We start from the raw sequence: 121896 nt of genomic DNA, 5'->3' as shown, positions 1-121896 counted from the left end.
ATTCCCTCCCTCCCTCTTTCCTCCCTTTCCCTCACTCCCTCTCCATTCCCTCTCTCCCTCTTTCCTCCCATTCCCTCACTCCCTCCTTCCTCCCATTCCCTCACTCCCTCTCCATTCCCTCCCTCCCTCTTTCCTCCCATTCCCTCCCTCCCTCTTTCCTCCCATTCCCTCCCTCCCTCTTTCCTCCCATTCCCTCCCTCCCTCTTTCCTCCCATTCCCTCCCTCCCTCTTTCCTCCCATTCCCTCCCTCCCTCTTTCCTCCCATTCCCTCCCTCTTTCCTCTCCATTCCCTCCCTCCCATCTCCTCTGCCTCCCTGGTGAACACAAGATCTCGCGAGAACCCGCCAGGCTCTCACCTTCCTGACTGAGGTGCTGTGCAGTCGACGCGGCAGCGGGTGCGGACTCGCCCACCACCAACCCCTCCCCCCGACACCGGAGGAGATCTCGCGATAGCGGCGATGCAGCCCGGCTCTCCGCCGCCCTATAAAAGGCAGGTGGGCGTGCGGCGCGCAGGCGCGGCTGCTGGCGGTTGGGGCGAGCGGACGCACGGAGAGTCAGTCGCTCGCCGTCATGTTCAGCTGGATCGGCAAGGACGCGCGGCGCAAGAAGGAGCCCGAGCTCTTCCAGACGGTGAGCGACGGCCTGAAGCGCCTCTATTCGCAGAAGCTGCTGCCGCTGGAGGAGACCTACCGCTTCCATGACTTCCACTCGCCGGCGCTGGAGGACGCCGACTTTGACAACAAGCCGATGGTGCTGCTCGTCGGCCAGTACTCGACCGGCAAGACCACCTTCATCCGGCACCTCATCGAGCAGGACTTCCCCGGCATGCGCATCGGACCCGAGCCCACCACCGACTCCTTCATCGCCGTCATGTACGGCGACCAGGACGGCGTGGTGCCCGGCAACGCGCTGGTCGTCGACCCCAAGAAACCCTTTCGCAAGCTCAACGCCTTCGGCAACGCCTTCCTCAACAGGTGGGCCGGGGCCCTGAGGGTGGGGTCGTCCCGTGGCGCAGGGTGGGGGTGTGCTGGTGGTCATCCTCCTCCTCCCCATGCCCCTCCTCCTCCTCCCCCTCCCCATGCCCCCCCTCCTCCTCCCCATGCCCCTCCATCTCCCCGCTCCTCCTCCTCCCCGTGCCCCTCCATCTCCCCGCTCCTCCTCCTCCTCCCCGTGCCCCTCCATGTCCCCCCCCTCCTCCCCGTGCCCCTCCATCTCCCCGCTCCTCCTCCTCCCCGTGCCCCTCCATCTCCCCGCTCCTCCTCCTCCTCCCCGTGCCCCTCCATGTCCCCCCCCCTCCTCCCCGTGCCCCTCCATCTCCCCGCTCCTCCTCCTCCCCGTGCCCCTCCATCTCCCCGCTCCTCCTCCTCCTCCCCGTGCCCCTCCATCTCCCCGCTCCTCCTCCTCCTCCCCGTGCCCCTCCATCTCCCCGCTCCTCCTCCTCCTCCCCGTGCCCCTCCATCTCCCCGCTCCTCCTCCTCCTCCCCGTGCCCCTCCATCTCCCCGCTCCTCCTCCTCCTCCCCGTGCCCCTCCATCTCCCCGCTCCTCCTCCTCCTCCCCGTGCCCCTCCATCTCCCCGCTCCTCCTCCTCCTCCCCGTGCCCCTCCATCTCCCCGCTCCTCCTCCTCCTCCCCGTGCCCCTCCATCTCCCCGCTCCTCCTCCTCCTCCCCGTGCCCCTCCATCTCCCCGCTCCTCCTCCTCCTCCCCGTGCCCCTCCATCTCCCCGCTCCTCCTCCTCCTCCCCCTGCCCCTCCATCTCCCCGCTCCTCCTCCTCCTCCCCGTGCCCCTCCATCTCCCCGCTCCTCCTCCTCCTCCCCGTGCCCCTCCATCTCCCCGCTCCTCCTCCTCCTCCCCGTGCCCCTCCATCTCCTCCTCCTCCTCCCCGTGCCCCTCCATCTCCCCGCTCCTCCCCGTGCCCCTCCATCTCCCCGCTCCTCCTCCTCCCCGTGCCCCTCCATCTCCCCGCTCCTCCCCGTGCCCCTCCATCTCCCCCCTCCTCCTCCTCCCCGTGCCCCTCCATCTCCCCCCTCCTCCTCCTCCCCGTGCCCCTCCATCTCCCCCCTCCTCCTCCTCCCCGTGCCCCTCCATCTCCCCCCTCCTCCTCCTCCCCGTGCCCCTCCATCTCCCCCTCCTCCTCCTCCCCGTGCCCCTCCATCTCCCCCCTCCTCCTCCTCCCCGTGCCCCTCCATCTCCCCCCTCCTCCTCCTCCCCGTGCCCCTCCATCTCCCCCCTCCTCCTCCTCCCCGTGCCCCTCCATCTCCCCCCTCCTCCTCCTCCCCGTGCCCCTCCATCTCCCCCCTCCTCCTCCTCCCCGTGCCCCTCCATCTACCCCCTCCTCCTCCTCCCCGTGCCCCTCCATCTCCCCCCTCCTCCTCCTCCCCGTCTCCCCCTCCTCCTCCCCCCCCTCCTCCCCCCTCCTCCCTCCCCGTGCCCCTCCATCTCCCCCCTCCTCCTCCTCCCCGTGCCCCTCCATCTCCCCCCTCCTCCTCCTCCCCGTGCCCCTCCATCTCCCCCCTCCTCCTCCTCCCCGTGCCCCTCCATCTCCCCGCTCCTCCCCGTGCCCCTCCATCTCCCCGCTCCTCCCCGTGCCCCTCCATCTCCCCGCTCCTCCCCGTGCCCCTCCATCTCCCCGCTCCTCCCCGTGCCCCTCCATCTCCCCGCTCCTCCCCGTGCCCCTCCATCTCCCCGCTCCTCCCCGTGCCCCTCCATCTCCCCGCTCCTCCCCGTGCCCCTCCATCTCCCCGCTCCTCCCCGTGCCCCTCCATCTCCCCGCTCCTCCCCGTGCCCCTCCATCTCCCCGCTCCTCCCCGTGCCCCTCCATCTCCCCGCTCCTCCCCGTGCCCCTCCATCTCCCCGCTCCTCCCCGTGCCCCTCCATCTCCCCGCTCCTCCCCGTGCCCCTCCATCTCCCCGCTCCTCCTCCTCCCCGTGCCCCTCCATCTCCCCGCTCCTCCTCCTCCCCGTGCCCCTCCATCTCCCCGCTCCTCCTCCTCCCCGTGCCCCTCCATCTCCCCGCTCCTCCTCCTCCCCGTGCCCCTCCATCTCCCCGCTCCTCCTCCTCCCCGTGCCCCTCCATCTCCCCGCTCCTCCTCCTCCCCGTGCCCCTCCATCTCCCCGCTCCTCCTCCTCCCCGTGCCCCTCCATCTCCCCGCTCCTCCTCCTCCCCGTGCCCCTCCATCTCCCCGCTCCTCCTCCTCCCCGTGCCCCTCCATCTCCCCGCTCCTCCTCCTCCCCGTGCCCCTCCATCTCCCCGCTCCTCCTCCTCCCCGTGCCCCTCCATCTCCCCGCTCCTCCTCCTCCCCGTGCCCCTCCATCTCCCCGCTCCTCCTCCTCCCCGTGCCCCTCCATCTCCCCGCTCCTCCTCCTCCCCGTGCCCCTCCATCTCCCCGCTCCTCCTCCTCCCCGTGCCCCTCCATCTCCCCGCTCCTCCTCCTCCCCGTGCCCCTCCATCTCCCCGCTCCTCCTCCTCCCCGTGCCCCTCCATCTCCCCGCTCCTCCTCCTCCCCGTGCCCCTCCATCTCCCCGCTCCTCCTCCTCCCCGTGCCCCTCCATCTCCCCGCTCCTCCTCCTCCCCGTGCCCCTCCATCTCCCCGCTCCTCCTCCTCCCCGTGCCCCTCCATCTCCCCGCTCCTCCTCCTCCCCGTGCCCCTCCATCTCCCCGCTCCTCCTCCTCCCCGTGCCCCTCCATCTCCCCGCTCCTCCTCCTCCCCGTGCCCCTCCATCTCCCCGCTCCTCCTCCTCCCCGTGCCCCTCCATCTCCCCGCTCCTCCTCCTCCCCGTGCCCCTCCATCTCCCCGCTCCTCCTCCTCCCCGTGCCCCTCCATCTCCCCGCTCCTCCTCCTCCCCGTGCCCCTCCATCTCCCCGCTCCTCCTCCTCCTCCCCGTGCCCCTCCATCTCCCCGCTCCTCCTCCTCCCCGTGCCCCTCCATCTCCCCGCTCCTCCTCCTCCCCGTGCCCCTCCATCTCCCCGCTCCTCCCCTCCCCGTGCCCCTCCATCTCCCCGCTCCTCCCCGTGCCCCTCCATCTCCCCGCTCCTCCCCGTGCCCCTCCATCTCCCCGCTCCTCCCCGTGCCCCTCCATCTCCCCGCTCCTCCCCGTGCCCCTCCATCTCCCCGCTCCTCCCCGTGCCCCTCCATCTCCCCGCTCCTCCCCGTGCCCCTCCATCTCCCCGCTCCTCCCCGTGCCCCTCCATCTCCCCGCTCCTCCCCGTGCCCCTCCATCTCCCCGCTCCTCCCCGTGCCCCTCCATCTCCCCGCTCCTCCCCGTGCCCCTCCATCTCCCCGCTCCTCCCCGTGCCCCTCCATCTCCCCGCTCCTCCCCGTGCCCCTCCATCTCCCCGCTCCTCCTCTCCCCGCTCCTCCATCTCCGTGCCCCTCCATCTCCCCGCTCCTCCCCGTGCCCCTCCATCTCCCCGCTCCTCCCCGTGCCCCTCCATCTCCCCGCTCCTCCCCGTGCCCCTCCATCTCCCCGCTCCTCCCCGTGCCCCTCCATCTCCCCGCTCCTCCCCTCCCCGTGCCCCTCCATCTCCCCGCTCCTCCATCTCCTCCCCGTGCCCCTCCATCTCCCCGCTCCTCCATCTCCTCCCCGTGCCCCTCCATCTCCCCGCTCCTCCCCGTGCCCCTCCATCTCCCCGCTCCTCCCCGTGCCCCTCCATCTCCCCCCTCCTCCCCGTGCCCCTCCATCTCCCCCGCTCCTCCCCGTGCCCCTCCATCTCCCCGCTCCTCCCCGTGCCCCTCCATCTCCCCGCTCCTCCCCGTGCCCCTCCATCTCCCCGCTCCTCCCCGTGCCCCTCCATCTCCCCGCTCCTCCCCGTGCCCCTCCATCTCCCCGCTCCTCCCCGTGCCCCTCCATCTCCCCGCTCCTCCCCGTGCCCCTCCATCTCCCCGCTCCTCCCCGTGCCCCTCCATCTCCCCGCTCCTCCCCGTGCCCCTCCATCTCCCCGCTCCTCCCCGTGCCCCTCCATCTCCCCGCTCCTCCCCGTGCCCCTCCATCTCCCCGCTCCTCCCCGTGCCCCTCCATCTCCCCGCTCCTCCCCGTGCCCCTCCATCTCCCCGCTCCTCCCCGTGCCCCTCCATCTCCCCGCTCCTCCCCGTGCCCCTCCATCTCCCCGCTCCTCCTCCTCCCCGTGCCCCTCCATCTCCCCGCTCCTCCTCCTCCCCGTGCCCCTCCATCTCCCCGCTCCTCCTCCTCCCCGTGCCCCTCCATCTCCCCGCTCCTCCTCCTCCCCGTGCCCCTCCATCTCCCCGCTCCTCCTCCTCCCCGTGCCCCTCCATCTCCCCGCTCCTCCTCCTCCCCGTGCCCCTCCATCTCCCCGCTCCTCCTCCTCCCCGTGCCCCTCCATCTCCCCGCTCCTCCCCGTGCCCCTCCATCTCCCCGCTCCTCCCCGTGCCCCTCCATCTCCCCGCTCCTCCTCCTCCCCGTGCCCCTCCATCTCCCCGCTCCTCCTCCTCCCCGTGCCCCTCCATCTCCCCGCTCCTCCTCCTCCCCGTGCCCCTCCATCTCCCCGCTCCTCCTCCTCCCCGTGCCCCTCCATCTCCCCGCTCCTCCTCCTCCCCGTGCCCCTCCATCTCCCCCCCTCCTCCTCCTCCCCGTGCCCCTCCATCTCCCCCCCTCCTCCTCCTCCCCGTGCCCCTCCATCTCCCCCCTCCTCCTCCTCCCCGTGCCCCTCCATCTCCCCCCTCCTCCTCCTCCCCCTGCCCCTCCATCTCCCCCCTCCTCTTCCTCCTCCTGCCCCTCCATCTCCCTCCTCCCCGTGCCCCTCCATGGTCTTTCCCATTATTCTTTGGTGGAGTTTAGGGGAAATTACCCCCCCTTCCCTTCCCCAATCTCTGCTTTACCCCAATCCCAGTTGGAGGCACTGCCCTCGCCCTTTTGCCCTCTTCCATCTCCCCCCCAGCCTTTGTCCTCAGGGTCAGAATGTTGGTCCCCTTCCTGCTCCCTCTGCCCACCATAGGGTTACTGTGGGGGAGCATTTCCCCTCCATGTCATCCCCATTTGTCTCCAGAGTTGTGGGTCTTTCCCTATATTTTCTGTACTGCAGTTGGGGTGGGGGGTGGGAATCCCCCCTTCTCTCTGAGTAGCCCCTCTCCCCCACTTGGTTGCAAGTCTAGGGACTCTCCTCTCCTTCCTGATTGTAGGGGTGTGGAGGAAAGAATTATTATTGATAGGCCGTTTCTCACTCTCTGTATCCATTGTAGTGACAGAACTCTGGTAAAGTCGTATCCTCTCCCTCATCCGGGGAGAGGTTTCTATCCTTGGGGTATGGACGTCTCCCATTACCTCTGTCGGCAACTGCTCGCTGTGCAGGGTTAATTCTGTGCTTTGGGGGCACTGCTTGCCACGTTCTTTTCATTCCTGCGCTGAAACAACAGATTTCCTGTCGTACGCGGGTGACATTCGACCTGATTTTGGTAGTTCATTCCCATTGTTAAGGGGTGCTGAAGTCGAGACTGGGGCGTGAGATAAATCAGCAGTGTCTCCCAGACGGCGAGGTAATTTCTCCGAAATCCTCCTCACTGGGGGCACGGGCTTATGTCAGCCGGCAGGCTGCTGCCATAGTACTCTTGCTGGTCTTAAAGTTCAGGGGATGGTCTTGGTGAGAATGTGGTTTCTGTCATTGAAGCCGCTCAGCCCCAAAGCAAAGCTGCCAACAGTTGGGGGTGTTCAGTGCATTATTTGACACGCTGCTGCCCCCCGCACACCTGTGAATTTTGTCTGCTGATCCCAGCCGATGCCCTTCCATGTTCGTCTGCAGGCGGCTGTTGTGCCTCCCATCTGCGTAGCCTCCCCCACCCCCACCCCAGCCAGCACTGGAATGTCGCTGTCAAAATCTACAGTTTGGATTCCAGCATTCAAGTTCCAGTCTCGGGATTGTTCAGCTTGTGTTGGCTGCATTCCAGCAGGATACATGCCTGGTGAGGAGAGAGAGAGAGAGAGACACTCAGACAGACACTGCTGATCCCTGTATTTTTCCTTTCACTGGTTCTTGTGATGTGGATTTTGCGGCTGCAGAGCCTTCCTCCCGGGCTGCCGGGGTCTATCCGATGCAGGTTTCCCGGGATTCTGAGCTAGCGACTCTTCTCCAAGACGTTTGGCTGTCACAGTGCCGCCCGCGTGCAGGATCTGTGCCCTTCTTGACGTTCCTCGGTTTTGATCAAGACCTCTGTTGGGAGAGCGGGCTGTCCACCAAGAGAATCTGGAACTGTGAAGGAATCGGGTTGTCCTCGATCTGAGAAGGATGGATGTGGTGCTCCTGATAGGAGCTGGAGTAACGAGTTCTGATGACCTCCCCAGTGCACGTTCTGGAATCAGCCAGACTGGATTCGATGCCAAGTGTTTGGGTTCCCGCCATCTGCGACTCCCGGTGATGGTTGTGTCCCGGGACGAGGCCCGAGGATGTATCGGACATCTGGAATTTGAGGCCTGCTGCTCCGCGAGCCTCCTCGCGTCCGCCGGGGAGGCCGCAGCCCAATGTCTCTGGGGCCCGAGTCGGTGTCCGCTGGAGCTGCAGCCCTGACCTGGAGTTGGAGGACTGCGTACGGGCGTGAATGGGGATCGTTTTTGCTGCTTGTCCTGTTCTGCGCTGCCCCACCAAGCATTGTGGGCTCAGGATGTGTGGTGACACTTGCAGGTTGCCCCCCCAGCACACGCCAACGGGGGGGGGGTGTTCAGACATTAGGGCAAAGGATGCATCCCACCGTATGTCTTGATGTACACACAGGGCAATCTTGAATCTTCAGGAACAGGAGGATGCTGGAAATCCAAAGCAACACACACAAAACGCTGGAGGAGCTCGGCAGGCCAGGCAGCATCTTTGGAAAAGAGTAAACAGTCCGGGCCGAGACCCTACATCCTTAACGGTCTTAATGAAGGGTCTCTTCCAGAAGCATCGACTGTTTCCTCTTTAACATGGCCTGTTGAGTTCCTCCAGCATTCTGTGCGTTGAATCTTCACAGACTGAATGTTACATGCTGTTGAATCATAGTCAAGGACTTGCTGCATCTGGGTGTGTTTAGTTATATCTGAGCATTTAAGGGAGGTAGTTGCCTTGTTCCTGCAGGTAAAACGCTTTGTCCTCTCGGTGGTGGGCTGCTCCCCCACCTTCTGTGTTTATAAGACATTGGAGCAGAATTAGGCTCTTTAGCCCGTCGAGTGTGTTCTGCCATTTACATAAGGCAGACATAAAGGCTGACTTTTTTTTTCCCTCCCCCCTTCTAAGACCATCTTCCTGGCTTTCTCCCCATTTTTAGACCGAATCGTTCCTCGAAGCCGGATTTATGAGGGGCGTTAGATGGCACTGGGGCTCAGAAGATTTGAAATTGCCACAAACAACTGTGGAGGCATAGTCTAAAGCAGCAGTTCATAGGTTCTTGATTAGTAAGGGGTGTCAAAGATTACGGGTGGGGGGAACGCAGGAGAATGCGGTCGAGAGGGATAATAAATCAGCCATGGTGGGATAGCAGAGCAGACTTGATGGGCTGAATGGCCCGATTCTGCTCTTGTGTCTTATGGTCTCGATCAAATATTCTTAGTGCCCTGTTCCTAGTATTTGGCTACAGTCGTAATGTTGCTGTGTTTGGGAAGCCTGTTTTTTGTGATGTAGTTTGCATCATTTTAACCCGACGCCTTGATGGGATTGTAGAATTTTTACTGGAATTTCATCTCTGCCCCCTGAATATTTCAGATCCAGATTTATCACTAGTACATGAGCATGCAGTAAAAATGTGTTTGCGTTAACAACCAACATAGTCTGAGACACACACACACACACACACACACACACACACACACACACACACACGCGCGCGTGCGCAATGCTGGAGGAACTCAGCTGGCCAGGCAGCATCTATGCAAAAAAAAGTACAGTCGACGTTTCGGGCCGAAACAGTCTGAGGATGTGCTGGGGGCAGGCCGCAAATGTCGCCACGCATTCTGGTTCCAGCAGAGCGCGTCCATGACGTGCAGCGACATAACAGCGAGCAACAGCAGGACAAACTCCTTCTCTTCTCCTCCCAGCCACGCACCACTCGCACACGGGCAGGCCTTGAATCTCAGGACCCCTCACCAGCTCGGACCCCAGGCCTCGCCGACTCTTGTTCTCAGTGATTGCTGACATCCGACCTACAGCTTTTTCCCCTAACTCTTCCTTTACCGCCCCTGACCTCGCTCCCATCATCCCTGTCCCTACCTCCTAACCTGACTCTTCTTCTCTCCCCCCCGCCCCCCCCCAACTTCCCATGCTGTCCCAAGAAACATCCGTATGAAACTGAAAAGAAAAGTCAAATCTGAGACACGAACCCCGACAGACTTAGTAGGTCGGCACCAGCCTTGAAGTTATGGTGAATGGAGCTGCATCTTCACGGTCCAGTGTTAGAAGAGACTCAATGGGCCGAATGGCCTAATTCTGCTCCTGTGTCTTGTGAGCCAAGTGGGGTTTTTTTTAAAAATCAAAGCTCAAGCTATTGGGATACCTCAGTAGCAACTGTAGAGGGAAACATCAACCGTGCCTTTCCCAGTGTAAATACTGTCTGACTTCAGTTCCGTCAGCAGCTTGCCCGGTTTGCTCCACGCTCCGGCACCTGCAGTCTCTCGTTATGATGCTGCTCGATTTGCATCTGCTGCGACAACTGCTCTGTTGCAGGTCTGCCCGTGGGTCTGTATTTGCATTTGCTGGCCGCCTCCGTGCACTTGGAGCTCCTGGGTCAATGGGCTAGTGGCTGGATCACCGTGCTGGGGGTGGAGCTCGAAGAAAGGTTGTGCTGGCATTGGAGAGGAGCTCCATGAGAACGGTCCTTGGCATGAAAAGGTTAACGTGTGAAGCGCGTTCGATGACCCTGGGCCTGTACTCCCTGGAGTCTAGACAAATGGGGGTGAGGGGGTCTCGCTGAAGCTGATTGAATATTGAAAGGCCTCGGTCAGGGGTTCCCATCCTTTTTTTAGGCCACAGACCCCCTACCATTAACAGAGGGATGTGTTTGCCCCTGCCTTGTATAGCGTGGACGTGGAGAGGGGATGTTTCCTATAGTGGGCGAGTCTGACACAGCCTCAGAATATGAAGGCATCACTGTAGACCAGGGTGAGGAAATTCGTCAGACGGGGTGATGAGTCTGTGGAATTCATCACCACAGACGCCTGTGGAGGGCAAATCACTGGGTATATTTAAAGCGGAGGTTGATGGGGCGCTGACTAAGGGCGTCACAGGGTTACAGGGAGAAGACAGGAGAGTGGAATTGAGAGGGTTAATAAATCAGCCACGCTGGAATGGAAGAGGCAATTTGATGGGCCGAATGGCCCGATTGTGCTCCTGGGTGCCGGGTTGTGAGCGGGGGCTTTGGCCGTGCAGAACGTCACTGCAGACCTAGATTCTCTCGCCTGGAGTCGCACAGTTCGGCGGCCAAGCTGAGAGCCACGGGGTGTCACCATGATGTGATCCATTCAGCCAGCAGGCGACAAGAGGTGCTGCCCTTGCATGGGACCGAGCTGTGAAGCAGGAAGCGTAGTGTAAACTCCCGCGGCAGGTTCCTGTCGGCCCTTCGACTGACAAACTTTTGTTTAGATGGGCCGTTTCCCGAAGTGTCCGCGGTGCTCAGCCACGGGAGGAAATTGGCCTTCAAGTGAATTCGGTGGGAGGGGGAGACACTTTGCTTATGGGAGGGAAGGATTTACTCAGGGTGGGGGGGGGGATGAAAACTAACTGGATTGACCCCTCGTATGTAGTTTTGGTCACCTGCCCACAGGGCAGGGTTGGACTTGCAAAGTGAACAATAGCGTCCTGGATAAATCGGAGGGAACTGGGAATACAGATCCAAAATTACAGCTAATCCAGAGCCAACTACCCGGGTTTAATTTCCCACCACTGTCTGTAAGGTGTGTGTGTGTGTGTGCATTCTCCCGGTGGCCGCGTGGTTTCCTCCCACAGTCTGAAGGCATGTCGGCTGGTCAGTTAATTGGTCACGCGTGTGAGTGCGAAGGTATGGAGCAGGTCAGGATGCAGGCAGCTGGGTCGAGGCGTTAAAATGGGTTGGCGCAGGCTAGATGGGCCGAAGGGCCTGGTCCTGTGCTGTACGACTCCCTGCCCAGCTTTAGCCGCCGGACGAATGCCAGGAATCGTGGCTGGTTCTCAGCGCCTGTGGCTGGCCCGCCAGTGTTGCAGCTCCGCGCCGAATGCGAAGCAAAAGTTCGTCCAGCATTTTGCGTGCGCTGCTTTGGACTTCCGGCGCCTGCAAGGTCTTTCCCCCCCGCGTCCACGTCGAACCCTGCTGTCCTTACAGCTCCTGTCTCTGTCTAGCACATGGTCATGGGATTCTGATCCTGTTCTCTGCAGTGGCCCTGCCTCTCTCCTCTCCCCAGCCCCCATCACCTTGGGCGCTGTCATCATTAATAGTGTCGGTCTGGTCACTGCTTCCATGCTTTGACAGCCCTGCCCTGCACAGTTATTTGAGACTATCGGGACTAATTACATCATCCTCTAGGCCTGACCCAATGTTTCCCATGGCCTTTTGCTATAAAAAGTTTTCCCAAAGTGCTTTAAACAAGGATTTGAGGGAGGGTGCTGGTTCAAGGCTGATCTTAACCAGTTGTTAGTGAAGCTGTTGTTAAAGCACTTGTCCTTAATTAGTACAGGTGTCAGCAGTGCGGGGTCTTAATTAAAATTCTTGGAGTTTCCTTGTCCGGTTGCTCGAGGAATTCAGTGATGTAACACTGAAAGAATGCCAGGCCTGTCCTCATTGTGTAAGTACAATTGGTCGGGGTTGTTCCTGGAATGTAGTCTGCCGGGCAGCGGTGATTCATGTCCTCCCTCTGCAGACTGGGACTGCTGGCACCTTTTGTTTGTTCACTCGAGAGCCGTCGTTCGGTTGCCCTTGAGGTGACTGTGAGCTGCCTCCTTGCACCACCGCCGTCCTTAAGAGAAAACTCGGGGAATTTTGACCCAGCGACAGTACAGGAATGGCAGTGTGTGTGGTGTTGGATCCTGATGTGTTTGCGGTCCAGAGAATGAGGCGTAAAGCTTGCTGCTGGCAATTTTATTACGTGTTACATGAACAAAGAAAGACAAAGGGAAGAGTAGCCATGGTTCATTCTCTCTCAGACTAGAGATAATCAAAAATTCCAGTGATAACAATTAGCCTGTAAAATAGCCAGATTCAAGTGGCATGATACCTGCTACAGACAACTAAAAAGCTTTTGAAAAAATAGTGTCAACTTTCAGAATCAGGCTTAATCTCACCGGCATATTTCCTAAAAGTTGTTGACTTGAATTACACTATTTTAAATTAGTGCAAAATTAGTTTTTTTAGAAAAAAGGTAGTGAGGTAGTGTTCATGGGCCCATTCAGTAATCGGATGGCAGAGGGGAAGAAGCTGTTCCTGAGTCGTTGAGTGTGTGATCAGCCTCCTGTACCTCCTTCCTGATGGTAGCAATGAAAATAAGATATAACCCGGGTGATGGGGGTCCTTAATGATGGACGCCGCCTTTTTGAGGCACCGCTCCTTGAAGCGGTCCTGGTATCTTCGGAGGCTGGTGCCCATGAGGGTGCGGACTAAAGTTCACAACTCTGCAGCTTATTTAGATCCTGTGCAGTAGCCCACCGTCCCGTCCGTGCCAGACGGTGATGCAGCCAGTTAGAATGTTCTCCGCGGTACATCTGTAGAAATTTGCGAGTGTTTTTGAAGACATACCAAATCTTCTCAGCCTCCTGATGAAACATAGCTGCTGTTGTGCCTTCTCTGTAGCTGCAGAGATATTTTGGGTCCACCCCTTGTGGCACATCGGGCGACAACTTGCTGGTTCCTTAGCGTTTGTCTGTGTTTTTTACAAGGCTGAGTCGCTGGCTCGGTGCTCAACCCCGCACGGAGGGAAAGCATGTGAGGAGCCAGCCGGATTCGAACCTGGGACCATTCGCCTCGAAGTCTGGTGCTAATGCCACTACACCAGCGGCTGGCTAAGGGGGTCCGGGTTAGCTCCTCAGAAATTTTGAAACCCAGGAACTTGAAATTGCTCAATCTTTCCACCTGATCCCTGTGAGGACTGGTGTGTGTTCCCTCGTCATACTCTTTCTGAAGTTCGCAGTCAGTACCTTGGTCTCGCTGACATTGAGTGTAATTGAGCTGTAGTTGCTGGAAAACTCACTGAACAATCATATGCACATCTGTGATCATAAGTAGAAAATTACGAGCAAGAATAGGAAGGTTAATCTAAAAGAAAAATAATAAAGGACAGAGATGAGGAGGAGCTGCGTTTCCCGGAGAGTGGTGAATCTGTGGAATTCTCTGCCCAATGAAGCAGTGGAGGCTACCTCAGTGAATATATTTAAGACAAGGGTGGATGGATTTTTGCATAGGGGAATTGAGGGTTATGGGGAAAAGGCAGGTAGGTGGAGATGAACCATGATCTTATTGAATGGCAGAGTCTGCTCGATGGGCCAGATGGCCGACTCCTGCTCCAATTTATGTTCTTGTATTCAAAGTAAGTTTATTATCAAAGTGCATATATATCATTACGTAAGATTCGTAGGCACCCCCAGCACATCACCGAGGTTCACCAGTGCCAATTTATCTTGAATGACAATATTCTTGTAGAATGACAACTTTACATCCCGGTACAAGAGTGTCTTGGAGGGCAATTTCCAGCAGGCGTTGCATCCCCGTGCCCTTGTCCTTTGAACTGATGGAAGTTGTGGGTGTGGAAGGTGCTACGCAGGAAGTCCTGGTGAGTTGCTGTAAATTGGTGTACGAGGGGTTATTGATAAGTTCGTGGCTTAAGGTAGAAGGAGTCAATTTTAGAAAACCTAGCACATTTATTTTTCCTACATTTACACACTTAGTCCAGCCGTCGTGGAGCATACGGATCCCTTTTTTGTCGAAGTCGGCGTCTTGGACCTCCAGAAAATGGTCCACAGCAGGGGTGAGTGATAAGTTCGTGGCCTACAGTAGGCGATGTTATTAACTTCAAACTTTCTGTATTTTCACTCAGAGTTGAACTGCACGTGCATGTAACAAGTGCTGTATAACTCATCTCCTCTACCTAAGGCCACAGACTTATCAATCACCCCTGCTGTGGACCACCTGGAGGTCCAAGACGCTTTGATAATGCAGAAGGTTTGAAGTTAATAACTCATCTCCTTCTGTCTTAGGCCACGAACTTATCAATCACCCCTGCTGTGGACCACTTCTGCAAAGAAGGGATCCGTATGCTCCACGACTGCTGGACTAAGTGTGTACATGTAGGAAGGGACTATGTTGAAAAATAAATGTGCTAGGTTTTCTAAAATTGACTCCTGCTACCTTGGGCAACGAACTTATCAATCACCCCTCGTACATCAGTGAGTGTTTAGCCCTGCAGTTGGTGTTGGCTATACCAACAGTGCAGGTAAATTGCTGTCAGAATGTGTAGCGACACTTGCGGGCTGCCCCCCATCATATCCTTGGGTTGTGTTGGCAGACGGCACATTGCAGTGTGTCGATGTATGTGTGTTAAATGAATCTGAATGTAAAGAGGGTGCCCTGACTAATTTTCTTCGTAGTAGGGTAGCAGCTTTGGAGAGAGGAGGTTGAGTGGTTTTATGGTGCCTGTTTAGAAAAATATCACTGAAAGACATCTGGTGAAGATGGGGGCCGAGCTGCAGTCTCTTGTCGACTGTCGCTCGGATTTCATTGGTTTTTAAGTTCTTTGGAGGACCTAGGGGTCAGGTTAAGAATAGGGATGCGAAGGGGTTAGATGTCAGGCCACTGCTCTGCTCGAAGTCCGGTGATGTGAAGGTGAAGGGCACCTGGAATTTAAGCCTCCGCTCCGTGATCGAAGGCCAGCAACATGCCAGGCGATGAAGGACGTCTGTGGATGCCGGGCTGTCCCAGGTCGATGGGTGCTGGGATCAGATGGCTTTGTGGACAGAAGGCTGGTCAGTTGGCGAGCGTAGAGTTTGGGGACCCGTTGTCAACCGGTCCAGGGCTGGTATTGAAGAATGATTGGAAGTTGAAGCCTGATGCCAGGAGGTCTGTCCCGGGGTTGAAGGACTATCGACGTGTTGGAATAGGGCTTGTTTTGGTGTTGCGTTCTGTACATGCTGACACTGGAATGTGCAGCAACACTTGCGGCTTCCCCCCCAATCTCATCCTGGTTGTTAACACAAACAGCGCATTTTAAGATGTGTTTTGATGCATGTGTGATAATTGAGTCTGAACCCAAGGGTGGAGTGGTGAGGCAGCGGTTTCTATTCACCCCGAGTGCGCTAGATGAAAGGTCGATGTAATTGAGGTGTTTAGGATCATTAAAGCATTCGATCGGGTAGATAAGGAGAAACCATTTCCTCATCTGGATAGAGTCCAGCACAAAGAGGTGATTTCAGCTGGCCCATTGCGAGGATGATGACGGGGGCCGTTTGTGGAAACTGGGACCTCATCCGGTCAAGGCTCAGTTGAAAATTTCAGCAGGCAGGGATTAGTTTGTGGGTTCTTGGAGGTGAGCAGATTGGATGTGAACCTGCTGCCTTTCTGCCATTCATTTTGCTTATTGGATTATTGATCGGGGGTGATTCTCTTAGAAGTAAGCTTCCTCCATGTTTTCCAGTATCTTTAAAATCGGGCTTATTTTCACCAGCAAGTTTGTTGTTTTACAATAGTAGTACAGTTCACTACTTACAAGTAAGTAGTGCAGAAAGAGCACAATACTAAGGTAGTGTTGATAGACGTGTTGGGGTGTATTCTAGAGTATGGTTTACATATAGCTAATATTAATTTCAACAACAACTCGTCTTCAAATCTGAATGGGGATTGTAGGTTGAAATTAAAATACAGCTCAGAACAATGGTCTTCCAGGAGCTGCAGTTTGGGGTTGATTGCAAACTGGGGAATGCCCGTTGACCTGAGATGTCCGCATATGCATGAATGCAATAAGCACCCCATTCGCCTGAGATATCTGCCTATGCATGAATGCAGCTTAGAGAGGGCAGTGATTAACATTCGTTTTGGATGTCTTGAGCATTGGTGTGAAGATCTAGGTGTTTGAAAATTGTATATAATTCAAAGAAGGCATTGTAGATATATTGTAACTATAGAATTGTCCTGTTGTTACTTTTGATCTTTGGCATATAAAAATGTAATGTTGGTCACGGAGCTTCTAGTAAGAGAGTCTCCAATGATGCCTGCTTGTTGTCCTGAATAAAGACTTCCATAATCACCAGTTTCAATATCACTCCAGTCACAACAGACCATTCAGATATCAGATGGCAGAGGGGAAGAAGCTGTTCCTAAAACGTTGAGTATATGTGTCTTCAGGCTCCTGCATGTCCTTCCTGATGGTAGTAATGAGAAGAGGACCAGTCCTGGATCGTGAGGGTCCTTAATGGTGGATGCCACCTTCAAAGAGACAGCACTGTTTGAAGGTGTCATCAGACGATGTGGATGCTGTGTCTATACCCTCTGCAGCTTTTTCCCGATCCTGTGAAGTGTCCCCTCCGTACCAGACAGTGATGTAACTGGTCAGAATGTTCTCCACTGTACATGTGAAGAAATTTGCACGTGTCTGCTGTACAGATGGTTTCCTTGACTATGGTCCAGTAGGGAACGTTGGACTGGTGTGGAGCTTGTTCCGTCAGCTCTGGTGCAGCTGTGCCAGTTATAATATCTTCTCATCAGCGGGACTCACTCAAGGGACGTGCAAGTGGCCAGCCCCTGCCCTGCTTTATTCCTCTGATCGATTGCTGAGCATTTGACTGTGTGTTCTCCACAGCTCGCAAATACCCAACTGACGTAAAGACAACCTGTGCAAGCCAGCAAGCATCTGGGAGACTGGTGTGATGAATTTGCCGGCTGCAGGCATCTTCTGCCGTGTGGAAACTTGGCTGGTGCCCGCATTTTGGACTTGGGGGCTGTGTGGGTTCAGGCTGGGAACTCCCAAGTTCCCAGCTCCCTAGCTTTTCGTAGCCCAGGAAGGCAACTCTACTGTAACCTTGGAAGGACTGGTTTGTGGCTGTCAGCAGTTGTATGGTGCGGAGGAGAGCATGTAAGCTGAGAGCTCGTGGTGGGTTTAACAATAATCTGGTGACTTCACGGCTGCTTACTGAACCCAGCTGTTCCAGATTTAAGCAATCGTAGTCATTGGACACCACAGGCTCTTCGGCCCATCTAGTGCATGCGAACCTGCTTTCTGCTTAGTCCCATTTACCTGCACCCAAACCATAGACCTTTTCAAGTTTCTCTTAATTTATCAAATCTCCCTTCGTTCTCCCACTCTCCAGGGAATAAAATCCTAACCTATTAAACCGCTCTCTGTGATTCAGGTCCTCGAGTCCTGTCAACATCCTTGTAAACCTTCTCTATTGTTCGAGCTTAACCATCTTTCCTGTAGGTAGGTGACAGGGCTGCATACGATTCTCCAAATTAGGCTTCACTGAAGTCTTGTATAACTTCAACATAGTATCCCAACTCCAGTACGCGTGCTCTGATTTATGAAGGCCAATTTTCCAAAGGCTCGCTTTTCAATCCTGTCTACCTGTGATGCATTTTCAAGGAATTATGGAGCTGTATTCCCACATCCATAGGGTGGAGCTGTATCTCTACCTGAGGAACCGCAAGACGTTTAGCCCCCCCCCACCCCACCCCGACTAAGGGTCGTATGACGCTATGGGAACAGGTTGTATGAGCAGCTGGTGCATATTATGCAACTGCTGACGATGGCTGGGGTCACCCTTCTTGTAAAGACTCCTCCCCCCTCCCCCCCAAAATGGCAAACTACTTTAGAAAGTATTGCCAAGGCAATGATCGTTTACATAAAATGAAACATTGCATAATTATAATAATCCCCAAGTCCCTCTGTTCCACCTTCCCAGATTCCTCACTGCCCTCCATTCCATTCACTGGGTAAGTCCTACCCTAGCTGGTCCTTCCAAAGTGTAACATCTCGCACTTGTCTGCATTGAATTCTGTCTGCCATTTTTCATCCTATTTTCCAGTGGGTCCAGATCCTGCTGCGAGCTTTGATAGTCTTCCTTGCTGTCCACCACACCCCCAATCTTGGTGTTGTCCTCAAATTTGGTGATCCAGTTTAGGCCAAGTGGCCGAATTCTTCTCATGGCCTTAAGTAAATACTGAGACCAAGAGCTGTAGAGTCCTTGAAAGTGAGTCTGCAGGTTGTGGAACCAATTTGGAGTTGAGGTAAATCAATTTGGAGTTGTGGGGCCTAAGGCTCCTGCACCTCCTTCCTGAAGGCAGAAGTGAGAAGAGAGCACGGCCTGGATGGTGGGAGTCCTTGACGTTGCCTTCTTGTGCCAGTGCTCCTTGTAGATGTGCTGAATAGTGGGGAGAGCTTTTCCTGTGAAGGGCTGTTTGAAATGCAGAGGGCCGCAATGTACACTGGAGGCGGTCTGGTAATGTTGTGTGATTAATCTTGCCATAGAAGCAAAATCGTTGGGGAGATCTGTAGCTGATTTACTGTGAAAGATTGCAACCCAGTGTGACGTTCCAAGTTGGATCCTATTCCTGCAAGGAGTGGGCAGAAGGCCAGCGGCTGTAAATAGTTTCCATTTTTTTCAGCTGAGTCTTGTGTACAGTTGTGAGGGGGGAGGAACGCAGACTTTATATAAAAAAAAAATTGGCCTTTAGTTGTTTCTTGAACAGTTGCTTGTGGGTTGGATACGTGGCGGAGCTGTGCTCTGCACCCCAGCCCAGGGGTGTTTCGCTTCGGAATAGCTGTCAGGGCGGGGGTCCAGATGAGGAAGGCGTGTAAGGAGTTTGTACGTTCTCCCTGTGACCACAGGTTTTCTCCGGGTGTTCCAGTTTCTTCCCACCTTCCAAACGTGTGGGGTTAGTAGATTACTGGTTGTGTGGGTGTGATTGGGCTGGAATGACCTGTTGCTGTGCTTTCTCTCTCTCTGTCTGTCTGTGGTCATCTTCTCTCTTGCATTCAGCTGAGCTCTGGAATTGCTGCCAAACGTTGACACAGTAGTGGATAACCTGAGTATCATCTGCTCCCTGGGGGTGGGGACTGACCCTCGGTTAGGTTAAGATCTGGACTCTGACTCGACCATTCCAAAACATGAATTTTCTTCTTTTTCTGAAACCACTCTGTTGATTTACTCTTGTGTTTTAGATCATTGTCTTGTATCATCCAATTTCTATCATTTTATATGTATGTGTGTCTGCCATCAGTTTTCTGAACAGACACTGAACCCATCAACTCCTTTGAACTCTGCCTTCTTTGCTTTATTTTGCACCACTTATTTCATTTTTATATAAATATTGTGTATTGTGATTTCTAATTTTTTTCACTGCGGTTGGCGTCCGTCTGTCTCGAAGGGCAACAGGTTTGGTCTGAACCTCTTGACCACGTCTGCATGCTTGCATTACCTTGAGCTGCTGCCACATGATTGGCTGATTAGATAGTTGCACTAACGAGCAGCTGCACAGTTGTACATAATAAAGCAGCCACTGAGTACACGTCAGTGATAAACCTGCCTGATGGGTTATACGTGCCAACTAAAAGGGAGTCGGGTGGCGAAGGCTAGAAAGTCTGGAGGCCAAGGATGGATCAGACTACGAGATTACTGCGCTCAAAGCAGCCCTGAGGTGCTGACGAGCCTTCCCCTGCTTATCGTCTAATGAGGCAGACACCGTGAGGCAGGCACAGAAACACCGGCAGTTAACCGAGGGTTGAGGCTTTGACGTAGATTGCTCCAATTACCCACCCACAAACCGCAACAAAAATCCTCTGTCTCAGTGGGAACCTGAGAAGAGCACAGCATGGGGGAGAAATGTGACCTGAGTGACTAACCATAGAATGATTGTTGGTGCCAGATGGGGTGGTATGAGTATCTCAGAATCTGCTGATTTGCTGGGATTTTCATGCACAGCAGTCTCAAGTTTACAGAGAATGGTGTGAGAAAAACGTACAGATGAAGGCTAATAATTAATATTCTGAAGATAAATTGTGCATGTGAAAAAAAGCTGAGAATGCCAGTTAGAGTCCTTGAAAGCAAGTCTATAGTTTGTGGAATTAGTTCAGGGTTGAGGTGCAGTGAAGTTATCCACACTGGTTCAGGTGCCTGATGGTTGTAGGGTAATAACTGTTCCTGACCTTGGTGGTGTGGGCCCCAAAGCTCCTGTACAGATTTTCCCAATGGCAGCAGTGCGAATAAAGCACAGCCCAGATGGTGGAGTCTTTTGGATGCTGCTTTCTTGATGGCAGTCCTCCTTGTCGATGTGCTCAATGGTGGGGAGGGCCTATCCCGTGATGGACTGGGGTGCACCCACAATTTTATGTAGACTGTTCCGTTTCTGGGCATTGGTGTTTCCATCTGAGGCTGAGACGCAGCCAGTTATGATACTCTCCACTGCGCTGCCTTAGAAGTTCTATAACAGCCCTTTGTAGGATGTATAGATAGAGACAATAAGCTTCGATTGCTCTCTTTCAATAGTTATTTCAAGTCAAGTTTATTGTCTTTTAACTATATACATGTAGTCAGCTAAAGGAGACAATGTTTCTCCAAACCAGGGTGTAAAGCAGTGGTACAGTACAGATAAAACACAATAACTTAGGAAAATAGAATTAAATCTACAAATGAATTACACATAAGTGAAGTGCATAAGTTAAATATTGTAAGGTACAGAACAGATTAACTGGTAGCACTTTGAATACGATGCGGCAGGGAGTTCAGAAGCCTGATGGCCTGAGGGAAGAAACTGTTTCCCATCCTGACCGTTCTTGTCTTTATGCATCGGAGTCTCCTGCCTGATGGTAGAAAGTCAAAGAGGATGCTGGATGGATGGGTGGGATCCTTGATAATACTAAGACCATGAGACATAGGAGCAGAATTAGGCCATCGGGTCTGCTCCACCATTCAATCATGGCTGATCCTTTTTTTCTCTTATGTCCTCCTCAACCCCAGTTCCCGGCCTTCTCCCCGTAACCTTTGATGCCGTGTCCAGTCAAGAACCTATCAATCTCTGCCTTAAATACACCCAATGACCTGGCCTCCACAGCTGCATGTGGCAACAAATTCACCACCTCTGTTTTGAATGGGCGCCCCTCTATCCTGAGGCTGTGTCCTCTTGTCCTAGACTTTCCCATCATGGGGAAACATCCTTTCCACATCTACTCTGTCTAGGTCTTTTAACACTCAAATGTTTTCAATGAGATCTCCTACCCCCCTGCCCCATCTTTCTGAATTCCAGTGAGTACAGACCCAGAGCCATCAAAGGTTCCTCGTATGATAATCCTTTCATTCCTGGAATCATCCTTGTGAACCTCCTCTGGACCCACTCCAATGCCAGCAAATCTTTTCTAAGATGAGGGGCCCAAAACTGTTCACAATACTCAAGGTGAGGCCTCACCAGTGCCTTATAAAGCCTCAGCATCACATCCTTGCTTTTGTATTCTAGACTCTTGAAATTAATGCTAACATTGCATTTGCTTTCCTCACTATCCACTGAACCTGCAAGTTAACCTTTAGGGTATTCTGCACAAGGACTCCCAAATCCCTTTGTATCTCAGATTTTTTGGTCTTTCTCCCCGTTTAGAAAGCAGTCCACACATTTATTTCTACTACCAAAGTAGTAGAACAATGCATTTTCCAACATTGTATTTCATTTGCCACTTTCTTGCCCATTCTCCTGATCTGTCTCAGTCCTTCTGCATCCTACCTGTTTCCTCAACGCTACCTACCTCTCCACCAGTCTTCGTATCATCTGCAAACTTGGCAACAAAACCATCCATTCCATCATCTAAATCATTTATATACAGCATAAAAAGAAGTGGTCCCAACACTGACCCCCTGCAGAACACCACTAGTCACTGGCAGCTAACCAGAAAAGGATCCATTTATTCCCACTCGCTGCCTCCTACCAATCAGCCAATGCTCTATCCATGTTGGTACCTTCCTGTAATGCCATGGCATCTGAACTTGCGGAGCAGCCTCGTGTGGCACCTTGCCAGGGGTGGTGGGGAAACTGCTGGAGTCAGTTATCAAGGATGTGATAACAGCACATTTGGAAAGCGGTGAAATGATCGGACAAAGTCAGCATGGATTTGTGAAAGGAAAATCATGTCTGACGAATCTCATAGAATTTTTTGAGGATGTAACTAGTAGAGTGGATACGGGAGAACCAGTGGATGTGGTATATTTGGATTTTCAAAAGGCTTTTGACAAGGTCCCACACAGGAGATCAGTGTGCAAACTTAAAGCACACGGTATTGGGGGTAAGGTATTGGTGTGGGTGGAGAATTGGTTAGCAGACAGGAAGCAAAGAGTGGGAATAAACGGGACCTTTTCAGAATGGCAGGCGGTGACTAGTGGGGTACCGCAAGGCTCAGTGCTGGGACCCCAGTTGTTTACAATATATATTAATGACTTGGATGAGGGAATTAAATGCAGCATCTCCAAGTTTGCGGATGACACGAAGCTAGGTGGCAGTGTTAGCAGTGAGGAGGATGCTAAGAGGATGCAGGGTGACTTGGATAGGTTGGGTGAGTGGGCAAATTCATGGCAGATAAAATTTAATGTGGATAAATGTGAAGTTATCCACTTTGGTGGCAAAAATAGGAAAACAGATTATTATCTGAATGGTGGCCGATTAGGAAAAGGGGAGGTGCAACAAGACCTGGGTGTCATTATACACCAGTCATTGAAAGTGGACATGCAGGTACAGCAGGCGGTGAAAAAGGCGAATGGTATGCTGGTATTTATAGCGAGAGGATTCGAGTACAGGAGCAGGGAGGTACTACTGCAGTTGTACAAGGCCTTGGTGAGACCACACCTGGAGTATTGTGTGTAGTTTTGGTCCCCTAATCTGAGGAAAGACATCTTTGCCATAGAGGGAGTACAAAGAAGGTTCACCAGATTGATTCCTGGGATGGCAGGACTTTCATATGAAGAAAGACTGGATGAACTGGGCTTGTACTCGTTGGAATTTAGAAGATTGAGGGGGGATCTGATTGAAACGTATAAGATCCTAAAGGGATTGGACAGGCTAGATGCAGGAAGATTGTTCCCGATGTTGGGGAAGTCCAGAACGAGGGGCCACCGTTTGAGGATAAAGGGGAAGCCTTTTAGGACCGAGATTAGGAAAAACTTCTTCACACAGAGAGTGGTGAATCTGTGGAATTCTCTGCCACAGGAAACTGTTGAGGCCAGTTCATTGGCTATATTTAAGAGGGAGTTAGATATGGCCCTTGTGGCTATGGGGGTCAGGGGGTATGGAGGGAAAGCTGGGGCGGGGATCTGAGTTGGATGATCAGCCATGATCATAATAAATGGCGGTGCAGGTTCGAAGGGCCGAATGGCCTACTCCTGCACCTATTTTCTATGTTTCTATGTTTCTGAAAGTCCAAATATACAACATCCACTGCAACCCCTTTATCAAACCTACTTGTAATCTCAAATAATTCCAGCAGGTTCGTCAGGCAGGATTTTCCCTGAAGGAAACCATGCTGACTTTGTACTATCTTGTCCAAGTACTCCATCACCTCATCCTTAACAATTGACTCTAACATCTAAGGTCAAGCTAACTGGTCTATAATTTCTGCTGCCTTCCTCCTTTCTTAATGAGTGGAGTGACATTTGCAATTTTCCAGTCCTCTGGCACCATGCCAGAGTCCAATAAATTTTGAAAGATCATTTCTGCCACCATTATCTCTAACACTACCTCTTCCGGAATCTTAGGGTGCAGTTCATCTGGTCCGGGTGACTTATGTACCTTTAGGTCTTTCAGCTTTTTGAGCACCTTCTGTCTTGTAACAGTAACTGCACCCACTTCTCTTCCTTCACACACTACAACATCAGGCATACTGCTAGTGCCTTCCACAGTGAAGACTGATGCAAAATATTTAACTGCTATCTCTTTGTCCCCCGTTATTATTTCTCTTGCCTCATTTTTATTTTTAACATACTTTAAAAAAAATTTTTGTTATCCACTTTATTATTTGCTAGCTTGCTTTCATATTTCTTTTCCCTTCTAATGATTTTTTTTTAGTTGCTCTCTGTAGGATTTTTTAAAAACTTCCCAATCCTCTATCTTCCCTTCTCTCTTCTCTCCCCCCCCCCACTAATTTTTGCTCTGCTCTATACCCTTTTGCTTTTGTAACAGCTTTGACTTCCCTTGTCACCCATTTGAGTATTTCTTCATTTTTGGAGTACACATGTCTTGCAGCTTCCTCATTCTTTTCCCAGAAACGCACACCATTGCTGCTCTGCTGACACCCCTGCCAGCAGCTCCTTCCAATTTACTTTGGCCAACGCCTCTCTCATACCACTGTAATTTCCCTACTGCTACATCAGACTTTACTTTCCCCCTATCAAATTTCAAGTTGAACTCAATCATATTGTGATCACTGGTTTCCTTTTACAATAAGCTCCCTAATCACCTCCGGTTCATTACATAACACCCAGTCCAGTGTAGCTGATCCCCTAGTAGGCTCAACTAAAAAGCCATCTCATAGGCATTCAGCAAACTTAGTCTCTTGAGATCCATTACCAACCTGATTTTTTTTTTCCCTAGTCGATCTGCATGTTAAAATCTCCCATAACTACCATAACATTGCCCCTTTGACTCGCCTTTTCTAGTTCCTATTGTAATCTGTGGCCCAGCTCCCAGCCACTTTTATCCTTGCAGTTTCTTAACTCAACTCACAAAGATTCAACATCTTCTGATCCTATGTCACATCTTTCTACTGATTTGATGTTATTCTTTACCAGTAGAGCCTATCCCTCTGATATAACGTGTAACCTTGGACATTCAGCTCCCAACAACAACCATCCTTAATCCACGATTCAAGGATGGCCACAACTTCATACCTGACTATCTGTAATAGTGCAACAGGATCATCTACCTTATTTCTTATACTTTGCGCATTTAGATACACCTTGAGTACTGTATTTGCTATCCTTTCTGATTCTGCATCCCTAATGTTTTGATACTTAGACCGTTGGCTGCAACCAAGTCCCATCACCTGCCTGCCCTTCCTAACAGTCTGACTGCACGCTGTCTTTACTTTTTCAGCATACGTCCTATCCTGGTTCCCTTCACTCCAGTTCCTAACCCCCCCCCCACCCCGCCAAATTAGTTTAAACCCTCCCCAACAGCTCTAACAAACCTGCCCGCGGGAATATTGGTCCCCCTCGGGTTCAGGTGCAACCCGTCACTTTTGAATAAGTCATACCTCCCCCAGAAGAGATCCCAATGAGCCAAGACCCTGAAGCCCTGCCCCCTGCACCAGCTTCTCAGCTGCACATTTATCTTCTGCCTGTGCATGCAGTGCTCCTGATAAATGTCCCTGATGGATGGTAGGGATTTCCCTATGATTCTCTCGGCCATTCTCACAGTCCTTTGCAGGGACTAACGATCAGCTGCTCCCACACCAGATGAAAATGCAGCTTGTCAGGACGTTCTCGATGGTGCACCTGTAAAATTCAATTATTATTGGGGTGGGGGAGCCTCGCGTACCTCAAATGTCCTTAGGGTGTGGTGGTGCTGCTGTTCCACCTTGTATCGGGAGACCAGTTGAGGTCATCAGTAAGGTGGACGTCCAGGAACTCGGTGCGCAGTGGGTGACGGTTTATCTGTTCCTTCCAAAGGTCTGCAATCATTTCCTTGGTCTTCTCCACCTTCAAACTTGGGTTGTTATTCCTGCACCTCACCTTCTGCGTCTGGAATTTTTTGGCTGAACTCTTAGCTGCAGAATTGCCGTGGGCCAGAATTAAGGTGAATTGGCAGTTCTTGAAGCCAAAGAAACAGCTAAGTGGAGGAACTCAGTGGCTCAAACATCATCAGGGAACGGGCATCAGTTTAGTTTTCATTCTAGATATCACTGCGGGCTCTGCAGAACACTCGGCATGGGCTAGATGGGCTGAAGGGCCTGTTTCTGTGCTGTGTTTTCTGCAACTCTCTGGTGGCATGGTAGCGGAGTAGCGGCAGCAACCCGGGTTCTTTTCCGCTGCTGTCTGTAAGGAGTTTGCAGGTTCTCCCCATGGCTGTGTAGGTTTCCTCCAGGTGCTCCGGTTTCAAGATTCAAAGCACGCTTATGTATGCTGTGTACAACCCTAAGATGCGTCTTCCCCCATACAGCACCATGGAACCAACTCATTCAAAGAAAAGCATCAACCCCACCCATGCGTTAACAAAAATAGCGCAAACTGCAACTAGAGGAACAAGCAGAAGCATGAATATATAATGCAAAATTAAAAGGTGTATTTTAGTACAGTTAGCTTGGTGTTCATCTGCTGGCTCCCTCGATTCAAAAAATGTTCCTACTTTCTAAAGGGTTAATTGGTCACATGGGTGTGATTGGACGGCTCAGGCTCTTCAGGCGTTAAAGACCTGTTAGCATACGGTATCCTACATGAAAGGAGTAATTCCTTTCCCTCATAATCCAGTCTCTTCTGTCATTCATTTTTTCAGCCCCCTCTTCCACCTGTCACTTCACACTTCTCACTTCATCCCTCCTCCCTGACCAGTCCATATTCCCCCTCACCTGAATTCGCCTGAACACTTGCCATCTTGTACTCCTTCCAGACCTGATGAAGGGTCTTGCCTTGAAATGTTGGCTGTCTATTCCTCTGCATTGATGCTGCCTGACCTGCTGGGTTCCTCCAGCATTGTGTGTTCGTGTTCCTTTGGATTTCCAGCATCTGCAGGTTGCTTATCTGGGGATGTGATGTGTTGGCTCCCTTGTTAAACACAGGCCCTTTGGCCCACTCAACAAGCCAGGCAGCATCTACGGGGGGACGGTGGGGGGGGGGGGTAGAAAGTACAGTCAACGTTTCGAGCCAAGACCTCTTGGCCCACAGTGTTGTGCTGAACCAGCTGAAAAACAAATCAAAAACGCACAAAACACAAAATCCCTTTTCCCCGGATGAAAGTAGATCTGGAGCTGAAGTAGATCATGGAGGCCACAAACACGAGAGATTCTTCAGATGCTGGAAGTCCAGAGAAATGCACGCAAAATCCTGGAGGAACTCCCCAGGCCAGGCAGTATTTATGGTGAGGAATAAATGCTGTCTAACCTGCCGAGTTCCTCCGTCATTTTGCGTTGCAGAGATAGGCAGCCTCCCTAGCACTACAACACCAGGACGAAACTACTCTGGTCTTTCCCTGCGTTACCGGCCACTAGATCGCCTTTCTCGCGTTACCGACCGCTAGATCGCCTTTCCCGCGTTATCGACCGCTAACTCTCCTTTCCCGCGTCACCGACCGCTAGATAGCCTTTCCCGGCTTGTCAACCTCTAACTCTCCTTTCCTGCATTACAGACCACTAACTCGCCTTTCCCTTTCCTTGCTCAGGTTCAACTGTGCACAGTTACCTAACCCAGTCCTAGAGAGCATCAGCATCATCGACACCCCTGGCATCTTGTCTGGAGAAAAGCAGCGAATCAGCAGAGGTGAGAAGTAGACCTGGGCTGCTGCCCATGATGAGACTTGGTCCCCCTCCCTCCTGCCCTGGTGAAATTGGATACGAGTAATTCGGATGATTTTTGGTGTTTGAACAATAAGTATCGGCTATTCTTGTGCACTGGTTTTGGTTTACTATTGTCACTTGTACAAGTGGTGTGGTAGTGTACTGGTTTACATAACACAGTTATCGTGCTAAATTCTGCTTCCGTCGTGGCTGATTCATTAACTCTCTCAACCCCCATTCTCCTGCCTTCTCCCCTTTGAAACCCTTGCTAGTCAAGAAATCATCAATCTCTGCTTTCAATACACCCAGTGTCTTGGCCTCGATCATCTGAGGCAACGAATTCCACAGATTTACCACCCTCTGTCTGAAGAAATTCCTCCTCATCTCCGAAAGGGACGTCCTTCTATTCTGAAGCTGTAGCCTTTGGTCCTACGTTTTCCCACTATTGGAAGCGTCCTTTTCACGTCCACCCTGGTGGGGCGGGGGAAGGGGGAAGGGGGCATGGAGCACTGTGGTTAGCGCATCACTTTACAGAGCCAGCCATGAGATGGGTGTTGAATTCCCGCCGTCTGTAAGGTGCTTGTACGTTCTCGCCGTGACTGTGTTGGTTTCCTCCGGGTGCTCCGGTTTCATCCCACATTCCAAAGACATGCGGGATGGCATGCCACGTTGGCACTGCAGCTTGGTAACATTTGGGTGCACCTACCACCCCCTCCCCCCCCAGCACATCCTCGTACTGAGATCGTTGATGCAAAATGGCACATTTCACTGCATGTTTACATCACCCATCACCCAAGACGTGCCCTCTTCTCAGTGCTGTCATCAGGAAGGAGGCACAGACTCAATGTTTCAGGAACAGCTTCTTCCCCTCTGCCATCTGATTTCTGAATGGATATTGAACCCATGAACACTATCTCATACTTTTTAAAATTCCTGTTTTATATTTATGTATTGTGTTGTACTGCTGCCGCAAAGGCAAAACCTTGCCCGACACAGGCCGGTGATGTTGCATGTCACAAAGTTAATCTTGGAGAGAACAGCTTTATTTGTCACATGTACATGAAAGTGTCGAAACAGACAGCAAAAAGCATTGTTTTCATCACAGCACCAGGGTGTCACTGAGGGCAGCCTGCAAGTATCACTGTGCTTCTGGTGCCAACATACCATGCCCTTTGTCGCCTGAATGAAGCCACCGGAGAAAAGTACTGGTAGATATGAAGCAGACTCTTTATTCAACGAAATAAGATACAGCAGGCAACATATGGAGATGCTTTTGTTCGAAAGGTCTGCTTGTGCCCAGTACTATACACACTTTATGTGCTAAAGGTCAAAGAAAATTCAGGACGATTCCAATAAGTCCATGTTTACAATCTTCCCACCATCACGCCCAAACAATTGTTCATCATTGTCTCATACATGCATTGGAATGTTGATTGGACTCGTGCAGACAATCGACTAAATGCCCGCTTCCTGGCCTGTGTCAGAGCTGCATTTGGATCAAATCCACAATCCATATTCAGACCTGAAGATCGGCAGCGGAAGTGAATGTGTGAAACCCAAATATCACTAACATTGCCCACAACTCACTCATCCTCACCCTAACCGTTCACCTTTGGAGTGTGGGAGGAAACCAGAGCACCCGGAGGAAACTCGCATAGTCACGGTGAGAGCGTGCAAACACCTTACAGACAGCGGTGGGTATCGAACTCAGGTAATCACCGGGGCTCTAAAGCTGTGCCGTCCTTCACTCTTTCTTCTCTAATCTTGGATGCAGTGAAGAGCTCATGTGTGCTGTCCAGTCAGGTCATGCCGTACAAATGTTAATCGAGGTGGTAAAAAGAAGATTGGGTGGGGATGTATATGAAAGGGGGTGTAAGGCTCTCCCTCCCTCTGCTAGCATGCAGCTCACCCTTGGGCAAAGTGTAGCCCCTGATTAGCCCCCCACCCCAATCAGGGTCAAGAACAGCCATGGAAGCAGGCGATGGACGGTCATGTGAGCAGCCGGCGCATATCACAAGTCGTGGTTATGCAACAGCTGATGACAGGTAGACAATCTCTGATAATGGCTGGGGTCACCCATCTTGGAAACACTAGCCCAGAAGAAGGCAATGGCAAACCAATTCTGAGGGGGGGAAAAAAATTTCCATTACCAATCATGGTCATAGATTGGATGGTGGGGGAGTCCAGGACTAGAGAACACAGCCTCAGGATAGAGGGGCGTCCATTTAGAACGGAGATGAGGAGGAATTTTTATCCAGAGAGTGGTGAATCTGTGGACTTTGTTGCCACAGGCAGCTGTGGAGGCCAAATCTTTATGTATTTTTAACCCAGAAGTTCATGTTCTTGATTAGTCAGTCAGGGCATGAAGGGATTCCGGGAGGAGGCAAGAGGTTGGGGCTGAGAGGGGAAATGGATCAGCCATGATGAAATGGAAGAGCAGACTCAATGGGCTAGTTGGCCTAATTCTGCTCCTATACTTTTGATTGCCCACGTCATCCGACACGGCTGGTAATGATGACAGTGAAAAAGGAAAGCAGAATATAGCCTTGCAGTTGCAGGGAGACAAAATCCCAGGGTCGAGGTGAAGTAGATTGTAAGATCAAGAGTCAGATAACAGTGGATTCGGGTGAGGCCCGTTTTGGGATTAGAGGACTGTGCATGTGGGGGGAGGAGCAGGGCTTCTGTTGCTGTTTTGTCGCTTGTTGGGTTCTGTTGTTCAACCAAGCATTGTGGGCATTGCTACGTTGGCATTGGCATGTGTGGTGGCACTTGCAGGCTGCCCCCACCCCCACCCCTGCCTCCAGTGCACACTCCGGTGTTGGTAATGCAGACGACATCTTTCACTATGTTTCAAAAGCTCAAAGTAAAGTTTATCAGAGTGCATGCATGTCACCACATACATCCCTGAGATTCATTTCCCTGTGGGCATCCTCAGCAAATCTATAGAATAGTAACTGTAAACGGGATCAGTGAAAGATCAAGAGCATGGAAGATGTGAAAATACAACTATAAATGATGAGTGTGAAATAACAAGACAAAGAATCCTTAGTGAGATCATTGGTTGTGGGCACATCAAAAATAGAATGAGTGTAGTTATCCTCTTCTGTTCAACAGCCGGATGGTTGAGGGGTAGTAACTGTTCCTGAACCTGGTGGTGTGAGTCCTGAGGCTCTTGTACCTTCTACCTGATGGCAGCAGCGAGAAGAGGGTGAGTGGTGGGTGGTCTCCGATGCTGCTTTTCTACGACAGCATTGCATGTCAACGTGCTCAATAGTTGTGAGGCCTTTACCCGTGATGTACTGAGCGAATCCACTACCTTTTGTAGATTCAAAAGTCCATTTATTATCAAAGTATGTAGGCAGTATGCAACCCTGAGATTCGCCTTCTCCAGATTGCCACGAAACAAAGAAAAACCATGGAACCTGCTTAAAGAAAAACATCAAGCCCCCCAATGCAGAAAAAAAAGAAAAAATACACGAGAGGCAAAAAACAAAGCACAGAATGCAATATACCAAATCAAAAAGGCGTCAAGCGTCCAGGCTTATTTCGTTCAGTGCAATCCAGTGCCGGGTCTCTCTCCACATACACCCCGATAAATAAGATTAAATCTTGGACGGAAATGTGGTGCTGCATGCAACTAAGGCTTTTGTGTTGGAGTCCTTGATTCAATGCCTTATTCGCTGTAGCCTTCCCTCAGTACTGCACGAGGTGGTTAACTTTGTCCCCAACTGTTAAAACTGCCAAGAGATGTTGAAAATTTTTCAAAAAACCGCTGAGGAGATGCCTCGCCTGGAAATCCGGTTTTGTCATTCCCCCCTCATCGACTGCAAGGCATCCCTGGTCCTACCTGTGACTCGGCAAGCGCAAGGGATTCTGCAGATGCTGGAAATCCAGAGATACTGAGACACGGCACCCTCTGGAGGAACTCAGCAGGTCAGGCAGCATCTATGGAGGGAAATGAAGTCAATATTTCAGGCTCAGGCCCTCCATCAGGACTGGAGGTGGGGGGAAGGGGAGTACAAGCTGGTGGGTGATGGGAGGGGATTGACAGAAGAGATAAAAGGGCTGTAAAGAAAGGAATTTGATCGGAGAGGAGAGCGGACCCTGGGAGAAAGGGAAGGAGGAGGGGCACCAGAGGGAGGTGATGGGCAGGTAAGGTAGGGGAATGGAAAAAAGAGAAGAGAAATTACTGCAAGTTAGAGAAATCGATGTTCATGCCGTCAGGCTGGTGGCTACCCAGACAATGAGGTGCTGCTCCTCCAATCTGAGAGTGCGGCCTCTTCGTTCCAGTGGAGGAGGCCGTGGGCTGACTGTGTGAGACTTGGTAAGGCGCTTCAAGTCTATTTATACAGCAGTCTGTGTCTTCAAAGCTTTCTCATGACATACCACTCGCAGTGGAAGTCCACGAGTACTCCCCCACACCCACCTTGGGCTGTCAACTGTGATTGGCTTGCAAGCTGGAAACACTGCTAGCTTTGATAAGGGCCACATTCATCTGTATCACGGACCAAACTGTGCTTGTGTGTGCACATTAGTTTGTTGTGTACTCTGTACTTAATAGCATTTGGCCACGTGCCATCGGGCCTTTCATTGAATTTGTTGTTGGCAACCGTACACTTATTTTATTAAGAGATACAGCGTGGTAACAAGCTCTTCCGGCCTTGCGAGCCTGCGCTGCCGGATTACACCCACGTGACCGATTAACCTACGAACCCCTACGTCTTTGGGAGTGGGAAGGAGCCAGAGCTCCCGGAGGAAATCCACGCGGTCACGTGGCGAGCTTGGTGGGAGGTCTACGTTGTGGATCTGATGTTCTTGGGGCGACTGTCTTGAGCAGAGGTCTGGCCCCAACCATCTGTTGGCCGACCACAAGTCCTCCTTGCTGTCTGTCCCTGCTGGTGATTTCAGAAAGCTGACAGCTTTGAGTGCAGAAGTTTGGGGTGGTATATTGCATTTGCCTTTTGTAGGGCAGCAATGGAGGTCCCCCATCTCTGTTGGTGTTTAGGGCTTCCTTTATCGTGTCAGTAGCTACCTCTCGGTTTTCACTACTGTCAGTTATGCAAGTCCTGGGTGGAGACTCAGGAATACCGTTGCACTCAGATGGAGAAGGATTCTTCATTGCTGTTTCCGTAACAGCTTTGTTTGACCTGAGCTGAACCCCCGAATCTGGGGGACTGGTGGACCACTGTTAAGTCTGGCCGCTACCCTTCGACCTGTTTAGCATGGCGACCCTACCAAAGCACAAAGCCCTGACTCCAGCCAGCACAGCTCCCCTGGTCATTGAGACAGGCAAACCTCCAAACCCTACGACAAGGTTGTGGTCCTCTTGGAGTCATAAGATACTGGTGAGACCAAATTTGAAGAATTGTTTGCAGTTCTGGTTTCCTACGTACAGGGGAAAATCAATAAGATAGAAAGAGTACAGACAATTTTTAATTTACTTAGAGGTACAACACAGTAACAGGCCCTGCCCAATTCCATCCATGTGGCCAGTTAACCTGCTAACCTGTAAACCTTTGGAACAAGCAGCCACAGTCATGGGGAGAACGTACAAACTCCTTATGGACAGCGGCCGGAATTGAACCAGGGTCACTGGTGCGGGTATAGCATTATGCTAAATTTTACAAGGGTGTGGCTGGCGTTTTGAGGGCCTGAGTTAATAGAGAAAGGTTGAAGAGGTTAGGATTTTATCCCTGGAGAGAAGATTGGATAAAGTTGTACAAAATCATGAGGGGGTGTAGATAGGGTAAATGCAAGCAGGCTTTTTCCACTGAGGTTGGGTGAGACTACAACTAGAGGTCATGGGTTAAGGGTGAAAGTTGATCTAATTAAGGGGCATCTTCCCTCAGGGTGTGAGAGTGTGGAGAGAGGTGGAAGTGGTGGATCTGATTTCAACAATTAAGAGAAGTTTGGATAAGAATTTTTAACTAATTTATTGAAATACAGTGCGGAACAGAGCCTTTCAGCCCTTCAAGATGTTCCTGATTTAACCCCAGCCTGATCATGGCACAATTTACAAGGACCAATTAACCTGCTCAACTGGTCCGTCTTTGGACTGTGGGAGGAAACCCACGTAGTCACGAGGAGAGCGTACAAACTCCTTATAGACAGCAGTGGGAATTGAACTCTACTGTAAAGCATTGTTCTAACCACTACACTACCATGCTATCCCCATGGATGGGAGGGCTATGGTTCAGTTGCCTGTTATTCTGCCTGGGACTGGGCAGAATAACAGCTTGGCACGGGCTAGATGGGCCGAAGGGCCTGTTTCTGTGCTCTGTCTCTGTTAATCTCGTTCAGAGTTACGGAGTGTGTTCAGTAAACTCGGCACGAATGCAGCAATGGGCCTTGCGCGGTGGAATGCAGATCTCCCTCCAATACTATTCCTGCTTCTTCACTTTGCTGAATGATTGAGGGATCTGGCTGGAAGGAATCTGTGCTTCCCCCCCACCCCATCCCAAGCTCACTGTCAGGATTAAGCTAGAAGGTAACAGCACAGAATAAAGTGTGACAGCTACCGATAAAGTGCAGTGCAGGTGAACAACAGTAGTTCAAGATCATACTGTGGTAGATGGTGAGGCCAAGAGTCAGAGGTCTGTTCAAGAGTCTTCGTCGTCGTGGCTATCCCTCGAGGTCGAGGATGATGGTCTCCCTTCTGAAGAAGTGACCCACAGAGTGAAGACGCCTGTGTGTGTATTTGTTTAACACGTACTTGATGTTGCACTCCAAGAAGCACACGGTACTTCACAAATCAACCAACTGATCCCAATGGCATGGAAGCCACGACGATTGGAGCTGATGGATTTGTTGCAGCCTTCATCCGCCTTCACAGCCGTTGAGTTCAAAGTAATTTCATCCGCCTGTTCCACCGCTGAGGTCTTGGCTGGATTGTTCTTTGTCAGGGACCTCACCCTCGACCTTACCGCCATGGGTGACCCTACCAGGAGCATAGCTCCAGACGGCATCGCTCTCGGGATCCCAGGACCACACAAGCTTCTTCACCATGACAAGGTGACAATCCACGGAGAAGTAAGAGTCTTAACAACAGTGGGATGGAAGCTGTCCTTGAGTCTGGTGGTAGGTGCTTTCAGGCTGAATTTCCCTCTAATTCTTGTTTGCAAGTTGGGGATGTTAACCAACTTTCCTGATTTAAATTGTGGTTGACAATCAGGCATTTCCCCATAACAGTAGGCTCCAGGAGCGGCCACTTGCTTCCCTCAGCGGCTCTGTTTTACACAGCTCAGACTGATTTTTGACGTGTGTAAGGTCTATGCTTGTGCAAGGCGGGGAACCTTGCTCTTGGCTGTTATATTCTGAGATTTCGTGGGGGGGGCGGGGTGGCGAGACATTGCTGTCGTTGGGTGGTGCCAGTATCAATGAGCAGAACCAGGTCAGCAGTTCGACAGCCTCTCGATTTCAAAGTTCAGAGTAAATTTATTGGCAAGGTATGTGTACCATAACCTTGAGATTCGTTTTCTTGCAGGCCCCTACAGGAAAATGAAGAAATACAATAGAATCTATGAATAACCAGGACTGACAAACGTCCCTTGTGCAGAAGTGTGCAAATAATAAAAAATTAAATGATTACTGAGACCGTGAGCTGCTGAACACCCCTCCCCCCCATGCCTCTTCCTTCAGCAGAGAATGGATTATCTACTAAACTTAAAATGCTTCACCTGTGTCTTGACTTAGTTTTTTAAAAATTTACCATCACATCCTCCAAGTTCTAGATTTTAATTTTTTTTTATTGCAATAGAACGTGGACCCTTCCAGCCTCATCGTCCAGCAATCTCCCGATTTAATCCAGGGTAATCACGGGACACTTTACAATGACCAATTAACCTACCAGCCGCTACGTCTTTGGACTGTGGGAGGAAACCTGAGCACCCGGGGGAAACCCACGCGGTCACTGGGAGAGGACGTACCAACTCCTTAGGAGCAGCAGTAGGAATGTCTCCCCGTCGTTTGCCCCGTTCCCCCAGTCTTCCTCGTCAGCAAAATTGCTCCAGACCTAAAATCTGGATTTTTCCCCAGCCTAGCCTGTATCCCATCTCAGTTCCTGTCCTTTCTCCTTCCATAACTCAGCTTGGTTATGCCAGGACCACTACAAATAAATAAATTACTTTCCCCAAGCAGTCAGGCTGATCAACACCTCCACGCACTAACCCACCTCCCTACCACCTCTATCTAATACACCTAGTATCAAACAATCAGTCTGTGTATATAACAGTTACTTGTATATTGCGTTTTAAAGGATTGCTGTGTGTGTTTTTACTGCCGGACTGGATCCACGGTAAAAATCATTTCGTTCTCCTTTACACCAGCGTACTGCAGAATGTCAATAAGTAATCTTGAATCTTGGTAATCCTGCGCAACTATTCATTTGAAGTTTGGATTCTGCAGGCAAGTCCCCCTCAGTAACCTGTTTCCGAGGCCACCTTCAGTGTAGATGGGAGCCGTGGCACGGCTGCGCAGGGGCCTCCCAACCTCGTGTCCACACACCCCCTGCTTAATGGTGTTTTTAAGAAAAAAGGTTGGGAACCCCTGAGCGAGACGAGACTATTAAAAAAAAAACAATAGGAGCAGAATGAGACCATTTGGCTGTTGGCCTGCTGTTCCATCTCGGCTGATTGGGTTTGAAAGGAAAAATCATTCTCCTGCCTTCTTGTAACCTTTGCCTCTAATTAAGAATGTAGATTGGAGATTCAGAGATTAGCTTTTATTTGTCCCATACAGTGAAAAGCGATGACTGAGTGCATTAAGTTCCCATTCCTGAGGGGCATTAGATGGAATATTTTATGGCGTATATTTAGAGATAGCAGGCCCAAGGAGCTCGCGCCACCCAATTACACCCGTGTGACCGATGAGCCTACTAACCTGTGCCTCTTTCGAATGTGGGGAGGTCACGAGGGGAGTGTTACAGCTCCTGACAGACGGTGGCCGGAATTGGACCCGGGGTAGTTGGCGCTGTTATGGCAGCACGCTAACCGCTGCTCTACCATGCCGATCGTTGTGCAGCAGTCTAATAGACCACGCTCGCAGGCCCAAACTTTTATCCAGACTTTTGAATTTACCGAAGGGAAGTGCCCTCGTGGTCGCATTTGAACTCTGGTATCCAGGACTCTGAGCTTGTGCCAGCAGTCTGGAAGTGTGGATCAGCTGCAGATATCTCAGCGGGTTCTCAGGCAGGGCAGTCTGTTTTGATGTATTGCAGTGTGCTGCAGCCTTATCTCTGGGTAATTCGCCGCAATAGTTGCACTCAGCAGCCACTTTATTAGTTTTCTCCTGTACCCAATAACATGGCCGTGCTCTCTGCTGCTGTAGCCTATCCACTTCAAGGTTCAACGTGCTGTGCGTTCAGAGATGCTCTTCTGCATAGTAGTGGGCAGGGGATCATGGGTTTGCGCCTCTGGTGGACTGTGATTCAGAGAACCGGCTGCTGCCCATGCAGCGGGTTCCCCCTCTCCACGTCAGTGATGTAGTCCGAGGGAAGGGCAGGCACCGATACGGCTCGGCACCAGCGTCGTCGCAGAGGTTGCCGGAGTGACGTTGTACACGACATCAAACTGCCCTAGGGACCCCGGCTCCGGATTTCTGCCTCGGGGTTTACCCCTGAAGCCTTACCTATGGGTGGGTGTGGCCGCAAGGCAGCAGAGGTTCAGAATCAGAGTCTCCCTAGGTGGACTGCTGTCCAAGACTGACGACCCCCGCCTGCCCAAAGCAACTGGTTTCAAGGTGCCTTTGCCCCTTCTCTTTTCCGCCGGGCCTAGTACCTAAGCCACACGGGAAGGCCAAGAGTTGGACTTGGTTGTCCGAGGCTGTTAAAGATGCAGGCCATTTGGAGCAATTTATAAGCAGTGGGTGCTTAGCCTCGTTACCACCCCGGGCTATGACAACCTTAGGAACGACAATTTTCTGCACACCACTGTTGTAACACATGGTTGAGTTACTGTCGCCTTCCCGTCAGCTTGAACCAGTCTGGCCATTCTCCTCTGATATCTCTCGTTAACGAGGTGTTCTTGCCCACAAAGCTTCTGCTCGCTGGGCGTTTTCTTGTTTCTCGCGCCATTCTCTGTAAACTCTACTGTCGTGCGTGAAAATCCCAGTTCAGCAGATTCTGAGCTACTCAAACCACCCTGTCTGCAACCAACAATCATTCCACGGTCATTTGGATCACATTTCTCCCCCCCATTCTGATGTTTGGTCTGGACAACAACTGAATCTCTTGACCATGTCTGCATGCTTTTATGCATTCAGTTGCTGCCACATGATTGGCTGATTAGATATCTACAATACTAAACAGATGTACCTAATAAAGTGGCCACTGACTATGGAAGCCATGGATTAAAGGCATAGTTACTGAGGTTTAGCTCTGTGCTTTAATTTTCAGGCTAGATTTTTTTCTGTGTTGTCTTCAGCATTGCTGTACACTGTATCTGGCTGAACTCTTGGACTGTGGTTTTATGTCGAGTCAGGGGGATTTTCATTGCAGCAGATTTAAACTGCTGATTGTGTTCCTCTAACCTTCCTGGACTTGCTAATTGACAGCGCGGGAAGAAGTAATGTGTCGCATTGTCTACAACCAGCTGACATTGTGATCGAGTCACGTTCCACTTCCCACCAAACAAGAACTGGAACCTTGTCTCGGTGACCAAGCATTTTAATTCCCACTCTGACATTGTGTCGAGATGAGGCCACCCTCAGGGTGGAGGAGCAGCGTATTATATAGCCTCCAACCTGATGGCTTGAATTTCGATTTCTGGTGGAAAAAATTCCACCCCCCCCCCCTCGCCTTCTCTATTCCCCTCTCCTACCTTCCACTTCTCACCTGCCTATCTTTCCCCCTAGGTCCCTTCCTCCTTCCTTTTCTCCTGTTGTCTGCTCTCCTCTCCTATCAGATTCTTTCTTCTCCAGCCCTCGACCTTTCCCACCCACCAGGCTTCACCTGTCACATTCCAGATAGCCTCTTTCCTCTTCCCCCCTCCCCCCACCCCCAGTCTTTTTATTCTGACATTTTTCCCCTTCCTTCTCAGTCCTCAGGAAGGGTCTCAGCCCGAAATGTCGACAGCATATTAATTTCCATAGATTCTGCCTGACCTGTAGAGTTCCTCCGGCATTTTGTGTCTGTCACTCTACAGCCTCGTTCGTGGGATATTGAGTATGATATTGGTATGTTGTGTGGGCTTATGCCACCCCTGATTCCTACAGCCCATGACATCTGCGTGCCCAGCAGCCTGTCCCGACCTTTTTTATGTCATGGACCGATACCATTAAGCAAAGGGTCCGTGGATCCCAAGTTGGGAACCACTACTGCAGATGAAGGGCTAACAATAATTCAAAGTAAATTTATTATCGAAGTATGTATACATCACCATATGCAACCCCGAGCACCACACACAAAATGCCGGAGGGACTCAGCAGACCAGGCAGCATCTATGGGAAAAAAAGTACAGTTGACGTTTCGGTCCGAGACCCTTCAGCAGAGAGTAGTGAGTTAGTGTTCGTTGGTTCATTCAGAAATCGGATGGAACGAGCTGTTCCTGAATTGTTGAGTGTTCAATACAACCCTGAGATTCATTTTCTAGCATACGTTCAAAAAAAAAATAAAACCAGTGAAAAACTACACACCCAAGCTGACAAACAACCAATGTGCAAAATGATGCAAATAAAAGTAATTGTAATAAATAGCGAATAAGTAACACTGAGAACATGAGTTGTAGAATCCTTGAAAGTGAGTCTGTGGATTGTGGATTGAGTTCAGAGTTGAAGTGAGTGAAGTTAATCCACGTTGGCTCAGGCACCCGATGGTCGAAGAGCAACTGTTCCTGAACCTGGTGGTGTGGTGTATCTCCTTCCCAAAGGCCGCAGCTGGAAGCAGGCGTTGTCTGGATGGCGGGGTGGGGGGAGGGGGAGACCTTTGGTGGATCTGTTTTTTTTTGGGGGTGCAGGGCCCCTTGTAGATGTGCTCGATGGAGGGGAGAACTTTTCCTGTGGTGGACTGGGCTCCGTCCACCACTTTTTTTTTTGTAGACTTCTCCCTACCTCTTTTCCACCAAGAATTCTACCAATTCCGTAATGTTTAATCTCCTTTAGTTCCTGACTCTTCACTGGGGCAGAGGTAATCAAGAGGAGCTCCTACGGCCCCCTCATTTTGTACCCCTTGATAAAAGAAGAACGCTGGTTCATTCTCCAGGCCCGACAACATCTTGCATCTCCTCTGATCCTGTTGCATTCTCCGCAGAATCAGGTCTAATATCACCAGGATACATGAAATTTGTCGTCTTTGCTGCAGCAGTCCAAAGCAATGCATGATAAATGCTGTGAAATACAGTAAATATATATATTTAATAGTTAAGTATTGCAGAAACAGCAATAAAAAATGTAGTGAGGTCCTGTTCATGGGTTCAATGTCCATTCAGAAATCAGATGGCAGAGGGGTAGAAGCTGTTCCTGAATCACTGAGTGTGTATCTTCAGGCTCCTGTACCTCCTCCCTGATGGTAGCAATGAGAAGGGGGCCTGTCCTGGGTGATGGGGGTCCGTAATGATGGAAGCCGCCTTTTTGAGGCACCGCTCCTTGAAGATGTCGTGGATACTGCGGAGGCTGGTGCCCACGATGGGGCTGACTGAGTTTACAACTCTTTGCAGCTTAATTTGATCCTGTGCAGTAGCCCCCTCCCCCCACCCCATACCAGACGTGTTGCAGCCAGTCAGAATGCTCTCCACAGTACATCTGGAGAAATTTGCGAGTGTCTCTGGTGAGATACCAAATCTCCTAACGAAGTATAGCCACTGTCGTGCCTTCTCTGTAGCTGCATTGATATGTTGGGCCCAGGATAGATCCTCAGAGATGCTGACACCCAGGACTTGGCATTGCTCACTCTGTCCACTTCTGTTCTCTCTCTGAGCTCTGGTGTGTGTGTTCCCTCATTTGTGACCAGACTACTTTTCAGTTCTAATGTGACAGTTTCTAATCTCAAACACATTATAGTTAATCCTTGTAACCTCCCTGCTCTTGTACTGTTTGATAGTCAGTGTTTCTTTTGTTTCCTCTTCTGCCCCTCTCCAATCTCAAATATAGATAGATATACTTTATTAATCCAGAGGGAAATTTGGTTTCATTACAGCCGCACCAACCAAGAATAGAGCGTAAATATAGCAATACAAAGAACCCCAACAATCAAACACCAAAATGCAAACTATGCCAGATGGAAAATAAGTCCAGGACCAGTGTATTGCCTCAGAGTGTCTGACCCTCCACGGGAGGAGCTGCACGTTCGATGGCCACAGGCAGGAACGACCTCCCGTGCCGCCAAGTGTTGTATCACAGTGGAATGTGGCCGAAGTCCAACAGTAAAAAGTTTAATATCCAATCTGCAAACACGTTCCTCGATCGTAATATACCCCGGATTGCACCATCCGTTGCTAGCCAGAACAGTAAGCACCCAACTCCTTTACGCTTACTGCTCTCAGTATACCTCCGGTCAGCCGGAACGCTATTACCCACCGAACTCCTCTTCTCCAAAAGTCTCTGTTGTCTCGACCCGGTCCTCTTTCCTCGGCTTTGTGATCCCCCTCTGTGTGTTTTCCTCCGGATTTCAGCAGGGGTGTCCACCGCTCTGCTCGCTAAGCCGATTGGTATTTGCTGGTCCGTGGAATACACAATGCGACCTTGCTTCTGTCCTGCGTGTCGGGATGTAACTATTTCCAGCGCTAAAGAAAACCCAAATAAAACTCTCTACCAGCATGTTAGAGAGGGTGCAGCTTCGACGTGTTACCGTGAGAAAAAAAATACAAAAAATAACGTAAATTAAAAAGTAAGAAGAAGAAAGTAAGAATAGATCGGAACAGCTGTACCAGGCTGCACGCATGACCAGCGCATGCGCACTAAGACCCAGGCGTAAATTTAAGGAGCGGGTAAGGGGTTGAGGCTCAGGGTTTACGAGGTGAGAGCGGTGGGTGTCTGGAAAGTTCTGCCAGACGAAGCAGTGGTGTCCAAGAGAAATTTAGACAGACACGTGAGTATAGGCCATTGGCAGGCAGCAGCCCTGGGGGGAAAAAAGAGGGTCTCAACCTGAACGGTCGACTATAAATTCTGTCGTTCCTCCAACGTTCTGTGTGTGTTCCGTGGATTAGTGCTTCCCAATATGGCCAGCACTGGCATTAAGGGCCGAAAGGCCTGCTTTCTCTCTTTTATTAAGAGCAGATTTCCCAAATGCCCTTTTCACTCCTTATCACCCTGGTGCCTTGGGGCCATGCTTTTCCTTTGCAGTGGCTCACTCCGTACTTGCAGGGGACTCCTGTTTACCAGGAATGCCTGCTGCGGCTGTATTTCCCTGTCACTGCCGGGTGTGGGGAAAGCCACGCGGCTGTACGCGGGGGCATTACGGCGCTGCAGGGAGCTAGCCGCTGTGTGCCTGTCACTGAGCCATGCAGCGCTGTCACTTTCCCCCCCTCCACAACGCTGCCATTATTCAGAGTGCCCCCCTTTTGTGTTTAAGAGCCATTGTTTTGGTCCAAAACAAAGTGGAAATTCTGCGTCTGCATAAATTTGACCTCAGCTCCAGGAAGCATGACTGTGTGGCCGCGCACAGATTAAATCTGTAACCCTTCGCAGTCTGGTTTTCAAATGGAATGGGTAACTCGGCACGAGCTGTTTGTCCCCCTCTGTCAAAGGGGCATTAAAATACAGATATAATAACGACATCCAGATTGGCAGATTGGTAGTGTTCTGGACATTAAAGGTTGTCAAAGGATACTGGGGAAGTAGGCAAAACATAGAAACATAGAAAATAGGTGCAGGAGTAGGCCATTCGGCCCTTTGAGCCTGCACCGCTATTTATTATGATCATGGCTGATCATCCAACTCAGAACCCTGCACCAGCCTTCCTTCCATACCCCTGATCCCTTTAGCCACAAGGGCCATATCTAACTCCCTCTTAAATATAGCCAATGAACTGGCCTCAACTGTTTCCTGTGGCAGAGAATTCCACAGATTCACCACTCTCTGTGTGAAGAAGTTTTTCCTAATCTCAGTCCTAAAAGGCTTCCCCCTTATCCTCAAACTGTGACCCCTTGTTCTGGACTTCCCCAACATCGGGAACAATCTTCCTGCATCTAGCCTGTCCAATCCCTTTAGGATTTTATACGTTTCAATCAGATCCCCCCCCTCAATCTTTTAAATTCCAACGAGTACAAGCCTAGTTCATCATATGAAAGTCCTGCCATCCCAAGAATCAATCTGGTGAACCTTCTTTGTACTCCCTCTATGGCAAGGATGTCTTTCCTCAGATTAGGGGACCAAAACTGCACACAATACTCCAGGTGTGGTCTCACCAAGGCCTTGTACGACTGCAGTAGTACCTCCCTGCTCCTGTACTCGAATCCTCTTGCTATAAATGCCAGCATACCATTCGCCTTTTTCACCGCCTGCTGTACCTGCATGCCCACTTTCAATGACTGGTGTACAATGACACCCAGGTCTTGTTGCACCTCCCCTTTTCCTAATTGGCCACCATTCAGATAATAATCTGTTTTCCTATTTTTGCCACCAAAGTGGATAACTTCACATTTATCCACATTAAGTTGCATCTGCCATGAATTTGCCCACTCACCCAACCTATCCAAGTCACCCTGCATCCTCTTAGCATCCTCCTCACAGCTAACACTGCCGCCCAGCTTTGTGTCATCCGCAAACTTGGAGATGCTGCATTTAATTCCCTCATCCAAGTCATTAATATATATTGTAAACAACTGGGGTCCCAGCACTGAGGTAGTGGAGCACTACCCCACTAGTCACTGCCTGCCAATGTGAAAAGGTCCCGTTTATTCCCACTCTTTGCTTCCTGTCTGCTAACCAATTCTCTATCCACATCAATACCTTACCTTAAAGAATTTCTTTAGCCAGAAAGTGGTAAATCTGTGGAATTCATTGCCACAGGTGGCCGTGGAGGCCAAGTTATTGGGCATATTTAAAGCACAGGTTGATCGGTTCTTGATTAGTAAGGGGAGAAGGCAGGAGAATGGGGTTGAGCGGGATAATAAATCAGCCATGAAGCATGGCGGTGCAGACTCAATGCCCTCAAGTGGCCTGATTCTGCTCCTGTGTCCTTTGGTCTTGTGGAATGGCAGCTCAGCTTTAGCTCTTAAAGTTAAATTCCACCTGCCACATAGAGTGCAAATCTGAACTGGTTTAACTTCGCAAAATGCAACATCTCCGGTGGCAAGGCGGCGTAGCGGTTAGCGTAGCACCGTTACTGCGCCAGTGACCCCGGGATCATTTCCTCTGCTGTCTGCGCACTCTTCCCATGACCGTGTGGGTTTCCTCCCACATTCCAAAGGTGCACGGGTTAGCAGGTTAATTGGGCCAGTACGGGCCCCTTGGACCGAATGGTCTGTTACTGTGCTCTACCCCTAAATAAAGTGCAAGGTGTTGCATTTTGAGAAGTTAAGCCAGAGCAGACTTGCCCCCAGATGCCAGGGCCTTGGGGTGTTTCAGAACAGAGACCTAGCGGTACAGATAGATAGGGATTGGTTCATTGTTACGCACTCAATGGCCACCATTTTCTAGGTACATGTTGTTAATTAAATATCAAATCAGCCAATCAGTGCACAAAAGCATGCAGATACGGTCAAGAGGTTCAGACCAAAACATCTGAACGGGGAAGAAATGTGATCTCCATGACTTTAACGGTGTAACGATTGTTGGTGCCAGATGGGGTGGTTTGAGTATCTCAGAAACTGCCGATCTCCCGGGATTTTCATGCACAACAGTCTCTAGAGTTTACAGAGAATGATACGAGAAACAAAATAAAACATCCACTGAGCGGCAGTTCTGTGGGCAAAAATGCCTTAATGAGAGGTCAGATGAAAATGGCCAGACTGTTTCAAGCCGACAGGAAGGTGACAGTAACTCAACTAACCACACATCACAGCAGTGGTGTGCAGAAGAGCATCACTGCTGCAGTGGACAGGGCCCAGCGGCAGAAGACCACAAACGTGCACTCAGTGGCCACCGAGTTTATAAAACTTAATTTAGGCCGGGTTTTCCCAAACCTTTTTATGCCATGGAGCCTTGCGTGGATAAAGCCGTGATTGCTTGGCAGGAGGCAAAGAGTGGGATTACGGGGAGCCTTTTCTGATTGGCTGCCAGTGACTAGTGGTGTCCCACAAGGGTTGGCGTTGGGACTGATTATTTTTACGTTATATGTTAATCATTTGGATGATGGATTTGGCAGCTTTGTTGCAAAGCTTACAGATGAGAGAAAGGTAGAGGGGCAGGTAGTTTTGAGGAAGTAGAGAGGCTGCAGAAGGACTTAGCCAGATTAGGAGAATGGACAAAGAAGTGGTAGGTGGAATACAGCGTCGGGAAGTGTATGGTCATGCACTTTGGTAGAAGGAATAAAAAGGATAGACGGTCTTCTAAATGGAGAGAAAATTCAAAAAATTTCAGATGCAAAGGGACTTGGAGTCCTTGTGCAGGATTCCCCAAAGGTTAATTTGCAGGTTGAGTCTGTGGTGAGGAAGACAAATGCGATGTTAGCATTCATTTCATGAGGACTAGAATATAAAAGCAAGGAGGAAATACTGGGGCTTTATAAAGCACTGGTGAGGCCTCGCTTGGAGTATTGTGAGCAGTTTTGGAATGGATGCCTTAAAAGGGATGTGCTGAAACTGAAGAGGGTTGAAAGGAGGTTCAGAAAACTGATTCCAGGTTTGAACGGCTTGTCATATGAAGAGCAACAGTTTGGCTGTGGGCCTGTATTCACTGGAATTCAGAAGAGTGAGTGGTGGCCTCGTTAAAACTTAGCAGATGGTGAAAGGCCTTGGATGAGTGGACGTTTCCTGTGGTGGGGGTGTCGAAGACCAGAGGACACAGCCGCAGAATAGAGTGTCCTTTTTGAACAGATATGAGGGATTTCTTAGCCAGAGTGGTGAATCTGTGGAATTCATTGCCACAGGTGGCTGTGGAGGATAAGTCTGTATGTATACGTGAGCGGAGGTTGATTGGTTAGGGCAGGAGATTGGGGCTGAGAGGAAAATTGGGTCAGCCATGATGAAATGACGGAGCAGACTCGACGGGCCAAATGGCCTAACTCTGCTCCTATGTCTTATGGTCTTGCCATCAGGTTGGGAACCCCTGGTTTAGGCCATGTTTGGGTGCTGCATTCCAGAAGGACGTGGGGCCTTTGGAGAAAGTGCAGGAAAAAGTTGGCCAGGATGTTGCTGGAAGCAGAGGGGAGAAGAGGTCAGGCAAACTTGGATTGCTTTCTCTGGAGATTCGGAGTGACCTTTGAGAAGTTTATAAAAGTTGAGGGAGATAGACAAGTTAAAGGTCATATTTCTGTGCCCGTCCCATGGTGTTAATGTCAAATGCTACAGGGTGGGAAGGGAAGATTTGGAGCAAGATTGAGGGTGATGGGTGCTTACAACATACTGCAAAGGGAGGCAGAAGAAGCAGTTACTAGTGACGTACAAGAAAGCTTTATTTGTCATGTGTACATTGAAATATCCAATAAAATGTGCTTTTTGCGTCAATGACCGACACAGCCCGCAAGTGTCACGTTGCTTCTGACCCCGACATGGCATTTGGATAGGGCCGTGGACGTGCAGGGAAGGGAGGGAGGGGGATCGTGTGCAGAAGCTGCAGAGAGTTGTAAAATTATCTCCATCATGAGTACCAGCCTCGGTAGCATCCAGGACCTCTTCAAGGAACTGTGCCTCAAAAAAAAAAGGCCTCCACCATCAGGGACTCCCCCATCGCCCAGGACATGCCCTCTTCTCATTGCCACTATCAAGAAGGAGGTACAGGAGCCTGAAGACACACTCAATGATTCAGGAACAGCTTCTTCCCCTCTGCCTTCCGATTTCTGAATGGACATTGAACCCATGAACACCACCTCACTATTTATTTTGCACTAATTGTTTAACTATTTAATATATAGTCATACTGTAATTCCGTTTTTTTCTCTGTTATTATGAAATACACAGTACTGCTGCCACAGGGTTGGCAAATTTCACAACATATTAAACCTGATTCTGAAGTGTGCGGTTTAAGTTGGCGTCATGGGTGAATGTAGATTTTGCAGACTTCTGGGCTGCTCTGAAAATGAAACTAAAGGTCAGAAAGAGTGTGATGTTCTTCCAGAGGTAAAATTCCCCCTCAATAAAGCAACCTAACCAGTCCTTGCCTATCTGCAATTTCATCAACTGTAGATGATAATCGCAGGAAGTTTCAAAACCTATCAAAACTCTTAGACGTTAATGACATTCGGCGATCCCAGTTAGAGATTGAGCATATTATATAGCTTTTTCCAAAAAATATTGTGTAAGTGCAGGAAGAATCTGCTGAGGTAGAACTTCAGGCACACTCTTATTGAATGATGGCATTCGTGTGAGGAGTGGCCTCCTCCTGTTTTGAGAGGAATTCCATCCACCTTGGTTGGGGTTACAAAGTGATACAGTATTCAGGGATGTGGGGGTCCTGCTGGCTGAAATCTATTGCCAGTGGTAGTACCATAAGACAAAAGAGCAGAATTAGGCCATTCCATCTTGATCCTGGCTGATCCTGGATCCCACTCAGCCCCATGCACCTGGCATATCCTTTGATGCCCTGACCGATCAGGCGATGATCAACTCCCACCATAAATATACCCACGGACTTGGCCTCCACTGCAGTCTGTGGCAGAGCATTCCACAGCTTTACTACTCTCTGGATAAAAAAAAAATTCCTCCTTACTTCTTTTCTAAAAGGTCACCCCTCAGTTTTGAGGCTGTGTCGTCTAGTTCTGGATACTCCCACCATAGGAAACATTCTCTCCACATCCACCCTATCTAGTCCTTTCAACATTTGGTAGGTTTCAAAGAGATTCCACCCCCCCCCCGCATTCCTCTAAATTCCAGGGAGTACAGGCCCAAAACTGCCAAATGCTCCTCACATATTAACCCCTTCATTCCTGGAATCATCCTCATGAACCTCCTCTGGACTCTCTCCAATGACAACACATCCTTTCTGAGATATGGGGCCCAAAACTGTTGACAATACTCCAAGTGTGGCCTGACTAGTATCTTACAAAGACTCAGCATTATCTCCTTGTTTTTATATTCTATTCCATTGCATTTGCCTTCTTTACCACAGACTCAACCTGTAAATTAACCTTCTGGGAGTTTTGCATGAGGACTCCTAAGTCCCTCTGCACCTCTGATGTTTGAACCTTCTCCCCATTTAGATAACAGTCTGCACTATTGTTCCTTTTACCGAAATGCATTATTATATATATCCCAACACTGTATTCCATCTGCCACTTTTTCCCCATTCTTCCAGTTTGTGTAAGTCCAGATGCAATCGCATTGCTTCCTCAGCACTACCTACCCCTCCACCTATCTTCATGTCATCTGCAAACTTTGTCACGAAGCCACCAATTCCATTCTCTAAACCATTGACAAACAGTGTGAAAAGTAGCGGTCCCAATACTGACCCCTGAGGAACACCACTAGTCACTATGATTGATAGAAATCACAATATCTAAAGACAGGCTAGAAGTTTTTAAAATTGTGAGCCTTAGATAGGGTAGACAGTCAGAATCTTTTCCACAGGGTTGAAATGTCAAACAGCAGAGGATGTGCTCTTAAGATCTTTGGAGGGTTTGTCCATTTATTGTGTGTCCTGTCATATAATGTGGGTGATCGTGGTCTTTCCATGACCATGATTGCTCTTGGTAAATTGTTCTACGGAAGTGGTTTTCCGTTGTTTTCTGGGCATTGTCTTTACAAGATGGATAATGGCGGGCCGTTATCAATACTCTCTGAGATTGACTGTCTGGCATCAGTGGTCACATAACCAGGACTTGTGATCTGCACCAGCTCCACCAGCTGCCCCCATGGCTTCACATGACCCTGATCGGACGGGGGGTGGGGGAGGCTAAGCAGGTGCTACACCTTGCCCAGGGTGATCTACAGACTAGCAGAGGGAAGGAGTGCCCCACACCTTTGGTAGAACATATCGCCACCCTTACAGTGAAATGGAGGGTGGGCATCATTTGAAGGCAAGTTTTTGTTTTAAAAATGCAGAGTGGCAGGTGCCTGAAATGGGTTACAGTGGGTAGTAAGAGTAGTGGAGGATGTTAGAAGGGCCTTCCTGAAGATAAATCCAAGGAAGGCGACGGGCCCAGATGGCGTCCCCGGACGGGTTCTCCAGGCCTGTGCAAGCAAGCTAGTTGGAGTGTTTGCTGACATCTTCAACTGCTCCTTGCTTCAGTCTAAGATCCCCTCGTGTTTTAAGAAGGCAACGATAATCCTGGTGCCGAAGAAGAGCAAGGTGGCATGCCTGAATGACTATCGACCTGTGGCTCTGACATCAATTGCTATGAAGTGCTTCGAGCGTTTGGTTATGGCACACCAACCACAGCCTACCGATCAACCTCGACGCTTTGCAATTCACCTACCAGAGCAACAGGTCAACGGCAGATGCCATCTCTCTGGCCCTACATTCCTCCTTAGAACACCTGGAGAATAAAAACGCGTACGTAGGGCTCCTTTTCATTGACTACAGCTCTGCCTTTAATACCATCATTCCAAATAAACTGATTCCTAAGCTCCGGAACCTGGGCCTTAGCACTCAGATCTGCTGCTGGATTTTCAACTTCCTCACAGACAGGATCCAGGCTGTAAAAATAGGGGACAAGCTCTCCTCTACAATCACTCTGAGCACCGTTGCCCCTCAAGGCTGTGTACTCAGCCCCCTGCTGTACTCACTGTACACCCATGATTGTGTAGCCAAGTTTCCATCGAACTCAACATATAAAGTTTGCTGATGACACAACAATTGTGGGTCGTATCTCGGGTAATGATGAGTTTAAGTACAGAGAGGTAATTAAGAACCTTGTGGCATGGTGCGAAGACAATAACCTATCCCTCAATGTCAGCAAGACGAAGGAATTGGTTGTTGACTTCAGAAGGAGTAGCAGACCATACAACCCCATCTAAATTCCTCGGGGTCATTATTACAAATGACCTGACTTGGTCCAACCAAGTAGAGCCCACTGCCAAGAAGGCCCACCAGTGCCTTTACTTCCTGAGAAAGCTGAAGAAATTCCGCCAGCAGCAGTTGTGTCGTCGGCAAATTTATTGATGGTGTTTGAGCTGTGTCTGGCCACACGGTCGTGCGTCTAGAGAGAGTAGAGCAGTGTGCTAAGTACACATCCTTGAGGTGCACCAGTGTTGATTGTCAGTGAGGTGGAGATGTTGTTTCCGATCTACACTAATGTAGTGCTCATGGTGATGACGCACTGCTTGCTGATGATGAGACACTGCTTGCTGATGCTGACGCACTGCTTGCTGATGGTGACACACTGCTTGCTGATGATGACGCACTGCTTGCTGATGGTGATACACTGCTTGCTGATGATGACGCACTGCTTGCTGATGCTGACGCACTGCTTGCTGACGATGGCACCTGGTTTAACTTAAAAGTGTGCACAGTGCATTGGAATTGGTTTATTATTGTCATATATACACAAATACGATGAAAAGCTTGTCTTGCCTACTGTTCATACAGATCAGATCATTGTACAAGGCAAATCAGTAAAAGTGACTAGATGTCAGAGTTGAAGGGTGAAACATTTAACAGGAACCTGGACTGGGTGGGGGAGAGGGAACTTCTCAGTGGCAGGAGTATGTAACAAGCTACCAGGGGAAGTGGTAGATATGGATTTGATCTCTATTTTTAAAAAAACTGATAAGACAATGGGTGGGAAGGGTACGGAGAGATATGCTCTAAGTGTGGGTCAATGGGGCTAGGCAGATTAACACAGACTAGATGGGCCAAAGGGCCTGTTTCTGTGCTGCAGTGCTATTTGATTCCAATACAGAATTAGGTGCAACAGTAGATAGACAGTTTAGGTGCAAGATCAAACGAGGTAGCTTCAGTAGCCCAGGGGAGAAGCTGTCGTTTGAACCTGGTGAGATGCGCTTTCATGCTTTTGTATCTGCTGCCCGGTGTGTGTTGTCCCAAAAGTTATTGCTAGGAACGAAAAACAAGCAATAAGACTGAGCCACGACATCGAGCATCGCAGCTGGGCATCTTGGCTCCTGTCCCTGACCTCCAAGTCTCCCTCATCCCTGTCCCTAAACCCAAGCTGAGCCCCTAACTCCCTGCACTGTCCCCGAAGCCATCCTACAAGCCTAAAAAAGAAAGCAACTAAGTTCGACTGCCCCGCCTGATATGTCACTCTACCGCACTAAGGAAAAGTATTGTTGGTCTGTTTCTCTATCTGGGATGTGGTACTGTTTGAAATGTCTGTCACTGTGGAAGCCCTGTAACTCCATTTTGCATTTTCTAACATGCTAACTTTGTCTCTGTGGTATCACGCCTGCTTCAGTAGAACTGTACTCTGGGTTTCAGCTCCCTTCCAACTGTAAACTGGCATGTCCCCTGCATCAAAGGTTTTGTTTCTGACATGGTGTTGAACCAAGTTGCTTCCCAGCACTGTTCACCCAGTTAACTGTTCGGGTTCCTCTATCCTGGGTCGTATTTTTTCCCTCGTGGAAACTGCTCACATAGCCATGAGGAAATCCCTGCTGTGTTTGTCTTGCACTTCTCCTCCGCAAGAGTTTATTTGCTGGCTGTGACTCACTGGGGTGTGCCTGGGATTGTGAATAACTCCGTGAAGATGCCAGCACCAGGTTACTGACTGCAAGGGGCACTTGCCCCAAGAAAGCAACATCCATCATCAGGGACCCCCACCATCCAGGCCGTGGTTTCCCCTCGCTGCTACCGTTGGGCAGGAGGTACCAAACTTGGGTCCCACACCAGCGGTTCAGGAACAGTTATCACCCCTCAACCGTCAGGCTCCTGAACCAGTGTGGATAACTTCACTCACCTCAACACTGAACTGAATCCACAGCCTATAGACTCGCTTTCAAGGCCTCCACAACTCGTGTTTTCAGTATTTATTTATTAGTCTTGTTTATTATTTCTCAGCTCAAACTGGTAAAACCAGAGGCGCAGACATAGCCAAGCACACTCATTTCCCGATTGCTGGGAACTTTCAGACTATTCTCGTGGTTTTAGTATTGTGGCTTTCTGAAGATTTACACAGATAATTGTTTAATGCTATTGTGTAGTGACTTTGGGAAGATACCAGTTGTAGATATTACATTGGAACAATGTATACCCTGTTCATGTTCCATAGTCTATCAATTTCCTGTTTTAATTTAGCATATTTCTGGTGTTTTTCACTTACTGATTTCTGCCAGTTATCTGTGTTTGGAATAGCTATATCTATTAAGTATGTTGTTCTTGCTTGTTTATCCTGTAATATATCATTAGTATTATTATTCATCTTTTGCATATTGGTTGTCCGTCAGTGTTCGTATGTTGTTTTTCATTTATTCTATTGTATTGCTTTATTCTAATGTGAATGCCTGCGAGAAAATGAATTTCGGGGCAGTGTACGGTATACCTGCATCAAGTCAGAGGAAACCTGTCAAATGTTCAAAGGCCTCGACAGAATGGATGTGGAGAGGATGTTTCCTGTGGCAGGGGAAGTCTAAGACCAGAGGACACAGCCTCAGAATAGAGAGGCATCCTTTTAGAACGGAGATAAGGAGGATTTTCTTCATCCAGAGAGTGGTGAATCTGTAGAATTCACTGCCACAGGCGGCTGTGAGGGTCAAGTCATTGGGTATTTTTAAGGCAGAGGCTGATAGATTCTTGATTAGTCGGGGCACGAAGAGATGGGGGAAGAAGGCAGGAGATTGGGGCTGAGAGGAAAGATGGTACAACCATGATGAAATGGCAGGACAGACTCGATGGGCCAAATGGCCTACTTCTGCTCCTATACCTTATGGCCTTAAAAGTACAGCACAGAAACAGGCCCTTCAGCCCATCTAGTCTGTGCCAAACCATTTAAACTGCCGCTCCCATCAACCACTTTGATAATGGATATACTTTGGGGCAGGGCGGAAGAAAAGACTATCTTGGGAGTGAAATGGGGGCATTGGCAACCGGCTTGATGTGCGGGAAGAAGCGGAGGACTGGGATCTCAGAGGCCATTTCTGCTGTCAGGAATTAGTGTGCACGGAGTTGAAAAAGAGCTGACGCTGAAAGTAACTGTCATGGGTGTGATAGTCTCTCCTTCGGGACCTGGTGTACCCGGCCCCTGATTAGGTCATTGTTGGCGCGCAGTTACTCTCCCAGCAGTGTTAATGTGGTGGAGTATGTCACTGACCAAAGAACTGATTGTGGATTTCAGATAAGAGAATGTGAACCAGTCCTCATAGAGGGATCAGAGCTGGAGAGAGTGAGCAATTTCAAGTTCCTGGGTGTCACTGCTGTCACAGGATCTAACCTGGTCCCAATGTCTCTATACAACTGTAAAGAAGGCAAGACCATGGCTATATTTCATTAGGAGTTTGAGGAGATTTGGTTTGTCACCAAAGACGCTCGCAAATTTCGACAGAGGTGCATTCTAGCTGGCTGTATCGCCGACTGGAATGGGAGGTGGGGGCCGGCTGCTGCAGAGGGTCTTAAAAAGCTGCAGAGAGTTGTAAACTCAGTCAGCTCCGTCACGGGCACCAGCCTCCATAGTATCCAGGATATCTTCAAGGAGCGGTGCCTCAAAAAGACGGCATCCATCATTACGGACCCCCACCACCCAGGACATGCCCTCTTCTCATTGCTACCATCAGGGGGGAGGTACAGAAGCCTGAAGACACACACTCAGCGATTCAGGAACAGCTTCTTCCCCTCTGCCATCCGATTTCTGAATGGACATTGAACCCAGGAACACTACCTCACTATTTTTATTTCTGTTTTTGTACTACTTACTTTAGTTTAACTATTATATATATAATATACTGTAATTCAGTTTTTCTATGTCGTCATGTATTGAATTGTGCTGCCGCCGCAAAGTTAACAAATCTCATGACTTACACCAGTGATATTAATTCAGGATCTGTAAATCCTGCTGATTAGGGAGAGCAGAGCTTCTCTGCACATTCCAGAGTCCGAGTTTATTGCTGTGTTTGTGCGCTTATCTCCTCTAATCTTCTGTTTCCAACCTCGTTGGCATTTTCCAGAGCCCCGCCATTGTCCTGCCTGCCCCGGAGTGTGCTGATTGACTGAGCAGTTAGCTCTGTACAGCGTGGCTGCGTTGTTCAGTGTACTTGGACAGTTCTGTAAACTTTACATTCCATTTGTGTAAATTGAGGCTGTTGACTGCGAATTGGCTGGGGAAAGGAAAATGGAAAGTGCGTGTTGTGCTTTCCCTTGGCCCTTTGTCAAATTCTAGCTCAGATCCAGCTCCTGCCCATTTCAAGCCTGTTGTGGAGGAGGCAGCTATTCAGAACACACAACGGTGCAATCAGCACACCATGTACAAATGCCTTCCTGTGTATAAGGCCATAAGAGGCCATTGAGCCCATCGGGTCTGCTCTGCCATTCCATCAAGGCTAATTTATTTTCCCTCTAAGCTCCATTCTCCTGACTTTTCACTCATCGAGAACCTATCAACCTCCGCTGCAAATATACCCAGTGACTTGGCCTCCACCGTGTCTGTGGCAATGAATTCCACAGATTCCCCACCCTCTGGCCAAAGAAATTCAGCCTCATCTCCGTTCTAAAAGGACCTCCTTGCATTCTGAGGCTGTGCCCTCTTGTCCTAGACTCCCCCACCATAGGAAACAGTCCACTCGGTCGAGGGCCTTTGATGTTCAATAGGTTTCAGTGAGGTTTCCCACACCCACCATATAAGTAACAGTGAGTACAGGCCAGAGCCATCAAACACTCCTCATACATTAACCCTTTCATTGCCAGGATCGTTTTTATAAAGAACCTCTGGACCCTGTCCAGTGCATCCACAAGGAGTCCAGAGCTGCTCACAATGCTCCAACTGTGATCCTCCTAAGACTCACCCACACCCCTCCAGTCCTTTCATATTCATGTGCCTTGTCTTAAAACTTCTCCAAACTGTGTGCTTCCACTGCTAACCCGTTCCGGGCAGCCAGCACTGTGTTTTTTAAACAAAAGCTTGCCCCTCGTGCTGCCTTTAAACTATCCCCACCCTCCAGGGGGAAAAAAACCTTACAAGGATGCCCTCTGCTGCTTGACGTTTCAACCCTGGAGAAGAGTTTCTGACCTATCTGTGGCTTGCGCAGTTTAAAAAGAAGACATTCCCCAGCCTCTGCCACTCCAGTGAAAGCAGGCCAGTTTTGTCCGATTTTAGAGCTCGTACCTTCTAATCCAGGCACCTCTCCTGAACCCGGTCACATTCGCCACATCCTTCCTCTAACGGGTGGACCAGAACTGCACATAGCGGCCTGATAAAGTTTTCTGTATCTGCAGCACAACTTCCTTTTACCCATGAAGGCACACACCCAAAAAACCCCTCAACTCTAACATCCCCCTCCCATTACCGTAAAAGTATGCCCCCTCATATTGGCCATTTCCGCCCTAGGAACAAAAGGGGGTAACTACACTCACTTGCCCACCCATTGAGATGTTCCCACAACCAACGATCTCACTTTAAGGACTCCTTATCTCAACGTCTCATGTTCTCGTTATTTATTGCAAATGCAAATATAAATAGCACAGCCTTTTGTCCATAGATCCTGTTTACAGTTGCTGTTCTATAGATTTGCTAAGTATGCCCACAGGGTAAAGAATCTCAGGGTTGTGTGTGGTGACATATATGTACCCTGATAATAAATTTTACTTTGGACTTTGAACTTTAAACCCTGTTGGCCGGCCTTGCCCGTTTCACGACGGGGACGTAGGGTTGAACTTTGAGAGGTTCAGGGTTGTATATGATAACATGTATGTACTTTGATACTTTAGCTTGAGCTTTGAGTAAGCTAATTTTTTTTGCCCTCTCTGGATACTGTGACTTGTAAGTTCAAGTTTGGGCCCTTTTCTCCCTGGGCGAGATTTTGCTGATAAATGCACTAGTTTGGATTTTTCACCTTTCAAGACCAGAAATTGATCTTGAGCTGAAACCTTGCTAAAATAAAGGAAGCACACACAGAATGCTGGAGGAACTCAGCAGGCCGGGCAGCATCTGTGGAGAAGAGTGCCGTCCTGCCGAAGGGCCACAGACCAAAACGTCGCCGGTTTACTCTTTTCCACAGATGCTGCTTGGCCTGCCGAGTTCCTCCGGTAGTTTGTGTGTGTTGCTCGGATTTCCAGCATCTGCAGATTTTCTCTTGTGTCTAAAATAAAAGAGCTGGGTTCCATTAAGAAAGGCCTTTGAACTGATTTGACGTCTGCTCCTCTGCCCACACTTTAAGTATTCTCAGCATTTCCTGTTTTTATTTCCCATTTACAGCATCTGAATTTTTTTCAGGTATTTGCATTGACTCAGAGACACAGATGCACACACCATACCTCCCCCGACAGATTCCAGCTGCCTGAGTATCACTTGTGCAACATCAATGTACTATAGAAAACATAAAACCTGCAAGTTCAAAAGCTTGCTTCAGCAATTGCTCTGCTCTTGACCGTAACGCCTTAGTGTGATGCTTTTACAGCTCGGGACTTCAGAGCTTGATCCCACTGTCCTCTGTAAGGGGTCTTTGTACGTTCATCCCGTGGAATGCATGGGTTTTCCCCCCGGATACTCCGGTTTCCTCCCACAGTCTAAAGACATACCAGCTAGATCAAGTGGTCGTTGCAAATTGTCCCATGATTGTTGCTGTTGGGTCTTTACTGGAGCAGAGGCCTTCGATGACCGCGCGTCCCCATCGTTCCCTGAAATCCCTGTAGATAAAAAGACCAAGGTAACGTGTCTGAACGACTGGTGTCCTGTCGCACTCACCTCAATAGTAAGCAAGTGCTGTGAGAGGCTGGTCAAGGATTACATCTGCAGCTTGCTACCACCCAAACTGGGCCCCCTACAGTTCACCTACCAACACAACCGATCGACAGACGACGCAATAGCCACTGCTCTACATACTGTCCTTACACTTCCAGAGAAGAAGGATGCTTATGTGAGAATGCGGTTCTTGGACTACAGTTCAGCATTCAACACCATAGTTCCATCCAGGCTCGACAGGAAGCTCAGAGACCTCGGCCTTGACCCTGCCTTGTGCCGCTGGATCCTGGACTTCCTGTCAGATCGCCAGCAGGTGCTAAGAGTGGGCTCCCTCACCTCCAACCCTCTGACTCTCAATACAGGAGCCCCTCAGGGCTGCGTACTGAGTCCCCTCCTTTATTCCCTGTATACCCATGGCTGTACCGCCACCCACAGCTCCAATCTGCTAATTAATCTACATTGATTGGCCTTATCTCAAACAATAACAATGTGGCCTACAGGGAAGCAGTCATCTCTCTGACACAGTGGTGTCAAGAAAGCAACCTCTCCCTCAATGTCGCAAAAACAAAGGAGCTGGTTATGGATTACAGGAGGAATGGAGATGGGCTAACCCCTATTGACATCAATGAATCTGGGGTTGAGATGGTGAACAGCTTCAAGTTCCTCAGCTTCCACATCACCGAGGACCTCAAGTGGTCTGTACACTCCAGCTGTGTGGTGAAAAAGGCACAACAGCACGTCTTTCACCTCAGATAGTTGAGGAAGTTTGGCATGTATCTCAGTATATGTGGTAGCAATAAATGAACACCATGACTCTCCTCTTCATCGGTGAGCTCTCTGGACCTTTAATATAGAAAAGTACTGCACAGAAGCAGGCCCTTCGGCCCATCTAGTTCATGCCATTTAAACTGCCTACTCCCATCGCCATCCATGTCCCTATCCAAACTTCTCTTAAACGTTGAAATCAAGCTCGCATGAACTGCTTGTGCTGGCAGCTCGTTCCACACTCTGACAACCCTCTGAGTGAAGAAGTTTCCCCTCATGTTCCCCTTAAACTTTTCACCTTTCACCCTTAACCTGTGACCTCTGGTTGTAATCCCACCCAACCTCAGCAGAAGAGGCCTGCTTGCATTTACCTTATAATTTTGTATACCTCTATCAAATCTCCTCTCAATTTTCTATGTTCCAGTGAATAAAGTCCTAACCTAGTCAATCTTTCCATATCCCATCAACATCCTTGCAAATTTTCTCTGTACTCTTTCAACCTTGTTTACATCTTTCCTACAGGCAGGTGACTAAAACTGCACACAATACTCCAAATTAGCCCTCACCAGCGTCTTGTACAACTTCAACATTCCATCTCCTGTACTCAATACTTTAACTTATAAAGGCCACTGTGCCGAGCGTTGGAATTTATTCCCCCTCTCCACTTGACACCTGACTCACTAAATAAAGACTTCTTATCTTGTTTGGGAATCTCCATAAACTGCCTTGAGCTGTTTGTTAACTTAAGTATTTTACGGGGGCATGCACTGACTGGAGAGTACACCGTGGCCCTGGAGGAATGTTGTTTTGTTTTTACTGTGTACTGTACCAGCAGTTTATGGTCGAAATGACAATAAACAGCAACTTAACTTGACTCATTACCCAACCCTAATTGTCCCTTGAACTCCCGGCTTTCAAAGGACATTTAAGGGTTGCCATGTCACTGTTAACTCCAGTGTCAGGCCCAGCCCAAACGCAGTGTGGACAGACTTCCTTCTCTGAAGGTTTACTGAATCAGATTGCTTTTTCCATCCATCCTGTACTTTCACAGTAAAGGATGCCAGAATTTTTTTTAAATTCCCGACTTATTCAGTTAGTCAAATCTAAATTTCCCCGGGGTTTGAGCTTGTGGTTCTGTTTATGAGGAAAGATTTGCTGGTTGAGGATCCTGCCACCATTCTGTTGTCGCTTTTGAATCTGACCACGTGAGTTATGGTGAGACCTGACCGAGGCTGGGGGACCACTTCATCCACCACAAAAAGCAGGATTTCTCGGGTGGCCACCCATTTCAATTCTAGTTTCCACTCTGACATGGCAGCCTGTGGCGGCCTCTACTGTCGTGATGAGACAACACTCAGGTTGGAGGTGCAACACCTTATGTTCCGTCTGGGTAGCCTCCAACCTGACGGCCTGAATATTGATTTCTAGAAATTCTGGTAATTTCCCCCCCTCCCCCGCTTCACCATTCCCCATTCGTGTTTTGCTTTCACATCTTATCTCCATACCTACCCATCACCTCCCTCTGGTGCTCCTCTCCCTTCCCTTTCTTCCATGGTCTTCGGTCCTCGATTATCAGATCCCACCCCCCTGCCCAGCCCTGTATCTCTTCACCAATCAACTTCCCAGCTCTTTACTTCATCCCTCCCCCTCCCCGGTTCCACCTATCACCTACCACCTTGTACTCCTTCCTCCCCTCCCCAGTTCCACCTATCACCTACCACCTTGTACTCCTTCCTCCCCTCCCTCACTTATATTCTGACTTCGTACCCCTTCCTCTCCAGTCCTGGTGAAGGGTCCAGGTCCGAAACATTGACCGTTTATTCCTTTCCATAGTTGCTGCCTGACCTTCTGAGGGCCTCCAGCATTTTGTGTGTATTGCTTTAGATTTCCAGCATCGGCATTGCACTGTGGCTGTGAACTCTGGGGACTTTCCTTTGAATCTCTGTGTCTGATGCCGGGACACCTTTTGAGGAGGCAGTGGGGAATTTCTAGAAGCTCGGCTGTGCTTTGACATGTCTTTCTGAGTCATGCAGGAACCTGTTTACATTCTTGACTCACCAGTGGCAGTGCTGGCAAATGAGGAAGAATGAGCAATAATTTTGCTTTTTGTTTTTTTTGCATTCTTCCCCCTTATTTTAATATTTTCGCCGGCAACTCGCTCAAGTTTGACTGTGAGGAGTGTCACCTCCTTTAACTCTGGAGTGTTGTTGGCTGAGGGCGTGGAGAGGGGAATTGTATAGAAATGTATAGAATTATATGGGTCGTAGATAGGGTGGGAAGTCTGTCACTTTTTTTCCTCCAAGAATGAAGATGTCAAATACTAGCTGGGCACAGCTTTAAGGCGAGAAGGGGATTTGTAAGGTCAGAATCAGGTTTATTATCAGCGGCATGTGATGTGAAATTTCTTAACTTAGCAGCAGCAGTTCAATGCAATACATAATATAGAAGGAATAAAACCATATAACCAGATAACAGTTACAGCACAGAAACAGGCCATCTCGGCCCTTCTAGTCCGTGCCGAACTCTTACCCTATCCTAGTCCCACCAACCTGCACTCAGCCCATAACCCTCCATTCCTTTCCTGTCCATATATCTATCCAATTTAACTTTAAATGACAACATCAAACCTGCCTCAACCACTTCTGCTGGAAGCTCGTTCCACACAGCCACCACTCTCTGAGTAAGGAAGTTCCCCCCCAAGTTACCCCTAAACTTTTGCCCTTTAACTCTCAACTCATGTCCTCTTGTTTGAATCAACCCCACTCTCAGTGGAAAAAGCCTATCCGCGTCAACTCTATCAATCCCAAATCGATTACAGCATACATATACTGAATAGATTAAAAATCATGCAAAATACAAATATAATATATATTTAAAAAGTGAGGTAGTGTTCAAGGGTTAAATGTCCATTTATGAATCAGTTGGCAGAGGGGAAGAAGCTGTTCCTGAATCGCTGAGTGTGTGCCTACAGGCTTCTGTATCTCCTCCCTGATTGTAACAGTGAGAAAAGGGCATTCCCTGGGTGTAGGAGGTTGTTAATAATAGACGCTGCCTTTCTGAGACACCGCTCCTTGAAGACGTTCTGGGTACTTTGTAGGCTAGTACCCAAGATGGAGGGATTTACAACCCTCTGCAGCTTCTTTTGGTCTTGTGTAGTAGCCCCCCCCCCCATACCAGACAGTGATGCAGCCTGTCAGAATGCTCTCCACGGTACATAGAAACCTACAGCACATTACAGGCCCTTCGGCCCACAATGCTGTCCCGACAGTGTATACATCTATAGAAGTTTTTGAGTGTATTTGTTGACATGCCAAATCTCTTCAAACTCATAGTGAAGTACGGTCGCTGTCTTGCCTTCTTTATAACTGCATCGGTATGTTGGGACCAGGTTAGATCCTCAGAGATCTTGACACCCAGGAACTTGAAACTGCTCACTCTCTCCAGTTCTGATCCCTCTATGAGGATTGGTATGTGTTCTTTCATCTTACCCTTCCTGTAGTCCACAATCATCTCTTTCGTCTTACTGACGCTGAGTCCCAGGTTGTTGCTGCGACACCACTCCACTAGTTGGCATATCTCACTCCTGTACGCCCTGTCATCACCACCTGAGATTCTACCAACAATGGTATCATCAGCAAATTTATAGATGTATTGGAATGAAGTGGTGGAATCAAATACAATAAGTAGTTTCTGTCTGTTATGCCGCTGGCGTTTCGGGCAGCGATGAAGGTCCTCCATCTCTCTCTGTCCTCAGCCGTCTTCAGGGTCCTCATTTCTAACTCTGCGGTACGGCGCCAAGGTGCCTTTGGTCTCCCGTGTTTCCTCCACCCTTCGGGGGAGGCGTCCAATGACATCTTGATGATGGAGCTGTCCTCTCTTCTCATCACTTGCCCAATTCCACTCCGACGTTTCCTCACGATGATTGTGGCCGTGTCCTCTTGGTGACGCTGAGGGAGTAGACCGGACCAGAGAATAGGGAGGATCTCTCAAAGGCTCGTGGTGTGGAGTGACGACAGCTTGGCAAGGTCTCCCTCTGTCTGACCCCGACGAGAGTGGACAGAACACCTTGGTGTGGATGCTGTACTTGGTTGATGTCCATATGTTACTCATTGGTCTGAAGACATTTCTAGTTTTGAGTCTGCACTGGATGGTGTCCTTGGTCCCACTATCCTTCCGAGTAATGCTGCCCAGGTAGTTGAATCCGCCGGTGCTAGGTAGTTAGTTCCTCTCGTGCTTTGTAGTGCAATGGCCGGCAACCTTTGCCGTTTCTTTAGCATTCGTCTGCTTTTCACGAGGCTGAGTTGCTAGCTCGAAGCTCAGCCCGGCAGGATGGAAAGTGTGCAAGGAGCCGGCCAGATTCGAACCCGGGGCTGGGTGGGTCCACGCCACATGCCTTGACGGGGGTGGGGGGCGCGGAGGAGGCTCTATATTGAAGGTCATAGTCTCGGTCTTTCTCTGGCTGACTCTGAGCAAATGCAACAAGCAAGGTTTAAAATGCATTTAGGCAGACGCGTGGGGAGGCAAGGAGTGGAGGGAGGGATATGGATCGTGTGCAGGCAGATGGGATCAGCTAGACTGGCATCCTGGTCAGCACAAACATGATGGGCAGAAGGGCCTGCTGCTGTTCGGTTCTACAGCAACCAGTGTAATGAGTTAATTGCAGCATGAGTCCCCTCTCCTCTCTCTCCTCCTCTCTCTCCCCCTCTCTCCTCCCCCTCTTCTCTCCCCCTCCCTCTCTCCTCCCCCTCTTCCCTCCCCCTCCCCCTCTTCCCTCCCTCTCTCCCCCTCCCTCTCCCCCTCCCCTCCCCTCCCCTCCCCTCCCCCTCCCTCTCTCCCCCCTCTCTCCCCTCCCCTCTCCCCTCCCCTCCCCTCCCTCTTCTCTCCCCCTCCCCTCCCTCTCTCCCCTCCCCTCCCCCCTCCCCTCCCCTTCCCTCTCCCCTCCCCTCCCCCTCCCTCTCCCCTTCCCCTTCCCTCCCCTCCCTCTCCCCTCCCCCTCCCCCTCCCCCCCTCTCTCTCCCCTCCCCCTCTCCCCTGCAGACTAGCAAACATGCTGCAAGTAAAATCAATCCCCCAGCCTCTCGGAGCAGTGTTCAGCAGTAATTGCTGCAATTGTGCAATTGTGCCCGGAACAGCAGCGTGGAATTTGTAAACCAGTGGCTGACTGTAAACCACGTCAGTGCTGTGTACTGTCAGTGTTCCTGAGGGTGCCCGCATATCCTGGGTTGGGGCGGGGGGTCCTGATTCTCAATGACCTTTAGGGCCTTTGAGTTGGGATTTTCTCGGTTTCTTTCACAAAAATACATTCATTATGAATTCAAATCACTTCTGTACTGTTCCACATACCCATTACAAACGAAAACCCAGACAAATCATGACAAACGCAGACTGAACTGACCCCCAAATGATCTCAGAATCCCTTGAAATATGTCGGTCTGTGTCCTCCTTGTGCCAAGAGGAGGCTGCCCTCAGTGGAGGAGCAATGCCTGGGGCACCACCAACCTGATGGCATGAATTACTCCTTCCAGTGAACAAACTCGCCTCCTCCTTCCCTTCCTCCCATGGTCCACTCCCTTCTCCTATCAGATCCCTTCTTCTCCAGCCCTTGACATTTCCCACCCATCTGGCTTCCCATATCACCTTCCAGTAAGCCTACATCCCCTCCCGCCCCACCTTGTTATTCTGGCGTCTTCCCCTTTCCATCTCAGTCCTGATGCCGGCCCAAAACGTCGACTGTGTATTCATTTCCACGGATGCTGCCTGTCCTGCTGGGTTCCTCCTGCTATTTGTGTGTGTGTGTGTGTTACTCTGAAATACCTCTGTTAGCTGTCGTTGCTGCATGTCCTTTTCTCCCCAGCTACCCAGGCACAGACATACCCACCGAACGTTGCCAGGCTGGGAGCTGCCCTCGTCTCCGCTGCGGGCTGTGAGGCGGGAGGAAGCAGTTGACCTAAGCTCATCGTCAACAGCCAGAGTCCTCTATCCTGGGCCGGTCTATCGAGTTCTCCCCACCTTTGAAGCTCCTTCCTCTCCCCGTGCCCCCTGCCCGTCCCTCCTCCTTCCACAGCCGCGGTTTGGGAACGTCTGTGGCAGAGTTAAAAAGCGGTTTGCTGCACCCTTCAATCACGTACACTTTAATCTATATTGAGGCTCAGAGAGAATTTAAGTTGCATGCCTTTCTATTGCTGGGGGTGGGGGGAGACTGTCTGAAATGCAGTTTTGTGGGGAAACGTAGATTTCTACCGGTGAAGCATCTTCCTGCAAGCTGAAGAGTAGTCCCACAGCCACTCTCACATTCACTTTGCCCCGATATGGCCTCCGGCCTCTTTGTAGAGATTTGTATTTTTGGTTTTGGTCTATTATTCGCCCACATACCCAAATAGAGTGAGAAGATTGTCTTTCCCCCGTTCATACAGATCAAATCATCACACAGTGCATGGTAAAGCAGTAACAATTCAGAACAAAGTATAACAGCGACAGAGAGAGTGCAGGTAAACGATGAAGTGCAAGATCATAATGAGGTGGATCGTGAGGCCAACAGTCTGTCTTCTCATGCAAAAGGTCTGTTCAAGAGTTTGATAACAAGAGGGTGAAGCTGTCCTGGTGGTACGTGCTTTCAGGCTTTTGTATCCCCTGTCCGATGGGAGGAAGAAGAACAGAGAATGTCTGGGGTGGTTAAGGTCTTTGCAAGTTTTACTGAGACAGCGAGAAGTATAGACACAACAGGTGTTTTTCTCACAGAACTGTGGCTCACTGGATTGTTTTTTGTTTTCTGCACCATTCTGTGTAAACTCCAGAGACTATTGTGCATGAAAATCCCAGGAGATTGGCACTTTGAGATACTCAAACCACCCCATCAGGCACCATCTATCATCCCACAGTCAAAGTCACCTAGATCACATTTCTTCCCCCATTCTGACGTTCCGTCTGAACGACAACTGAACCTCTTGACCGTGTCTGCATGCTTTTATGCATTGAGTTGCTGCCACAGGATTGGCTGATTGGATATCTGCATTGACAAGTAGGAGTATGGGTGTACCTAATAAAGTGGCCACTGAGTGTGTATATGAAATATCAAATTAATTAAATAGTGCAGAAAGAGAGCCCCAAAAAAAAGTGAGATGGTGTTCATGGGCTGGTTCATTGTCCCTTCAGAAATTTGATGGCAGACGGGAAGAAGTTGATCCCAAAACGAGGAGTGTGTGTCTTCAAACTCCTGTAACCTTGAGCCTTACTATCTTCTGCCCAATAGTTGGGAGGATTAGATTAGATTAGATCATGAGGACACTCAGTCCTTGTTTATTGTCATTTAGAAATGCATGCATTAAAAAAATGATACAATGTTCCTCCAGAACGATATCACAAAAAAAAGGACAAACCAAGACTAAAACTGACAAAACCACATAATTATAACAGGAGGAGGAGAAGATGGCGCAACGCAGCATGCGCGGCCGTTCCGAATGAATATCGTATGTGTTAACTAGGGGGGCCGTGCACAATCCTGATTTGATGGAGACAGCAGTGAGAAGCACAGAGGAACACCCAGAGAAACATCTGAAATGCCCACTTCGCTGCCGCTGCTACTGTGCGATTGAGAATCTCCGGTGGGGAAGGCTCCAAATCCTCGGCTTTGCCTATTGCCTGTTGCCGGGGCCGGGGTCGAAGCGCCCGGCAGAGGTGTTGCTCCGTGTCGGAGAGCTGGCCGGAGGCTCGGAGTTTTCGGACGGACTGGGAGTTGGACTGTGGTCGGATGCTTCCAGTATGCTGCATCGGCAAGTTGGCGACGCTGGAGGTTTACCGTCTGCATGAGATGATGGGACTTTCGAGAGACCTTGAGAGTTTTACCGTGCCATGGTCTGTTCTTATCAAATCACGGTATTGCTTTGCACTGTTGTAACTATATGTTATAATTATGTGGTTTTTGTTAGTTTTTAAATCGGTTTGTCATGTGTTTCTGTGATATCATTCTGGAAAAACATTGTATCATTTCTTAATGCTTGCATTACTAAATGACAATAAAAGAGGACTGCGTGTCCTCATAATCTAATCTAATCTAATTATAACATATAGTTACGACAATGCAAAGCAATACCATAATTTGAAGAGCAGACCATGGGCACGGTAAAAAAAGTCTCAAAGCCCCGATCGACTCATCATCTCACGCAGACGGTAGAAGGGAGGAACTCTCCCCGCCATGAACCTCCAAGCGCCGACAGCTTGCCGATGCATTGGAAGCACCCGACCGCAGTGGACTCTGAGTCCATCCGAAAACTTCGAGCCTCTGACCAGCCCCTCTGATACAACCTCTCTGAGCACCATTCTCTGCCGAGAGCTTCGACCCCACCCCGGCCGCCGAGCAACAAGCAAAGCCGAGGACTCGGGGCCTTCCCCTCCGGAGATTCCGGACCACACAGTAGCAGCAGCAGCGAAGCAGGCATTTCAGAAGTTTCTCCAGATGTTCCTCCATGCTCTCACGTCCGTCTCCATCAAATCAGGATTGTGCACGGCACCCTACTTGACAAATAACAGACATCACCACCGGAGTGGCTGCTGCGAGCTGCGACAGGAGAGGGAAGGTCTGGGGTGGGTAGTTGCCTGCCTTACTGAGGGAAGTGTAGACAGAGTCCTCGGAGGTGTGACTGGTTTCCGTGATGTGCTGAGCTGTGTCCACAACTCTCTGCGGTTTCTTGTGGTCACATGCAGAGCAGTTGCTGCACCAAGTTGTATGCATCGAGACCAACATGCATTCTGTTGCATCGATAAATATTGGTAATTCTGAATTTCTTTAGCCTCCTGAGGAAGTAGAGGCAGTGGTGAGCTTTCTTGGCTGTGACTTCAACTTGGAGAACATGAAGCTCAAACCCTCAGCACTTGCAGGCCAGTTTTGTGTGTGGTGTGTGGGGAGAGCTAATTTTGGAGTCAAGTGGAACTTCAGAGTCAAAGTTGACTTTATTGCTGATTGCACAAGTGCATGTGTGAAAAACTTGAAACAGCATTCACGAGAGGAAAAAAAAACAAAAGGTTAAACAATTTTTACAAGAACGAGCACAAGTAGAACAAAAAGAAATTCATTTCTAGTACAAATTGGTCACAGTGTTGCTACACCGAGGCGGTGATTCGGGTCGGTGCCGGTCGGTTCAAGAACCGAGTGGTTGAAGGGAAGTAGCTGTTCCTGAACCTGGTGGTGTGGGCCTTCAAGCTCCTGTACCTCCTGCCCGACGGGAGCTGTGAGAAGATGACAAGCAATGGATGGTGAGAATCAGATTTATCACTGACGTAGGTCATGAAATTTGTTATTTTGTGGCAGCAGTGCAGTCATTATCAATCATCATCATCATTATATGACGTGGGTGATCGTGGTCTTCGGTCTGTCTTAATCTGTTAGTTATTCTTTTCTCTATCCATGACCACGATTGTTCTTGGCGAATGTTCCCACAGAAGCCGCTTGCCATTGTCTTCTGGGCAGTCACAAGACGGGTGACCCCAGCCATTATTAAAACCCCTCAGAGCCTGCTCTCCCATTCAACCATGGCTGATATTTCTCATCAATGCTACTTTTACCCCTTCCCTCTGTAACCCTTACCCTGCTTACCAATCGAGAACATATCAGCCTCTGCCTCAAATATGCCCAATGACTCGTCCTTCACAGCCGCCTGTGGCAATAGATTCTGCAAACTCACCACCTTCTGGCTAAAGAAATTCTTTCTTGTCCCATAAGGTGACTAACAGTAAGATGGCAGTGGCCTCGTGAGGGCCAACCAAGGGTGGGTGCTTTCTTTCTTCGTAGAATTCTGTTTTATTGCGATTGCAAGACAATTCCACTACAAGTACCGCACGGCTACTCTTTATCAGTGAGCTGCTGGTTGATCGGAGTAGCTGGACTGGTGTCAAAGGAGAGAGAGTTGGTCGGGATATCGGGAAAGGAGACAGTCAGGATGTCGGTTTGGGTACAGAGGAGCCAACCTGGCCGCAGGCCATGCTGCTGCCCACCAGGAAGCGTCAGAGCTGGTGCAGTATAACCGTGGAGATTATCTCGGATATTTCACTTGCAATTGCAAGACTATGTTAGACAGTCATAATGTAAGCTGCTGAAGGCCTGTCATCTTCGTCTGGTGGAGGGACAGTCGGCACGGGAGCTGCGTTGCCTCGGTTGTGAGAACTGGGCCTCAAGCATCGGGCTTGCTTGCTGCTGCAGACCAGGCGAGGGTCGCGAAAGCTCTGAAGCATCATTGAGCTCGTCTGGGGCCTGGCCTCTCCCGTCGGTGCTGCCCTCCCGTGGTCAAGCGGTGGAATGACGGGCTGATTCGCATGCGTCTGCACACTGCTGGGAGACTGTAGCATCGATTGCTGGACATTGGCACTCCATCTTGGACTGTATCATTTGTTTTTCGAGTGATCATCTCTTCGCTCGATATTTTGAATTACGTTTTTTAATGTTTGCTTGCTATTTTCAATGCTTTGCACCTTGGGCCCAGAGGAACGAACGCTGTCTCATTCAGCTGTATCTGTATATGGTTTGAATGATAATTAAACCTGATTTGATTTTTTGGCATGATACTGAGGTAGATTCCAATCCTCCTCAAGGTGAGAAAAAATCTTCTTTGTGTCCTCTTGCTTTGCACTTTAGAGCTCTGTTCCTTCTGGCCTTGCATACAATTCACCTTGAAAGGAAGCTTCTTGTTCTCCACCCTATGCCTCAGTCAGCTTCCCTCCCGTCTGAGGGAAAATAAACCCTGTCTTTCCTCGTAACTGAAACGTTCCCTCCCAGGCAGTGGCCCAGTGAGTCTTCTCTGCTCCCTTTAAAATAGAGATGAGCTGGAATTTCTTCGGCCAAAGTGAGATGAACCTGTTGACACGGGGCTGTGGAGGCCAAGTCATTGGGTGTTGCTAAGGCAAAGATTAGAAGATAGAACACGACTGACAGGATAGGCCCTTCACCCTATGACATTATGCTAACCTTTTAACCTACTCTAAGATCAATCTAACCCTTTCCTCCCACATAACCCTCCTTTTTTCTAGCATCGTATGTCTATCAAAAAGGTTAAGTGCCCCTAGTATCTCCCTCTACCACACCCCCAGCAGGGTCTTCCTCACACTCTGTATATTAAAAGAAAATTACCTCTGACATCCGCCCCTCCAATACTTGCGTTCAATCACCTTAAAATTATGCCCTCCCTTCTGTGCGCTAACCGTTTCCGCCCCTGGGGAAAAGGTCTCCGGCTGTCCACTCAGTCTCTTACCATTATCATGCCTCTTATCATTTTGTATACTCCTATATAGTCACCTGTCATCCTCCTTCGCTCCTGAGCTTGCTCAACCTTACCTGTTCTTGGTGGTTAAGGAAGTTTTAGGTTATGGGGAGAAGGCAGGAGAATGGGGTTCGGGGGGGAAAAAACAGCTACAATTGTATGGGAGAGTAGACACGATGGGCTAAATGGCCTAATTCTGCTCCTATGTCTTATGAAATGTGGAACAGGGTGTAGAGAAACTCTGCACGTGTGTCAACCAGAACTGCACACCATGCGGCAGCTATGGTCTAACCAACGTGACACCAGAACCTCCTGTAGTCTCGTACCGTTATACCCCAACTCATGAATCCAGCCAACCCGGATATTGCCTCCCCCACCCCAGCCACCGTCCGAGATTTGGACTTGCCCGCCTGCCGGGGTTACACCTGCACGCAAAGTGGCAGGGATCGCCTTCCCAGGCGCACTGCTATGAACCGAGCCGAAGATTGGGCAGGCATCTCACCTACGGGGCGGCCCTCCCTGAATAGACATCACTCCCTCAACATTTGAGAAGGGGAACCTGTGCATGAACTCACTGAGTCTCTACTTGGATTTCTGCGGCAGTGCTTGTGGTTGGACTGTTCCTGGTGTGATGCACAGACTTGGATCACAACCCTCTCAGAAGGGAACCCAGGGATGAGTCATCACTGCCCTTGTGTACCAAGGCTAAGTCTGACTCAGCTTGGCGGTGTCACGTCCCTGCGAGTTGACAAAGCACTACTGGCAGCAAGCTGGGAGACCAGAGTAGAACATTGTGCTGCTTTCTTATCGTTAAGCACTCTCTGGAAAACGAGTAGACCCCTGATGTTTCCATGCTTTGCCTCGGTGGGCCGTGGGGGAGTGGTGACCAGTGAGATTTTCATATGTTAAGTGAATAACATTGCAGAGTTACGGAATGCACTTAAATCCCAGGTCCCACCTGCTGTTGGCGAAATTTTCTCCTGGTGTTCAAAGAACTTCCCACTCGGGATCAATAAAGTACTTATTATATTGATTGGCCTGACTCCAAATCTGACAGAGGCCATGAAATTTGATTAGTGGCGGCAGTACAAGAGATTCAAAGTACGTTTATTTTCAAAGTACCTGTGCAGTGTGTAGCCCTGAGTTTCACCTTCCCCACAGACAGCCTCGAAACAAAAACCTTGGAATCCATTCAAAGAAAAGCATCAAACCCCCTCCCCCCCGCAACGCGGAAAGAACAAATCAACAAACAGAGATCACAATGTAAAACACCAAACCACAAAGTCATCGAAAGAGTCCGGGCACGTTCAATTCAGTTCAGCCCAGCCCAGCGCTGTGTCTTCATTATCTGCCCGTCTGTCCCAATCAAAGTCGCACAAAATGGCCACCAAGAGAAAAGGTGATACGCGCACAAAATGCTGGAGGCACTCAGCGGCCAGGCGGGATCTGTGGAAAAGACTACAGTGGACATTTTGGGCTGAAACTCTTCATCAGGACGGGAGAAAAAGCAGATCAGTCAGAGTTAGAAGGTGCGGGGAGGGGGGGAAGAAGCACAGGCTGATAGGTAAAACCGGGGTGGGGAGGGGTGAAGTAAAGAGCTGGGAAATTGATTGGTGAAAGAGAAACAGGGCTGGAGAAGGGGGAATCTGATCGGAGAGGCCAGAAGGCCAGGGAAGAAAGGGAAGGGGGAAGAGCACCAGAGGGAGGTGATGGGCAGGTAAGGAGATGAGATATAACCATATAACAATTACAGCACGGAAACGGGCCATCTTGGCCCTTCTAGTCTGTGCTGAACTCTTACTCTCACCTAGTCCCACCGACCACCCACACTCAGCCCATAACCCTCCATTCCTCTCCTGTCCATAAATCTGTCCAATTTAACTTTAAACGACAACATCGAACCTGCCTCAACCACTTCTGCCGGAAGCTCGTTCCACACAGCTACCACTCTCTGAGTAAAGAAGTTCCCCCTCATGTTACCCCTAAACTTTTGCCCTTTAACTCTCAACTCATGTCCTCTTGTTTGAATCTCCCCCACTCTCAATGGAAAAAGCCTATCCACGTCAACTCTATCAATCCCCCCCATAATTTTAAACACCTCTATCAAGTCCCCCCTCAACCTTCTACGCTCCAAAGAATAAAGACCTAACTTGTTCAACTTTTCTCTGTAACTTAGGAGATGAAGCCCAGGCAACGTTTTAGTAAACCTCCTCTGTACTCTCTCAATTTTATTGACATCTTTCCTATAATTCGGTGACCAGAACTGTACACAATACTCCAAATTTGGCCTTATACAATTTCAACATTACATCCCAACTCTTATACTCAATGCTCTGATTAATAAAGGCCAGCATACCAAAAGCTTGATGAGAGAGAGGGGAAAGGGAATGGGGAATGGTGAAGGCCGGTGGGGGCGGGGGGGGGGAACGCATTAACGGAAATTCAAGATATCGATGTTCCAAAAAAATGACCAGAAACCAGAAACACATCATAACGTGAACTCCAATTCACAAAACGCATCAATTAAACCTTCCCCGACACCCAGGACTCCAGCACCATCCTCCGACAGCATCGAGGGAGGGAGGGAGACCACTCGAATGCAGAGACCTTCCCCCGGAGTGGCGGGATAGAGGGATCGGCGCTGGACACCTGCCTGCCTTCCGCTCTCATCCTCGTTGGTGTCAGTCTCCCTCAATGCTTCGATCGGGGAGAAGCAGGAGTCGATCGCGGGCTCGAGCCCCCTCACTGACCTGCCTCGGAGATGGTAGAGCGCCAGATCACTCAATTGGCCCAGAAGCACACCATCAAGCTGCACATCACAGGCTCCAACAGTAGCAGAACCACATTTGAAAGAAGGAGAAGACGTACAAGGAGTGAAAGAACTATAAGTTGCAATTCAAATATAATTGGTATGGGTTTATGATTGTCACATGCACCAAGATACAGTGAAAAGCTTGTCTTGCTTACTGTTCATACAGATCAAATCATGACAAAATGCATTGAGCTGGAATAAAATATACAGCAGTGTATGGGTTAGCGCCAGGGACCCAGGTTCGATTCCAACACTGTCTGTTTCCCTATGACCTGTCTGTTTCCTCCGGGTGCTCTGGTTTCCTCCCACATTCCAAAGACGTACCGGTTAGGTTAATTGGTCATAGGGGTGTAATTGGGCTTGTTGAGTTGGAAGGGTCTGTTACTGTGGTGTATCTGTAAATGAAAGAAAAATTAAAATTAAAAAAAAAACTTAAAAGCTGCTGAAAAGTGCAGTGCAGCTAAACGGTAAAGTGCAAGATTATAACGAGAAACTGGGCAAACATAAATATAAATAAATATCAATAAATGACGAGAGCATGAAAAAGCAAGATAAAAAGTCCTTAAAGTGAGATCAGTAGGTGAGTGTAGTTATCCCCCTTTTCTTCAGGAGCCTGATGGTCGAGGGGTAGTATCTGTTCCTGAACCTGGTGGTGTGAGTCCTGAGGCTCTTGTACCTTCTACCTGATGGCAGCAGCGAGAAGAGAGCACGGCCTGGGTGGCGGGGGTCCCTGATGATGGATGCTGCTTTCCCATGACAGCGTTTCATGTCGATGTGCTCAATAATTAGGAGGGCTTTACCCATGATATGCTGGGCCGAATCCACTGCCTTTTGTAGGAATTTCCACTCAAAGGCATTGGTGTTTCTTGTACCAGGCTGTAATGCAGCCGGTCAATACACTCTGCACCACACATCTATAGAAATTTGTCAGGGTTTTTGAAGTCATGCCGAATCTCCACAGACTCTGAAGGAAGTAGAGGCGCTGACGTGTTCTTTGCAATTACTTCATATTTAATTAAATTGACTTTATTTCTTACATCCTTCACTTACACGAGGAGTAAAAATCTTCTATGTTACATCTGTATCTAAATGTGCAATCATAGTAATTTATAATGAATAGAACAGTCAATGTAATATAGAGTACACTCAAATCAGCGTGAGTTCATCAGTCTGATGGTCTGGTGGAAGAAGCTGTCCCGGAGCCTGTTGGTCCTGGCTTTTATGCTGCGGTACCGTTTCCCGGATGGTAGCAGCTGGAACAGTTTGTGGTTGGGGTGACTCGGGTCCTCAATCATCCTACGGGCCCTTTTTACACACCTGTCTTTGTAGATGTCCTGAATAGTGGGAAGTTCACATCTACAGATGCGCTGGGCTGTCCGCACCACTCTCTGCAGAGTCCTGCGATTGAGGGGGGTACAGTTCCCATACCAGGTAGTGATGCAGCCAGTCAGGATGCTCTCAATTGTGCCCCTGGAGAAGGTTCTTAGGATTTCCGGGCCCATACTAAACTTCCTCGATCATCTGAGGTGAAAAGGGCACTGTTGTGCCTTTTTCACCACACAGCTGGTGTGTACAGACCATGAGGTCCTCGGTGTTGTGGATGCCAAGGAACTTGAAGCTGTTTACCTTCTCAGCCCCAGATCCATTGATGTCAATAGGGGTTAGCCCGTCTCCATTCCTCCTGTAATCTACAATCAGCTCTTTTGTTTTTGCAACATTGAGCGAGAGGTTGTTTTCTTGACACCACTGTGTCAGGGTGATGTCTTCTTCCCTGTAGGCCACATTGTTATTGTTTGAGATAAGGCCAATCAATGTCGTCAGCAAATTTAATTAGCAGATTGGAGCTGTGGGTGGCGATACAGCCATGGGTATACAGGGAATAAAGGAGGGGACTCAGTACACAGCCCTGAGGGGCTCCTGTATTGAGAGTCAGAGGGGTGGAGGTGAGAGAGCCCACTCTTACCACCTGCTGGCGATCTGACAGGAAGTCCAGGATCCAGCGGCACAAGGCAGGGTCAAGGCCGAGGTCTCTGAGCTTCCTGTCGAGCTTGGATGGAACTATGGTGTTGAATGCTGAACTGTAGTCCAAGAACCGCATTCTCACATAAGCATCCTTCTTCTCCAGATGTGTAAGGACGGTATGTAGAGCTGTGGCTATTGCATCGGCTGTCGATCGGTTGTGTCGGTAGGAGAATTGTAGGGGGTCCAGTTTGGGTGGTAGCAAGCTGCAGATGTAATCCTTGACCAGCCTCTCAGAGCACTTGCTTACTATTGAGGTGAGTGTGACAGGACGCCAGTCGTTCAGGCATGTTACCTTGGCCTTTTTATGTACAGGGACAATGGTGGATAATTTGAAGCAGGAGGGCACTCTACACCGGGAGAGGGAGAGATTTAAAAATGTCTGTAAACACACCTGCCAGTTGTGCTGTGCACGTCCTCAAGGCTGATTTATACTTGTGCGTACCAGCTTACGCTGTAGCCTACGCAAGTGGGCTACGCTGTTGTGAGCATTTATACTTGTGCGTTGGTGTGTCTGCGTCGCTCTGCAATTTGGGCACATCACGCATGTGCACACACCTGCCCGTGCAAGGCTTCATGGTCATGGTAGTCTTTCTCGGGGTAAACAAGTTTAAAGCGAGCGTCTTTTTTCGTAAAAGCAAAATGCGCCCTCCATAATTTCGGAGGTCTGTAAAACTTTATGGAAAGCATTGCAGCCAGAGTTCCTTCCCTGCCCTTCAGTCGCCCAATGGGAAGCTATTGCAGTATAGGGGGAAATGCGATGTTACCAGGCGGACCAGTCACAGTTGTTGCGGTCTGCGTTGCCGCGACATGTAGTTACATTTTGGGAGAGGTGCGCGTCAGCCTACGGCATAGGGATCTGTGTAGGGTTCGTGGTTACGCCGTGCCTACGGCGTCGATTTGACGCACATGTATAAATCAGCCTTAAGTCCTCACCCTGGGATGCGGTCCGGTCCCGCAGCTTTACGACTGTCCAGGACAGGTCCTCTGAGATAGTGACACGCAGGAATTTAGAGTTACTCACCCTCTGAAGAGGACTGGCTCATGGCCCGTGCTGGAGCCGGCTGAGTGTACAACCTTCTGCAGCCTCTTGCAATCAGACCAGGCAGAATACTCTCCACAGTACACATGAGGAAATTTGGTTTCTTTGTGCAGATCAATACATCCTCTACAAATACTTCAGCAGTACATCGCTTTGTCATTTGACAAACATTACTCATTCCAAAGGTTGAAATAATATGTACACTATACTGTGTGGTTATTAATATTGGGGGTTTGGCAAGCCCTTTTCTAACAAGTTTATTGTCATGGGCATTCATACCCAGGTATAAAAGCTGTGGTGAAATGAGCTTTCTTTTTTCTGTAGCAACACAATATACAACATGAGACTTATCATTGTTGAGTGGCACTTAATTCTAGATCCCGAACTGCTGTTGGTGAGATTTTCCCCTTGTGACCATAAGACCAAAAGACATAAGTGCAGGATTAGGCCATCTGACCAATCGAGACTGTTCCACCATTCAATCATGGCTGATCCTTTTTTTTTCTTCTCCTCAACCCCTCTATCCTGCGTCTTGTCCTAGACTCTCCCACCATGGGAGACATCCTTTCCACATCTACTCTGTCTAGGCCTTTCAACATTCAAAAGGTTTCGATGAGATCCCTACCTCATCCTTCTGAATTTCAGCGAGTACAGACCCAGAGCCATCAAACGTGCCTCATATGATAACCCTTTCATTTCCAGAATCATCCTTGTGAACCTCCTCTGAACCCTCTCCAATGCCAGCACATCTTTTCTAAGATGAGGGGCCCAAAACTGTGCACAATACTCAAGGTGAGGCCTCACCAGTGCCTTATAAAGCCTCAGCATCACATCCTTGCTCTTGTATTCTAGACCTCTTGAAATGAATGCTAACATGGCATTTGCCTTCCTCACCACCGACTCAAGCTGCAAGTTGACCTTCAGGGTGTTCTGCACAAGGATTCCCAAGTCCCTCTGCATCTCAGATTCCTGGATTTTCTCCCTGTTTAGAAAATAGTCTGCACATTTATTCCTACTACCAAAGTGCATGACCATGCATTTTCCAACATTGTATTTCATTTGCCACTTTCTTGCCCATTCTCCTGATCTGTCTAAATCCTCCTGCATCCTACCTGTTTCCTCAACACTACCTGCCCCTCCACCAATCCTCGTATCATCCGCAAACTTGGCAACAAAGCCATATATTTCTTCATCCAAATCATTTATATACAGGATAAAAAGAATCGGTCCCAACACTGACCCCCTGCGGAACACCACTAGTCACTGACAGTCAACCAGAAAAGGATCCTTTTATTCCCACTTGCTGCCTTCTACCAATCAGCCAATGCTCTAACCATGTTAGTAACTTTCCTGTAATACCATGGGCTCTTAACTTGGTAAGCAGCCTCATGTGTGGCACCTTGTCAAAGGTCTTCTGAAAGTCCAAATATACCACATCCACTGCATCCCCTTTATCTATCCTACTTGTAATCTCCTCAAAGAATTCGAACAGTTTGTCAGGCAGGTCTTTCCCTGAAGGAAACCATGCTGACTTTGTACTAATTTGTCCTGTGTCACCAAGTACTCCAATACCTCATCCTAAGCAATTGACTCTTAACATCTTCCCAACCACTGAGGTCAGGCTAACTGGTCTATAATTTCCTTTCTGCTGCCTTCCTCCTTTCTTAAAGAGTGGTGTGACATTTGCAATTTTCCAGTCCTTTGGCACCACGCCAGAGCCCAATGTTTTTTTGAAAGATCATTTCTAATGCCACCACAATCTCTTACACTACCTCTTTCAGAACCCTAGGGTGCAGTTCCTCTGGTCCGGGTGATTTATGTACCTTTTGGTCTTTCAGTGTTTTGAGCACCTTCTCTCCTGTAACAGTAACTGCACCCACTTCTCTTCCTTCATACTGCTAATGTCTGCCACAGTGAAGACTGGTGCAAAATACTCACTTAGTTTATCAGCCATCTCCTTGTCTCCTGTTATTATTTCTCCTGCCTCATTTTCTAGCAGTTTTATAATCCACTCTCATTTCCCTTTTATTTTTAACATACTTGAAAAAACTTTTACTATCTACTTTGATATTAATTGGTAGCTTGCTTTCATTTATCATCTTGTCCCTTCTGATGATTTTTTTAGTTGCTCTGTAGGTTTTTATGGTCTAGTGATTTGAAGGTCACTGGTTCGAGCCTTGGCTGAGGCAGCATGTGTGTCCTTGAGCAAGGCACTTAATCACACATTGCTCTGCGACGACGCTGGTGCCAAGCTGTATGGGTCCTAATGCCCTTCCCTTGGACAACATTGGTGTCGTGGAGAGGGGAGACTTGCAGCATGGGCAACTGCCGGTCTTCCATACAACCTTGCCCAGGCCTGCACCCTGGAAACCTTCCAAGGTGGTCTCACGAGACTAACGGATGATTATTGGGTTTTTAAAAACTTCCCAATCCTCTATCTTCCCACTAATTTTTGCTGTGTTGTATGCCCTTTCTTTCACTTTTACAATAGCTTTGACTTCCCTCGTCAGCCATGGCTGTACTATTTTACCATTTGAGTATTTCTTCATTTTTGGAATACACGTGTCCTGCACCTTCAAAATTTTTCCCAGAAACACATGTCATTGCTGCTCCGCTGACATCCCTGCCAGCAGCTCCTTCCAATTTACTTTGGCCAACTCCTCTCTCACGTCACTGTAATTTCCCTTACTCCACTGAAATACTGCTACATCAGACTTTAATCATCCCTATCAAATTTCAAGTTGGATGGATGGATCTGGATCAGAACTGGGTTATTATGACGGATGTGCTCAAAGTTCAAAGTAAATTTATTATCAAAGTACATATATGCCACCATATACTACCCTGAGGTTGATTTTCTTGCAAACATTCACGGTGGAATGAAGAAATATTATAGAATCAATGAAAAACCATACACAAAGATTTTCAAACTGCCAGAAGAGAAACTGTGCAAATATTAAAAAAAACTAATAAATAAATAATACTGGGAACATGAACTGTAGAGTTACTGAAAGTGAGGCTATAGGTTGTAGAATCAGTTGAGAGTTGGGGTGAGTGAAGTTACCCATTCCGGTTCAGGAGCCTGATGGTTGAAGAGTAATAACTGTTCCTGAACCTGGTGGTGTGGGACCTGAGGTTCCGGTACCTTCTTTCCGATGGTAGCAGTGAGTAGAGAGCCCGGCCTGGGCGGTGGGGGGTGCTTGATGATAGATTTGTGGTGAAATCGTGCAGCACAGTGCAATTACAATTTTAAGAAACTGTGCAAATGATGAATAATCAAAATTAGATTGGCAGGGAAACAAAGGCATATGGAGAACCAGGTGGAACAGAAACTGGTATAGGGTAAGCTGTGTCTGAGCTGGAGACAGGACTTGAAACCATGCAGAATTCTTGATAAATAACCAGTTCCCCTTGGCAACTTCACCCTGAAATTGTTTTTCACACCCCATTCAGAGTTGATCTCCTCCCTGACTTGGGGCTCGTACGTTCACTGTGTGCCGATTTGAACGATGTGGGCGATTGTGGTCTTTCCATGACTGTGATTGTTCTCGGCAGATTTCTCCGCAGAAGCGATTTGCCGTTGCCTCCTTCCGGGCCGGTGTCTTTACAAGATGGGTGACCACCCCCAGCCATTATCAATGGTCTTCGGAGATTGTCTGGCTGGTGTCAATGGTCGTCCAACCAGGACTTGTGACCTGCACCGTGCAACCATCGACCACCGGCTTCTGTGCCTTCACGTGACCCTGGTGGGGAGGGTGAGGGGGGGCTAACTAGGTGCTACTCCTTGCCCGAGAAGGACCCGCAGGCTAGCGGAGGGAAGGAGCACCTTACACCTCCTTTGGTAACATTGAGGGGTATATTTCATCCACTTAGAGACACAACACGGTAACAGGCCCTTCTGGCCAACGAACCCACAGCACCGGTGTGACCAATTAACCTTCTAACCCGTCCATCTTTCTGGACTGTGGGAGGAAACCGGAGCACCTGGGGAAAACAGAACGAGAACGTACAAGTTCCTAGCAGACAGTAGCGGGATTGAAGCTGGGTCTCTGGCGCTGTAATAGCATTACGAAAGCACGCTGGTCGGTCTTTTCCCCAGGGTAAGGGAGACTGAAGCTAATGGGTGTGGGGTTGAGGCGAGAAGAGTGACTTCAAAAGAGGAACAAACATGAGGAAGTCTGCAGATGCTGCAAATCCGAGGCAACTCTTACAAAATGCTGGAGGAACTCAGCAGGCCAGGCAGCATCTATGGGAAAAAAGTGCAGATGTTTCAGGCCGCGACCCCTCTGAAGGAGGAAGCCAGAGTAAAAAGGTGAAGGGAAGGGGAAGGAGAATGGCTGGAAGGTGATAGGTGAAGCCAGGCGGGTGGGAAAGGTAAATGGCTGGAGAGGAAGGAATCTGATAGGAGCGGAGAGTGGACCATAGGAGAAATGGAAGGAGGAGGGGACCCAGGGAGAAGTGAAAGGTCAGGGTAGGGAATAGAAGAGTGGGGGTGTGGGGGGGGGAGAGGGGATAGATTTGTTTACCGGAAGCAGAAATCGATATTCATGCCATCAGGTTGGAGGCGACCCAGATGGAATATAAGGTGTTGCTCCTCCACCCTGAGGGTGGCCTCATCTTGACACGTCGGAACGAGAAATGGGAATCAGAATGAAAATGTTTGGCCACCGGGAAGTCCCGTTTGTGGCGGATGGCGTAGAGGTGCTGCACGAAGCGGGTCCCCCGATTTACCAGGGGTCTCGCCAGTGTGAAGGAGGCCACATCGGGAGCGCTGGACGCAATAGCGGTTTTGCAGGTGGAGGCGACCCGGGGAAGCGAGCTGCCAGGGGAAGTTGAGGAGGTGAGCTGAAATACACTGTTTAAATGCATTGGGCAGCTTCGTGAATAGCAACAATTTAGAGCAGGTGTTCCCAGTGTTTTTTTAGCGTTAACTGAGGGGTCCGTGTACCACAGGTTGGGAACCCCTAGTTTAGAGGGATATGGGTCAAATGCAGGCAAATGGGACCAGCTCAGGTAGGTGGCTTGATAGCATGGTCGAGTTGGGCTGAAGGGCCTGTTTCCATGCTGCATGGTCAATGCGGCCTGTAAGTGTTTCCATGCTGCATAACTCTAAAGACAAGATTTAGGCTAACAATAATCCCTCCTTTTGTAACCGTGCCTCTTCATACCACAAGCCCCAAAAGCTGCGAAAAGCGCAGCACCTGCAACACTCATTGGGGTTCCAAGTGGTGCAAACTCGTCCGATCGCGCCGTGGGGTCTTCACAGCCTCTCCACCCCGGGACGGAGCAGGTCTGATCTTACTGAAACGTCTCACCGGAAGGCGGGGGCCGGGCCAGTTCTGCTCGCGGCTCCGCGGCGCTGAGGTGGCGAGACTGCTCCAGACTTTGTGTCTGCGAGCTTTGCGCCAGTTTGCCCAGTTGCGGGATGAGCTGGAGCTGTGGCTGCTCTGGGCTTCGCATCGATTGACTTGGTTTCGTCCTGAGTGCAGTGGCTTGTTCTTATTGTTTGCATGATTTGTGTTTTTTTCTCTCTCTCTCTCTCTGTGCATTGAGTGTTGGTCTTTGTTTTAATCAGGTCCTTTCAAGTCTCTTGTGGTTTCCTGTAAGCAGATGAATCTCAAGGTTGTATAATTTAAACATACTTTCACAATAAATGTACTTTGGTCTGTGACACATTTGGGTTGTACTCTAAGTCCCGTGTGCCTGCCATCACCAAATCCCTTGATGGCGACGTTACCTTTTGCTGTTGAGAAGAAATCCCTTGCTTCGTGACCTAATGACGGGCTGATAGGCAAAAATCCGGATTGCGCAGGGGGAAATGGAGCATTGCAGTTGTCCAAAGCAAGAGATTGCTGCTGTTTAGTGCAGTGGGTTGGTGTCGGGAACTTCCCTGGGCCACACATTCTATCGATCGCCCAACTGCTCACTAAATTCTGCCATATGTTTCCTGAAATGCACCACAGGAAATTACAGAGGCTCAGTTTCACCCCCAAGTTCCGGAAGTACAGATTAGAGTGCTACAATTTCGAAATTACACCCTTTCTCTTTACCGCAGTCATGGGTGCCTCCTGGGTGCAGAACCGTGTGAGTGGGCACCTGACAAACACTCCATTAATCCGCCACTCCGGGGGCTGGGTGATGCCTGTCCAGCAGCTCTTTGAGGCTGTCGGATGTCCCTTCCTGACCCTATCGAGTAATAACCCAATGCTTTCCACAAACACAAGGAAATCTGCAGAGGTCACTGGCAATCCAAAGCAACGCACACAAAATGCTGGAGGACCTCAGCAGGCCAGGCAGCATCTATGAAAAACAGTGAACGGTCTCGGGCTGAGATCTTTCATCAGTCCTGGAACATCGACCGCTTACTCTTTTCTGTCTGGCCTGCTGACTTCCTCCAGTATTTTAGGTGCAGCCAAATACTTCCACAAGTCACAGGTCAGAAATGACAAATCATTGGACACTACAGCCCTTCGACCCACAATGTTCTGCTCGCCTCTTAATGAATCACAATATCAATATATCTCTTCCCTCCCACGACCCTCCATTTCTATTTAGTTATTTAGAGATACAGCACAGAACAGGCCTTTATGGACCCATTGGCCGTGCCACCCAACAACCCGCCCCTATAACTCTAGCCTAATCACAGGTGGCGGGTTGAAGATAGGTTTCTACCAGAGGAGGCGAGAGGCACTCCTTCCCTCCGCTAGCCTGCGTGTCACCCCTGGGCAAGGTGTAGCATCTGCTCAGCCCCTCGATCCGGGTCACGTGGATCCATGGGGGCAGGCAGTGGACGGTCGGGTGAGCAGCCGGTGCAGATCACAAGTGGTTATGCGACCACTGACGCCAGGCTAGAGTTTCTCTGAAGAGTACTGATAATGAATGGGGGGGGGGGTCACCTGTCTTGTAAAGACACTGGCCCAGAAGAAGGCAATGGCAAATCACTTCTGTAGAAAAATAAGCCAAGAACAATCATGGTCACCATGATTGCCCACGTCACACGACACAGCAGACGATGAACGTACTAATCATAGGAGTTTTTACAATGACCAATTAACCTACTAACTGTTACGTCTTTGGAGTATAGGAGGAAACCAGAGTACCCGGGGGAAACCCACACAGTCATGGGGTGAATCTGCAAATCCCTTACAGGCAGTGTCGGAATTGAACCCTGAACTCCGATGCCCCGGGTTGTAATAGCGTTATGTTAGCCACTGTGCTACTGTGACGCCCTGTTCATATGTCTGTCTAAGAGTCTCTTAAATATCCCTAACATATCTGCCTCTATCACCACCCCCAGCAGTTCCACTCACCCACCACTGTGTAAAAAAAAAGACATACCCCCCCCCCCTTATATTTCCTCTGATCACCTTCAATTGAAGGCCCTCCTCGGATTACGAAAGCCTGACCTCTGTATGACATGCACGCACAAACAACTGGGTGGATTTGCTGGCTTGGCTGGGTAGAGGGAATCTTCTGGGGAAGTCCGCACTTCCGACTTGCAAACTTTTTAGACTGCGGTCAGTTCACAGTAGTTAACACAAGTGACACATTTCTCTGTATGCTTCAAAGGATTCAAAGTACATTTATTATCAAGGTATGTATAAATTACACAACCTTGAGATTTGTCTGCCTACAGGCAGCCTCAAAGCAAGAAACCCATAGAACCCAATTTAAAACAGAAAGACCAACCAAAAAGCACAAATCTTGCATTCTGAACCAAATTGAGGCCATAGACCTGAATCCCCGGAGAAGGCCCAAAGCCTCTGTCTCAGTTCATCATATTGACGCGAATTTCGCAGGCGTGAAGCACGTAGCAGTGGGAGCGATCTCACAGCCTCAGCACCGAGGAGCGATGGGCATGACCCTCACCCCCGATCCTGACACCCTGCCCTTCCAGTCTATTTGGGCCGGCGTTTAAATCGTCCAAACACCGGGTAGCACCGCGCACTAGGACCTGGGCCTTGTCACAGCAGTACGCGCTGGGCCCGTACCCCGCTGACCAGCGATATGTTCCAGGCCTAGACCTCGCTGCCCGGCCTGGAGCTGTTCTTGACCTCTCCAAATTGCTCACCGCAACTCCGACGGCAACACCGTCTCCAGAACCACCTGGAACACGTCATACTCTGGCTTTGCAACTCACCAGCACAGCTCATCCCCCGAGTCACCTTCGCCTCCGCATCGTCTGCGGTGTCAGTTTACCACAATTTACTTCATGTAAAGTGTTGTTAAAGACGCTTTCAGTCATATTTCTTGCCTTTTGAACTACTAGTAAGATATTGCCCAACTTCAGTGTTTCAAAAGCCTTCTTAAGCCCACACACCTACCGGGGCATGGGCTGCCTGCAGCAGCTCGCCAGAGTACTCAGCCCTTTCTTTACAGCCGGGCTTGGGACCGTTCATGGCAGAATTATGTTTTGATGTACTCCAACTCCGAAACCCGAGCCCTCCAGCGACCCGGGGAGGACTGCAGCTGGTAGTATAATTTTTTTCATTGAACTGAGTTCAGAAGTCAGGAAGTTACGCTGCAGCTCCAGTTCGGCCATTTCTGGAGTTTTGCATACAGATCTGGCTGCCCCATTGTAGCAAGAATGCCGAGGCTTTGGAGAGGGTGCAGAAGGGTGTCGGCCCGACTGTACTCTTTTCCATCGATGCTGCCTGGCCTGCTGAGTTCCTCCAGCATTTTCTGTGCATTGCTCGGATTTCCAGCACCTGCAGATTTTCTCTTGTGTGTGTTTATCAGGGCGCTGCCTGGATTAGAGGGCGCGTGCTCTACCTAGAGGTTTGGCAGGTTTGGGCAGCTTCCTCTGGAGCAACGGAGGCTGAAGGAAGACCCGATAAGTCCTGTCAGATTACCAGAGGCACTGATAGAGTGGACAGAACCTGTTTCACGAGGTTGAAATGTTAGAGGGCGTGCAGGCAAGTTGAGAGGGGTTGAGTTCAAAAGAGATGTGAGGGGCAAGTTTTTTTTTTGCAGAGAGGCTGGAATGCCCTGGGGTGGAGACAGATACATTAGAGACTTTTAAGAGATATTTAGGCCGGCGAATGTGAGGAAGATAGAAGCATATGGGTGTCGTGTTGGCACATCGGGTTAGTCTAGCTGACCATTTGGTTAATTTAGAGATACAGCACGGTAACAGGCCAACGAGCCCGATTACACCAAGTGACCAATTAACCTACTAACCGGTACGTCTTTGGACTGTGGGAGGAAACCGGAGCACCCGGAGGAAACCCACGTGGTCACGGGGAGAACATACAAACCCCTCACAGGAATCAGTGGGAACTGAACCCAGGTCGCCAACGCTGTAAAGTGTTACTCTAACCACTATGCTCCCATGTTGTCCTAATTATCGATTTAATTGATTGCTAATTTAATTTGTACGGCTCAGTGCTGTGGCCTGAATAACCCGTTCCTATACTGTGTGCTGTACTTGTTCAATCTGTTGATAATGCAGTACTGTTCGGAAGTCTCAGGCACCCTAGATTTTATTTTAATGTGGTTTCAGATGTTACGGCTTCCACCGAGCCCTGATCTCAACATCACTGAGGCTGTCAGAAGCAAGCGAGACCACCAAAGTCTGCAGAAGAACTGTGGCAAGTTCTCCAAGATGCTTGGAACAACCTGTCAGCGGATTTTCTTATAAAACTGCGCGACAGTGTACCTAAGAGAACTAAAGGCAAAGGGTAGTCACACCAAATGTTGATTTGATTTAATGTTTACTGCTCTCCATAGTCATTTTTTTTAAATTTAGAAACTTTTTGATTCATTATTTTTGAAAGCATCTTTGCTTCGCAGAATTTTTTATGTGTGTCCAAGACTTGCACAGTTCCGTGGACCAAACAGGAAACAATCAGGCACTCTGGCTGTAGACCCATCCGAGTTTCTGCCCCCGTGGTATTCTGTGAGAGCAGCCAAGGGTAACCTGTGTGTGCTTCCCTTGCAGGCTACGACTTTGCGGCCGTCCTGGAGTGGTTTGCGGAGCGCGTCGACCGCATCATCCTGCTCTTCGACGCCCACAAGCTGGACATCTCCGACGAGTTCTCAGAGGTGATCAAGGCCATGAAGAACCACGAGGACAAGATCCGGGTGGTGCTGAACAAGGCCGACCAGATCCACACGCAGCAGCTGATGAGGGTCTACGGGGCCCTCATGTGGTCCCTGGGCAAGATCATCAACACGCCCGAGGTGATCCGGGTCTACATCGGCTCCTTCTGGTCCCAGCCGCTCCTCATCGCAGAGAACAGAAAACTCTTTGAGGCGGAGGAGCAGGATTTGTTCAAGGACATTCAGAGCCTGCCGAGGAACGCGGCCCTGAGGAAACTCAATGACCTGATCAAGAGGGCGCGGCTAGCCAAGGTAAAGGCCTACTCTGCACTGGTCTCTCACTCATTCTTTCTGTGTCTGTCTCTCTCTCTCTCTCTATCTCTATCTCTCCCTCGTTTCTCTCACTCTCATTCTCTCATTCATTCTCTCTCTCTCTCCCCTCTCTCTTTTATTCTCACTCTCTCTCACCCCCCCCACTCTCACTCTCTCACTCTTTCATTCTCTCCCTCACTCTCACTCTCTCTCTCTCTCTCTCTCTCTCACTCTCACTCTGCTGTGTTATTAAAACATATTTTAATCTTTTATCCTGTTGACTGCTGTTAACAGGAAACTTTGCCAGGCTTTTTCCTGAAATGAGTGACAGGAGTTTCAATTTCACCCCCTAATTCAGGAAGACTGGAAGCACGTGACTTCCACATTGGAGTTCTGTTGGTTACTGTTCACTCCCCCTCAGCCCACAGCCGAGGGTGTGTGGTCTCTTGGGCGGTTGTGAAGACACAAACTGGCCCAGGTCTCACTACAGAAGCCCCAACAATCCTGGTGCCACAGTCTCGTGATCTTTGTGCTGGTGTTGGATGCTGGAGGAACTTATGCTCCTGGGCAGGCAGTTCGCTCGGACTGTCTGTCCCTCTTGCCAGGGTCCATGCCTGGGTGTCCCCGGAGAGGGGAAGCACGTGAAGTCCGCTGTCTCTGTATAGACCAGGGGTTCCCAACCTAGGCTCCGTAGACCCTCGATTCATGGCATTGGCCTACGACATCAAAAGGGTTGGGAACCCCTGTCATAGCGTGTCATAGAATATAAGAACAAAACAAACTCTGAGGACGTCTCAGCCAATTTCTTCACCCAGAGGGTGGCGAGAGCTGCCAGCGGAACTGGAGGATGTGGGTTTGATTTCAACATTTAAGGGAAATTTTGATCGGGTACATGGATGGGAGGGCTATGGTGCGGGTACAGGTCAACGGGACTGGGCAGAAAAACAGTTCAGCAGGGGCTAGATGGGCCAAATGGCCTGTTTCTGTGGCTCCGTCTAGCCTGTCGAGCTCGCTCCGCTGTTCAATGAGATCATGGCCGATCTGGCCATGGATTCAGCTCTGCCTTCTCCCAGTAACTTTAATTCCCTCTGTGTTTCGTCCCTGGGTGTTGTCCCAACTAATAGATTTTCTGGATTATTGAATGTTACTCCTATTAACGCCCAAATGTTTTTCCTTCCTTCTTGTTACAAAGTGGTGTTATTTTCCAGTGACCCTGGGGAGTTTAAAACAGGGGAATATATATTTTTTCTGGTCACAGACTGCCCCTCATGTTCCTTGCTCCTGGCATTACAGACCTGGACCCCAGTTGCACATCCCGTCCACGGTCCAGACCCTGCCCTGGCTGCACTCCCCACTTGCGTTCCAGGCCTCCAGCTCGCACGCCAGATTAGCGGGCAGGCTGGGTACCAGATCGCTGGCACTTCCGAGCATCGGAATAAAAGTCTGCAATCTCGCCATCTTGCAGAATCTCCGACGTCGATGTGATGCCGGGAGACTGAGAATGTTGATTTTTTTTAAAATGTTGATTAAGGAATAAACTCCAGCGAATTAATCCTATTGCTTTATAGTGGCTCCCCCATCCCTCCCCACTGATCTCCCTCCTGGCACTTATCCTTGTAAGCGGAACAAGTGCTATACATGCCCTTACACTTCCTCCCTTACCATCATTCAGGGCCCTAGACAGTCCTTCCAGGTGAGGCGACACTTCACCTGTAGGCTGGGGTGATATACTGCGTCCGGTGCTCCCGATGTGGCCTTCTATATATTGGCGAGACCCAACGCAGACTGGGAGATCGCTTTACTGAACACCTACACTCTGTCCGCCAGAGAAAGCAGGATCTCCCAGTGGCCACACATTTTAATTCCACATCCCATTCCCATTCTGACATGTCTACCCATGGCCTCCTCTACTGTAAAGATGAAGCCACACTCAGGTTGGAGGAACAACACCTTATATTCCGTCTGGGTAGCCTCCAACCTGATGACATAAACATCGACTTCTCTAACTTCTGCTAATGCCCCACCTCCCCCTCGTACCCCATCCATTATTTATTTTTATACACACATTCTTTCTCTCACTCTCCTTTTTCTCCCCCCGTCCCTCTGACTATACCCCTTGCCCATCCTCTGGGTTCCCCCCCCCCTTGTCTTTCTCCCCGGACCTCCTGTCCCATGATCCTCTCATATCCCCTTTGCCAATCACCTGTCCAGCTCTTGGCTCCATCCCTCCCCCTCCTGTCTTCTCCTATCATTTTGGATCTCCCCCTCCCCCTCCCACTTTCAAATCCCTTACTCACTCTTCCTTCAGTTAGTCCCTGACGAAGGGTCTCGGCCCAAAACGTCGACTGTACCTCTTCCTAGAGATGCTGCCTGGCCTGCTGCGTTCACCAGCAACTTTGATGTGTGTTGTTTTATAGTGGCTACCTGTTTTGTTAAACAATAACTTCTTGGATCTGACTCTCTGAAACAGAAAGAGGCAGACACCAATCATCTATTTGGAACTGCAAAATTATGTTTGTTAGGACAGAAGTGGAGCAAGTGTGAAAGTGCTTGTCTAGGTGTGCACAGGCTCCTGTTACTGCAGCACACCTTCCACTCGACCCGTGGCGCTGTTCATGACCTCGAAGAGCTGCCGAACACTCTACTTTTACACCCTTTCCTCTGCAGTTTGGATCAGCACACAGCATCACCTCGAGCCACCAGTCTGGAACCAAATCATCACTGGTCACCAGTCCCCACCCCTGTGTCCGACTAACTGCCACGTTCCCACGGCTGTTCCCACAGTGTTGCATGGAGTTTTCCCACAGCTGCAATCAAAGCTCCTGCAGCCACTTCTGTTACCTTCGAGACCACTGTCGGCAAGCATAAAGATTAACTCTTCACAATCCACTACCAGAGTCTATAGTCTAACCAGAGTTTCATAGACCAGTACAGTGCAGGAACAAAGGTTTCAAAGCTACATTTATGTTAGAGAAATGTACACAATATACATCCTGAAATGCTTTTGTCTTCGCAACCATCCATAAAAACAGAGGAGTGCCCCCAAAGAATGAATGACAGTTAAATGTTAGAACCCCAAAGTACCCCCCAGCTCCTTCCTCCCATGTGTAAGTGGCAGCAAGCAACGATCCCCTCCTCCCCCCACCAGCAAAAAAAGCGTTGGCACCTGTCGCCGAGCACTCAAGCGTGCAGCAAAGGCACAGACTTGCAGTACTCCAAAACTACTCATTCAACCAGGTATTTGACATACCACAGGCTCTCTCTCTCTCTCTCTCTCTCTCTCTCTCTCTCTCTCTCTCTCTCCCTCTCCCTAATAAGGGAGAAAGAGATGTCTCTTTTTCACAGCGAGAGGGAAACAGGTCTTTTGACACACCGTGTCAGTGCCGACCATGTTCTCGAACTAACCCCTCCATCAGAATCAGGTTTATTATCACTGGCATACAGTACTGTGCAAAAGTCTTTGGCATATAGATGACTTTTGCACAGTGCTGTAGTAATTTTATGTATTGCACTGTACTGCCGCTGCAAAAAAAACAAATTCATGACAGGTGAGTGATGATAAACCTGATTCTGATCTGGGTCTCTATCGTGGACTGAGAGTGGGAAGGGGGCAGGGAGAGGGGGATCATGGTTGGGAAAAGGGGAAGGGAGAGGGGAGGGAGCGGGAAGCACCAGAGAGACATTCTGTAATGATCAATAAACCAACGACCTTGCCTGGTGTATCAGGGCTGGGTGTGTCTGCACCCCACCCACCCCGGCACTCCTCCTCTGCCACTCGTCCCACGGCGCTCCACCCTCGCCATTCCCAAAGTCCTTTTTCTCCCGCCAGATTTACAAACTCACTCTCCGCTCTACGTCGATAAATACAGTCCTGTGCTAAAGTCAGGCACCCTAGCTATGAATGTATGCACCTAAGACTTTTGCACAGTCCTGTATGTCATGAAACTTGTTGTTTTTGCAGTTCAATACATAATATACTATAAATTACACTGAGGGATATACTGTATATTAAAAATACGTGGTGCAAAAGAGAATGAAAATCGTGAGTGGCCTCCTCCCTCTGTCCCCGTTATTCCCTCTTTTATCAGACAGCCTCTTAAACAAGGCTGTCATGTCTGCCTCCGCCACGAGCCCTGACAACACATTCCAGCACACCTCCTGTATTTGAAAGGAAACAGATTTGCCTCAAATCTCTCATAAACCTTCCCACTCTTTCATGTCACCTACTATTTGAGACTCGTACCTCGGCAGAGTGGGAGGAAGATTCAGATTATCTCCCTTACCAAAACTTTATAAACCATGATCTGGTCTCCCCTCGGCCTCAGAATACAATCCACGTTTGTCCTGTCATAGCTCATACACCCTAATCCAGGCAGCTTCCTGGTCATCCTCTTCCCGTCCCTTCTCCAGTGCCTCCATGTCCTTGTGTAATAGAGCAACGAGAGCTGCGTGTGTTCGAAGCATCCTAGCCAGCGCTTTGTATTTCTGTAAAGGATTCCTGTATTTCTCCACACACCGAGCCGCACGTGGAGAGACTGCTGCCTTGGAGGTCCTGCTGTTCAACCTCTTCCCCAACTCCCTATACTCACAGCGCAAGACCTCTTCCCCCGTTCTACCTATGTCATTAATGCCAGTGTCGTGTGCACCGGGACCTCCGGCTGCTCACCCTCCCTCTTGAGAGTAAGCTGCAGCCTCTCCGAGACAGCCTGGACCCTGGCACCTGGAAGGCAACACACCATCCTGGCGTCTCTTCCGCGGCCACAGAATCTCCTGTCCCCCAGCAGTATTCAAAGGGTTATATTTGTTGCTGCAGGGAATGGTCACCGGGGAAGCTTGCACTGTCCACTTCTGCATCTACTGTCTGAAGCCTGCACTTTGGGTGTGACCACCTCAGTAAAAATCTCATTGATGACATTTTCAGCCTCCCCTATGGTCCTGACAGCATCCAGCTCCAGTCCAAGCTTGTCAGTCAGGAGCTGAAGTTGGGTATACCTCTCGCAGATGTAGTCACCAGGGAGACCGTTAGCTCCCACATCTCACAGGAAGAGCATTTCATTCCCTGAACTATCATCCGACCTACACTTGTTATGCCTCCAACTTCTCAAGCCTCAGCTCTAGCCTGCACCTGTTCTTGCCCAAGCCTGTTGAGCCAAAACCTGACCACTCCAACACTGGCCCACTCTATCAATGGCCAGTCCACCTTCACCTCGCCTCTTTTTATTGGCTCCTGGGAGATCATTATGATTGCAAAAGTTCCAAAAGGCCCCAAGCTCTGTTTAAACTTCACACCGCCTCAGCCAATCAAGCGACTGCTGGCAACGATCGTGTTGCTGAGCACTACAGTGTGTTCTGTATGTAGTACAAACTTCAGTGGTGGAGTGAGTGAATAGTTCTGGATGGAGTATCCATCAAGCCAGCTGCTGTGTGTCGAGCTTCTGTTGTTAAAGTGGCACTCGCCCAGGCAAGTAGAGTGTTCCTTCACACTAAGAACATGAGCCTTGTAGATAGTGGACAGAGTTTAGGGTCTGGATAAACCTCAAACTCCTCGACAAGATGCTCCTTTAACTCGGCTTTATTTCATGTGGTCCCCTATTGCCTGTAACGCTGCTGGCGTTAGGGCAGCAATGAAGGTCCTGCAACTCTGCCTGTCCTTGGCCACTTTCCCTGTCATGCCCAGGAGTGGTTCACGGCGATCTACGGTACGGCGCCATGTTGTCTTCGGTCTCCCGCGTTCTCTCCCTTCAGGACTCCAGTGGAGTGCCGTCTCGATGATGGAGTTGGCCTCCCTTGTCATCACTTGCCCCAGACCACCTCCGCCGTTTCTTCATGGTGATTGTGGCCACGGGCAGTTGGTGGCACCGAAGGAGGAGAGCACGTTTGGAGATCTTTGTTCCCCAGAAAATACGGAGGATCTTCCGGGGTCTGGTGGTGTGGGAATGACGACAGCTTGGCGAAGTCTCTCGCTGTCGCGCGCCAGCGTTCTGGCCCGTAGAAGAGTGTGGACAGAACACAGCTGCCGTACAGCTTCACTTTCGTGTGTTTGCTGTACTTAGTTGATCCCCACTTGTTACTCATCGATCTGAGGGCATTTCTAACTTCGCTGAGTCTTAATCGTACAGCGCACTGCGTCTGTGCTAGCTATAAAGACAGATCGAGTGTAAAGTTGGCTATGCAACGCAGAGGGCACCTTCCCGGTGGCGGGAGCTTCCTCCCTGGGGGAGTGCGGTGGGGGCACCCCCTTCGTTCCAAACCTCTTGTCGGTACCTGTGTGGCTGCGGTGGTCCGTATGAGGGGGGCAGAGCTTCCCGATGTGAGTCGAGGGCCTTCGGAGGCCTGCGTCTACAGGTGAAGAGCCTTTCCTCCTGCCCTGAATGGTAGCACAGTGTCTGTGGAGTCTGCTCTGGGAGTAGCCGTCAGGATCGGAAGTTGGTGGGGTAGGTGGGATATTGTTGTAGATGAACTGCATTCATAGAATTACCAACCTTGCCTACCTTGTTGCCTCATCTGCCTGCGTGTGACCCACATCCCTTGAAACTAGGGTTAACCCAACCTCGTTCATGCCGTGGACCCCAACCATAAACCGAGGGGTAGGCGGACCCCAGATTCAGAAACCTTTCCTCTTCAAGTATCTGTCCAGTACTTTTAAAATGCAATCGTACTGTGCCTGTCGCTAGCACTTCACACAACGCTGGCCCACGGTGTGGTGAGAGCCCTTTCCTACTCTAATATCACTATATCTCTTGGGGTTCCCAACCTTTTTTGTGCCACAGACCAATACCTTTAAACCAACGCCCCTGAACCCTTCCCTCCTACAAAGCCCTCAATTTTTCTATCTAAGAGTTTCTTAAATGCCCCTAATGTTTCTGCCGTTACCTCCACCCCTGGCAGCACATTCCCCACACCCACCACTTTGTGTAGTTAAAAAAAAACACTTCCTCTGGCTGCGTTATTCCATATTGTGCCTTCCTCTACCACTTCTTCTGGCAGCTCGTTCAGTGCACCGACCGCCTTCTTGTGGGTGGGCGGTGGGGGGGGGAGGCTCGTCCCTCAGAATCCCTTTAAATCTTTCAGGCAGAAATAACAGCCTGGCGTGGACCAGATAGACCAACGGGCCCGTTTCTGTTCTGTAGTGCTAGGTGACTCTATAACTTTTTTTTAAAAAAGCCCTTCCTGCTTTGCCAACCGTGCCTGGGGGGGGGGGGGGTGTGTATTTGTGTGTGCTGTTGGCGTGTGGCAGGAGTCCAGCACAGTTCTCAGTTCCTGCTCAGCCCTGCAGAGGTAGTACCAGCCACTCGCCAGTTCTGTTTGGAGCCATTTCAGACGCACCTCCCTCTGGACCTGGCGAGCAGTGTTAGCAGGCCGGATAGCTTGGCTGTGCGCCGGTGCACGTCTCCGCAACGTTCCTTGGAGTTCCCCAACGACGCTTTACCCAAATTCCCTGCTGCTTTTCTTCCAGGCTTGTTGCATTCTGGGACGCCCCACGCACCTGGATTTATCCAAAAATAAATTATATTGTGACTTTTTACTCTGACTGTCCCTGTCCTTGGGGTGCATGATGGGACGGTGTAGAGAGAGCCTCACTCTGTAATCCGGGGAGTGTGTGGTGGGACGGTGCGGAGGGAGCTTCACTCTGTGTCTGACCCCGGGAGAGTGTGATGGGACAGTGTAGAGAGAGCTTCACTCTGTGTCTGACCCCGGGAGTGTGTGATGGGACGGTGCGGAGGGAGCTTCACTCTGTGTCTGACCCCGGGAGTGTGTGATGGGACAGTGTAGAGAGAGCTTCACTCTGTGTCTGACCCCGGGAGTGTGTGATGGGACGGTGTGAGGGAGCTTCACTCTGTGTCTGACCCCGGGAGTGTGTGATGGGATGGTGTGGAGGGAGCTTCACTCTGTGTCTGACCCCGGGAGAGTGTGATGGGATGGTGTGGAGGGAGCTTCACTCTGTGTCTGACCCCGGGAGTGTGTGATGGGACAGTGTAGAGGGAGCTTCACTCTGTGTCTGACCCTGGGAGTGTGTGATGGGACAGTGTAGAGGGAGCTTCACTCTGTGTCTGACCCCGGAAGTGTGTGACGGGACAGTGTAGAGAGAGCTTCACTCTGTGTCTGACCCCGGGAGTGTGTGATGGGACAGTGTAGAGGGAGCTTCACTCTGTGTCTGACCCCGGGAGTGTGTGATGGGACGGTGCGGAGGGAGTTTCACTCTGTGTCTGACCCCGGGAGTGTGTGATGGGACGGTGTAGAGGGAGCTTCACTCTGTGTCTGACCCCGGGAGTGTGTGATGGGACGGTGTAGAGGGAGCTTCACTCTGTGTCTGACCCCGGGAGTGTGTGATGGGATAGTGTGGAGGGAGCTTCACTCTGTGTCTGACCCCGGGAGTGTGTGATGGGACGGTGCGGAGGGAGTTTCACTCTGTGTCTGACCCCGGGAGTGTGTGATGGGACAGTGCAGAGGGAGTTTCACTCTGTGTCTGACCCCGGGAGTGTGTGATGGGACAGTGCAGAGGGAGCTTCACTCTGTGTCTGACACTGGGAGTGTATGATATGACGTTGACTGTTTGCTGTCTGTTGATATGGCTCCCTCTGCTGTCTGATCTCTGAAAAGCACCCTCCATTCACCATCTGACTGGTTTGAGGTTCCGGCTTATCCTGAACCAGCCCCATTGTGCTGGAGAGCTAACAGAGAGCTTCTGCCCTGCTCCTGCTGCCCCTCCCAACACCAGCTGCCTCTCAACCATCCTTCCCTCCTCCTCCGCAGGTACACGCCTACATCATTTCGTCTCTGAAGAAAGAAATGCCAAGCGTTTTCGGCAAGGACAATAAGAAGAAGGAACTCATCAATAGCCTGGGGGACATTTATCAGAAGATTGAGCGGGAGCACCAGATCTCGCCAGGAGACTTCCCAGGACTCAAAAAGATGCAGGTAAGCCATCGGCCGGGTGGGGGCTAATAGCATATTAACAAAGCCCGTCTCCCCCCTCCACCTCCTGCAGAATTGCAGGCAAATGACCGAGGGGATGGGATTGCCAATGAGCTGAAAGACCTGCATAGGAATCAAAAGCGTGCGTCTTTTCAGTGTTCTGGGAGAAGTGTGGGGAGTCTGCAAGGGATCTTCCATCAAGACAGAAGGCACCTATTTTGGAGCTGGTGTTTGGGGGGCAGCTGCAGTTTGGAGTGCCCATTTTCCCCAGACAAGCCCTACCCCGCGCCCCCCCCCCCACCCACCCTAGTATGTCAGCAGCTGTTCGACTGCAAGCACCAGCACAACCTGGACCAGGACGTCACAATCAAAGTGCACGAGTAGCAGCATCCCTTTGTCACCTGTCTCCCTCCAGAGAGAAGTATTGGCGCCGTGACGCCCATGACAGTTCCCTACCCCAGCGGGCCGCAGAGGCCGGACCCTTTGGTCTATCAGCTGGGTCGAAAAGGGCCCTCGTTTCCCTGGAAGCGCAAGAGGGGGCTGGTATTGGATAGCAGGAGAGGTGTGAAGGGCTGAGTGGTCTCCCCCTCGTATCACAGGTGCAGTGGGATATGTACAGCACATAGCATCAGACAAGAAAAACACAAACGCTAATTCTACACTTTTTACAAGAAAGCACAGTTGCAGCACAAAAACAACTTAATGCAAAACGGCCAGTGTTGCTGTGCTGATTAGGGGTTGTGAGGCTTGGCTCGGGAGCCGAATGGTCGAAGGGAAGGAGCTGTTCCTGAACCTGGTGGTGTGGGACTTCCGGCTCCTGTACCTCCTGCCCGATGGGAGCTGCGAGGAGATGGCCCGGCCCAGATCCCTGGTGGAGATCCTTGATGGCGGACGTTGCTTTCTCTAGATCCTACCGATGGTGGGGAGGGAGGTGCCCGTGATGTATCGGGCTGAGTCCACGACTCTCTGCAGTTTCTTGAGGTCCTGCCATCCTAGGGCACGATGCAACCAGTCAGGATGCACTTAACAGCAGTTGGGATAGGGTGTGGTGTAAAAAAAAACCAAGCAGAGACCGCCTCGGCTGCCGACGCGCCGCATTTTACTTCAAGGCACTCACGATAAAGAGGGAGACACACAGCCAAGGGCTGGACCCAGATGACTTTGCTATCCACCCTGACGATCCAGGGATTGATGATGGGGGTGGGGGGGGGTGGCGTCACTGGTGTCTCCGTTTGCACGGTGGGACGGAGTTGATTGGGCAGCTCGTTGGTGCGTTTTTGGCTGCAGGAGGGGTGAAAACAATTGTCACTTCTGTCTTTCTTCCTCCCTTCAGGAGCACCTCCAGATGATGGACTTCACCAAATTCCAGAGCCTGAAGCCCAAGCTGCTGGACATGGTGGATGACATGCTGGCCAACGACATCGCCCGGCTGATGACCATGGTGCGGCAGGAGGAGGCGGCAATGCCCAAGCAGATCGTCCACGGCGGCGCCTTCGACGGGACCATGAACGGGCCGTTCGGCGCCGGCTACGGTGAGGGGGCCGGCGAGGGCATCGACGAGCTGGAGTGGGTGGTGGCCAAGGACAAGCCCAGCTACGACGAGATCTTCTACACCCTGTCGCCGGTCAACGGCAAGGTGACCGGCGCCAGCGCCAAGAAGGAGATGGTCAAGTCCAAGCTGCCCAACACGGTGCTGGGCAAGATCTGGAAGCTGGCGGATGTGGACAAGGATGGCATGCTGGACGACGAGGAGTTCGCCCTCGCCAACCACCTGATCAAGGTCAAACTGGAGGGCCACGAGCTCCCCAACGAACTGCCCGATCACCTCGTCCCGCCGTCCAAACGGAGACACGAGTGACTCCTCCCCCCCCGCGACTTCTCCCACGCTCGCCCTCCCCACCTCCCGCCCCCTTGCACCACCCCCCCCCCCCCCGGATCGGCGGGGCGGATACCAAAGTGATCAGGGTCCACCTCAGACCTCAGGCCGCGGGATATCCTCTCTTGATTCTGTGCGCAAGCACTTCGGCGCGAAACATGGCTGGTCTTCTGCTCCGGAGGTCTCTGCTGTAGGAGTGTGGAGGCTGAGCTCATCTTCCCCCCTCCAGCCAGCTTCGAGCTCCCTTCCTCGTAAGGTCGCTGCGCTCTTGGTTCGGATTGAATGTTGAACGGGGACAGGGTAGAGGTAGGGGGGGGCGCGGGGGTGGTTTTAACTTTAAACGTCCACCATTTTAGATCCTGTGCACGTCCCACGCACCGCGAGCAAGCACCCTCACAGCATGGCACTTAACGTCCCTCCTCGTCCCCACCCCTCTGAGACACAAGCACACCCCGTAACCCCATCGCCCCTGCGCACTCCACTGATTTTTATCTCAAGAAATCAAAGTTGCCACTCAGCGATAGACAGAGTGAAGGGTCTTGCGTTTTACACCCCCTTCGTGAAGCTTTTAAATTGATGAGCCCCTGGCTTGGAATCTTACCTTTTGCAGATGGAAGGGGGGAGATTTATTTAGTAGGGAGGGGAGGTGTAGAGGCAGTACCCATTGACCAGACCCCAGGAGAGGCTGACCTGTGTGGGGCTGTGGGAGGTGATTTCCGCCCCTGTCCGTTCTAATGGGAACCTGCAGAACAGCAGCACTTTAAATCCCACCTCCTCCCCCCTCCCCAAGCCTAAACCGCGAGCGTATCGAATCAAAGACCAGGATGGCTGGCTTCGAGAGGAGCTCACCTGGGATGCGTGAACCTCTGCAAGAATGTACAGTGTATTCTGAGTGTGACGACTGTCTCCCACCCCACCCCCATCCCAGGCAGGAAGAGAGATCTCCCTTCAGCCTCCCCCTGCCACCGTGACTGTCTTGGCACTGTTTCGTCAGCAGGAAACCCTGTGGCGATGGCGTCTCCTCCTTCCCCCCCCCATCAGACTGCTCCTTGTACAAGCTGCCTGCTCCACCCCACCACCCCCACCATCCTCTCCCCGAACGCAGGCTGTCGGATCTCGTGCCCTGGTTGCTTGCATTCTCTTAATGCCCTGAAGCGCGCTCTGGCCGCGCGACAGTTCGTTGCAGTGCCATGACGCCAGGAACCAGCCGCGGTCCTTTCTACGGGGGCAGGTGGGGGTGGGGGGGAGGCGGGCCAGGGTTTCTGCTGCTGACCGTATCCGGGAGTCACTGAGCAGAGGGGTGGGCCGGGGTGGTGTGTGGAATCAGCTACCCCATCACCTCCCAGTGTCCTCTGGGTCCCTCTGGGCTTCCTGCTACCCCAACGCCACCCTGCGAACACTGGGGAGAGGAGCCTGCTCCCTGTCGCTGCTCTGTGACCCTCCGGTTAGTGAGGGGTGGAGGGAGGGGATTCAACTGGGCTTCCTGTTCTCCATAACCGGCCAGCGACCCCTGGGTTAGAGTGAGTGCAGGGTTCGCCACCAAGTGACCCCTGGGCTTGGAGGGGCAATTGCCGGCATTTCCGACTGTGACTACCTGGGTGGGGGGGGGGGTCTGTGTTTCACTGTCTGTAACAGGTAGGCGGTAAGCTGTGTCGTCTCGCCTGTGTGTCGTAACTGTTGGACCTGTCTGTGTATAAATAAAGATTCCACTTTGAAATCCATTCTGGCAGACCGCTGTGTCCTGTCACTGATTCCTGAGTTCCCTGGATGGGGCGTGGAGGTCTGCCAGTGCCTGGTTAAGCCAGCCCAAGGAGGGGAACTCGAAAGCACTGACGGGGAAGGGGAGTGGGGGTGGGGTGGGCTGCTCGGCTTGGGTTCTGCACATTGTCACTCCTGGGTCGCGCTGCCTACCCAAGCTCAGTTACAGTGAGCTCGCCTTCTTTGGCGAAGCGGTGGGGAGGTGGGGTGGAGGGACTCTCAGTTACAGCTCAGCGTGGGTCGTTGGGCTGATGGGGAAAGTTCACCAAGAGCAATTCAACCAGGGGGATTCTGACCATCACCGGGGGCCCTTCCATGGTGTGCCAGGCACCCGATCCCTGCCTGTGATTACCCTGGGTCAGAGCAATAATTAGCCGTGGGTTCTGACGCTGAATAGCGGGGTGGGGGGGAGGGTTGAAATCGGCCAGGGTTCCTGCTCCCCGTTACTGACCGGTCACCCCTGGGTCAGAGAGAGAGGGGATCAGTCAGGGTTCCTGCTCCCCGTCACTGACCGGTCACCCCTGGGTCGGAGAGAGAGGGGGATCAGTCAGGGTTCCTGTTCCCCATCACTGACCAGTCACCCCTGGGTCAGAGAGAGAGAGGGAATCAGTCAGGGTTCCTGCTCCCCGTCACTGACCGGTCACCCCTGGGTCGGAGAGAGAGGGGGATCAGTCAGGGTTCCTGTTCCCCATCACTGCCCGGTCACTCCTGGGTCAGAGAGAGAGGGGGAATCAGTCAGGGTTCCTGCTCCCCGTCACTGACCGGTCACCCCTGGGTCAGAGAGAGAGAGGGGATCAGTCAGGGTTCCTGCTCCCCGTCACTGACCGGTCACCCCTGGGTCAGAGAGAGACGGGGATCAGCCAGGGTTCCTGTTCCCCGTCACTGACCGGTCACCCCTGGGTCAGAGAGAGAGGGAATCAGTCAGGGTTCCTGCTCCCCGTCACTGACCGGTCACCCCTGGGTTGGAGAGCGAGGGGGATCAGTCAGGGTTCCTGTTCCCCGTCACTGACCGGTCACCCCTGGGTCAGAGAGAGAGGGAATCAGTCAGGGTTCCTGCTCCCCATCACTGACCGGTCACCCCTGGGTTGGAGAGCGAGGGGGATCAGTCAGGGTTCCTGTTCCCCGTCACTGACCGGTCACCCCTGGGTCAGAGAGAGAGGGAATCAGTCAGGGTTCCTGCTCCCCGTCACTGACCGGTCACCCCTGGGTTGGAGAGCGAGGGGAATCAGTCAGGGTTCCTGTTCCCCATCACTGCCCGGTCACCCCTGGGTTGGAGAGCGAGGGGGATCAGTCAGGGTTCCTGTTCCCCGTCACTGACCGGTCACCCCTGGGTCAGAGAGAGAAGGAATCAGTCAGGGTTCCTGTTCCCCATCACTGCCCGGTCACCCCTGGGTCAGAGAGAGAGGGGGAATCAGTCAGGGTTCCTGCTCCCCGTCACTGACCGGTCACCCCTGGGTCAGAGAGAGAGGGGGAATCAGCCAGGGTTTCTGTTCCCCGTCACTGACCGGTCACCCCTGGGTCAGAGAGAGAGGGGGAATCAGTCAGGGTTCCTTCTCCCCGTCGCTGACCGGTCACCCCTGGGTCAGAGAGAGAGGGGGAATCAGTCAGGGTTCCTGATCCCCGTCACTGACCGGTCACCCCTGGGTCAGAGAGAGAGGGGGAATCAGTCAGGGTTCCTGCTTCCCATTACTGACCGGTCACCCCTGGGTTGGAAGGGCAATTGACCATGTTTCTGACCATCTACTGAGGGGTGCCCTGTCTGTGTTTCACTGTCTGTAACAGGCAGTAAGCCTTGTCGACTCGCCTGTGTGTCGTAACTGTTGTGCACAAATAAAAATTCCTCTGTGAAATCCATTCCGGCAGACCGCTGCGACCTGTCACTAATCCCCGAGATTCCCGGACTGAGCGTGGATCTGGGGTGACGGCAGTGAAGGGGAGCTATTGAAGGCTGGTTAACCCAGTTGACAGAGCATTGGTGAACCGGGGGGAAGCACTGGCGAGGATGAAGGTGCGAGTGGTGGGTATAGTATCGGGGCGTGCTATAAGAATCAGGTTTAATATCGCCAATTTGTCGTCTTTGCGGCAGCAGTACAATGAATGCATAATTATTGTGTTAAGTATTTTAAATAGTGAAATAAGTAGTGCAGAAATAGAAATAAAAGATGTAGTGAGGTCGTGTTCATGGGTTCACTGTCCATTCAGAAACGGGTGGCAGAGGGGGAAGAAGCTGAGTGTGTGCCTTCACGGTCCTGTACCTCCTCCCTGACGGTGGCAATGAGAACAAGGCATGACCTGGGTGATGGGGATCCTAAATGATGGATGCCGCCTTTCTGAGGTGTTCTCCTTTAAGAAGTCCTGGATACTGCGGAGGTTTGTGCCCACGATACAATTCACTGCAGCTTACTTTGATCCTGTGCCGTCGTCCCCCCCCCCCGCCCCGCCATCCCACCATACCAGACAGCGCAGCCAGTCAGAATGCTCTCCGCGGTACATCTGTAGAAATCTGCAAGCGTTTTTGGCGGCATATCAAATCTCCCCCAATTCCTAACAAAATACAGCCGCTGACTGCACACTGAGACTGGGACTGAGCTGTGCAAGGGCAGCGGTAAAAGTGACGTGAACGTTACGAGCTCACTCGCCCAGGGCAGGGATCACATGAACCTACCAAGCATCCCCTCTCCTGAGATGCCATTCGTGGTCTGGTTTGGATTCTGTTAAGTACGTGGGGAGGCAGGAGCACCCAATGTCCCTTGACTTCTCTCCACAGATGAACCTGGTTATTCCAAGGGCATCGTTTGAACTTGACCGCATAAGTTGATCAAGGATCAATATTATTCACCGTATGCATTTGCATGTATTAGGAATTTGTTGTGTGTTGGCGTGGCATGCAACAATTATAAACATTCAATAATCATGTAAAATTTAATGTCAGAAGCACAGATGCGGAATAAAGTGTGCAAAACCAGCATGCATTTCCGATGCTGAGTTCCTCCCCGCGCCTTGTAGCGCATCAGGCAGCCACCTTGCCATGCCCTCGTCTGCTTTGCCAGGCCGGGTTGCTAGCTCGACGCTCAACCCAGCACGGGTGGAACTCGTGCAAGGAGCCGGCCGGATTCGAACCTGGGACCTCTGGCTCTGGGGCGGGTACCACCACACCGCGGCACGGGCGATTTCCAGTGCAGGCAGCTTTATAACACGTGGTTTAAAGTGTGTACAGTGCATTGACAGAGGAATGATTGATCAGAGTAGATGAACCATTCTAAAATAGAATGATTGATCAGATTAACGATGGTGTGAAGTTTTTGTTTTAATAGCCCTATAGCGCTTTGCAGAAGGGGGCTTTTGGAAAAGGCAGTTTGCCGGATGGGTAGAGATTGGCTGTGGTCCCTCTCCATCTCCCTCACTCCTTGATTTCAGCCATAAGGTTTTGCTCAGTCCTTGGAGGCCCATGTACACTTGAACTACTGACTGGTAATCACACAGCACACCCGGTTAGAGAGGCTGTTAACTGACCTGAGGCATTCCGTGTCCCACAGAGCCAGCATCGTGGAGCAGAATACCTGGAGCATGCGTTAGTCGAGGCAGATCAGAAAGACCTTGGAGAAGTTGCCAGGTCTGGGGGGGGGCTTGTTATTAAGGAGAGACCGGGTAGCCTGAGACTGCCTTCCCTGGAGCGTAGGAGGCTGAGAGGTGACCTGATAGAAATTTAAAACCATGAAGAGCGTTTGTAAGGGAAGTCCTCTTTTCCTTCCCCGTCAGGGGAGGGGAGTCTAGAGGGTGTAGGTTCAAGTAGAGGGAGAAAAGATTTAACTGGAGTTGAGGGGCAACAGTTTTCTACACATTCTGAGTGTCGGAACGAGTAACCAGAAGAAATAAGGCCGTAAGATGTAGAAGCAGAATTAGGCCATTTGGCCCATCGAGTCTGCCCCACCATTTCATCATGGCCGATCTATTCTCCCCCTCAACCTCAATCTCCTGCCTTCTCCCCATATCCCTTCATGCCCTGACTAATCAAGAAGCTACCAATCTCTGCCTTAAATATTCCCAAAGACTTAGCCTCTACAGCCGCCCAGACAGATTCACCACTCTCTGGCCAAATTCCTCCTCGTCTCCCTTCTGAACGGACATCCCTCTATTCTGAGGCTGTGTCCTCTGGTCTTAGACTCCCCCACCATCGGAAACATCCTCTCCACATCCACTCTTAATCGACTTTCGAAAAGGTTTCAATGAGGCCACCTCCCATTCTTCTGAATCTCAGCGAGCAGAGACCCAGAGTCATCAGATGCTCCTCCTATGACAAGCCTTTCAATCCCAGGATCATCTTTGTGAACCTCCTTTGAACCCCCTCCAATGTCAGCACATCCTTTCGTAGATAGGGGGCCCAAAACTGCTCACAGTACCCCCAAGTGAGAGGTGAGTACAGTCGCAGTATTGAAAGCATATTCGGACAGGTAGACAGGTAGGAACGGGATGCAGGCCAAACAGGGAGCAAGGTCAGGAAATAATCTTGTTCGGCATGGTCAAGTTGGGCAGTAGTTCCTGTTTCTGAGCTCTGACCCTAAATATATCAAAGACAGAGAGTTGAGTTCATAACAGGATTTGAGGTGGCGCAATCATTGTGGGCCGAATGGCCTTGTCCTGTGAAAGCTCACCTTTCCCATGTGTGCCTGTTGTGTGATTGGCACATTGGTAGTACAATGATGGAGGATCTCGAGCTGAAATGCTGACTTTTTTGCTTTCCACAGATGAGCTGCTGAGTTCCTCCAGCATTTTGTTGTGTGTTAACCGGATTTCCAGCATCAACAGTGTGTCCGAGACTCCCCGGCCCCTGGCAGTGTCCGAAACTGCTCAGTCCTCAGCTGCACAGTGCCCCTCTCATATCTTACCCCAGTGACACAGTCCCCTTAAGTTCTCCCCCACCCCTCTTCTCCGTCTCCTGCTGGGTACCAGTGTGTCTTGTCAGCCTTTTGCAGCTGTAAGCTTGACTTACGGGGTCCCCAGTGGTAAAAGGCTTAAAAAGAACTAGTCACAGTCATGAAACAACACACAGAGGCACTGGAGGAAGTCAGCAGGGTGGGGAGCACCCAGGGAGACCCTTCATAAGGTCTGGAAAGAAAAAGTCAATATAAGAAGCTGGGGGTGAAGTTGAGGTTAGTAGAGTAGTACTTGGTATTCCTCTTTGCTAGTCTCCAGCCTAAATATTGATTTTTCTTCCAATAACCACTCCCCTCTGCCCCATTGTTTCATTATCCTCTTGGCCTTATCACCCCATGTTTCCCCTCTCTCGCCCTCTCAGCCTGCCCATCGCCCACCCTCTGCTCCATTGTCCTCGGATCAGATTCCATCTCCTTCACCTGTCACCTCCCAGCTTCTGACGTTATTCCTAGTCTTTCCTCCCTCTCCCTCACCTGGATCCACATGTCACCTGCCAGCTCTTGCTCCATCACTCTCCCCCAGCCCCCGCCCCGCTGTTGTTCCTTGTCCCGCAAGAATGCTCCAGATTTCCAGTGTCTGCCGTCTCTTGTGTCTCCCGCAGTCGCAGCCCTTACCAGTTCTTTAAGACAAGGAAATTCTCATCTTATTGAGGCTTGAGGAGTGACTAGAAAAGTTTTCTGAAGGGGGAGTAAAAGCTTGAAACTTTTGTAAAGTGTAGTGCAGTGGTTGCAGCCGCTGCCTCAAATCTTCAGAGGCCCAGGTTCAATTCCAGCCTCCGCATGTGTGGATCTTGCACGTTCTCCCTGTAACCATGTGGCTTAATCATCCCCTTCCCCCCCACCCCCCCACCCCGGGTTCTCTGGTGTCCTCCCACATCCCAGCCATGGGTTAGGTTGGAGGACTCATCGACTCAACCCCCTCGTGTGCGGGTGATGGGTAGAATCTGGGGGCAGTTGCTGAGAATGTGGGGGAGATAAAATTGGATCGGTATAACTCGGCTGTTGGTGGATAGCACAGAGTCGATGGGCTGATGGGCCTCATCCCATACCATAACTTTATGCCGAGAGGTTCAGTGGGGTGAACAGAGAATCTTCACCAGACAGGAGACACCTGACACAAGTTCCTTAAATCTGATTCACTAAATGAATGCCCATCAGGAATCCGGTGGAATTTCCTTTCATTGCAGTGGGAGATTGGCAGATATGACATTATTTACATTGCTGAGTTGTGGTTGAAAAAAGATCATAGTTGGGAGCTCTGCTTCCAAGAATACACCTTGTATTGAAAGGACAGACAGGTAGACAGAGTGGGTGGTGTGGCATTGTTAATAAAAAATGAAATTGAATCCTTAGAAAGAAGTGAGATGGGATTGGAAGATGTAGAATCCTTGTGGGTAGAGTTAAGAAATTGCAAGGGTAAAAAGTTACATACAAGCCTCCAAACAATAGCCAGGATGTGGGATATAAGTTACAAGGGGAGAATGAAAAGGCATGTAATAAGGGCAATGTTACAATACTCATGGGGGATTTCAATATGCAGGCAGGTTGGTGCTGGATCCCAAAAGAGAGAATTTGTAGAATGCCTACAAGATGGCTTTTTAGGGCAGCTTGTGGTTGAGCTCACGAGGGGAAAGGCTATTCTCGATTGGGTGTAATGTAATGACCCAGATTTCATTAGGGAGCTTAAGGTAAAGGAACACTCGGGAGACAGTGATCATAATAGATTAAATTAGATTATGGGGACACTCAGTCCTCGTTTATTGTCATTTAGAAATGCATGCATTAAAAAATGATAAATACATAAAAAAAAATCAACCTGCACTTTGAGAGGGAGAAGCCAAAGTCAGATGTATCAGTATTGCAGTGGAGTAAAGGAAATTACAGAGGCATGAGAGAGGAGTTGGCCAAAGCTGATTGGAAAGGGCCACTAGATGGGACGACAGTAGAGCAGCTGTCATCCAGAACAGAATAGCTGAGATTTTAGGAGAAATTTGGAAGGCACGGGATCGATACATCAGGAGGGATGAGGCAACCGTAGCTGACAAAGGGAGTGAAAGACACCTTAAAGCAAAAGAGAGGGCATATAATATGGCAAAATTTGTGAAATGTTGTTGGGAAGCTTAAGACCAACAGAAAGCCATAAGGACAGAAAAGATGAAATATGAAGGAAAGCTAGCCAATAATGTAAAAGGATATCAAAAGTTTTTTTTCAGATTTATAAAGAGGTGAGGGTGGATATCGGATCTCTGAAAAACGTGAGAGTATCAAGGGACAGCAGTGTAGTTGCTATTAATAAGGAGAAGGTGCTTGGGAAGCTGAAAGGTCTGACGGTAGATTGGACAGAATTGATTACACCCCAGAGTTCTGAAAGAGGTAGCTGAAGAGATTGCGGAGGCATTTGTAATGATCTTTAAATAATCACTAGATTCTGAAATGATTCTGGAGGACTGGAAAATTGCAAATGTTTCTCCATTCTTTAAGGGAGGGAGGAAGAAGAAAGGAATTTATAGGCCAGTTAGCCTGACTGCAGTGGTTGGGAGGATGTTGGAGTCCATTATTGAGGAATGAGGGTTTGGGATACTTGGAGGCAGGTGATGAAGTATGCCAAAGTCAGCATGGTTTCCCTGAGGGAAAATCTTGCCTGGCAAATCTGTTGAAATTATTTGAGGAGATAACAGGCAGGATAGACAAAGGAGAACCAGTGAATGTTGTTCACTTGGATTTTCCAAAGGCCTTTGACGAGCTGCCGCACATGACGTTGCTTAACAAGATAAGCACCCATGGTATTACAGGAAATATACCAGCATGGAGAAAGGATGGGCTGACTGGCAGGAGGCAAAGAGTGGGAATAAAGGGGGACTTTTCTGGTTGGCTGCCAGTGACTGGTGCTGTTCCACAGGGTCAGATTGGGACCACTTCTTTTCATGTTATATGTCAATGGTTTGGTTGACGGAATTGATGGCTTAGTGGCTATGCTTGCAGATGATAGGTGCAGGGGCAGGTAGTGTTGAGAAAGCAGGGAGTCAGAACGGGTAAAGAAACGGCAGATGAAATATAGTGTGGGGAAGTGTATAGCCATGCACTTTGGTAAAAATAATAAAGGTGTAGACTAGTTTCTAAAGGAAGAGAAAAATTAAAAATCAGAGGTGCAAGGGGACTCGGGAGTCTTTGTGAAGGATTCCCTAAAGGTTAACTTACAGGTTGAGTCAGTGGTAAGGAAGGCAAATGCTATGTTAGCATTCACTTTGAGCAGACTGGAATATAGGATCAAGGATATATTGCTGAGGCTTTACAAAGCATTGGTCCGACTGCACTTGGGAGTATCGTGAGCAGTTTTGGGCCTCTTATATAAAAAAGGATGTGCTGGCATTAGAGAGGGTCCAGAGGAAGTTCACAAGAATGCTTCTGGGAATGAAAGGGTTATGTACGAGTAGCATTTAATAGCTCTGGGGCCGTACTCAATGGAGTTTAGAAGAATGAAGGGTGGGATCTCTGAAATCTGTGGAATATTGTAAGGCCCAGATTAGAGTGGAGGTAGAGAGGATGTTCACTATAGTGGGGGAGTCTACGGCCACAGCCTCAGTGTAGAGGGGCATCCGTTTTGAACAATGATGAGGGGGGAGTTTCTTTAGGCAGAGATGAGTGACAGCTGTGGAGAACAAGTCACTGAGTATATTTAAAGCGGAGGTCGATAGGCAGCATGTCAAAGCTGCAGGGAGAAGGCAGCGGAATGGGATTGAGAGGGATAATAAATCAGCCATGATGGAATGGCAGAGCAGACTTCTGGTCCCACAAAAGAAAACTGGTGGGTAGCTCAGCTTTCTTCTTGAACTACTCTCCTAAACCGTGGAACTCAATACCCAAAACTACAAGGGATGCAGGCTCATTTGACATTTAAATGCCAGCCCAAAACCTATGTATTTAACCTATCTACTATCTAATATCATTTTGTCTTTATCATTATGTTGGCATTTTATCCCATTGTAAAGTACTTTGAACTACATTGTATAAAAAGTACTCGATAAGTAAGTTGTTAATTATTGCTTCCTCGGGGAGGTCGTTGCACATGTGCACTGCACTAGTAGGTTTTAAGAGTAAAGAAAAACACAGCACAGAGACAGGTCACTCCATGCCGAACCATTTAAACTGCCTTTTCCCGTCGACCTGCACTGGGACCGTAGCCCTCCAATCCCCCGCCATCCAAACTTCCCTTAAACGTTGAAATCGAGCTTGCGTGCACCGCCTGTGCTGACAGCTCGTCCCACACACTCACCACCCTCATGTTCCCCTTAAACTTTTCACCTTTCACCCTCACCCCGTGACCTCTGGTTGCAGTCCCACCCAATCTCAGTGGGAAAAGCCTGGTTGCATCTACCCTATCTATACCCCTCAGAATTTTGTGTACCTCTGTCAAATCTCCTCTCGATCTTCTATGTTCCAAGGAATAAAGTCCTAACCTGTTCAACCTTTCCTTATAACTCAGGTCCTCCAGACCCAGCAACATCCTTGTAAATTTTCTCTGCACTCTTTCAACCTTACTTACATCTTTCCTGTAGGTAGGTGGCCAAAACTGCTCACAATACTCCAAGTTAGGCCTCAGCAATGTCCTGTACAACTTACATCACATCCCACGTCTTGTACTCAATACTTTGATTTATGAAGGTGTGTTATTGTCACATATACAAAGAGCCAAAGACATGCATACTGTTCATTACAGATCATTGCATCACATCAGTGCATTGAGGTAGAACAGGTAAAACAATAACAATGCAGAATAAAGTGTACCAGCGACAGAGAAAGTGCAGAGCAGGTAAACGATAAGGTGGAAGATCATAATGAGGTAGATTAGGAGGTCACGAGTCCATCCTATCGCACTAGGGGACCATTGGGTTCGAGCCCCACGTTGGGTGAGTTTACTTAGATATTGTAGCAGCTAAGCACATCGCATTACAGCACCGACGATCACTGATCAGAGCCCAGTTCCCGCTGCTGCCCATAAGGAGTTTGTACGTTCTCCCCATAACTGCGTGGGTTTCCTCCGGGTGCTCTGGTTTCCTCCCACAGTCCAAAGACCTGTCAATTGGTAGGCTAATTGGTCATTGTAAATTGTCCTCTGATTAGGCTGGGACTAAGTCGGTGTTTGCTGGGCTGAGCGGTGCAGCTCAAAGAGCTGGAAGGGCCTATTAAAAACAATAAAAATAGGCCATAAACCTCCATTTTTCTGTCATCCACGTGCCTATCTAAGTCCCTTAAATGTCCCTATTGTATCCTCCTCTACCACCACCCCTGGCAGGGCACCCACTCGCTGTGTAAAAAATCCTATCTCTGGCAAAGCTGGATAATTTCCTCCAAACACCTTAAAATTATGCCCCCCCCCCCATATTAGCCATTTCTGCCCCAGGAAAAAGGCGCTGGCTCCCCATTTCATTCCTCTTATAATCGTATGCACTTCTATATAGTGACCTCTCATCCTCCTTCGCTAAACCCATCCTCGTAAGAAATGGTCTCCAATCCACGCAGCATCTTGGTAAATCTCAGCACCCTCTCTAATAAAGTTTATTCTTTACTTTGTTCCTGATGACCCCCCCCATGATCTTTCACCTCCCTCACTTGACAAGACTCTATCTGCCTCCCCCTTTTAAAGTTATCCGGGGATTCTTTTTCAGCCTGCCCTTCAGGAAGTGAGTTCCAAACACTTGTTTCATTTTGCAGTTCTCTGACTTATCGAGTGAACCCTTCGAGCACTGAATTCTCCCACAAAAGGACACGTCCTCTCCACACCCACTCTGCTAAGACTTCTTAGTGCCTTTTGCATTTCAGTCAAATTCTCTTCCACTCCCTCTCCCTCCCACCATCTCCCCCTCACCCACTAAAACTCCAAAGTCTCTCCCACCTCTCCCCATCCCATATCTCTCATTCCTATCCCCAAATCCTCTCCCCATCCCGAATCTCTCATTCCTCTCCCACCTCTCCCCATCCTGTCTTCTCTCTTCCTTCTACCCCCAAACCCTCTTCCACCTCTCCCCATCCCATATCTCTCACCTCTCCCCATCCCGTTTTCTCTCTCCCTTCTACCCCCAAGCCCTCTCCCCATCCCGTTTTCTCTCCCTTCTACCCCCGAAACCCTCTTCCCCTCCCCCTCTCCCCTACCCACCTACCCTCCCTCAGCACCTCTCCTCGCTGCCCCTCGCCCACTGTGGAGCTTGGCCTGGGCTACACAGAACATTGGAGAGTACAGCACAGGAACAGGCCATTCAGCCCATAATGTTATGTCAAACCAGCTAAAAAGCAAGTAAAATCCAAAAACTCATCCCTCCTACCTATATCATGTCCACATCCCTCCGTCTTCCTCACATCCATGTGCCTATCCAAATGTCCCTTAAAAGCCTCAAATGTATTTGCCTCCACCACTCTCCAAGTGAAAACCTTACCTCTAATATCCCCCTTTGAACCTACCTCCTCTCGGCTTCAATGCACTCCCGCTGGTATGAGACATTTCAACGCTGGGAAACAGATACTCCCTGTCCACTCTATCTATGCCTCTCATAATCTTATAAACTTCTATCAGATCTCCCCTCAGTCTCCGGCACTCCAGAGAAAACAACCCAAGTTTATCCAACCTCTCTAAACCAGGCAGCATCCTGGTAAACCTCTTCTGCACCCTCTCCAAAGCCTCAACAGCCTTTCTACAGTGGGACGTCCATTTTAAAAATCCAGAGTTTTATAAAGTTGCAACTTAATCTCTTGACTTTTGAACTCAATACCTCGACTAATAAAAACAAGCGTTCCACAAGCCTTCTTAACCATCTTATCGATCTGTGTAGCCACTTTTAAGGAGCTATGAAATTGGACCCCAAGATCTCTGCTCAGCAACATTGTTAAGGGACTTGCCCTGCCAAGGTGCAACATCTCGCATGTATTTGGGTTAAACTCCATCTGCCATTTCTCTGCCCATATCTTCAACTGATCTACGTCGTGCTGTATTCTTTGCCAGTCTTCTACACTATCCACAACTCCACCAATCTTGGAATCATCCACAAACTTACTAACCCACCCATCTACATTGTCATCCAGGTCATTTATATACATCACAAATAGTAGAGGTCCCAGAACAGGTCCCTGAGGAACACCGCAAAGTACAGACCTTCAGCTCGAGTAAGTCCGTTCAACCAGTACCCTCTGTCTCTAAATGCAAGCCAGTTCTAACCCAAACTGCCAATTTGCCGCGGATCCCGTGAATCCCAGTCTTCCGGATTAGCCTCCCATGAGGGACTTTCTCAAACGCCTTACTAAAATCAACGTAGACAACATCCTCTGCCCTACCCTCATCAATCTCTCTCGTTGCCTTGTCAAAATGCTCAATCAAGTTGTTAAGGCACGACCTGCCCCGCACAAAGCCATGCTGGCTCTCCCCAATTAGCTCATAATTTTCAAATGCTCACACATCTTATCCCTAAGAAATTAAGTGTGTGAGTTTACATTTGAATTTTTTTCTCACTTTTTCTGCTTAGTAGGTTTTTTTTGTTATCACAATTTTTTTCAACCTTTAAGATAATGTCTTTTTTGAGACATTGTAAGTGTTGTTACTTCAATGTACTCATGCTATTTCTTTTGTATAATATAACAATAAAAAGATTTGAAAAGAAAAGAAAGAGTTTACATTTGAATTAAAGTGTTCTGACTCTGAGGTAGGGTGGCTGAGACGTACACGGGTGATATATCTGGAACGACGGAGGAATCTGTGATGCCCAGGGTCACAGAGTTTGGGGTTCATTCTCCCTCAGTGACCACAGACTACAGGGAGTCCGGAGGGGTGATCGACCCAGTCCGCAGGAACATTGTCACACCTGGGCATTTCACCAGGTGGCGCTAGAGAGTCGTGACAGAGCAACACCAGAACCCTTTCCCCATCCCGTCTTATCTCGTTCCTATCCCCAAACCTTCTCCCATCTCTCCCCAACCCATCTTATCTCTTGTTCCTACCCCCAAACCCTCTCCCCATCCCGTCTTATCCCGTTCCTACCCCCAAACCTTCTCCCACCTCTCCCCGTCCCGTCATCTCTCCCTTCTACCCCCAAACCTTCTCTCAGCTCTCCCCATCCCGTCTTATCTCTCCCTTCTACCCCCAAACCTTCTCCCAACTCTCCCCATCCCGTCTTATCTCTCCCTTCTACCCCCAAACCTTCTCTCAACTCTCCCCATCCCGTCTTATCTCTCCCTTCTACCCCAAACCTTCTCCCAACTCTCCCCAACCCATCTTATCTCTTGTTCCTACCCCCAAACCCTCTCCCCATCCCGTCTTATCCCGTTCCTACCCCCAAACCTTCTACCACCTCTCCCCATCCCGTTTTCTCTCTCCCTTCTACCCCCAAACCTTCTCCCAACTCTCCCCATCCCGTCTTCTCTCTCCCCTCTACCCCAAACCTTCTCCCACCTCTCCCCATCCCGTCTTATCTCTCCCCTCTACCCCCAAACCTTCTCCCCTCTCCCCATCCCGTCTTCTCTCTCTCCCTTCTACCTCAAACCTTCTCCCATCTCTCCCCATCCCGTCTTATCTCGTCCCTACCCCCAACCCCTCCCTATCCGTCTTCTCTCTTCCTCCTATCCTCAAATCCTCTCCCACATAATCCTCTCTCACTCCTATCCCCAAATCCTCTCCCACCTCTCACCTTCCCGTCTTCTCCCCCAAACCCTGCCCTATTCCTCTGTCCCTCCTATCCTCTGATCCCTCTCCCTCTCTTCTCCAGCCCCAACCCATATACCTCGCCCACCCCATCCTCTCCCCGTCCCCAACCCGTCTTCTTTCCCCTTCCTATCAGCAACCCCTGTCCCATCTCCCTCCACATCATCCCCATCCTCTCCCGCCACCCTTTTCCCCACCCCATCATCACCCCTCCGCCCGGTGTGTGTGTGCGTGTGTGGGGACAGGGGGTGGTCTGTGTAGGAAGTGCGTCCCGGGATGAACATGCCTTTGGGATCTTGCTGTGTGCAGACTGGCAGATTATTTCCTAAAATTACAAGGGCGACTGCGTTTCAAACGTTTGGAAATTGCTTTGGGTCGTCATGTCGTGGAGGAGGGGGTCGGCTGTAGACTGCACCCCCCAGCCCCACCACTCTTTGTATAGTGGAAGATTGTCGTCCTCACTCATGCATTTAAATAGAGGGCTTTCAGGTCGCGAGGGATTCTGGGATGTTTCGTCCGCCATCGCCTGGTTGGCAATAGCGAGCGTGAGGAAGCAAACAACAGGAATTCTGCAGATGCTGGAAATTCAAGCAACACACATCAAAATTGCTGGTGAACGCAGCAGGCCAGGCAGCATCTGTAGGAAGAGGTACAGTCGACGTTTCAGGCCGAGACCCGCAAGTGGTTTGTGCGCGGAACCTAAAGGTTGGGTGCTGGAGCGAGAGGGGAAGAGCGAGAAAAAGACGAGGAGTGAGAGGGACGGGAAATTAGAAACGCGGGAGCAAGAAATACCTAGTTCCACAAACACGCATATTTTGGAGGAACTCAGCAAGTCCTGAGGAAGGGTCTGGGTCGGAAACGTGAGCGGTCCGCTTCTCTCCAGACAATGCTGCTTGACTTTCTGAGTTGCTCCAACATTTTGTGTGTGTTGCTCAAGATTTCCAGCGTCTGCGGAATCTCTTATACGGGCAGTTCAGTCGGAATTAGGGCGAAGGATAAAGGCGATCCAACAAGCTCTCGGGCAGTGGGAGGTGTCAAAAATAGTGACGGGGCACAGACCTAACCCCGCTGTCCCGAATCCCAAGACGTCTTTACCGACTGACCTCTGACCCAGACCCCAGAGAAATTGCCCCACGGCCTTGCTCCCTGAGGCATGCCCTTTGACCCCGTGCACTAGTTCATTCGTACCCCACACCCACTGTGAGTATTCCGATGCAGTGCCAGAGTGAACCCGCATGTCGAGGGATCCGTAACCTTGACCTATATATCCTCTGAGCCGGTACCAAAGTGAACCGCACGATAAAGGAATCTACAACCTTGACCTGTGGCCCCTGACCCGGTACCACTGTAAAATGTACCCCCCGGATCCCGGAGGACACTGTGTCCAGGGGCACACAGTGTCCTCCAAGGCCAGGTAGAAGCGTCTCGCTCCCCCCGTGCCCAAACGCGGTGACCCCCTCCCGCGGAAAGGGACTGAGTTCACAGCTCGGTACCTGAGGGGGAAGAAACAGCTTGACTTAGAAATGGGAGGAGCATTCACAGGCGCCCGAACCGGGGCAGGGATTGGTCGCGGTGTCTGACAGGTGAGTGGGGGAAGGAAACACGGGAAGAGAAAGGGGAGGGACGGGGAGAGAGGGAGGTTAAAAAAAAACACATTGGAGGGAGGGTAGAGAGGAAAACAGGAACAGGTAGGCGTGAGGAGGGAGAACAGATACAGACGGGAGGGAAAAAGGAGGAGGTTAGAGAGGAGAGGGAGGAATAGAGGAATAGAAGAGGGAGGGGGGAGGAGGGAGAAGAACAAGAGAGGAGAGAAGGAGGAGTAGGAAGTCAGGAGGAAGTGGTGAAACAGAAGAAGGGGGTAGGGAGGAGAGAGGAGGCAGAAGGGAAGGGTACACGGAAGGCAAAAATCGACTGGAGGGTGGAACCAGAGGAAGACAGAAACAAAAATAAAGTGGATAGAGAAGGGAGGGGGCGGGAATCACGGATTCGAGGCGTGGTGAGAGAGTCGAGGGAAAGGGACGACCCGATGGACGGAGGGTCGGGGAAAGGTGACGAGAGCGGCGCGCCGAGTGTCGGGACGGTGTCTCCGGAGCAGAGGCTGAGGCAGCTGGAGCGGCTGATGGCCCGGGGCGCGGCTGCGGATGCCCAGGCCGATCCGAGAATAAGCCAGGAGACGCTGCTCGACCTCCTCCTTTGCCTGTTCTACGAGTGCAGCAGCTCCCGGCTCTGCAGAGACCAGGCCATCAGCGACTTCCTACAGCGGGGTAAGTCCGCCCCTTGGCCTTGCCCAGCCTCCCCGGCGCCGGGTCCAGTGTCGACCTTGTCCTCTCCGAGAGCCCCCGCAATGTGGCTGGGAAGGATGCTCGGAGGCACAGATCCATTCTAAACCGTGAGAAAGATATCAGTCAGAGCAGAAATAAGGGGGTGGACCCGTCCCCGCCCGTACCGTACCCCAGTGTTTATAGTGACAGACCCGTCCCCACCGGTACCGTACCCCAGTGTTATACAGTGACAGACCCGTCCCCACCGGTACCGTACCCCAGTGTTGTACAGTGACAGACCCGTCCCCACCGGTACCGTACCCGGTGTCACACAGTGACAGACTCGTCCCCACCGGTACCGTACCCCGGTGTCACACAGTGACAGACCCGTCCCCACCAGTACCGTACCACGGTGTTATACAGTGACAGACCCGTCCCCACCGGTACCGTACCCCAGTGTTATACAGTGACAGACCCGTCCCCACCGGTACCGTACCCCATTGTTATACAGTGACAGACCCATCCCCGCCGGTACCATACCCCAGTGTTGTACAGTGACAGACCCGTCCCCACCGGTACCGTACCCGGTGTCACACAGTGACAGACCCGTCCCCACCGGTACCGTACCCCGGTGTCACACAGTGACAGACCCGTCCCCACCGGTACCATACCCGGTGTCACACAGCGACAGACCCGTCCCCACCGGTACCGTACCCGGTGTCATACAGCGACAGACCCATCCCCACCGGTACCGTACCCCAGTGTTATACAGTGACAGACCCGTCCCCACCGGTACCATACCCCAGTGTCACACAGTGACAGACCCGTCCCCGCCGGTACCGTACCCGGTGTCACACAGTGACAGACCCGTCCCCACCGGTACCGTACCCCGGTGTCACACAGTGACAGACCCGTCCCCACCGGTACCGTACCCCGGTGTCACACAGTGACAGACCCGTCCCCACCGGTACTGTACCCGGTGTCACACAGCGACAGACCCGTCCCCACCGGTACCGTACCCGGTGTCACACAGCGACAGACCCGTCCCCACCGGTACCGTACCCGGTGTCACACAGCGACAGACCCGTCCCCACCGGTACCGTACCCGGTGTCACACAGCGACAGACCCGTCCCCACCGGTACCGTACCCGGTGTCACACAGCGACAGACCCGTCCCCACCGGTACCGTACCCGGTGTTATACAGTGACAGACCCGTCCCCACCGGTACCGTACCCGGTGTTATACAGTGACAGACCCGTTCCCACCGGTACCGTACCCGGTGTTATACAGTGACAGACCCTTTCAGTGCCTATAACAAGTATTCACCGCCTCCCCCCGGAAGTTTTCATGTTTTATTGTTTACAATATGGAATCACAGTGGATTTAATTTGGCTTTTTTGAAACTGATCAACAGAAAAGACTCGACAAATTGGTTGAAATTCATTACAATTGTTAAACACAAAATAACTGATTGCAGAAGTATTCCCCGCTTCAAGTCAGTATTTAGTAGCTGCACCTTTGGCAGCAATTATAGCCTTGAGTCTGTGTGGATAGGTCTCTATCAGCTTTGCACATCTGAACACTGCAATTTTTCCCCATTCTTCTTTACAAAACTGTTCAAGCTCTGTCAGATCGGAATCAGGCTTATTATCACCGGCATGTGTCATGAAATTTGTTTACTTAGCAGCAGCAGTTCAATGTAACACATAATAATAAAAGAGTAAATCAATCACAGTATATGTACGTTAAATAGATTAAAAACTGTACAAGAACAGAAATAATATATATTTTAAAAAGTGTGGTAGGATTCAATGTCCATTTAGGAATCGGATGGCAGAGGGGAAGAAGCTGTTCCTGAATCGCTGAGTGAGTGCCTTCAGGCTCCTGTACCTCCTCCCTGATGGTAACAGTGAGAAAAGGGCATGCCCTGGGTGCTGGAGGTCCCTAATAATGGACGCTGCCTTTCTGAGACACCGCTCCTTGAAGATGTCCTGGGTACTTTGTAGGCTAGTACCCAAGATGGAGCCGACTAGATTTACAACCCTCTGCAGCTTCTCTCAGTCTTGTGCAGTAGCCCCTCCGTACCAGACAGTGAGGCAGCCTGTCAGAATGTTCTCCAGGGTACATCTATAGAAGTTTTTGAGTGTATTTGTTGATATGCCAAATCTCCTCAAACTCGTAATGAAGTATGGTCACTGTCTTGCCTACTTTATAACTGCATCGGTATGTTGGAACCAGGTTAGATCCTCAGAGGTCTTGACACCCAGGAACTTGAAACTGCTCACTCTCTCCACTTCTGATCCCTCTATGAGGATTGGTATGTGTTCCTTCGTTTTACCCTTCCTGAAGTCCACAATCAGCTCTTTTGTCTTATTGACGAAAGTGCCAGGTTGAGTGCCAGGTTGTTGCTGTGACACCACTCCAGTAGTTGGCATATATCACTCCTGTACGCCCTCTCACCTCCACCTGAAATTCTACCAACAATGGTTGTATTATTAGCAAATATATAGACAGTACTTGAGCTATGCCTAGCCACACAGTCAAGGGTATAGAGAGAGTAGAGCCGTGGGCTAAGCATACACCCCTGAGGTGCGCCAGTGTTGATCGTCAGCGAGGAGGAGATGTTATTGCCAATCTGCACAGACTGTGCTCTTCCGGTTAGGAAGTCGAGGATCCAATTGCAGAGGGAGGTACAGAGGCCCAGGTTCTGTAACTTCTCAATCAGGATTGTGGGAATGACGGTGTTGAATGCTGAGCTATAGTCGATGAACAGCATCCTGACAGAGGTGTTTGTGTTGTCCAGGTGGTCTAAAGCCGTGTGAAGAGCCATTGAGATTGCGTCTGCTGTTGACCTATTGTGGCGATAGGCAAACTACAAAGGGTCCAGGTCCTTGCTGAGGCAGGAGTTCAGTCTAGTCTTTACCAGTCTCTCAAAGCATTTCATCACTGTCGATGTGAGTGCTACTGGGTGATCGTCATTAAGGCAGCCCACATTATTCTTCTTAGGCACTGGTATAATTATTGCCTTTTTGAAGCAAGTGGGAACTTCTGCCTGTAACAGTGAGAGGTTGAAAATGTCCTTGAATACTACTGCCAGTTGGTTGGCACAAGTTTTCAGAGCCTTACCAGGTACTCCATCAGGACTTTCCACCTTGCGAGGGTTCACTCTCTTTAAAGACAGCCTCACATCAGCCTCTGAGACGGAGATTACAGGGTCACCGGGTGCAGCAGGGATCTTCACAGCTGTAGTTATATTCACCCTTTCAAAGCGGGCATAGAAGGCATTGAGATTATCTGGTAGTGAAGCATCGTTGCCATTCGTGCGATTGGCTTTTGCTTTGTTGGAAGTAATGTCTTGAAAACCCTGCCAGAGTTGCCGTACATCCGATGTCGCCTCCAACCTCGCTCGAAATTGTCTCTTCGCCCTTAAAATAGCCCTCCGCAAGTGATACTTGGTTTTCTGGTGCAGGCCTGGGTCACCAACCTTGAATGCCACAGATCTGGCCTTCAGCAGACAATGTACCTCTTGGTTCATCCACGGCTTTTGGTTTGGGGATTGCATGGGGATCGTGAGTGAACAGCTCTTTCCAAGTCCAGCCACCAAGTCTCTATTGGATTGAGGTCTGGATTCTGACTTGGCCACTCCAGGACATTAATTTTGATGTTTTTAAGCCACTCCTGTATAGATTTGGCTTTCTGCTTGAGGTCATTGTCTTGCTGGGAAACCAACTTTGCCCCAAGCAGCAGTTCTCTTGCAGTCTGCATGTTTTCCTCCAGGAATTCCCTGCATTTTGCTGCATTCATTTTACCCTCGACCTTCACAATCCTTCCAGGGCCTGCTGCAGTGAAGCATCCCCACAGCATGATGCAGCCACCACCATGCTTCACGGTAGGGATGGTGTGTTTCTGATGATAGGCGGTGTTTGGCTTACACCAAACATAGTGCTTTGTCTGATGGCCAAAAGGCTCAATTTTGGTCACATCAGACCACAGAACCACCTTCCAGCTGACTTCAGAGTCTCCCACATGCCTTCTGGCAAACTCTAGCCAAGATTTCATGTCAAATTTTTTCAACAGTGGCTTTCTCTTTGCCACTCTCCCATAAAGCTGTGACTGGTGGAGTACTCGGGCAACAGTTGTTGTGTGTGCAGTCTGTCCCATCTCAGCCACTGAAGCTTGTAACTCCTCCAGAGTTGTCACAGGTCTCTTGGTGGCCTCCCTCACTAGTTCCTTTCTTGCACTCAGTTTTTGAGGACAGCCTGCTCCAGACAGATTTATAGCTGAGCCAAATTCTTTCCATTTCTTGATGATTGACTTAACCGTACTCCAAGGGATAGTCAGTGACCTGGAAATATCGTTGTATCCATCTCCTGACTTGTGCTTTTCAATGACATTTCCGCAGAGTTGCTTGGAGTGCTCTTTTGTCTGTGTGGTGTAATTTTTGCCAGGATACTGACTCACCAGCAAAGTTGGACCTTCCAGATACAAGTGTATTTTAACTACAATCAATTGAAACACCTTGAATGCACATAGGTCTCCAAAAACAGATCTCCATTTAACTAATTATGTGACTTTGAAAACCAATTGGCTGCACCAGTGATGATTTGGTGTGTCATATTAAAGGGGGTGAATACTAAGGCAGTCAATTATCAAATGGTTAGGGTAGTCTGTAGTAGTGTGGTGGACTGACTTCTACCTTGCTGAGCCCCAGTGCCATCTCTCAGACACCTCCTCTTACTTGCCCCTCGAACAGGACCCCATAAGGAGCACCAGGCCGTTGTCTCCCCCACCATCACCAACCTTATTGACTCTGGGGACCTCCCATCCACCGCCACCAGCCTCATAGTTCACTCACCACGCCTCCTGTTTCTGCCCCCTACCCAAGATCCACAAACCTGCCTGTCCAGGTGGACCCATTGTCTCAACTTGACTCTGCCCCTCTGAACTCGTATCTGCATACCTCGACTCTGTTTTATCCCCCCTTCCTACCTTCAGTCCTTTCCTACCTACACCCATGACACTTCACGCGCTCTGGATCTTTTCAATGATTTTAGGCCCCCTGGCCCCCATCATCTTATTTTCACTGTGAATGTCCAGTCCCTACATACGTCCACCCCCCGTCAGGAAGGTCTCGAAGCTCTCCGTTTCTTTCTGGACACCAGACCCAACCAGTTCCCCTCCACCACCACTCTCCTCCGCCTAGCGGAACTTGTCCTCACTCTAAATAATTTCTCCTTTGGCTACTCCCAAAGGGTGCAGCCACAGGCGCTAGCATGGGTCCCAGCTCTGCCTGCCTGTTTGTCGGCTACGTGGGACGTCTGTGATCCACGTTCCGCAGGGGGTCGGTGTTGGAACCGCTTCTTTTTATGCTGTGTATAAATGACTTAGATGATGGAAGATCTGGCTTCGTTGCCAAGTATGCAGATGATATGAAGATTGGTGGAGGGGCAGGTGGTGTTAAGGGAACAGGTAGGATGCAGAAGGACTTAGACAGATTAGGAGAATGGGCAGGAAAGTGGCAAATGGTCACGCACTTTGGTAGTAGAAATAAATGTGCGGGCTCTTTCCTTAACAGGGAGAAAATCCAGGAACCTGAGATGAAGAGGGCCTTGGGAGTCCTTGTGCAGAACACCCTGAAAAGGTTAACTTGCAGGTCGAGTCAGTGGTGAGGAAGGCAAATGCAATGTTAGCATTCATTTCAAGAGGTCGAGAATACAAGAGCAAGGATGTGATGCTGAGGCTTTATAAGGCACTGGTGAGGCCTCACCTTGAGTATTGTGAACAGTTTTGGGCCCCTCATCCTCGAAAAGATGTGCTGGCATTGGAGAGGGTCCAGAGGAGGTTCACAAGGATGATTCCAGGAATGAAAGGGTTATCATACGAGGCACGTTTGATTGCTCTGGGTCTGTACTCGCTGGAATTCAGAAGGATGAGGGGGGATCTCATTGAAACCTTTCGAATGTTGAAAGGCCTGGACAGAGTAGATGTGGAAAGGATGTTTCCCATGGTGGGGGAGTCTAGGACAAGAGGGCACAGCCTCAGGATAGAGGGGCGCCCTTTCAAAACAGAGATGCGGAGAAATTTCTTTAGCCAGAGGGTAGTGAATTTGTGGAATTTGTTGCCACGTGCAGCTGTGGAGGCCAGGTCATTGGGTGTATTTAAGGCAGAGATTGATAGGTTCTTGATTGGACATGGCATCGAAGGTTACAGGGAGGAGGCCGGGAACTGGGGTTGAGGAAGAGATAAGAGAAAAAAAAGGATCAGCCATGATTGAATTGAGGAGCAGACTCGATGGGCCAGATGGCCTAATTCTGCTCCTGTGTCTTATGGTCTTATGTTCCAAACCAACACTGGTGACCGTCCCACACTCTTCCTACGCTACATCGATGACTGCATTGGTGCTGCTTCCCGTGCCCATACTGAACTCGTTGATTTCATCAACTTTACCTCCAACTTCCTCCCTGCCCTCAAGTCTACCTGGTCCATTTCCGACACCTCCCTCCCTTTCTCGATCTCACTGTCTCTAACTCTGGTGACAGCTTTTCCATTGGTGTCTATTATAAACCCACCGACTCTCACGGCCACCTGGACTATACCTTGTCCCACGCTGTTACTTGTTAAAACACCATCTCCTTCTCTCAATTCCTCTGTCTGTACCACATCTGCTCTCAGGATGAAGCTTTTCATTCCAGAACAAAGGAAATGTCCTCCTTTTTCACAGAAAGGGGCTTCCCTTCCGCCACCATCAACACTGCCCTCAACTGCATCTCTTCATTTCACACACATCTGCTCTTACCCCATCCTCCTGCCACCCTACCTGGGGTAGGGTTCCGCTTGTCCTCACCTCCCACCCCACCAGCCTCCACATCCAGAGCACAATTGTCTGAAACTTCCGCCATCTCCAATGGGATCCCACCACCAAACACATCCTTCCATCCCCCCTCCACCTTCTGCTTTCCAGAGGGATCACTCCCTACGCGACTCCCTCGTCCATTCATCCTTACCCACTGATCTCCCTCCTGGCGCTTATCCTTGCAAGCGGAACAAGTGTTACACCTGCCCCTACACCCCCTCCCTCGCCGCCATTCGGGGCCCCAAACAATCCTTCCAGGTGAGGTGACACTTCACCTGTCAGTCTATTGGGGCCATCCTCTGTCTGGTGCTCCCGGTGTGGCCTCCTGTATATCGGTGAGACCCGACGCAGATTGGGAGACCGCTTCGCCGAACATCTACGCTCCGTCCGCCAGGACAAGCGGGATCTCCCAGTGGCCACCCATTTTAATTCCACCTCCCATTCCCATTCCAATATGTCCATCCATGGCCTCCTCCACTGTCGTGATGAGGCCACACTCAGGTTGGAGGAACAACACCTCATATTCATTTTGGATAGCCTCCAACCTGATGGTATGAACATCGATTTCTCAAACCTCCGGTAATGACCCCCACCCCACACCCCCGTCACCATTCCCCATCCACTTTCCCCTCTCTCACCTTATCTCCTTGTCCACCCATCGCCTCCCTCTGGTGCTCCTCCTCACCCTCCCCTTTTCTTTCTTCTCTGGTTTCTGAATCTTTCACCAATCCCCTTCCCAGCTCTTTACTTCATCCCTCCCCCTCCCGGTTTCACCTGTCGCCCGGTGTTTCTCTCCCCCCCACCTCTTAAATCTACTCCTCAGCTTTTATTCCCCAGTCCTGCCGAGGTGTTCCGGCCTGAGTCGTCGATTGTTTACTCTTTTCCATAGATGCTGCTTGGCCTGCTGAGTTCCTCCAGAATTTTGTGTGTGTTGCTCGGATTTCCAGCATCTGCAGATTTGCTCTTGTTTACAATCAATTATATCTTTTTTTTTAAATTTCTAATTAATTTAGATCACTTTGTCGAGATCTGGTTTCTATTTGAGAAAAGGGGAGTCTTTTTACTGTTCATCAGTGTCAAAAAAAAAGCCAAGTTAAATCCACTGTGATTCTAATGTTGTAAAACAAAATATGAAAATTTTATAGGTACTGTACCATTGGGGTACAGTACCGGTGGGGACGGGTCTGTCACTGTGTGACACCGGGTACGGTACCAGTGGGGACGGGTCTGTCACTGTATAACACTGGGGTACGGTACCGGTGGGGAAGGGTCTGTCACTGTGTGACACCGGAGTACGGTACCGGCGGGGACGGGTCTGTCACCGTGTGACACCGGGGGGTACGGTACCGGCGGGGACGGGTCCGTCACTGTATAACACCGGGGTACGGTACCGGTGGGGACGGGTCTGTCACCGTGTGACACCGGGGTACGGTACCGGTGGGGACGGGTCTGTCACCGTGTGACACCGGGGGGTACGGTACCGCTGGGGACGGGTCTGTCACTGTGTGACACCGGGGTACACGCTCTCAGGGGAGGAGGCTGATGTCGGATCCTGTGTCCCGGACTGGCTTCTCCGCTGTAGGAATGCTGCCGGGCTGGTTGTGTGCGGGCCGCGCCGCTGACTGATCTCGGAGACGCCGGTGACTCATTTCTGCTGCTGTCTCTCGCTTTAATCCTCACCGCGGCCCTGCCATTCCCGCTCCCAAACCAGGGCGCAGCGAGAGGCCTCCCCACCGTCGTTCAACGTGACCCCCTCTCCCCCCACCCCCCGGACCCCTCCTCCCGCCCTCTCTAACAAATCTCCCGTTGAAGGTGATTTTCATCCACTGTCCGTTGTTGAAGTGGACCATTTTTCACTGCCATTCCCCTCCGCTGACTTCCTTGGTCGAAATTCCCATATCTATCCCCAGTTCCGGACTTCCCAACCGAGGAATTGAGGTTCCTCCGTCAACCTGCCGCATTCTGTGCCCGTCTGAAGGGGCAGACCATCGGGGGCTTTCCCCTGCATCTGACCCAGAGGCGGCAACCTCTTCCTTGTAGAGTTGGGACATTGAATTCTCTGCCGCGGCCACGTTATCAGTCATATCGAAAACAACGTGACAGAGAAGGGGCCATTTGTCCTGCCCCCCACCTTCTTAATCTGGCTCTTTCCCTCTTCCTTTCCAGTCCTGATGAGGGATCCCGGTCGGC

General features: G+C 50.4%; 2 protein-coding genes across 2 annotated transcripts in view; both read left to right on the top strand.

The window, feature by feature from the left end:
• The first annotated feature begins 498 nt into the window (after positions 1-498).
• On the top strand, positions 499-96145 carry LOC134339626 (EH domain-containing protein 1). The gene is made up of 5 exons (XM_063036305.1): positions 499-974; positions 27266-27363; positions 84012-84424; positions 93179-93343; positions 94674-96145. Exons 1-5 carry the CDS (start codon positions 571-573, stop codon positions 95196-95198), a joined length of 1605 nt encoding a protein of 534 aa, XP_062892375.1. The 5' UTR covers positions 499-570; the 3' UTR covers positions 95199-96145.
• Positions 96146-112479: 16334 nt separating this feature from the next.
• The window catches only part of LOC134339547 (serine/threonine-protein kinase MRCK alpha-like), a 120903-nt gene continuing 111486 nt past the window's right edge, over positions 112480-121896 (top strand). Inside the window, exon 1 of the mRNA XM_063036161.1 lies at positions 112480-112855. Coding sequence (XP_062892231.1) covers positions 112618-112855 — 238 coding nt within the window. The 5' untranslated portion in view covers positions 112480-112617. The remainder of the gene's footprint in view (positions 112856-121896) is intronic.

The sequence above is a fragment of the Mobula hypostoma genome, chromosome 30, assembly GCF_963921235.1.
Source record: "Mobula hypostoma chromosome 30, sMobHyp1.1, whole genome shotgun sequence".
Taxonomy (NCBI): Eukaryota; Metazoa; Chordata; class Chondrichthyes; order Myliobatiformes; family Myliobatidae; genus Mobula; species Mobula hypostoma.
The sequence above is the reverse complement of the archived record's forward strand: the minus strand, read 5'-3'. Positions and strand labels throughout refer to the sequence as shown.

Bases quoted from the DNA above. Each gene is read 5' to 3' on its own strand.
- LOC134339626 (XM_063036305.1), top strand. From the start codon at position 571: ATGTTCAGCTGGATCGGCAAGGACGCGCGGCGCAAGAAGGAGCCCGAG. The intron at 975-27,265 runs GTGGGCCGGGGC...TTCCTTGCTCAG, and splicing joins GGCAACGCCTTCCTCAACAG to GTTCAACTGTGCACAGTTAC. The intron at 27,364-84,011 runs GTGAGAAGTAGA...CTTCCCTTGCAG, and splicing joins AAAGCAGCGAATCAGCAGAG to GCTACGACTTTGCGGCCGTC.